This window comes from Corylus avellana, chromosome 2, assembly GCF_965113065.1.
Source record: "Corylus avellana chromosome 2, dhCorAvel1.hap1.2, whole genome shotgun sequence".
NCBI lineage: Eukaryota > Viridiplantae > Streptophyta > Magnoliopsida > Fagales > Betulaceae > Corylus > Corylus avellana.
This window is the reverse complement of record NC_142491.1, coordinates 16,604,459-16,733,463: the sequence shown is the minus strand read 5'-3', so window position 1 is coordinate 16,733,463 and position 129,005 is coordinate 16,604,459. Positions and strand designations below refer to the sequence as shown.

Here is a 129,005-nt window from a genome sequence, read left to right as displayed (position 1 = left end):
ACTCCGTCACCGAAGGCGGCGCGTAGAGAGGGTGCGAGGGCTTGAGTGGAAGGGGCTCCAGTTGCGGGGTTGGCGTGGAGGACACCCGCACCGAAGGCGGCGCGTAGAGAGGGTGCGAGGGAGTGAATGGAAGGGGCTCCGGTTGCGGGTTTGGCATGGAGGACTCCGGCACCAAAGGCGGCGCATAGAGAGGGTGCGAGGGCGTGAGTGGAAGAGGGTCCGGTTGCGGGGTTGTCGTGGAGGACTCCGGCACCGAAGGCAGGGCGTAGAGAGGGTGCAAGGGCGTGAATGGAAGGGGCTCCGGTTGAGTGGTTGGCATGGAGGACTCCGGCACTGAAGGCGGCTCGTAGAGAGGGTGCAAGGGCATGAGTGGAAGGGGCTCCGGTTGCGGGGTTGGCGTGGAGGACTCCGGCACCGAAGGCAGCGCGTAGAGAGGGTGCAGGGGAAGGGGCTCCGTTTGAGGGGTTTCGGATAAAAGCGTTTGTACTGACAGAGACTGATGATCCATCGGCGGCGATGACGGCTGGTCAACCGACGGGGGTCGCCTAGCCTTTGTGGGTTGGAAAGAAAGAGACAGAGTAAGCTGCAAATCGGGTTCTTCCGCCTCCTCGAGTTCTTGAAACGGATACGTTGTTGTGATTTGGAAATCTTGGCTGCTGTTGTTCTTCTTCATCCTGCTGAGGTCTTGGTCGTTGCTAGGTTTGTCTTCTTCCTTCTTCATGGTGGGAGGAGATAGAAACAGAGAAAGATTGATCGGTTTGTCTTCATTCTTCATGGTGGGAGGAGACAGAAAAAAAGAAAGAAATAAACAGAGGATGCAAGAAGAAGTGAGAATATTGTGGAAAAGAAGAGGTAAAATATAAGAAAGGAGATGAAAAAATGAAGTGGGATTAATAGAATAGAATTCCTTTTGAATTTATAGGAAAAGATTGGCATATATATTCTTCTTCTTCTTCTTGCATTCAACCAGTGCAACTCAACCAGTGCAACCGTTAGGGAGAGACTATCACATGCGTGCGTGTCTACTGTAAAATACCGGACGGACAATCTGGGTGGTTAAAAAGACTATTGCTCCGAGCAAAACGCTGAATTTATTTATTTTTATTTTTTAAAATTAGTTATAGAATTTTGAAAGCAATAAAAAAGGAGCTAATTAACTAACTGCGAGATAATCTTTATAACAATTTCCTTTTGCTTTAACTCTTCAAAAAAATGTGTTAATCAAAGTTGGATAATTGGCGTGGGTGTTAATGAATAATGATAGACACAATTATCTGAATCAACACAGTCTTGGGGTAATGTAGAAATTATTATAAATTAATTAAAACCTTTTTGTCTTTTTTTTACAATTCAATGAATTTATATGAGATTTTGTTTATTAGAAGTTATTGCACTGTTGAAATTTTTTTATTTTTTTGTCTACATGCATTATTAATAAGGATAAAGTTCACTTAACCCTCTTAAACTACCACCCTAATGACAATTTACTCCCAAAACTATTAATTGCGACAATTTACCCCATAAACTACCAAAACAATGACAATATATCCCTACTTTTAACAAAATAACGAAATTAGCCTTATTAAAATAAAAATAAAAATACTAAAATTTTTTTTTTTTCAAGAATTTAAGGGTATTTTTGTTTTATTGAAAATTATATAGGGGTAATTTCGTCACTTTGCTAGTATTGGGAGTACATTGTCATTGTTTTGGTAGTTTTGAGTAAATTGTTGTAATTGATAGTTTGAAGGTTAGATTATTATTGAAGTTATAATTTGAGGGAGTTAAGTGGACTTTACCCTTAATAAAATTAAGGGAGCATGTCATCAATAATGTTTTTTTTTTTTGTTTTTGTTTTTTTAATAACATTTATGACTTTACTTTCATGTAGTTATTTAATTATTTTCACAATTAATATTATTTCTTACTTCTGAGCTTATATCTTCATCAAAAAACTATAAAAACACATCTCATGCATACAAGCAACTAACTTCATTTCTCTTTTTTTCTTGAGTAATTATAAAAATTATATTTTTATTTGATAATTATTGCACAATATTAGCGTATCAGTTTCAACCAACTATTGGACCCGTCAGTGTTAAAAAAAAGTCTCAAGTTGGTTGAAACTACAAAATTAATATGAGAATAACTTATATAGGGAGGTTGTACAAAAGTCACATTTTGTGCCACCAATAAGAAACTGACACATCAGTCAATTTCATTAGACTTATACTTAAAACAAAAACTCAACCACACCAGATTACACTCTAATAAAATAAAAAATTAAATTTTTTTATTTAAAAAAAAACACAGAATTGAAGGGGTGGCCGGATGGCCACCCGTCCCCCAATTTGGGTGGCCGACTGCCACCCCCAGGCCATGGGGTGGCTGCGCGGCCACTCCTATGGCCTGGGGTGGCCCGCCGGCCACCCCATAGGCCATGGGGTGGCGGCCAGCCACCCCAGATCTGGATCTAGGGTCGCTGGCCGCCACCCCCAGCCCATGGGGGTGGCTTACCGGCCACTCCCATGGCCTATGGGGTGGCCTGCGAGCCACCCCCATGGTCTGGGCGTGGCGGCCAGCCACCCCAGATCCGGATCTGGGGTGGCTGGCCACCACCCCTAGGCCTAGGGGTGGCCGCGCGGCCACCCCATGGCCTATGGGGTGGCCGGCGAGCCACCCCCAGGCCATGGGGGTGGCCGGCGAGCCACCCCCAGGCCATGGGGGTGGCCGTGCAGCCACCCCCATGGCCAGGGGGTGGCGGCTGGCAAGTGGGGGAAGGGTGGCTGCCTTCAATTTTTTTTTTTTTTTTAAATTTATAATTAATTTTTATTTATAATCTGGTGTAGTTAAGCTTTTTTAAAAAAATTTGAGTTTGATAAATTTAGCTTAAGTGTCATCTTCTGATTGGTTGCACAAAACTCACATTTTGTGCAACCTCCCTATATAAGTTATTCACAATTAGTATTATATAATAGTCATGAGATAAAAATATAATATATAACATATAATATTTCTCCTTTTTCTTCTTGTATTCGCATAACAGTACTCGTTGATTTCTACAGTTCTACTCTTCTATAAGGATAATTGAGTGTTGTAAAATTGAGTTTGGCTTGCCTTTAGATGTAAAAGTAGACGGTCAAAGTTACTTCAACTGAAAAAACAACTAAAATCATCCAAAGATCTTACAATCTTTACCAACCTGTTGACAAAACAACTAAAATCATCCAAATAGCTTACAATCTTTACCTGTTGAACAAGAAATCTACGATAGTTTGGATAGAGTGTGGCTTGGTCAAAAAATCATTAGAGATTTCTTATATACAAAAATAAATAATAAATAATTACTTTAAAAGTTGTTTCCACATTGTAGGGAATCTGATGTTTTTGTAAATTTTTTCAAACATAAAGAATGAATTGGCATATAGGGCATTGCTCTTAAATACTTGGTTTGAGTTAGAACTGGTGACCTGACAAAAGTAAATTTGAATGTTTCATTCATATGGAGAAGATTACAAGCCAAACTGGTAAGATATAACCCTAATGGAGATTAAAAAGAAAAAGAAATTAACCTAATTAAATAAAAACCAAAAAAAAAAAAAAAAAATTTGCAGCCAACATGCATGCTAAAATCTCATCGATCAAAAGGGCCGTCGGGATCAAGTTGTTTACAGAGTGCAAGATATGTGAGATAGAGAAGTCTATCCTTGGCACCCGTCCGATGGTTCTTGGTGTGCTTGCAGAAATACTTCAACTGCTCAAGCTTGCAGCAACCAATCAACTGCTCCAGAAGCAAAAACAGCCAGTTGATCGTCTTCTTCTTCTTTGAAATAATCGGCTTCGCGCTATTCTCTTCTCCACAAAAATTGCACCTCGGAAAAGGCGGATTCGACAATTCTTTCGGAGCCCTGTCACGCATGGAGTCCCTCTTGCTCGCGATAAAACAACCCACTTCCGTGAACTTCTCTCTCAACGGATACTCCATCTCATACTGGCGCTCGCATTTCTGGCATTGGACTTCGCCGGCGACGGTGACTATTTGATTAGACAGCAAGTAATTCATGCTGTGGACGGTGGCTCGACGAGTTGTGGCCCACGGGAACGGAGCAGGCACCGTCTCGCTCTTTATGTCCGTCAGCGCCGGGCGACGCCGGACGCGTCGAGACGTGCCGGCCTCATTCCGGTGCACCGGCGGGGTTGGTGTGGAGGACTCAGGCACCAAAGGCGGCAAGTAGAGAGGGTGCGCGGGCGTGAGTGGAAGAGGCTCCGGTTGCAGGGTTGGCGTGGAGGACTCCGGCACCGAAGGCGGCGAGTAGAGAGGGTGCGAGGGCGTGAGTGGAAGGGGCTCCGGCTGCGGGGTTGGCGTGGAGGACTCCTGCACCGAAGGCGGCGCGTAGAGAGGGTGCGGGGACATGAGTTGAAGGGGCTCCGTTTGCGGGGATAAAAGCGTTTGTACTGACAGAGACTGATGATCCATCGGCGGCAATGGCTGCTGGTCAACCGACGGGGGTCGCCTAGCCTTTGTGGGTTGGAAAGAAAGAGACAGAGTAAGCTGCAAATCGGGTTCTTCCGCCTCCTCGAGTTCTTGAAACGGATACGTTGTTGTGATTTGGAAATCTTGGCTGCTGTTGTTCTTCCTCTTCATGAAGTCTTGGTCGTCGTTCGGTTTGTCTTCTTCCTTCTTCATGGTGGGAGGAGACAGAAAGAGAGAAAGATTGTTCGGTTTGTCTTCATTCTTCATGGTGGGAGGAGACAGAAACAGAGAAAGAAATAAACAGAGGATGCAAGAAGAAGTGATAATATTGTGGAAAAGAAGAGGTAAAATATAAGAAAGGAGATGAAAAAATGAAGAGGGATTTTGAATTTGTAGGAAAAGACAGGCTTATCTTATATATTCAAATTCTTCTTCTTCTTCTTCTTGCACTCAACCAGTGCACCTCAACCAGTGCAACCGTTAGGGAGAGACTATCACATGCATGCGTGTCTACTGTAAAATACTGGACGGACAATCTGGGTGGTTAGAAAAGACTATTGCTCCTAGCAAAACGCTGAATTTATTTATTTTTATTTTTTAAAATTCGTTATAGAATTTTGAAAGCAATAAAAAAGGAGCTAACTAACTGCGAGATAATCTTTATCACAATTTCCTTTTTTTCAAGAGTGCGTTTGGAATTGCGATTTCGTAAAAATAATTTGCGTTTTAAAAAAATATCGGAAGGTTAGGGAGTGCTTATTTAAATAATTCACGTAACAAATATTTAATAAAAAGTCATTTTTAACACATTTTACTAAATGCCTTTGCGATTTTAAAAAATAATAATTTTAAAAATGCTATTTTAAAAAATGTTATTTTTAAAATTCCACTTATTAAAACCACAATCCCAAACACACCCTAACTCTTCAAAAAATGTGTTAATAAAAGTTGGATAATTGGCGTGGGTGTTAATGAATAATGATAGACACAATTATCTGAATCAACACGGTCTTGGGTAATGTGGAAAGTATTATAAATTAGATGCAAAGCACGCGGCGTGCGTGGCACGCCCACGCACGCCAGTGCAAAAATTTTTTTTTTTTTTTTTTTTTTTTAAAAAAAAATAATAAAATAATAATAAAATAATAAAAAAAAAAAATTTTGTGCCTGGCGTGCATCACTGTTGATGCACGCCAGGCGTGCTTTCCATCATTACTCAAAAGGTTTTAATTAATTTGTCTTTTTTTTTTACAATTCAATGAATTTATATGAGATTTTTTTTATTAGAAGTTATTGCACTGTTGAAACTTTTTTTTTTTTTTGGTCTGCATGACTTATTAATAAAATTAAGGGAACCTGTCATCAATAATTTTTTTTTAAATAACATTTATGTCTTTATTTTCATGTAGTCATTTAATTATTTTCACAATTAATATTATATCTTCGTCAAAAATCTACAAAAACACATCTCATGGAAGCAACTAAATTCATTTTTCTTTTTTCTTGAGTAATTATAAAAATTACATTTTTATTTGATAATTATTGCACAATATTAACGTGTCAGTTTTAATCAACTCTTGAACCAGTCAGTGTTAAAAAAAAACATCTCAAGTTGGTTGAAACTACAAAATTAATATTATAGAATAGTTATTAGATAAAAATATAATGTATAACATATAATATTTCTCCTTTTTCTTCTTGTAGTCGGATAACACTCGCTGATTTCTACTCTTCAATAAGGATAATTGATGAGTTTGGCTTGCCTTTTGATGTAAAAGTAGACGGTCAAAGTTACTTCAACTGAAAAAACAACTAAAATCATCCAAAGATCTTACAATCTTTTTACCAACCTGTTGACAAAACAACTAAAATCATCCAAATATCTTAGAATCTTTACCTGTTGACAAGAAATTTATGATAATTTGGATAGACTGTGGCTTGGTCAAAAAATCATTACAGATTTCTTATATACAAAAATAAATAATAAAAAATTTACTTTAAAAGTGCTTTCGACATTGCGATTTGAAAGGTGCGATTTTAAATTAAATCACAAAAATATAATTCTTTGGAATTACGTTTTTAAAAAATTATGATTTGAAAACATAAAAATTTTGGGTTTTCAAATAGTAAGTAAGGAGGTACTTTTTTGAAAACTCACAATTTTAAAAGGTTAAACTGTGATTTTTAAGGCTAAATTATGATTTTGCCAAAATTTTAACTGTGTTTTAAAAAAATCACGTTTTCATTTTAAAATATATATATTTTTAAATTGTACTTTTTGAAATCGCAAACCTAAACCACCTAAGTAAAAAGTATTTGAAATCCTCTCTCTCTCTCTCATAATTTTTACATTTTATTTTTGGGTTAAATACCATATTCCCCTGTGGTTTAACAACTTTATTTTTTGTGCAAACGTGGCATTCCGTTTGGACAAAATTTAACGAATTACTATCTCCGTTATTATTCAAACCACATGTAAATAAAAATTAAACCTCATGGAGAAAAAATAAAATTGTTGAAGCAGACAATAAGTTATTTAACCCTTTATTTTTCGAACGAAATCTCCACCAAATTTTCGGTCTAAAATCGGTAAAATTAATGCAGCGCTGCCTGGTCGTCTTCAAAGATACTCACCAACTCCTTCCGACAAACAGAGAACCACAACATACCCTTTGGTCACCCACCACCAGCAGGAGCAATCACCGGCCAACATCCGGCGACCGAATACCGGAGAGATCAACGCAGCTGGAAGCTGGTCCCTCTGGGCTCGATACCCATAGAAAAAGTTAAGGTAATTTTCTAAATTTTCTCAATCTAAATGCTTGGTTTATATTTTTACCTGATGGGTAAGGAGTAACTAAGAGAATGGAAGCTGATAATGCGCAAACCCACTTATGTTTTCAGTAATAATAACAGTTTCGGCATGCTCAATTTGTGTTTACCTATTCCCTAGCACATAAATTTGTTCTTATTTTGTTGTTGGTGTGTTGTAAATTCTTTGTATTTTTAGGTTAGTGTATGATTAGATGTCGTTAGGTTAATTGTTTGTTGATTTAGGAGAAGTACATAGGTGGAAGAGAGCGATATTGACGGTTCGCTCCGTGGAGTGACACAATTTTCAGTTTGGAGTCCAATTTCAGTTTTTGGTAGGATTTAGATATTTGGGTTTGTGAATCATCCTAGATTTTTTGATTCAAGTTGAATGGCTTAGGTGGCAGCAAATTTTATGTTTTAACTTTGTTACCCGTAAGAGAGGGTTGTTTGAGGTTAGATCATAATATAATGCCCTAACCCCCATGACAATATCTCCTTTCCTTGGAAGAGTATTTGGCGGAGTAAGGTTCCTTGAAGAGTGGCTTTCTTTGCCTGGTCGGTTGCTTTAGGGAAGATTCTCGCTATGGATAATTTAAGAAAGCAGAATCTCATTGTGGTAGATTGGTCTTGCATGTATAAGAAGAGTGAGGGAATTGTAGATCACCTTTTACGTTATTGTGAGGTTATTAAGGCTTTATGAAATTATTTATTTGGTCTTTTGTAGGTTAGAGTGGGTTATGCCTCGTCAGGTGGTGGATCACTTTCTAGTTAGTGAGGGGTGTTGGGAAGTAACTTGGGTGCAACACTGCTGAAGATGATTCTGCCACGTTTAATGTGGTGTATTTTGAGAGAGAAGAGAGAGAGAGAAATGATTGAAATTTTGAAGATTGTGATAGGACGACGATGGAGTTAAAGGTTTTTTTTTTTCCAAAACTCTTTACCAGTTGACAACTGCCTATAATCGTTTGCATGTTTCTAATTTTCCTGATTTTTTTAATCTTTTAAATTGTTCTAATTAAGTGTTTTTCTTGTATACTTCTTTGTGTACTTGGATTACACCCTTTCGCTTTTAATATATTCGATTACTTATCAACAAATTTATTTGTTTCAAAAGTAACCTTTAGTAGGCTTCCATTCTCATATTCCATCTTTGTAAACAATTTCCTCAATTCCCAGCTATTGCTTGGCGCTTTTGGAAACGTTACTTGACATGAACAACTTGTAAATTTATGTGGTATTGCAATTATTATATCTTATTCCGTGTTAATTTCTTGAGATAACAAACTTCCTGCAGTTGATTGTTTTTGTAGCAGCTAGGAAGCCCCGAAATGGACAACCTGGTAGATTCTCTGAACAGTGCATATCAGGAGTTTGTTGCTGCAGCAGCTAGTGTGCTCGAAGCCAAGGAGATTTCTGGTGCCCAGAAAATAGCTGCCACAGATGCTGCTCTAGAAAATTTTAAGCAGAGATGGGAGTTGTTCAGAGTGGCTTGTGACCAAGCGGAGGAGTTTGTGGAGTCTGTGAAGCAAAGGATAGGATCAGAGTGCCTCGTAGATGAAGCAACTGGCTCACTGGCTGGGAAGTCAGGTCAGGCTGTCACTACTGGTCTTCCACCCATTAGTGCTGTCCGGTTGGAACAGATGAGTAAGGCTGTCAGATGGCTTGTGATTGAACTACAGCATGGTTCTGGAACTGCTGCTGGTTCAGCCCATTCCCACCCTTCTGCTCCTTTTGATGCTAGGTTCTCTGAAGATGCAGCTCAATAGGTATTATATGATGTATGCTGACAAAAAAAGTCATGCTTTTCTTGTTTTTCAATTTGCTTGAAAGTGAATGTAGTTCTTGTTACATCATTGGAGGTGGTTATCTTATCACCAATACGATGAATGTGATTCATTTCTTATCCTGTGCTGATAATATTTGATATGCCTCTTGAAATAACTTAGTGAATTTACTTAACTTAGGGATCCTTTACACTGTATGGTTCCACCGTACTAGTGTTGTCGTCCCTTGGCTTTTTCATAAAATTCCTTTGCCTTTTCATACAAAAAAAAAAAGAAGAATTTAAATGGTTGAGAATTTTGTTTCTTTGATTAACACATAAAACTGCAACTCTTGCACGCACCAGAGTTCTTACAGTAATATCTAAAATATCTCTTTTGTGTCAGTAAAGCAATAGCAACCAATATCAAGTGATGGTGCCACACGCACGCACATACACCGGAGAGATTGTGCCCGATGGTTTAGGCCATTAAGATGATCTAAAAGACTATAACATTAGCTGACAAGTGACTTATATGGATACCAGGATTCCTTCTGTTGTCTATTTGCATTTTTGTTGTGGGCATCTCTTCTTTTTTTACTTATAAATAAAAGCTGAGGTGCTGGATGCCCATTCCGGTATCCTAAATGGTTTAATATATTCAGAATTCCAGTGTTTATTAACAAATGTATTCAGGTCTTTTATTTATTCAAACAGTAATCTCTTAAGTTGATCCGCCCCTTTTTTTTTTTTTTTTTTTTTTTAATTACTTTTTCATACTGTTATTGTTGGTACTGACTCTGTAATATTTTAAATTTTCATTTACTGCTTTTATAATTTGCATATTCATGTCCCATATGGTTATTTATTCTATTAGGGGGCAAATTGTCAATTGAATTATATAAGGAAGAACATTACAATCATAGTGTACATGATTAGAGAGATTCTGCTATGAACATTCAAAATATAAGGAAGAAACATGCCAAGTAAGCCTGCAGCTCGGATCTTCCATTAGCCAGCCAAAATCAATGTCACGCTAAATTCAAAGGCAGATGTTTATTATCTGATAATGTTTGGTATGAAAGTAATAGTAGTTGCACATCTATGTGTTTGTATGCATAGGTAGAGACGAGCTAGGCGTATGTAGAATGCGTGCATATTACATGCAGGCTGCATTGTTCCTCATTGACTAAATGGTTTATGTGGCAGGTATCTCTTCTTCCAGCTATCATCATGAAGACCCTCCTCTTATCCAAAAAAATGCTGAAAGAAGGTTTATTGGTGCCTTGTTCTTGTTTTATGCTATCTGAGTGCGGAAGATCTAAAATATCAAAGCAAAGCATTGTGATACTCTTTTGTGGTGTTCTGTAATGCTAAGACTGAGGATTCAAGAATCAAGGATGCAGGCTTTATCTTTACAGTTTCAGACTAGGCTTAGATGCTGGAAAAAAAATTATAGCACTCGTGTTGTAATTTTTTCAGTGGTTCATTTTCTCTCTCCTTATAAAAAAACTTTAAACTTGATCTTGACTATTGAAAAAACTACAGCACCTATGCTACTTAAGCCAAATTCGCCATTGCTTACGTTTTTATGGGAGAGCTGCAAAGGGTGGGCAAGACTTGCAGTCTTGTGGAAAGGGCTAGTTCACATATAGTTGTAATTTTATGAGATTTTTATTGAGGATGTAATGAATGATATGTACTTTCATGACATTTTTGATATATACATTACCTATCATTCCACATTCCACATTTCAGATACTTTCACACACTAATCAATCATCTATATATCTACTTGCACCTATCTTTCCATAGCCAAACCAATTAGTCCTCACTTCCTTTGCTCTCAAATCCCTTACTTTCTTCACCCTTTTCATTTGTGATCTTCGCCATCTTTCTGAATGATATGTACTTTCATGGTTAGATGATAATTATAATGTAATGATATAACTCTGAGATAGCTAGGTGATTTGTTTTGAATAGTTCAAGTACCTAAAAGCCTAAAACATTAGTGAGTTTTATTTATAGTATTACTTAACAAATGAATATGGGTGATTTTATTCATTTTGTCGTGATATAATAAGGTAAACTGATTTTTTGAATTAAATTATCTTGAATTAGATATAGATACCATAATCATGGTGATATTTTGAAAGAAGTATAATGTTATTTTTTATATTCATATCACACCTATTGACTGAAGTCTTGAAAGAAACACATGAAGATTATTACCATATTTTTGTTACTCTTTCGTTTCCCATTTGGTTTTATTATTTCAAAACAAAAACATTAAAAAACAAACAAATCAAAATACAAAATGTTAACAAAACACTTCAAACTATTTTTACCTTTTATAGTGGTCTGGGGTGGCCGAAGATAGGGGGCGGCTAGCCCCCCTTGTTATTTTTTATTTGATTTTAATTTTATTTTTTTTAAAAAAAATTAATTAATATTTTATTATTTAATTTAAGTGGGCTGTTGGCCAAAATTGAAAATTAGAGAAACTCCAATTCTCCCAATAATGGGAGGGGATCCTGATTCGGGACTACTAGGGTTTGTCGTATGGATTGGGATTCTTGACAATGCTGCCAAAATTGCTCATCAGCTTTTTCTCAAATTCTGGCCATCCAATGTCATCAAACAGTCACAATTTCGCCACGTGTCCTAACTAAAGATAAATAATAAAATATTATTTATATTTAAAAAATATATATATAAAACAAAATATTAAAATATTAAAATTAAAAATTAAAAAAATTGGGGTGGCCGACCACCCCAACCAGCTCCTGGGGCATATTAAAAATTAAAAAAATTGAGGTGGCCGACCACTCCAATTGAGCTCCACCACCCCCAGGGGCCGGTTGGGGTTGGCCGAACCACCCTCAATGGCCAAATTTTAGGTTTTGGTCATGGGAGATGGTTCGGCCACCCCCAACTGGCTCATAGCTTAGTTGGGGTGGCCGGCCACCTAATTTTTTTAATTTTTAATTTTAATATTTTATTTTATAATTTTATTTTTAAAATAAATAATATTTTATTAGTAGCGGAATATGTGAAAAAATTATAACAATTGAATGATATTAGATGACCAAAATGGACAATTTTGGCGTATCGCTCCTGATCCCTGTCGTATAGCAGAACTATTGGAAAACTTGTCCGATCTCCATACGTACAAGTAGAATTGAAGTAGAAGGATACAAATTTGTAGTTAGGTTGCTGAAAAGTAGCGAAACCCAAAACCTAAGTAGTCTGGAGTAGGTTTACAAAAAAACAAAAAGTAGTAGTCTGAACTAGATGTCCAAGGTGCCGGAGCAGGTAGGGTATCCCCACTCCTCTTTCGGCCCGTAGTATGCCCATGGCCCTACAACGGTACTGTTTTAAGGTGGGTACTGTAGTCTTTTTTAGAAATAAATATTTGATTGATTTTAGTGAAAATGTTTTATGAAAAAAAAATAAAAAAATATATTTTATATAAAAAAATATAAAAAATTTATTTTGTAGTGATTTTTTTATTTAAATAATAATAATAAAAATAATTAATGTAATATAAAAAATAGGGATGTTGAAATTAATTTGAAGGTTAAAAAGTTTTTCTTTTTGGATTGAGGGAGGCGTTCCAGGCGCTTTGGCAAACACACCCAAAACTGCTTGGCCTCACACCATGTGGGGGAGACATTTTCACAGAGCTCACCAACCCGAGTGAGATTCTTCGCAGAAGTACTCAAGGTAAGCTTCAAAGCTCCAACCCATTTGGGCTGGGCTTCCCAGGACAAAATCTGTTATGTAACAGGCACAAGTGATTGCAAATTTCCCCAAGTTTTCTGCTCCGTTTCAATCTGTTGTATTTATTTTTCTGGGTTTTTAAGATTCAATGTTTCTGATTATTGTGGATATTTTTCTTTCTACAATTGGCTGGTTTTCGCACATCTGAAAAATACTCTCTTTAAATTTCTTTTGCGTATGCTTCTTTGTTATTCCGAGATAGCTGTGTTTTGTATACGTACGTTCCTTTACTATTTGGGAACTTTAGTTTGATGGGTTTATTTTTATTTTCTTATAGAGTTTTCAGACTGATGGAGTTTGGAGAAGAAATTCGGAAGGCTAAACATTCCATTGCTCAAGTAAGTGGCTAAGAGCATGAACTTCTTGTTTAGTGTTATTTATTTACTGGGTAATTTGTTTTTACTATAATTCGCTTCAGCCACGTGGTTCAGTGAGTTTATCGGGTGTGATGAATTTTCCTTGATATATTTTATGAGGAAACGGACTTAAGCAGTTGATCGGAACCCTTGAAAAAAGCATGTGATTGCAAAAATTTCAAGAGGTGTTAAGGTCCGTTTGATTTAAAAAATAACGTTTTCTAAACTTGCAATTGGAAAAAGAGGAGCATAATAAGCTCTTATTTTGCTCCACAAAGCAAGCTCTTTAAGTTTGATTTATTAACTTTTTATAACTTTTGTGGATCTGAAAATGCGACTTTTTGTGCTTCTTTAAGAGGTTATAAATTGTAATATTGTTGGCCCATCTATGGTGAAGGAAGACTTTGCTGATTGATACTCATGATTCAGGTCATGGGCTTTCCTTTGAACTTAAATATGTTCATTCTGGATTTTTTGGGTGCTGCAGATTGGCAATTTCGGACTTCTACTCTTATGGTGTATTCTTCATTTTCTTGTCAACGTATGGTACTTTCTGCTGGAAATAGTTCATGCGGTTGAAGGTTACTTTATCTCTAGCGGACTACTGAAGAAGTACGAAGCCCTTAATTTAGGAAAGCTCCGGTACCTGGCTATTGTGGTAGGAAGTGAAGAAGCTTACCAAACTTCAGAGATCACTAAACTTTTACAGTGGCTGGAAACTATTGGCGTGAAGCATGTATGCCTTTATGACACGGAAGGTGAGACACATAAGTTTAACAAGGTGGAAGTTCTACAATTGCTGTGTAATAATGTAAAGGCGTGCATGCAACTCTTGTTTTGCAAATGATGCATTTTTAAACATTTTGATGCTATAGGAGTATTAAAGAAATCAAAAGAAGCCATCTTGGAGAAGATGAACAATGCAACAGTATTTCAGGTACTATCTTTCTATCTGTACAATAAAGTTACACTTATGTCCCCAGTTTACCACCATTCATTGATGGAAGTTACTAACCAATGAAGGGGCTGTTCAGCTAATATGTTAATACGATTATAGGTGTAACAAAAACCCATTATTGTACTATACCAGCAAATCGACTTTTCTTGTCATATAAAACTTCATTTAAAAAAGCTTACTACAGGAACAATGTGGGTAACTTGTACAGTCTCATTAGGATAAATTTAACATAATAGTTGATGTAAAAGTCTTTATATGCACGTGTGTACACTCATTTGGTGCTTCTTTCTTTATTCCTTAAACTGTACATGAATTTTATTTGTTCTTTCAAATACATTAGACAAAGAGCCTCCTCGTTTGTGGGTTCCTTTTCTTTAATGATGAATAACTGTGATAGTGATACTTTTAATAAAAAGATACTCAACATTATTTGTATCATCTGCAATGGATTATTGGTATGTTAAGTATTCTATCGGAGCTATCAACACATTTAGGGTTTATTATATGTGCAGGAAGCTGATGAAAATGATAAGCTACTTGACCAAAAACATATGTCATTAGAATTTGCTTCATACTCTGACGGAAAGGGAGCTGTGGCTAAAGCAGCTAACTTACTTTTCACAAAGTATATAACATCAGCTAATTCTGGTGGAGATCAGGAACATAGAATTTTTACAGAAGCTCACATGACCGAGGCACTAAGAGCCGTTGGTTTGTTTTACTTTTCAGATGTTCTTAATAGTTCAGAGAATTGATTATGTTTTCATTTTAATGTATGAACTTTGGGTATTTGTGTTCATATACTATCAGGTAGCGGAGGGCCAGAACCTGACCTTCTATTAGTATATGGACCTACAAGATGTCACCTAGGTTTCCCTGCATGGAGGATTCGATATACCGAGATTATGTGAGTATTCTTTCTTCTCGTGGTGTTTTTCTTCCTAAATACTTCACTTAGTTGCTGTGATATAGGAGAAGTTACCTCTTGTTTTCAAGGGAGGCTAGGGTTTTTTTTTTTTTTTTTTTTTTTTGGGTTTTATTTTACAGGCTTTCTTAGTAATATTGAGATTTCTTATTTTTTTTAGTAACTTTAGGACACTTTTGGGAGTTTTTAATACGAAGCTGTGAGAAATAAAAAACTCATTGATCCATCAAATTACACAACTTCTCCAAAGCTAAAGAAATGTTCAGTATTAAGCCAAATTCTAAGTTTAAAAGACTGTTTCTGTGGGGTTCATTTTGAGATTTAGTATTTATGTTCCAGCTCAGTACTCCTGGTAAGGAAAAAAAAAAAAAAACAAAAAAAGTCAAATAGTCTGTGTAAGCAGCACTCTGGACCTTTTTTAGTGCCAGCCTTTTCTGAAACATGTCCTTTTTCCATTTGGTCAATGGAGGAATGTTGAAGGTTTGTTGCTTAGCATGGGGAGCAGCTATGTGTAACCTGAATTGTTTCAGCTTTCAATAGATTTGTACAATGTTGCTTGCGTAAAGGATGCTTATGTGGCGGATCATTTTGAGTTATTTAGTGACTCTTGTCGGTAGGATGTAATCTTTATCAAAGTGGCACACGATTGAGAGGCAGATGTATTTGCTTCATTTTTCAATTTGCTGTATTCCTTCAAATTGAGATGTGCAAGTAAAGACAAGCTTTGTCAGCCCCCCTTCCAAGAGAGGGTTGTTTTACGTTAGATCTTTCTACAATGTTCTTGTTCTCCATGATAGTACTCCCTTCCCTTGGAAGGGTGTTTGGTGGTGGGATAAGGTTCTCATGGGAGTGGCATTTTTTGCTTGATCAGCCACTTTAAGGAAAGATCCTCACCATTGATAAGTTAAGGAAATGACCTATCTTAGTGGTAGAATGGTGTTGTATATGTAAGAGGAGTGAGAAGTCTGTGGATCATCTTCTACTGTATTGTGAGATTACTAGGTAGGACATTATGGAATGCTATTTTCAGTCATGTCGGGTTATCGTATTTGCTTATCTTGAGTTTCCATTATGATCCATGAGCGAGTTTACAACAGTGTTTGTAGTGAAAACCAAAAACCTAAAAAGGGCTGCTTTCTGAAAATCCCGACAAAAAGAAGGAAAAAACTAAACAAAAAGAAGCACTTGACTTCAATATCTTCATTTTTGTCATGTCTTTTTGAGAAACTTTATGTTGCGCGTATTTGCTTTCTCCATTTTCTGATCAGGGAGTTGTGGTGAGCTTGTGCGATTGAGAAACTTCTCACTATGTCACATTTTCTTTTCTTGGACTGAAAATGCGACCCATTTTTGTTTTGCAGACATATGGGATCATTGAAGTCCATGAGACACGGTTCCCTACTTAAGGCCATTTACAAGTTCACCATTGTGCGCCAGAACTTTGGTAAGTGCCCTATTTGTTTTGTTTTGCAATTGCTATTTCTTCCTAATAACATGAATGAGAACTAATGATCGAACAAAATCCTTAAAAAAGTTGTATGCTAAAACCTCCATGGTTAATTTAAATTTGAATTTCCACCTTGATTTGCAATAGAAATTTTCTTACTATCACAATCTAAGTGGCATTCCCCCCTCCCCCCCCCCCCCCCCCCCCTCTTTTATAACTTCGCAGTGAATTATTTATTTTTCTAAGGTCATACGAAATGGTGACTCTTCTTTCTCACTGATGAACTAGTCTTCATTTCCTATCATCAGTTCACCAGCTCGTTTCTTTCAGATTTGATTTGGTTCACACTGGATTAAATTTGTTTTCATTTATGGCCATAAGGCATTTTCTTCTCTGCACAAATGGTTCTTGGAAGAAACTTATCTACTATTTTGAAGACGCTGTAATCTTTTGTTCCAACAGGCAAGTGAGCCACTCAGATGGGAAGGTCGTCATCTTGGATAAGCGGTGCAGAGCTTCCAACGTTTGTCCAGGGGTTGTAAATTTTTTATCCTTTTACATAAAGGCAGATTGCACTGGCGTATAATCTGCCAAGTTCTTCATAAATGTGAAAGCCTCTCTCTCTCTCTCACATGTGAGGCAACATATTATTGTTATTGAGTTACGAAATGACAAGCAAATGATTTAGTGCTTTTGGGCAGAAATTCCTATATCTGATTTGTTTGTCTTTGACACAGAGTTTTCCTTCTATTTTTCTCCAATTCAGTTTATTAAATTGACACGGACAAATTCCTATATCTGATTTAGTGCATGTGAAAATCATATGATCTATTGCATTTTGGACATGCTACCTTAATACACTGATTTTGAGGAAACTTTATCGACTCAATTTGGAGGAAAAATTTGTTCTTAGACAAAATTATGATGCATTGAGAATGCTTGACAAAATGTGGGCTGTCATTTCCATAAAATGTTGATTTCCTAGTGAGTTTGTAAGGGAATGAAGCAAAAGATACAGTAGTCCATAAAATGCATGTGAGAATTACATGATCTATTAAAAATGGTGCTTGTGAAAATCATATGCAAATGAGTAATGCTTGAAATTATACTTTTATCTTACAATGTTGATGTGTTAGTGCTAATCAATACTTGGGCACCCATGATAAAAAATAAAAGATAAAAAAAAAAAAATCTAATAGTTGATTGGCACCGGCACGTCAGCAAAATAAGATAAAAGTGTGGTTTCATTGATTGAAACTGTCACGTCAGTAAAATAAGATAAAAGTGTAGTTTTTAGCATTACTCTATGCATTCTAGACACATTTTAGTTTAGAGCAATGCTAAAAACTATACTTTTATTTCATCATTATTTTACGCGGTTGACGTACCAATCAATCTTTAGATTTTTTTTTTTGTCAATTATCAATGATTGATTGGTACTACGATGTCAGGATAGAATAGTGATAAGATAAAAGTGTATTTTCTAACGTTATTCTTTAGTTTAGTTTGAAAGAAAACTTTGTTCGATATTCTTACGAAAATTTCAACTTTTTGGGAATGACATGGAATATATGGAGGACAGAGTTGACGGTTGGATTCTTATCAACAAACTGAAAAAAAAACACTCAGTTTGAACTCATAACACAAATGGCAGGCATGTTTCATAACTAACTGCTTAATTAAGAAACAAAGTCAGAGCCTTTTGTACATCTGACTTTCCCCTACAAGACATAGAAACAACAAACTAGAAAGTAGCATCACAAGCAGAACAAGAACTCGGTGATTATTGACCTTTATTCAACATCTACACAACATATATAGAGGCAACTGGCAAGGCAACGGTGCTGCTCAGATAGAGGCTGTTGTTGGCGATGGAACCCAGACAAGATGATATACAGGGAGGAAATGGCATATTGGAGAAGACGAGCTGGGCTTGATTCCAAGTTGTCTAAACAGGATGTTATCAGGGTCCCAATCAGACGTGTCCATGTGGCATACAGCAACAGCTTCCACCTTCTGCCCGTTTTCACCTCCTAGAGAAACCTTGAAAATCTTGCTATTTTCTATGAAGTGACAGTAGAAAACTTTGTAAGAGTAGGGCAATGGGTGGCAGGCAACCCATTTAGGAGCATGAATTTCTTCTGAAATAGTCAAGACACTGTAGTTTTGTGTCAACTCTGGCATTGTGGGGAACTGTTTTGTTGTTAGAACATTCAAGTTGGTCCCCGAGCCCATGATGTTGTTGACAAAATCAAGCATGGATTCTAAAGAGGTAGCACAGAGCTTGATCTCCCCCTTGATGGGTAAAGATTCACACTGCATGAGTGTGTCTTTCATGGCTTTTGCATTGGGAGAATCTGCAGGGATTGAGAAGAGTTGGAGAACGTTTGGGAGTTGGGGCATTGAGAAAGGAATGGAATCAGCTTCTCCTCTAGGCAAGAAATGGGGGAATTCTTGTATGGGAAAGTGGACTGCCATTGTTCTCCCAACATACAGATCATCGAATGTAAAAAAGCCAAATTTGAATGCTTTTGAGTGGTCCATGTGGGATGATGATGATGATGGCTTTGCTGCCATTTGATTTTCATGCGAGTCATCCAACTCTTTCACGTCTTGGGTATTTATGTAACCAGCTATGTAACTGTCTTTCTCATCTCCTCTGCCTCCATAACCAGTTTTGTAATTTGCTTCTCTGTTTTTGTACCCAGCTATGTAGGGTTGCTTCATCTCTTCTTGGTTTGCCACCACTTGTTGGCCACACTACAAACAACAACTCAAATCAAGATCAACTTTAACAAAGAGTTACAAATTCTAGCTGCTCCTAAATAAAGAGTAGTGAGAAAATAAGAAACAAACACTAACATGCTTTTTATTCTCCATCTCAGTGTCTTTCAAGGCTTTTTTAGTACCATACTGAGCTATATAATTGTCTTTCACATCCTCTCTCGTTATGTAATTTGCCCGTCTGTTTGTGTACCCAGCTATGTAGGGTTGGTTCATCTCTTTTTGGCTTTCTATCTCCTCTTGCTGGTGGCCCTGGAAACAAGAATCCAAATTAAGACCAACTTGACAAAATGTAAACCCTTGAATACAGTGTAGCAGGCAAATATATATCACCAAAACAAACACCAACATGCTCTCTATTCTCCATCTCAGTGTCTTTCAGGGCCTTTTTAGTACCACATTGAGCTATGTAATTGTCTTTCACATCTGTTCTAGTTCCATAACTAGTTTTATAACTTGCCTGTCTGTTTGTGTACCTAGCTATGTAGGGTTGGTTCATCTCTTTTTGGTTTTCCATCTCCTCTTGCTGCTGGCCCTGCAAACAAGAATCCAAAATAAGATCAACTTGACAAAATGGAAAACCCTTAAACATAGTGTAATAGGCATATATATCACCAAATCAAACACTAACATGCTCTCTATTCTCCATCTTAGTGTCTTTCATGGCTTTTTTAGTACCATACTGGTCTATGTAATTGTTTTCCATCTCCTCTTGCTGGTGGCCCTGCAAACAAGAATCCAAAATAAGATCAACTTGACAAAATGGAAAACCCTTAAACGTAGTGTAATAGGCATATATATCACCAAATCAAACACTAACATGCTCTTTATTCTCCATCTTAGTGTCTTTCATGGCTTTTTTAGTACCATATTGAGCTATGTAATTGTCTTTCACATTCTCTTTAGTTACGTAACAAGTTATGTAATTTACCTGTTTGTTTGTGTACCCAGCTATGTAGGGTTGGTTCATCTCCTTTTGGTTTTCCACCTCCTCTTGCTGGTGGCCCTGCAAACAAGAATCCAAATTGATCAACTTGACAAAATGGTAAACCCTTAAACGCAGTGTAATATGCATATATATCACCAAATCAAACACTACATGCTCTCTATTCTCCATCTTAGTGTCTTTCATGTCTTTTTTAGTACCATACTGAGCTATGTAATTGTCTTTCACATCCTCTTTAGTTCCGTAACTAGTTATGTAATTACCTGTCTGTTTGTGTACCCAGCTATGTAGGGTTGGTTCATCTCTTTTTGGTTTTCCACCTCCTCTTGCTGGGGCCCCTGCAAACAAGAATCCAAATTAAGATCAACTTGACAAAATGGAAAACCCTTAAATGCAGTGAAATAGGCATATATATCACCAAATCAAACACTAAAATGCTCTCTATTCTCCATCTCAGTGTCTTTCAAGGCTTTCTAGTACCATACTGAGCTATGTAATTGTCTTTCATAGCCTCTTTAGTTCTATAACTAGTTATGTAACTTACCTGTCTGTTTGTGTACCCAGCTATGTAGGGTTGGTTCATCTCTTTTTGGTTTTCCACCTCCTCTTGCTGGTGGCCCTGCAAACAAGAATCCAAATTGATCAAATTGACAAAATGAAAAACCCTTAAATAAAGTGTAATAGGCATATATATCACCAAATCAAATACTAACATGCTCTCTATTCTCCATCTTAGTGTCTTTCAAGGCCTTTTTAGTACCATACTGAGCTATGTAATTGTCTTTCACATCCTCTCTAGTTCCATAACTAGTTATATGTAATTTACCTGTCTATTTCTGTACCCAGCTATGTAGAGTTGGTTCATCTCTTTTTGGCTTTCCATCTCCACTTGCTGGTGGCCCTGCAAACAAGAATCCAAATTAAGACCTACTTAACAAAATGTAAACCCTTAAATTCAGTGTAGCAGGCAAGTATATATCACCAAAACAAACACTAACATGCTCTCTATTCTCCATCTCAGTGTCTTTCAAGGCTTTTTTAGTACCACACTGAGCTATGTAATTGTCTTTCACATCCTCTCTAGTTCCATAACTAGTTATGCAATTTACCTGTCTGTTTGTGTACCCAGCTATGTAGGGTTGGTTCATCTCTTTTTGGTTTTCCACCTCCTCTTGCTGGTGGCCCTGTAAACAAGAATCCAAATTGATCAACTTGACAAAATGGTAAACCCTTAAACGCAGTGTAATATGCATATATATCACCAAATCAAACACTACATGCCCTCCATTCTCCATCTTAATGTCTTTCATGTCTTTTTTAGTACCATACTGAGCTATGTAATTGTCTTTCACATCCTCTTTAGTTCCGTAACTAGTTATGTAATTACCTGTCTGTTTGTGTACCCAGCTATGTAGGGTTGGTTCATCTCTTTTTGGTTTTCCACCTCCTCTTGCTGTGGCCCCTGCAAACAAGAATCCAAATTAAGATCAACTTGACAAAATGGAAAACCCTTAAATGCAGTGAAATAGGCATATATATCACCAAATCAAACACTAAAATGCTCTCTATTCTCCATCTCAGTGTCTTTCAAGGCTTTCTAGTACCATACTGAGCTATGTAATTGTCTTTCATAGCCTCTTTAGTTCTATAACTAGTTATGTAACTTACCTGTCTGTTTGTGTACCCAGCTATGTAGGGTTGGTTCATCTCTTTTTGGTTTTCCACCTCCTCTTGCTGGTTGCCCTGCAAACAAGAATCCAAATTGATCAAATTGACAAAATGAAAAACCCTTAAATAAAGTGTAATAGGCATATATATCACCAAATCAAATACTAACATGCTCTCTATTCTCCATCTTAGTGTCTTTCAAGGCCTTTTTAGTACCATACTGAGCTATGTAATTGTCTTTCACATCCTCTCTAGTTCCATAACTAGTTATGTAATTTACCTGTCTATTTCTGTACCCAGCTATGTAGGGTTGGTTCATCTCTTTTTGGCTTTCCATCTCCACTTGCTGGTGGCCCTGCAAACAAGAATCCAAATTAAGACCTACTTAACAAAATGTAAACCCTTAAATTCAGTGTAGCAGGCAAGTATATATCACCAAAACAAACACTAACATGCTCTCTATTCTCCATCTCAGTGTCTTTCAAGGCTTTTTTAGTACCACACTGAGCTATGTAATTGTCTTTCACATCCTCTCTAGTTCCATAACTAGTTATGCAATTTACCTGTCTGTTTGTGTACCCAGCTATGTAGGGTTGGTTCATCTCTTTTTGGTTTTCCACCTCCTCTTGCTGGTGGTCCTGCAAACAAGAATCCAAATTGATCAACTTGACAAAATGGTAAACCCTTAAACGCAGTGTAATATGCATATATATCACCAAATCAAACACTACATGCTCTCTATTCTCCATCTTAGTGTCTTTCATGTCTTTTTTAGTACCATACTGAGCTATGTAATTGTCTTTCATAGCCTCTTTAGTTCTATAACTAGTTATGTAACTTACCTGTCTGTTTGTGTACCCAGCTATGTAGGGTTGGTTCATCTCTTTTTGGTTTTCCACCTCCTCTTGCTGGTGGCCCTGCAAACAAGAATCCAAATTGATCAAATTGACAAAATGAAAAACCCTTAAATAAAGTGTAATAGGCATATATATCACCAAATCAAATACTAACATGCTCTCTATTCTCCATCTTAGTGTCTTTCAAGGCCTTTTTAGTACCATACTGAGCTATGTAATTGTCTTTCACATCCTCTCTAGTTCCATAACTAGTTATGTAATTTACCTGTCTATTTCTGTACCCAGCTATGTAGGGTTGGTTCATCTCTTTTTGGCTTTCCATCTCCACTTGCTGGTGGCCCTGCAAACAAGAATCCAAATTAAGACCTACTTAACAAAATGTAAACCCTTAAATTCAGTGTAGCAGGCAAGTATATATCACCAAAACAAACACTAACATGCTCTCTATTCTCCATCTCAGTGTCTTTCAAGGCTTTTTTAGTACCACACTGAGCTATGTAATTGTCTTTCACATCCTCTCTAGTTCCATAACTAGTTATGCAATTTACCTGTCTGTTTGTGTACCCAGCTATGTAGGGTTGGTTCATCTCTTTTTGGTTTTCCACCTCCTCTTGCTGGTGGTCCTGCAAACAAGAATCCAAATTGATCAACTTGACAAAATGGTAAACCCTTAAACGCAGTGTAATATGCATATATATCACCAAATCAAACACTACATGCTCTCTATTCTCCATCTTAGTGTCTTTCATGTCTTTTTTAGTACCATACTGAGCTATGTAATTGTCTTTCATAGCCTCTTTAGTTCTATAACTAGTTATGTAACTTACCTGTCTGTTTGTGTACCCAGCTATGTAGGGTTGGTTCATCTCTTTTTGGTTTTCCACCTCCTCTTGCTGGTGGCCCTGCAAACAAGAATCCAAATTGATCAAATTGACAAAATGAAAAACCCTTAAATAAAGTGTAATAGGCATATATATCACCAAATCAAATACTAACATGCTCTCTATTCTCCATCTTAGTGTCTTTCAAGGCCTTTTTAGTACCATACTGAGCTATGTAATTGTCTTTCACATCCTCTCTAGTTCCATAACTAGTTATGTAATTTACCTGTCTATTTCTGTACCCAGCTATGTAGGGTTGGTTCATCTCTTTTTGGCTTTCCATCTCCACTTGCTGGTGGCCCTGCAAACAAGAATCCAAATTAAGACCTACTTAACAAAATGTAAACCCTTAAATTCAGTGTAGCAGGCAAGTATATATCACCAAAACAAACACTAACATGCTCTCTATTCTCCATCTCAGTGTCTTTCAAGGCTTTTTTAGTACCACACTGAGCTATGTAATTGTCTTTCACATCCTCTCTAGTTCCATAACTAGTTATGCAATTTACCTGTCTGTTTGTGTACCCAGCTATGTAGGGTTGGTTCATCTCTTTTTGGTTTTCCACCTCCTCTTGCTGGTGGCCTTGCAAACAGGAATCCAAATTAAGATCAACTTGAAAAAAATGGAAAACCCTTAAATACAGTGTAGCAGACATCTATATATCACCAAAACAAACACTAACATGCTCTTTATTCTTCATGTCAAAGTCTTTCAAGGCCTCTTTAGTACCATACTGAGCTATGTAGCTGTCTTCAACATCTTCTTTGGTTCCAGAACTAGTTATGTAATTTGCCTGTCTGTTTCTGTACCCAGCTGCATAGGGTTGGTTCAAGTGCTGTCTAGCTACGCCCTTCACTCCATTAGCATGGTTCCACTGCATGCAAACAAGAACCTAAATTCAGATAAACTTCAAAGAAGTGAAAGCTTTGAAATAAAATGTAAAGCAGATCATGAAACGAACACTGACATGCTCTGTCGAGTCTTCTTTAGTATTATACGAAGTAATGTAACTGTCTTTCACATCTTGTTTAGTCCTGTAAGCAGCTTTGTAACCTGCTGCATAGCCTGACTCTTCCACGTCCTGTTTAGTTCCATATGCAGCTACATAAACTGAATCTTTTGCATCTTGTTTAGTGCTGTAAGCAGCTGCATATTGTTTCCACTCTTGTTTAGCAACATCCCTTGCTCCACTTCCATGGTCACACTGTGAACAAATAAGCCAAAAATCAAATTTAAGAAATGCTAAACTTTCATGTAAAATGGAGCTAGCTAGAGATGATGGTATACAAACACTAAAAGCTTTAATGAGGAAGCAGGATTTACCATTAAGAGCAAAAGAAAAAAGAAGAGTACTATCCGATATGCAGAATATCGAAGAGCCATGTTTATCACAACTCCTGTTGATGACTAAGGGTGTAAGATTTCAAGAAAACTATGCTAGCTTTTATAACCATCCGATGGATTTCTTAGTTGACTAAAATAATTGTTTCACTCATCTTGTATCATGTTCCATCTACGTGGGCTGTCATCCTTAAAAACTTACGTCACGGTAACATTAATCATTATGTTAATCATTATTAAACAATTAAATTTACATGTAAAATTTTGTTGCTTAATTTTTCTACCCATATTATGCAAATTGTTGAAACGACGTTGTCCATTGTTGAAACGACATTGTCTCAATGGGAGACGTCATTTCAACAGTGAACGAGAGGTGTCTTTCAAACAGTGAACGACGCCTCTTGGTGTCGTTTTCAAAGAATGACACCTTTTAGGGCGTCGTTATTTATTTATTTTTTTTGATAGTGGTTATTAATTTCCTGAGAAGTTGTAGTGAAAGTTATAGGTTCCAATTTTCTCATGCCTGAAAGAGAAAGATTTCATTAATCATCATGCATGTGGGTAGAAAAGCCAATAATTGATAGCTAGAGTTTCCCAAGGAACAATAATATCAAAAGTAGCATGCACGAGAAGGATAATAACATAGTTCAATGAAATCCCATATATACTCTTCTTTTTCGATCTCTCCAACATCCTTCGAACGTCTCACCTTGGTGGAGGAAACATATGCATGCCACCACGGTACGAGGAAGGTTGCTTGAATCGCAAAAGTTTATTACATTAAACATAATCGAAAAAAGTTGACGTCAAAATTAATATATATTTTATTTTATTTATTTATTTATTTTTTATGTTTGTAAGAAAGTTCATGTCCTAAAGAAGTCATTCATGAATTACTAAACTATTTTGAAGAGACTCGTAACAAAATGGGAAAATAAAGATAATAGAGGAATAAGCGAAAATAAAAACAAATAAGAAAGAACTCAAAAAGGCTACATTATGCTCAATCTCCAGCCCAAAGGTGGCCGGTACGAAACCATTTGATGTGTCCCCGTTGACGTACCCCACTGGCTTCTTAGTACGTACACTTGCTTCTACTTGTCTTTTATTGGCAGCTAATTGTTTCGCTCCATTGCTTATGAATGTCACATCAATATTGTTAGACAATTGTTGAATAAAAATATAATATCTAACGATTGTTCGACAATTCAACTTTACTCTCTGATTTTTCTAAATTTACTTTGCCTTCTGAAGTGGAAAGACAGAGCATGGTGTATTTTTGGCATAACCTAAGCAAAACGGATTTGTACATGTCGTTATATAATTTGTACTGATATGTCAAGTTAATGGATTCTAACGGCCATTGTAGCCAATTTGTTTGGTACTAACATGTTCAGTTAACTTATAATTGTTTTATTAATTTGGAACTGGTTAATTACCTCGTAGAGTGATAAATCCCTTTTGAAACCCCATATATATACCTATTTTTCATCAATTAACCTCAAACCACATAAACCATTAAAAAAAAAAAATTGCAATTTTCCCAAAAACATTTTTTCAAACGAAACCCCATTTCTCTCCCTTTTTATTTTTTTAAAATCCCATTTCTCTTATATATTCATGGTATGGTATAGCTAGGTGCAACTAGCCCAAGCATATGCGTAGCTTCAGAGGCTTGCCCCGTACGAAACATCAACCGGTTAATAAACAACTCCTCCGATGCGTGCGGCACCTTTAGTGTATGAAAATTATTAATAGTAGCTTTGCATAATTGCATTAGGTCAAATAATAACAAATTGTTTGTTTGTTTGTTTTTTTTTTTTTTTTACTTGCTTGATAAACACTCATTTATTTCGTGATCTCATTGAAGATCATAAAAATGACATAAACTGTACTTAATATTATCCACTTGATCAAGTAGCTTTTAGGAAGCAACTGCCTCAGCTGGTACTGATTTGGTAATAATTAATTTAATGATTTAATTAATATTTTAATACTTACTTTTATAATTGCACTCAAACTTATCTAAAGATAATAGAGAAAAAAATTAGCCAGAATTAAGGTGGTTCGGTCTTTGACTCATATCTACACGTCAAAGCTTTTTTTTTTTAGCCATAACATATTGGATATTAACAAATAAAATTGTCTAAAACAAATGGCTTTGATTTTGACGTACGAACTGCTGAGAATTTATGATTTTTTGTGAAGAGTTTGAACGTGAATTCTTTTATCGTACTGCCACCTACTTCATAGTTTAAAATTTAAATGCAGACAAATAAATAAATAAATGACATATGCTTTCAAAAATTATAAAAATAAATGAATTAATGACATTTATAAATGAAATGAGAGTACTTCTACAAGTTCTTTACAAACTATTATTATGACATAGCATGTGTCACTCATCATGTAAGCTACTAAACCATTAAATATATTTGTCAAATTTTATTACTTAATATTAATGCTTTTGTTTTTTGTTCTAACAAATAACTCTTTAAAAAAAAAAAAAAAAAAAAAACTCAAAATACAAAACACTCATACTTAGGAAAATACAAACATAATTTTTTTTTTAATTCTAATTATTAAAAGGTAAAGAGAGCGTGTGACCATGGTAAGTACGTGGTAGCACCTGTCCACTAGAAATTGCACAGGAGGGGCTCAAACTGTAGAAACCGCATGCCCTCTCTCAAGTTCAATTGAGTAATAGCTTGACACAGTCCAATAAAGACACTATTGAGACCCATTATGATTTATACTAATCAAAAGATTCTTATGATTTGAACCCATGCCTACATTACTTTGAAAATTTTGTTTTAGGACTAATGAACCACCATCCTAAATACGCGCCTTCGATCATAATTTTTTTGTTGCGTGTTTTAAAAACAGTGCCCAAAAAACCTTTAAAAAGTCAATTTGTGTAAGTATTGTTGGATCCAAAACCCTAATAGATCGGAGATGTGAAACACAACCCATTAAAAAATTAATCAATAAAGAAATGCATTAGGCCGACAGTTAATTTGGATCACTAACCCAATGTTTTGGGATCACTAACCCAATAAAAAACATAAAGGTTGGGTAAAGGGTTTTTTTTCAAGAGTTAAAATAATATATGTTTTCTTAAAACTGGGCGAATGGATATGAATTTTTGCTTCTATGTTGACAAAGTGAATACTGTGCAGTTGCCATCGATCTCTGCATCATGTGAAGAAATCATAGTGACATGATAAGATCATCATTGTACAACAGAGCCCTTTATATATGTGATTAGGCAAATTAAATCATATGTAGAGATTATGACATATATAATAAGTTGCATAAACATCATACTAAAATGTTGAATGATATGAGAATTTGATGTTAGACCATGCATATTGAATGATTCTGTATGAGTACTGGTGACACCATTTACTAGAACCCTCCCATGGGCCTAAGAAGGTTCATTCGCCCTTTGCCTGGGCTACGCTTGACAGGTCAGCCCTCCCTTGAGGGAATCGCCGATCGATAGTCTCCAAACTGATGGGATCACCTATCGGACCAACACTTTGTAAGGGGATTATAGAAGGAAGGATATCTCCCCATCTATGGTTTTGCCTATTTAAACTCAACTCAATAAGGGAATGAGCAGTTGAGGGGACCGTGAAGGTGACGATTCCTATTATGAAGTATGTATATATTTTTCTTCTCACTTTTTTTTTTTTTTTTTTTTTTTTTTTTTTTTTTTTTTCATAGGGTTCTCTCCCAAGCACCCTACTGACTGAGGCATCATAGTGCTTTCCACCACCAGTGCCACTAACGAGTCATTCTTGTATGCTTTCCCCTCCATTGAGGGAATCGCCAATTGATAGTCTCCAAACTGATGGGATCACCTATCGGACCAACACTTTGTAAGGGGACTATAGAAGGAAGGATATCTCCCCATCTATAGTTTTGCCTATTTAAACTCGACTCAATAAGGGAATGAGCGGTTGAAGGGACCATGAAGGTGACGATTCCTATTATGAAGTATGTATATTTTTTCCTTCTCACTTTTTTTTTCATAGGGTTCTCTCTGAAGCACCCTACTGACTTAGGCATCATAGTGCTTTCCATCACCGGTACCACTAACGAGTCATTCTTGTATGTTTTTTGTCTTAGCAAGTCTTTTGGACTAGACTATCAAGATGCGCGTTGTCAAGTACACAAAACACGTAAGATAATGAATGTTTATAATTACTTACTCATTTTCGAGGAGATGATGAAAATTAAAAAGATGGGTAACAAGTAAATAGATTTGGAAGTCTTAATTAATAACCATGCTTAAGAAAGGTAGTTAATTAGCTCGTTGTTTAATTTATAGCATAAGTTGCTTAGACAAATATGCTACCGCTTTTACTTTGAGCAGCCCTTCCTCCTCATGTGAGTTTAAGATATATAAATAAAGTCCATTCAGATACATGCATGTGTGATCCACCAATAATAATAATAAAAAAAAAAAAATTGCTAGTTTTAACCAAACAAAAGCTAAGTAGCTTGATGATTTTTTTGATAATTGAATGACCAACAATAGATTAATAAAAGGTGAGGTCCAATTACAATACTTCTACTTTTAATTTGGTTAGGCAAGAATTGATTACTAATTTATGTCCAAAAATTGAGAAGAAAAATGTAGCCGTTAGTGTGTCACAAGAAGAAAGAGGTTGATATATAATATGTACCTCTTCGTTGGTTTAGAAATTAGAGGCCAAACCGCTGAAAACTCTAGATTAATCTATTGTTAAATCATTTGTCAAATGAATCATCAAGATACTAGCTAGGTACTTCTAGATTTATTTACACTTTTCTACCATTATTGGCACCTTCCCCAAAAAGAAGAATAATAAAAAAAAGATATGGAAATAGAATTACAAACACTTGATTATGCCCCTATATATATATATATATACTATTGTTACCTTTTGGGGTTAGAGTTGATTGGCTAAAACACTTCATTATATCCAAGGGATAAACTTGCAAATTGCAATATGCTTTGATATATTCAATACTGTTCAAAGGTAATAGTCGTAGCATATTTGTGTGACTAGCATCTTATGCTATAAATAAAACACATAGATAGCACTTAATTACCCTTCTTATACAACTTAAACATGGTTAATACTTCCAAATCTTTTCACTTGTTACCCATCCTTTTAGTCTTCATGATCCTCTCCTCCAACATGAGTAAGTAGTTATAAACATTCATAATTATCATATATTCACGGTACTGCAAAATCATTCGACATGTTCTAATTAACATCAAATTCTCATCATATTCTTGTGGAGGAACATGTTTTAATATGAAGTTTATGCACTTAATTAGAGGTTTCTAATATTGTACAATGATCTTATATATTAATTTGCATGATGTAGGGATGACAACTGCATCAGATTTAATTTGTCTGCGTAGAAGCAAAACATGGTCGGAGAGATGTTCAATACTATTTTCGAATAGTGGCTGTGGTCGGCAGTGTATGAATTGGGAATCCGCAATTGGCGGATCATGTTATGGATTAATTCATCGTTCATGCTATTGCTACTACGAGAGGTTGTACTCCAAGGATTGTTGAATACAAACAATTCTAAAAATGTACTCTGTGTTCTACGTTTGTTATATATTAAGAGTATTGTCGTCTAATTTCTTACTACAGTATGTGCTTTTTCTAGCTTTACAGCCAAATTCATGTTACGTGAGTTTTTGTAATTGCAACCTTTTGTTTTTAATAAAAACACCACCTTAATTAATTTATATTGTTTCATTTAGTGAATTTAGATTTTTTATTTTTTAAATTAAAGGCGAAAGCAATACAAAGACAAAGACATTCATACAACTGTATAATCCCAAACGAAAACAAAAACACATAATTTGGATGCAGATTAATTAGGACAATAGCCTTCAAATTAACCAAAAATGGGCATCGATATGTGCAGGAATTGCATTAAACCTTGACCCAAAAATAAATACCAATTAAGGAGGGCATTGCAAAATTTCTCTCTCGTGTTCTTATCTCCTCGGATCGAATAAGTTTTCATGCTTGTGTAAAATCAACTTCAATATATACATTTTTGGATTGTTCGAACTCAATAACACTACTGATCATAATAGCACTTGCATATCAAATTGTAGGATCTTTTGAATATTTTGTAATGGAGGGATTCTCTCATTAGGGCGAAAATCCAAACGGAAAATGAACTGCGAAATGGTAAAAAATTGGATGAAACAAACCACTGCCCCCATAGCTTATTTACAGGCTTTCATGCAACCCTATGACGGGTTGTTTCGGTTTTGAAGGGATGCACCTCCTCAACCTAATAACCTCCATGGAAGTTATTACTATCCATGGAGATTATAGTGTGCAGTAAAACCGTCCTCCCGAAGGACCAAGAACAACGACATATAACTTTCTCTTTGCCTGGTAATATGGACTACAAGCTAAGTTGTCTTAGAATGCATTTGTTCTTGCGATTTTGTAGACAAAAAGTGCGATTTCAGAAAAGTTAGAAGCTTAAAAGCTGCCAATTCTCATTTTCTTGATAATTATGAGAACTGTTTCGAGACCAAGAACTAATGCACTAGTAACTTAAACTCCAATCAAGTGGAATGAACCCAGAACAGGTAGTCTCTCAAAATAAGTATAAGCACTGCTTGACATATATCATTGAAGACAACTCGGGTCTATCAGTTTGTGAACAAATTGCAGCATGATGTGCATAAGATGGTTTGGTAGAAAATCATGAATTCAATATTCCGTTTCTAACACGCCATCGATAAGTCCAAACTCCATAGCCTGCGGTTGGAGGCAGCAAGAGCAAGAAAAGCTTTAGTGGTTTTCAGTGGTGTAATTATGTACTAGAGCAGTAATCAGTTGCCAAGGAAGCTGGGATAAAAAAGAGAGAGAGCAGAAAATGGAAGCTTTTTCATTATAATGAGCTCTGAATTTTGAGTTTGCAGGGTGTATAGTCATCGTGACAACTCAAAAGCAATATTTATGAGGTTCCAGTTAATAGGCCTATAAAATCCTAGCGACGCAGACAGCTTACAAACATTTCCCTTTCCATTATATTAGCCATTTCCATTTCTCATTTAAATATAATGAATAAATAGATGTAAATAGAGAGCACTTACCTCAGAAACAGACAGGAAACGATCCCTTTCAGTGTATTGTTGCACTTTCTCTAGAGGTTGGCCAGTAAAAGCAGCATACATTTTGTCAATTTTCTGCATGATATTACGAGGGAAAGAAGAAAAGCAGAATTAACACAGTATTTTTTTTTTTTTATTTATAAATAATCGAGATATTATAAAAAAACGTAGGGCACCCACAAGTATAGAGAAAGTATACAAGAGAAGCTACATAGCTAGTAAGAGGGGAAAAAACAAGAAAATCATGATAACTAATCACCAAATGAGAGACAAAAGTAGCTGTCAAAAAATACAGGGTGTTGAAAGTAAAGACTTAATCTTTTCCAAAGTCCTCTTATCGTCTACAAAACTTCTGTCATTCATTTCCTTCTAAAGACGCCTCAAAAGGCATAAAAGGCACAGTCTTTCCAACAACAATACAAGTCAACTACTCGTCTAGGCATAGCTTAAGACAAATCAAATCAATTGAAGAAAACATTCCAAATGGCGCAAGCAACCTCACATTGGAGAAGAAGATGGTCCACGGACTCCTAAAGGCTTAATATTGAGGAGTGCTCTCACGCATTCAAAAGAATTTTGACAGAGAAAAGCAAGTTCGTTGGGGAAATTGGTAAATTCAGTCAACATAATATGGAGAGCAATCCAAATCTCAAGTGCTCGGGGAATTGGAAAGTGCAATAATGGTGCATCAATATTTTCTGTCAAAGCCCCAGAAAATACAGCAAGTTTTCAGTTCATTAGGCTTCTAAAAATTGGTAGCTAATGAAAAATTGGAAGAAATTCCTTAATATTCTTGCAGCACAAGAATGTTGGTGCCTTGTTAGCAATCATTCCACACTTCCTCAGATGAGTATCAAGGCACCTGTATTTACTAGTACTACTAAAATGTTGTTTTCCAAGAGATAGGCCAAAACATACCAGTCTAATTCTTTGAGAAAACAGCATGGATTTTTCTAGCAATATGTTGCACACTCTCAATCATCATCTTCACTGCAGTGCAGAATGAAACTAATTTGAACAGACCAGCCCAGCATGTTGCTAGCCCTAAATTTCAGTTTCTCTAATGCTTGAAACTTATACAACCTAAGGAAGGCTTGTTTTTCATTTTTAATTCAAATTAGCAAGAATATAAGACACAATTGAGTCGCTATATTACAGCTTCATCTAAGTCATTTAGGCTGAATTCTAATTGTCAAGAGATCATTTAGAGCATGCAATGGGGGAAGAGAGACTGACATGGCGAGATTGAACTGCTTCGTTCACTTGGCGCCTCACATCTTCCACATGACCCTACAAGCAGATAACACAGTCAAATCTATGGAGATTTTAACAAATGAAACATGCAATATCTCAGATTATTTCAATTTTTTTTTTTTTTTTTTTTTTTTTTTTTACACTTGCTCGTGACAATGGGGGTGTTTGTTAAACACTACGGTACTGTTCATTTTCCACCGCACTGTTCATGGATAAAAATAATAAAAAAAAATAATAATAATTGATATGGGAAAATGAAAAAGTGGTATTGGAAAGTAAAAAATTTTGTTTTGTAGTGATTTTTTTATTGGAATAGTAATAAAAAATAAATGATGTGATATAAAAAGTGAATGATTTGATATAAAAGTAAGAATTTTTTTTTTAAAAAAATGAAGTGAATAGTGTGGTGGGATGATGAATAGTATAGTGGGGTTTAACAAACAAGGCCAATATGTTTATGGTTTGTGTTACCCACACCCAAATCCATTTAACATAGTTTTATTGTAACTTTTTAATCTCAGACCACTGTAGATTAGGAGAAACTAATTTAAACTTCAAGTAAGCCCATGCACCCATACACCGAAGGACAAAAGAAATTAGGCAAACATAAGAGAGGAAATTAAACTTGATTAGAAAGATGCACTTCTAATCTAATTTGTTTGGACAGATTTACCAGAATTTGCGACAGATTTCTAATATAATATAATCTAATCTTCAGATCTTATCTTCTCACACACATCTCCTTTCATATAATGCAGTAAACTAAGCCAAAATGCAATTCATACCCCACATCCACTCTGTGGTTGATGTATCATAATGCGTGCATTTGGCATTGCATAGCGCATTCCCTTTTCTCCACCAGCAAGAAGAAGTGCACCTTGGCTTGCCGCTACTCCAAAACATACTGTGCCAACCTTAGGCTTTATCTGAAAACATGAGTCAATAAATGTTCGGAGAGTGAGAGATTGAAGACCATTTTTTTCAAAGATGGATGTATATGAAGTACAATGCACACAATTGGGAGATGCAGTACATGCTTTTGCAAGTACCATATAACTCTAAGGATGAGTACATAATCCAACGATGAATAGGGGAGAAAGGCCTGATGAGCTTGGTTTTCTGGAGAATACAGAAGATGGGCAGGCCTGAATGCCTGACAGGATCACATGAGTACATGGGAAGGAAGACTGTCAACATCCAGCAACAGTCTGGTAACTTGTTCTTAAATTTTAAAGGCAGATGATATTTGTGTTCTAATCTATAATATATAGGCAGCATGACCTCTTTTAAACCCTGAAAGACATCAAATAAATTCATGAAGACAACATTCCAAGCACAGAAACATTATCAGCCAAAAGACATGTCCCATGACACCATCTCAAATGTCCCATTTATAAATAAATAACTCAATCAATAAAGCAAAAATATGAAGTCAGAAAGAGAGAGACAAAGACAGATTATCTATTTGTCTCCTTGGTAATCTTTCTCCTTTAGTTTTCCTTCTCCAAATTTTCATTTTCTTCCATTCAAGTTCATATATTTAAAGTAAAATGGTTAAGCAATCTTTTGGAGCGAACAAGCATGACATTTGTATCTATTTGGCATCTTAGTTACATATGTACTCCTCATATTATCTATCTCCCAATATCACTTTCTTTTCATTTCAGATTCGTTTACTATGAAGTAGAAAATGGTCAGGCCACCTATTGAAAGTAATAGCATCATGTTCAAATATATTCTATACCTAAGCTGTCTGAGTAAATGGATCCTGCAACATTTATATAGGGATCCCTGATATAATATTTTTCAGTCACTCAGACAGAAGGGTAATTCATGATGTTTGCTCATATCAATTAAAATTTAGGCTAGACCACAAAATTAAATCAAAGTTCAATCTAGGATTAATTGAAAAAATAAATACATAACAACCATGTGATTGATTTGGAATTTTCAATTTTAGATTGGGGATAATCTTTCTTCCTGAGACATGAGGTCACAATCATTTCATATAAGGATATCCTCAATACAGTTGACAATTAATCATTATTTCTTGCCTTGTGGAAGGTCATTACCAATACCAGAGTACCAAGAAAAAGTTACCAATGTGCTAAAGGTAGCAAGAATTAACTAAGAAAAAAAAAAAGCAAGAAATGCAGCAATTTTTTTTATCTTACCCAAGACATGCAATCATAAATTGCCAGAACGGAATACGTACTTCCACCAGGGCAGTTCAAATACACCTGACAAGGTACATGACTAAGTCATAAGTTGTAAATAATTATTTTTACACACACACACACACAAAAAGCATTAAAAATTACACTTTAGAATTTTGAATTTACAGCCCGAAGGCATCAATTCCAATAGCAGAAAAAGAAAACAACACTCTCAAAACTTAATCATACCAGAATATCTGCATTCTCATCAATAGTTGCCAGAGTCACAAGCTGTGATATAACTCGCTGAGCCACCTGTGAGTTGATTGGCTGTCCAAGGAAGATTATGCGATTCCTGAATAACACCAATGAGAGATCCAAAGGCCCTCCTGGGGTCATTACAGCTGGCATTACGGGTGGATTCCCACCCTTTCTGGCTTCTATTGCTTCATAACTGAATATCAAACACAGTTCAAATCACTTATTATTCCATTAAAAAGTTTAATCAGAGAAGCAGAAAACATGGAACTAGATCAAGCATCTATAATTGTAGGATCCCGAGGAAAACTGAGTAATAGAACATAGGTATATGTAGCATTTTTCCTATTGAACTTGTGAAGATTATTGAACACAAACATGGCCCAGCTGCAACCACATGCTTTCCAAGAAATTATCACTTGAAAAGGCATGCATAGTCATGAGAGCAAAAGGATTATGGACACGCCAATATAACACACACACACACACACACACACACTCATATATATATATATATATATATATATATATATATATATATATAAAGGATACATTAAACAATTTAAGCAAAAAAGAGAACAAGCAATGACCTTGTACTGGTATCATGAAAGTCTTCTTCACGCTTTCGAGGTAACCCAATAGTTTTACTGGATAAACCTGAATGCAACAATGCGTTTACTTATTAGAACTCACTCTCCATGCAAAAATGCAAGAACTGTATGCTTTAACCATCACTGTAGGAGTTTATGTCCATGACAAGAACAGGGAATAGCCAAAAATATTCAATAGCTCAATAGGATGATTAAAAGCACTAGATAGGATTAACATTCACGGGCATGGTTAGTTAAGAAACCAGAGTGAATTCCCTTGGACCAAAACAGGTTTTGGATCAAATTAAGGGTATGAACTATGATAAATTATCACTTGTCCCAAGAGTTTAAGTTTCTTTTTTTAAAAAATAAAATTGTTGACTTAATCATTTTAAATTAGAGGATGGGAAATACAGAGTGGAAACAAGGCTCAAACTCATATTGGGTTCCAAAAGCCTAAGCTGCAAAAAGTGTAAATTTACTCATTTAATCATTTTTCTAATCAACTGAAATAAACTGCTGATAAGCACAATTAAACTCAAAAAGACAACTGGGTCATTCTAAAATCGAGTTTTAGCTCAAATTTAGGTGTTGAGAATGCAAAAAGTTCATTTATTGTCCTATCCTAACCATAAAAGAAGGAAATTTAAATTGAAAAAGAATTACCAAGTCTTAAGGAATCTCCGTACGGACTTGGCAAGGCAGATACTATCGAACTTGTTGAGTTTCTGTGGATTGGCAGAAGTAATTCGAGAATTGACAACAGCAGTAAAACTCAAATGCTCCGAGCGAATAAAATATATAATTTATACACATATATATACCTGCGAGAACATAATGGAATGGAAGAGGTTCTGTTGCGATAAGCGATTGAGAAGCTTAATTGCACGGAGAGAGCTGAAGCCACCATTTTTGCACCCAGTGAGAGAGAGAGAGAGAGAGAGAGAGAGAGGGAGTAGTGAACCAGCACTCCTTCGTATCTCGGGGACGGCGTCGTTGAAGTGTAAATTTTGTTTTGGTTGCAAAAAGTAAAAAGAAAAGAAAAGAAAAGAAAAAACGTTTCTCGAACGCTAAATTACACACTTAACACTTGCCGTTAAAGTATACGAAGTTCGTTACACGTAGGGAGCACGTGACGCAGAGTCAGATGGAAATGACAAACTTGCCCCCCTGCTAAAGTAAAACGAACCGTTTTTAAGCTAACAAGAAACAAAATCACAAAAAAGGGCATCGATCATGAACAATCCATTCCAACCCTGAATCTCTAATCTTCTTGTTTTATTTCTAAGTGATGATTATAAGATAAACAAATGTTTGGTTTGTTTAATGTCACGTTTTTTTTCGGTTAACTTTTCTTCACGGGTAGGCTTAAAGGCTCAACACATGTAATATTTAATTGAAATTAAAGGTAAATAATTAAAATAAGATTGACCCTAATACTAAGTTAAATCACTATTTTTCTTAAAAACTTAAGCTAATAGGAATAAATGAATTTAATTAATATTCTAAGGAAGAACAACCGAACTATTCCTCCCTTTTATACTTTGAAGGGTTGGGCAAAAAGATATAATAGTAGCGGCTCCTTTAAGTGTACTGGACATATTAGGTTAGTGGGCTAAAGCCCTTTGGTAAGTAAGGCCCAAATAGTTAGGCTTGAGTTTAGGGGCTAACTCTATATAAGATTCTTAGGAGAATTGTATAAGGCATAAAAATGATTATTCAGTGAAAGGTTACTTGGAGATTAGCTGTTTTCAAATCAGCGTTGGAAATTCTTGGGCTTTACGATTCCCAATTACCATCCAATCTTTCGTATTCAGTCATTCCATTATCCATTCAAATATCTCAAATTACATATAGGAACTAAAAAATATGTCACACATAGATGCAACCAGAATTAAGCTGAAAAAGGCACCCAAACCAAGTTATCTGCAGGAAAGAAATCGCACACGGGAGAGGTTCTGGGTTGAATTTTGAGGACTTGAAATGACACGTGATCACGATCCCACTGAGAGGTATCCATGTGGCAAACAGCAGCAGCTTGCAGTGTCTCTCCATTCTCACCACCTAGTGAAACCTCAAATATCCTGTTCTCACTCTCTTGGCAATGGCAGTAGAAAACTGCATAGGGATAAGGCATTGTATGACATGCTATCATTTTTGGAGCTGAAATCTCTTTCACTCCCAAAAATGTATAGTTCTGCAGAACTGTAGTTGGGTCTGTGAGATGGGTAGTGGTTAAAACTTTGAGTTGGGTGTCCAATCCAAAGATGCCACGTGCAGAATCAAGCAGGGACTCTAAGGTGGTAGCACAGAACTTGGTCTCTCCTTTTATGGGTTCAAGTTCACATTGTCCTAGTGTGTATTCCATAGCCTTGGCTTGGGGGGAGTCTATGGAGAAGGAGAAGAATTCAAGAAGATATGGAAGCTGTCTTGATGAGAAAGGAATGGTATCAGCTTCTTCTCAAGACAGCAATCTAGGAGACTTTGAAGGGTCCTTCTCTGGAAAATATATGGGCTTTATTTTCCCAACTTTTAGATCATCAATTGTGAAGAAAACATTTAGTGAAGGGTCCATGTGCTGCATGTGGATTGGTGGATGATCATGCACATGCTTACTACTGATCTCCTCTGCACTCTGTTATAAAATCACAAGCATAATGTTAAAAGATTATGATAAGGATTCATAAATGAGAATTTGATTATATTTTGATGAGGATTGAATTAACCTAAATGATTGGATTGGATTTGATTTGAATAAACTCAAATCATTTATAAGCTCTATAAAATAGAGCTTGTTGTATTCGATCATATCAAGAAATAAGAGGAAGTTTAGCCATTTGGGCTCTTTTATTAAATGTGGACGTATGTGTTTAACACCGAACCAGTTGTAGCAAATACAGAAGAAAACTAGAGTACTTTGAAATCAAAGTTGAAGTAGATCTAGACAATCTTGTAGTTTTTGCTGAAATAGAAACTGTTAATTACCAAGTATATAATTGGCTCTTTCATGAATTGACAAAGATGCCAAGAATATAGTAAGGTTAGGAGGATTTTAACATGTAAATTAAAGTAGAAAATAGGAGAAAGAGAGCTTACCAATAAAACAAGCAGAGTGTAAACAATGAGGCTCCAAGAAGCAATCCGAAGTTGCATTTCCTCTTCTTTTCTTAGGAAGTCTACTTTTATTTTCTCCTCTGCTTCTCAAGTAAGCTATTTATTAATCAGTTATAGCAACTTCAGATATTGCAAGAAGTTTTACTTATTATATTGATTCTACTTGATTAAGATTTTATAATATTATCAAGTAGCTGAAAAAAAAAAAGAGAAGAAAAAAAATGTTTTTTTCTGCAGCAGGACTTGGTCGAAATGGTGTCATTTGATTCTCATTAGCTGTGCCGGTTGAACTTTTCCTTGGCAATGGCCACTGCCCTTTGTCAAAAGTTGTTTCTTAGCTTTTTATTTTTTATTTATTTTTATTAAAAAAAAAAGAAAAAGAAAGAAATTAAATATGATTTGTAAATTGGTTCTAGGTTAATTCCTTAAGAAATTGGGCCCAAACAAACTGGCCTTAAACCAAATTGCCTGTGCCACTACTCACATACCTTATTTTATGAATGATTTAGTCAATCTCCTCTATCACTCTCATCTTTGTTAGATAGAAAGGGCAACTGACAAACCCTGATATATATATATATATATATATATATATATATATATATATATATATATGAAAGGAACTTCATTATATTTATATAGAGTTGAGTGTTTTTCATTTTTTTTTTTTGTTTTTTTCTGTTTCCCATTTCTTTGGAGAGGTGGACCCTTAATTAGGATTAAAAAAAAAAAGCTTAAGCATAGTAGCATCATTATAAACGCTTTGATCAGTGAACCATCTTTAGTACTAGATAAGGCAAAGCTATTAATTAAGCTAACATTTGTTTTTAGATCGTACGATTTTTTAAACCTAATCTTAATAGGATTGACATAACATTTGATTCTCATTGGATTTTAAACATGTTTTATGGGTAGATTTCAATTTAATAGATTGACGAGTTGGAAAAAATTCCCCTATTTTAGTTTGAAAGAAAACTTTGTTTGAAAATTTACGTGTGGGCATGGGCATGTTGAAGTATTGTAATGCCACTTTTTCTTAGTATAGATAGAAAGAAGGAAAAGAAATTAAAGAAGACAAGTTTCTAGATGGAGGTGAAAATGCTGCACTAGCTTGCTAGAACATGGAAAATATAAACACGAAAGTTGAAAAACTCTCAAGAAATGCTTCCAGCAAAATCTTAAGAAAGTTGTGAGTAGAGCTGACAATTCTAATTCATGTATTAGGTTCGAGTCATATCTAAGCTTGCATATATATAAAATTGCATAGGTCAATCCCTTCAATCCTATTCTGCTAATTTTATGTTGAGTTTATGTCGGATTTGCACATCGTGTCAAAAATTGAGGCGTGTGTCGGGTTCGAATTGTGTCAAAATATGTGTATTAAACTATATAAGTCAACTCTAATCCAACACATTTAATCAATCAAATAAGTCAAATCCTTCGACTCCAACTAATTAATTTCATGTTAAATTCATACCAAATTTGCAGGTAGCGTAAAAAGTTATCCAACGTCATGATAATGGCAAACAGTATGGTCTAATATGTGTGTTTGCAATCGCACCTATCCCACTTAGCTTATTGCAAAAGTCCAACTAGTACAGCTAAAACTCATCTGTTTTGTCTATTCTAACAACCCACTAAAAAAAAGATAAATCTTCTGCAGATTAAAGATATGAAATGGACATCATAGAGCCATTAAAGACAGCAAACCATGACAAAGAGTTGCACATATATGGTCCATTCAAAAAGGGTCACATCTAGGCACAAGTCAACGAGAAGGATTATAATTGTTATCTCAAATCTATAAAGAGATAACAATATTATATATCACTTCCCCCCCACAAAATCTCAACAGCAGGAACTTCCGTCTCCCTGGCAATCATATCATCCTCACCACAATATTATTGCAGCAAATTTGTCACTAGATAACCCTTAACAGTACCAGATAAGACCAACCCAGTAAATCGTCTACTTTCGGCTAAATGTATATATGTCACTAGCATCTATAATCATCATCAACTTCTAGAATCCCTTTTCTTGCCAAAAGCTTAAATCCTTTTTTATCTTTCTCTCAAGATTTAAGAAAGGGTAAATGTGAGAGGAATAAACACTTGAAGTATGTGTAATATTTACTAAGGCAACTTGACAATATATATATATATATATTTTAAAAAAAATCAAAGAAGGGAAGGCCATTAATTTTAAATCTTACTATTAAGGTACAAATATAAATATTCTTGTCTTCTGATCTGTTCAATATATATAACAGAAGCGAGAACTTTAATGAAATATACTTAAACCAACCTCTAACGGACCTCATGGTTGACTTTTGCAGACAAGGCCAACCTAGCTAGCTTGTGCCTAAATCTACAACTTCGTTTTCATGGGTATGTAAACCTAAAACTCAAAAAAGAAAGATATTCTAGGTAAGGATTACATTTAAACAAAAGGTACTATACGAGTTTTAGGTAGAACTTTTCATTCGAAAATGAGATAGGAAGGGAAGGGTGTGGCGCCTACATCGCCTAGAGATGTGGATGTGTTTATTTATATATTCACACCCTTCTTGATAACAACGTTTTTTAAAGTTGTGATGGTCATGAATCTGTCAGAACTCTGCAGTTAAACGTGATTATGCGAGAGTAGTACCAGGATTGATAACCTCCTGGAAGTCTGGTTCGGGAGAGCCAAAAGCAAATAATATTGTGTCATTGGGGTGGGACCTTACAAATGGTATCTAATAACTTATATACACATAGTTAAAATTGTACTTTAATATTCTAAAACACTTAGAATTGTAACATACTACTATGCTTCCAAATCCAATATTTACAACGGCCCACTTTATCTTATAGATCGTTCACTCCGTGGCTTAAACTCATGACTTGATCCTTGACTTTGATACCTAATAATACAAATCTAAGATATAACTCATATTTAAAAATCGATTTGCAGTGAAAGGGTACCGAAAAATTTTGTATACACATAATTAAAATTGTGCTTAAGTCATCTAGAATACTTAAAGATCTAGCATATGTATATATAATTTGATGCACATTTCAAGTTGACTTTGGCCAAAATAACCAAATTAGAGTTCTTGTGGTCTCCTGAACCTAATCTTGCCTCACAGTCTCGATTTGAGTTTAGCAATTGTCCTTTAGTGTATAATTTTGTCTCAATGTCTCAACCACTCCCATTGAGCTTGAATTTTCCTATATTTTTTTGCAAGTCAGCTGATGATCAATGATGGCATGCAAGGGGTTCAACGTACATTAAACCCCAGATGTGTTGTTACAATTGATAATATTATTCCGTACACATGTTGAAGTGACCATTTTAGTTATTTTGTTAATTAGTGCATGTACAATATCTTTTATTTGGGCCGTTTATTTAAAATAAATAATTTAAATTATGAATTGTTAAAGTGTGTGGTTTATACAGCCACAATCGAAGATCATTTTAAGGTAACTGAATCATTTAATAAGTAAAGAGATTAGTTTAACCACCTGCAATAGCTAATTTAAGGGTGGTCACTTGCAAAGGTTGGCTTGGTGGCGGTACCATGGTAACCTTGTGACTCACACACCACTCATTGGCTTGCAAGCCTTTATTTTATTTTATTTTATTTTTTTTATGCATTTGCAATCTAAAATAAATGGCTCAAATCATAGATATTGTACTCGGTGCAATATATCGGATCCAAATCCCTTCTTAACAAACAAATATAACGAATAGGGATGATGTAATCTATGTAGTTTAAGATAAGTTTGACATGTTTATGAAAATAATATAATTGACATATGCATCTTAAAAATGAAGAAATGAAGCTTTTGACCAAATTGCTTGACGTGAGATGAGATATAAGAAAACTTCTCCCCGGAAAACAGAAAATAGAAAACTAAAAATAATTTTTGATATTCCTAAAAAAATTATTTTCAGTACACATTTACGTATCCTAAACCTCACAGTAGGGAATAAATACCCTTTAAGTTTTGACATTTTACATTCTTTTTAATATATTTTTCCCTAGCTTTTAGCTATTAGGAAGTTGTTGGGATCGGATGCAAGATCTACTCAAATTGAAAGTGATTATAAAATGCCCCAAGTTGTTTTCTTTAAGACAATATTTGTTCTTGTAAATTTTATTATGATGAAAAAAGGGTAGAATTGGTAAAACAATTTTTGAGCATCTCCTCTTATTAGTCATCGTGAAGCAAAATGATCCTTGCTGTGTCCTTTCTAGACATATGAATGCAGTCATTTTAGTAAAACCCCAAAATAAAAAATAAAAATAAAAATAAAAAATAAAAATTGAATTGTTAAGGATATAAATCCATTTTGCGTTCCCTAAATCAAGGATTTAGATAATATTTATTAATCCGATTTAAGGAATATGTTTATATTTTAAATATTTTAAATCACATATAAAGCTTTATAAATAGAACCATGTAATCATAAATCAAGAAAATACGTAACTTATTAAGGATGTGTGGCTGTAAGCTATGCCAAATTACCTTCATCTTTATGCTTTCCTTTATTTTATATTATTTCGCTTTATATTTATCTTATTATAATGCATGTTTCATATACACATGCACATGTTTAATTAACACATGATCTGTTCTGACTGTTCAAGGCATTTTTTGTGGTCAACCTCGACAACATGTGATTAATTTTGGGTTTGTTTATTTAAATATTAACAATAAAAATTAGGCTAAACCGCCTCGAACAATTCTCCCTTCGATACCGCCTGATCATCCTCATTGACATCAGGAAGACACCCTAATTTTGCCTTGGTTGTGTTATGCTACCAGATTGGGTTGTTTAATATATATATATATAAAGACAATAAAAAAAGGGTAAAAGGGTAAAAGGTGACCAGAGCATGACGGGAGCTCTCTCTGTATAAAATTTATTTATGGGCGTCGTGCGTTCATACCACTTCTGATAAGAATAAGATCCTTATTAATTATCCTACAAAATTAAAAAAATTACATTGACGAATTAAGGCTAACTCTAGAATAGATCCCCACGTAGCTAGTTGCCTACTAAAAACATTAAAATAATTGTTACAATATCAATATTAATGGGAATTAATGAGCAGTAGTTGCACGCACTTTCCCTTTGAAATTAGTTAAGATTGATTTTAAAAATGAATTATGCCAACAAACAATATATAAGACAATTGTTTTTCCTTTATTTTTTTATTTTTTTATTTAAAAAAAATCACTACTTATATTAAAAGTTTAAGACGCTAATAAAAAATAGTTAATTTAATTAATTATTTAATTGATATTCTAGCACCCATCTTTCATAAACTCAAATTCTTCTTCAATAAGTGATACCCAACACATAAAATATTTAACTAAAATTTAGAGTAAATTATAGAGTCGGGTTCAAATTTGTCACCTATTGTTCACATATTATGTAAACAGTAAAATCATTATTTATCATAAAAATTTAAACTAATTTTTTTTTTTACCTCTATGCATTATATTCTCCCTGCTGGCAAGGCTTGAGCCTATGATTAATAAGTCCCCAAAAGAAATTAACTAGCAAACGAAATCCCAGCAAGCTATCATCTTTAATTAGCTCAAATACACTTCTAGATTTCGAGCTGCCCATTTCTCCAATCGTGGACCATCTCACCGTCCATGACATCATCCATGTGAATATGTTCAAGCTCTAAAATATATGTATTTATCTGCGTGTGTTTTAAGCGATTTTTCATATATTATGAGTTAAGAAAAAAAAAAAACTTAAAACACGTAAATTATGTTAGCAAATATACACGAAATGAAACATGATAAATAGGTGCGAAGAGTAGCGTTACTCAAAAGCAACCTAACCCGTGACTTTATTGAGACGAATTTTCTTTGTTAGAAATTGGGTGTATTAAAATATTACAATTTGGAGACGTTTCTTTCTTGAAAATCAGCCTATAAAGGTATCTGTCTGAGGCTGATGAGCAGAGGCTGCAGAGCATTCAAAAGTAACAAATCTAAGCATCTGCCAAAAAGAGACCCAAGATATGAAATCTATCTTGGCTTCCTGCATTCTCCTTTATCTTTTCTTGGTGAGCTTTCCATAACTAGCACCACCATGCAACTTTAATCTCATCTTTTACCACTGTTTATATTATTTTAATTGCAATTTGTCTTCACCCTTAACAGTTATATTCAAATTGCAAGTTAATTAGAACACATCCAACCAAATAATGAATTGGATTATTGAGTTTCTCATAAACATATAGCTAGAATTCTTCTTTTCTTCTGCTATAATTTTTTTTGTGAGTGCATTCTTCTTCTTTTCTTCTGCTAACTTTGTCTTCTTCACTCCAGTTTGTGAACCTCAACGATGCCAGAAAAGACCAAGGAGACTACTGGAAAATCATAATGAAAGACCAACCAATACCAGAAGCAATCAAAGGCCTTTTTCATGGAGATCCACTATATCCGGCTGATGCAAGGCAAAAGGACCGTTTTGTTAAAGATTTTGATGTTACCCCTAATGCTATTATATATCATTCCCATATGAAGCCTAAAGAAGAGAAGCCTCATGCCAAGTACTTTGAACAAAAGCAAGATATAGAGCTGCTGGGCTGAAGATTTGCCAAAAGTGTGAAGCAGAAGAAGGCTGATGTTTGTACAATTTCATGCAGTGTGTGATGATCAGTGGTTGAAGTTTTGTTTTAGAGGAGAATGATTGGTACTGTACGAATCTTAATATTGATAATAGTATCTATTTTGGCTTTTCCAAATCTGTAGAAAAGCTGTATGAATCCTGAATATAGCTTAATGAAATATTATAAGCATGTTTCCAGTTAAAACTTTTGCTCGTAAGTCTTTGTGCTTAGAAATTTGCAGACATAATTTGGATGACCCCTATATTGTATATACCATACAAATAACTAGAACAGAATTTTCAGGCTTCAGTTTCTTTCTAAGCATATGGAAATTTGGAGAAAATTGAGAAGTTTTGCAGTCTAGATTAGCAAATTGATAATCATGAAACCAAGCGGACCACTTGATGCGGCACAGCTAGGCTTTGGTACCAACGGATGCAGCGTGGCGTAATGAGAAGTTGAATCCGCACACACTAGACTTCACAACTTTTCTATAAATTTTAAAAAAGCTCTTAAGAATTGTAGGAAATAAGACAAAAACTCAAACGAGAATAATTTTTATTGATAAAACTGAAAAACTCAAACTACTCTTTACTGAAATAATCGCAAATTTATCGAGCGAAGTCCGAGCGAGAGTCGAGTGAAGTTTATGTCCCACGATTGAAAATTCTGATACAATTTCGCTCTAGCAAGAGTCAAGCGAGATTTTTGCACCAATTCTTTTAAATTCTATTGACATTGTAATTGAAAATTTTTCGTGAAATATAAAATTGTAGTCAAACTCCACCTTGATATCGAAGTTTTCCTTCATCTGATATCACGTGGGGCAGAAACTTCGCAGAAGTTCCCTTAAGATACAAACACACGGCTCTGTTTTTTTATATTAACCAAAACTGCTCTGTTTTTGATATGAACCAAAACGGCTCTGTTTGAATTTCCTTGGTGTCCAATCGTGATGATACACTCTTACACAACAAACGTTACAAAACCTGCAAACTTCAACACATCAAACGTGTTCTCTTGCAAACGTGTTCTGTTGCAACAGAAATGAACAGCATTGCCTCTTAATGATCAGCACGTAATCATGGAACAGCCTTCACTTGATTAATGTTGTCAAGTTTTGTAACGTTTGTTGGCTTAGGTGCCACTATTCCTTTTACTCTTGGATTGGTTTTATGTGAAATAGTGGATGCCAGGATGAAAATGCCAAGAAAAACCTAGAAAGACTTATGGTTCTTGCATGTTACATACTTTATATGATTACTTGGCAAAAAATTTGTTGTGAACAGGGCACCCATTTTCATTTGTTGGATAAGGTTTACAAAGATTATTATTGATTAATACCAAATTCAAACTCAGATATGTGCTTTTTTTAGGCCCCAAGTATATATAAGAGCCTACTAGTTTGCCCCTTTTTGTAGTGATCCCTATTTGCATTTAGAAAATTCCTCAAACTTAATTTAAAGAAAAACTGTCACAAAAAATGTTAAACTACCAATTATCCTAAAAGTTTAATGGTAGTTTTATATGGTATCAGAGTCACGAGTCCTGGATCGAACCCTAGCTCTATCAATTCACTTTCATTTAAATTAAATATTCCAATTGTTGGACCTTACCTATTAAAAGGGAGTTTGAACCCATACGTGAATGAGAGTGTTAAAGTAATGATTAGGTGATTAAATTTACCTTTTCCTATCAACTTAAACTTTTGGGATAAATGGTAGTTTAACAAAAAAAAAAACGGAAAACAAAGAAGCATAAACAATCCTATCATATTGATATCCAGCAACACCACATTCTTCATTGATACACTGCAAACTACAAAAATATTTACATAAATTTCATGAAACGACATTTATTAGAACAGAAACTTCAACGATTACATTGCAATACATAATTACTAAATGGACAGAGTTGTTGGAACCCACACAAGGTTATCTGCTGGGAAGAAATGGCACACGCTGGAGGTCCCTGGCAGAACCCCAAGCACACGAAAGGAGACATGATCAGGGCTCCACTGAGAGGTATCCGTGTGGCAAACAGCAATGGCTTCCACCCTATCTCCATTCTCACCGCCAAGAGTAACCTTAAACACCTTGTTCTGACTTTCTTGGCTGTGACAGTAGAAAATTGCATAAGGGTAGGGCATGGTATGACATGATACCATCTTGGGAGCTGAAATCTCCCCAGGAATTTTCAGGATGGTGTAGTTCTGGAAAAGGGTGGTTGATTTTGTGAGGTGGGAAGTGGTTAGAACTTGGAAATCATGGTGCTCATGAAATCTCCCCAGTACTGCAGCAGCAAAATCAAGCATGGATTCCATGGAGGTGGCACATAATTTTGTCTCCCCTTTGATGGGTTCACTCTCACAATGTCTTAGTGTATCTTCTATGGCTTTGGCTTGGGGAGAGTCTGGGGAGAAAGAGAAGAATTCAAGAAGGTGTGGGAGTTGTTTTAGTGAGAAGGGAATTGAGTCAGCTTCTTCTCTAGGCAAAAAGTGAGGAGAAGTTGCAGGATCTCTCTTTGGGAAATAGATGGGCATTGTTTTTCCTACCTTTAGATCCTCCATGGTGAAGAAGATCATTGAGGAAGGGTCCATGTGGTCCATGTGATCCATGTGGGATGAAGGATGACCATGAACATGGCCTTGCTTAGCAGGATCATCATATAATCTTATATGATCTAGAAGCTGATCTTCATGGTGTTTGTTGGTCAATTCCCTGGCTCCATGACTTCCATGAGCAAACTGCAGAAAGTTTAGAAACATAAACTGGGAACTGATGACAAAATCCTAAGAAAAAACTTTAAAAAGTCTGAAAATTTCTTCACAAGTTTGATGAATTTCTGATCATTCTTTCCTTTGTTTAAGAATTTAAAAGGCCAAAAAGAAATTTGAAGTGCTTTAATATATACACACACAATAACCTGGATGACATGCAGATTGCAAGCGATTAAAATATGAAGGAAGAGGCTCCAAGATGAGAGTCCAAAACCCATCTTTCTTCTTTGGTAGAAAATCTCCAATTTTGTTTCTTTCCTATTGACAGAGAACAGAGGCATCAAATAAAAAGTAAGAACAAATAGCATATATCATGAAAATAGAAGGGCAAATTCGTAAAACTCCTTAAACTATATCCAACCTTCCTCAAAACCAACAAAAGAGAAAAAGAAAGGAGGAGATAGGTGTCCTTGCTAGGCTGAAACCAAGTTAAAGGTCATAGAGGCGTTACTCAATTTTTACTGATGAAGTATATATCTAATCAAATGTCAGCCAGAGTATAATATTTATTTCAATTAACATGTGCTCTTAACGCATGCGATTCTTATATACATTTCTAATAAAGTATGTTGATATACCCAACCACCAGGCAAAGAATTCATAAGACTCGTCCACAACGACACGACAGCTGAACCACCAATTGCTGAAGGGCTCTTTAGGCCCGCTATGACAGCTAAACTACCAATTGCCGAAGGGCCCTTGAGGCTCGCCTATCAAAGAGTTTGCCATCTTATCAAGGACATCAGGGCCAGCGGGTCAAGAAGAAGCCCATCGACCAGGCCCGAAGACCTATCCTTGCTAGATTGAAACCAAGTTCGGAAACCTCCCCCAATATTTTCAGAGGAAATCATCAACAAAATTTGAGTGGAAGTTCCCAATGCCCTACCAAATAAAGGTGGAGCAATGAGCCTATATAAGGAGATGAGGACCTTTCACTATGTACGCATTTCTATTCTCTTACTTAGACTTTGTCAATGCACTTCATCTTCTACCTTCGCTAACTTAAGCATCAAAGGTGGTTCCGCCAAACATTCGATGGACCTCTCTAACGTTATGTCTTCTTTTTATCCTTCCCTTTTGGTACTTTTAGCGTGTGGTTACTAAACAAACATATGTAATTTGGAACACATTATTTATTATTATTATTATTTTGAATAGAAAAAATTGCCAAAAGGGACAGTTTTAGCATAGAAATCTTTAAGACCCAAAAAAAAAAAAAAAAAAAAAAAAAAAAACAGAGCTGAAGGAAGGCCCACTAAAGCTTTGGATTGCCAAAGAATGGCCTCGTACAGTGCAGCCCATGATTTGTTCTAACCTCAAGAAATTTGATTCTTTATTATTATTATTAGTTTTTACATGAATTTGATTCTTGATTAATCTTGCTTAATTACAACAACAACAAACAAAATCTTGTTTGATCTATATGGATTGGCACGTGTCAGCAACTCAGCCTGCCACATGAGAGCATTCCATGAGTTTAATTTATACGCTAGAAAACACAACAATTATTGTATGGTTTTTCCAGCCAATCATCCTAAGCAAAAATACTTTCTAGCAAATTTTATAAGCCAAGGTGGTGGCCTGTCCTAATACGTCTTTGAAGAAGGGTCCCCAATTGTCAATTTTGGGATCTCCAAGATCCACTTTTGCTTTATTAATTGTCCACCTTTGTCTGTTTGTCATATGATTCTTGATTGTCTAGTGTCTACCTTTGTCATACGATTCTTGATTGCCTTCACAAAATGCCACTTTCTGATTCTTGATTGTCTTCACAAAATACCACTTTCTTTTTCTTTTTTTTATTTTAACCCTAAAATCAAAAGATATCAAACATATTAAGTTGTCAGATTAATTTATTTTATGATCAAGATTTTGTTTGATTGCATCTAACGTTACACATAATATCACGTTATTTAGAATTTTAAATGACATCACGTGATATATAAAATTAAATCAAACTTATTTCAAATTATGAAATGAAATCATCTTCGTCCCCTTCAAAAGCGTGTGGATCAAGTCTTCGATGACGAGGGACATCACTCATTTAGACTAGGGCTAGACCCAACTTTGATTATACCAACACTATATATGAACTTAACATATTGCATAATTCATTTAAAAAAAAAAAAAAAAAAATCATTGTGTTTGGTCTCTATCGATTGGCATCATGTCACCATCTCTCTAGAAGACATATTGTGAGTTTTACTTTTATATGCTAGAAAACAAAGTATTTACTGCATGGCTTTTCTAGGCACCCCACATGGGAAAATCCTCTAGCTAATTTTATAAGTCATCAGGAGGGTGGCCAGTCGTAATTTGGGCCCCAATCACCGAAATTTGGAATTTAAAACATTAACTTTTGCATTATTAATTGTCCACATGAATCATATGGTTCTTGGTTGTCTAATTTTTCTTCACTAAATGCCACTTCTGTGTTTTTTAATTCTAAAAGAGCCCCTTTACGAAGTAGCCTTACTTAATGTTACCGTTAATAACTATAATTAGTATCACTAAGAAGTATTATAGTGTCACTAAAACTATTGAACTTGATTGTAGCATGGATGAAAGATGTACGGGAGATGATAAAATAGCATGTCTTTATAGCTTATCTCAGTTGTTCATTTTAAATGCACGATTTAGGTTATAACAATAAATAAATAAATAAAAAGTTGTACGTTGAGGGTAGTTTAGGGTGGCTAAATGAACCCCTTAGCCAAAAGAAATGGCCGATGGCCAACTTGAGAGTGGTTCGACTTGCCTCCTACGGATGATTTGAGAGTGGCAGAACTACTCTCTAACATAACATTTTTTTTTTTTTGTCACGATCGATCTAGACCGTTCAAGCAATATCCTAAGTATTGCACCGGATTTTAATCCTGTACAAAAAATTGCCATAACCCTCTCTCTCGATAGCGGAATCTTGTTCTTCTATTTCTAATTATTAATATTCTTTTTTTTATTATATTTTGGCAAAGGTGAGCCGATCTTGTTTGATTCTCGGTCTCTGTCGATCATCATGCTGCTAACCACTGACAATAATAATACACCTCTCCCACCCCCCCAAAAAAAAGTAGCACTTAGTGGAACTTTTGTGTAATATATATTACTCAATAATTTAGTATAAAATTTTATTATATATATATATATATATATATATATATATATATGTCATGCATGTTAAATTTCACATTAATATATAGGATATCGTTTTCTATCTCATCCAAAACCCATATGCTTGATAGATTTCTTAATATTATAAAAAGTTACTTTTCAAATTTTTTTGGATGAGATAGTTTTTACGCGTCTTGATATTCATTTAGTATACTGTAAGGTTTTGTGTTGAGTAATGCTCCTAAAGTTTATGTGTTTTTTAAAATCACCATTAAATTTTAGATGAATCATACTTGAATTTTGATCCAATGATGATTTTAAAAGCCACATCAACTTTAGGAGGATAAAAAGATGGTTCCTAATATTACTTTTTTGTATTAGTGTTGGCAAATCCCAATTATCAAAACATGGGGTTATTTGGGTTATAATTGATACTAGTTAAGTTAGAGTTGAGTTTGGTTCAAGAATTGCACTTTATAAAGCCTCGCTTGAGCGTGCAAGTTTAATGCAAAACCCGAAACTTCGTTAGAACTTTGCAAAATACTCGCTCGAGCAAACCCAACAAAAGCCTCGACCTTCTCTCAAAAGTCACTTGAACGAGTTTGGGTGGATTTTGATTCTATTTTAGTTCATATTCCTTGTTTAAGCCTAACTGTGCCTGACCCATAAGTATTTGTCTCACACAACTTTTATGGTAAGAGAAAGGAATCGTACAAACCCTAGAAAGATAAAGGTTTTGAGCTTAAACTTTGTTGCTTTTCTCCTTATATTTAATCCACAGTAAAATCATTAATCATCTTTTGAGTGTTGGGGTTTGGCTAGAGTTATGGAGATCGAACAAGTTTGTTAGTTTGGCATTCTATATATTTGTAGTTTAGCAAATAATGTGTTGAACCCATCATTAGGTTAGTCATCATATATATATACATATATCAAAGCGATCCAACACACTTATAGAGTATTCAAAACCATAGTTTTTGATATTCTTAATCATAATAAATAATTAATTTTATTGGTCTGTGACTCTGTAGTAAATAACAGTTAATCAATTTAAAATTTAGTTTACACTATAGGTCGTCTATAGAGTACATCTATTGCCACGGTGGATTCAATAAACTATTGATTTATTATACAATTATCGAGCTATATATATCCATTAATGCAACTATTACAAGTAATGAGAGTGGCCCTATATATCAATATTCTACATTTTAATTAAAGAAATTTGTGTCCTTAATGAGGTAGATATTTGTATCCTTAATGAAGTTTATGAGCTATATTATATGACTGCATTATACAAGGAGACTATTTGATATTGAGTAAAATTTAGGGCTGGCTCAAGCCCTAGGCGAGTTAGGTCCTCGCCTAGGGCCCCCAATTTAATGAGGCCCAAAAAAAAAAAAAAAATTGGACAAAAAAACTTAATGCCCAAATTTTATTTTTTATTTTTTTCATAAAAACTTAAGGCCTTTGATAAGTAAGTAATATAAATAAGGCTTCAATTTAAAAATGCCCAAAAAAAAAATTCAAAAAAATTTAAGGCCCAATTTTTTTTTTTTTTAATAAGACCAAAAAAAAAATTTCATCAAAATTTAAGGCTTCAATTTAGTAAGGCCCCAATTAATAAGCCCAATATAAATTCTAGAAATAATTCAAGAAAAAAAAGAAGAAAAAAAAACTGATTTATTAATTATTATAAATGATGAGAATTTGGTGAGAATTCTCATCATTATTGTCCCCCAGAGGTAGCTCAATCGGCTAGAACCACACTTAATAAAGTGGAGGTCACTAGTTCGAATCCCCCTCCCCCCTCTTGTGCGGACATATCAAAAAAAATAAAAAAAAATAAAAAAAATATTATTGATTTATTTCCTATTTTATTATATAGGGATAGGCAACGGCCAAAAACATATACTCTATAGAATATAATGCTGGCTACCAGGGGCATTTTAAATACCACTCTCTGTCAGTCTGCCTCTCTACTTTCTAATCATAGAAAGTGCTCCAATCGACATATTAAATTATATATATATAAAAAAAAAAACTTGATTCTTTTCCAAATGCATGTATCGCTTATAGAATTTTATTGACAATACCTGTTACAGTTGCTTCTGCAGAAAGAAGTTTTTCAAAATTAAAATTGATAAAATCCTACCTAAGATCAACAATGTCACGAGAGATTAAATGAATTAACCATATTATCAATTGAAAAAAAGATGTTAGAAAATCTTGAATATGAAAACTTAATTAGTAATTTTGCATCTCAAAAAGCGAGAAGAATGATTTTTAAATAAAAATATAACATTAATATTAATTTTTTTTTTTTTTTTTACTTAAAAAAAAAAGGCCAAATTTCAAAGTTTCGCCTAAGGCCCCAAAATACACTGAGCCGACCCTATGAGTAATGATGCATATTATACTTCCATCCCGCCTCTATTTCACTAGATTGAGTGACAGTGCCCATCAGCTCTTAAACCAGCTCTTGTTAAAAAAAAAAATTAAGGACTGGTAAACACTACTACATCAGTCCAATTGAATAGAATGAGATGGTATAGTATTAAGCATTACTCATATTTGGACTACCAATTTGGACAACAAATGTGAAAGAACCACTAAAAGACCCATTTGTCCAAACCTGTAGGAAGACCGCAGTTCACACAAGTGAGTCTTATAAGTCCCATTTTCCCCCTCTCCCGCTTTGATTTTTTTTAAAAAAAGGTGAGTCTCATAACAGTTCTCTTACATTTACTCTCTGAATTGTTATAATTCAAGCAATAAAATTACAAGAAATCTCTATCCCTTCAACAGGGTCTGAATTTTAGAAAACAAAAACGATGACTCCACCATTAGCTATAAGTTATTAATAGACGAATAGTAGATAATTACTATAATAATTGAGTAGATTTCGTTCGATCCTGTGTTCCCCCAAAGTGAATGTTTAGGACACAATTCTCTTCGTATGTTATCTATAAATAGCAAGGGCCTATAGATCCTCCATGCACATAGAAAATTAAAGAAGTAAGAGTTTCGCAAATATGGCTATTAAAGATATGAATCCTCGTACTGCTTGGCTCACTCTTCTGTCACTTCTCCTGGTAAGACTATAAACATGTTGCTTTTATTGACTTTGAATTATGATTATTAGATTAGATAGTCTTGAAAGGCACTACAAGAAAAATGGATTGTTAATTAATGTCGGAAAAAATTCCCGCGTTGCTATTCGCGACGACGCATCAACAACGACCTTAATTTTTTTGGTTTTATTAGTTATGTCGTTATTAAAGACCAAAATTCTTGTAGCGAGGCCTCGTAATTTCTTACATTTCTTCTCTATTCTTGGAACAGCTTGCTATTTCCATAGAGTCAAGGAAAGATCCAGGAGAATATTGGACAAGTGTCATGAAAGATCAGCCAATGCCAGAAGCAATCCAAGGCCTTGTTCATAGGGATTCAACGCCATCTCAACCTACAAAGAATGTCAATTGTGATGACCCATCTATGGAGACAAGGAACAAGAACCAGCCTTTTGCTGAGGATTTTGAGCCAAGACCCAGTGTCACAGCCTATAACGATGATGATGTTGGCCAGGAAGAGAAGAAATTTGTTAAGGATTTCGAGCCAAGACCCAGTGTCACAGCCTATAACGATGATGATGTTGGCCAGGAAGAGAAGAAATTTGTTAAGGATTTTGAGCCAAGACCCAGTGTCACAGCCTATAACGATGATGATGTTGGCCAGGAAGAGAAGAAATTTGTTAAGGATTTTGAGCCAAGACCTAGTGTCACAGCCTATAACAATGATGATGTTGGCCAGGAAGAGAAGAAATTTGTTAAGGATTTTGAACCCAGACCAGATGCTACTGTTTATCGTGAGTAAAGGAGGAGGGTAAAATAAATATGCAATTTAAGGATTTTATGTAATTATGATATCATGCCAACTAAATAAGTAAAATAAGGGGCAAAAAAAAAAAAAAAAAAAAAAGAAGGAAGGAAGCTATGTAAAATTTGGGTGCAATGTAAAATTGCACAACTTTGGGTGCAATGTAAAATTTCTAAGTGTGTGATTATGACTAGGAAAAGTGTAGTGTGTGATGATGACTAAATAAAGGTTTTGTGATGGGTGTTTATCCTTTTCTGTTCCAATGTCTCTTCTGCAGCATCCTTTCTTTCTTTTTTACTTGTTCATATATTTGACCATATATGCATATTCTCTTTTGGGTTCGGCTTAAGGTCAGTATCAATTGGAACTGGATTTGTTGGGATTGAAATACTTGTCTTACAACAGAATACGAGAGGGGTCTAATTCTAACTAGAATTAGACTCAAGCCGAATCTATTTGTGCTAAGTTCATTACACTTAGTTCCTCATTTTCTTCACCATTACTATTTTATTATTATTTTTTAATTGCATTGTCATATACCTTTGTCCTATCCGTTTTATGGTTGCCCACATTTTTTAAATTGTTAGTACCATTTGAAAGAGAAAGATGAAAATAGTATTAGAGAAAAAAAGAAAACAAGTTTGCTTGCTCTTGTATAGAGCCTAGGTCATGTTTGGGTTTGTTAATGACAAAACCCTTTTCTAATACATCAGACTGGATAAGTTTGACAAATCCAGATTGAGAACTTGATTATCAATATGGTGAATGATCTCCCTAACAAAAGAGCAAAGCAAAGCAAAGTTGTGGCAAATTTTGATCAAATCACAATACTTAGACCAATATATGAATTCTTTAGATGGAAAAGAAATCTCTAGAAATTTTGCTATTCGAATTGCTGTGAGAGAGTTTCTACGGGGCAGGTAAATTCTATAAAGACTCTTTCACATTTACAACCTGAATTATATTATTGGGAATCCGGACTCGGTAATCTCCTATGGTGCAATCCTCCAAAAATTCATGTGGTGCTGATAATGGTGATACTGGATATAATTATATAAACCTAATGTCTCTTTTACAATGGCATGGAGGAAGACCAAATTGCCAATATCCGACTCGTTTACGGTTCTTTCCTTGCCCACTTGGAAATCAAGCTCATCTTGGGCCTTTTTTATAGCACATGACAGTTGTTCAACAAGAGAGATATTGCCCAAGTTAGGGTAACTGTGCTGGTGTCACTTCCTGCTGCAATGATACTCTACAAAGTGTAGTTTTTGTTAGAATAACATACTCTGATCCTAGTTTTTTTAGAGCTTAAGTCATGAGATCATAAGGCACATCAGGGAATGCAAACTTAAATGTTCTTTGATGTAAGAGAGATGGTGAAGAACAATGACGGAACTAGCAATCATAGTTTGGGGGGGCAAAAGTACAAAATAAAAAAATTTGTAGGGCATATTCTAATTTTGGGGAATCATGGGGGTTTGGGGGGCTGAAGCCCCAAGCCCCCATGTAGTTTCGCCCTTGGTGAAGAAGAGCTACGAATGAAGAGAGTGTATGATAATAAAAGACTTTTAAGGGTGGAATTGAGATTCAGTCTATCTATATTACTGACAATTTGGACAATCAATTTTTGAAAAGACCCTTATAGTACTCACTTACTCGAAAAGATGTTCGAGCAGCTCAAAACCTGTTAAGCAAGTAAGCTTCATCAGAAACCTAGCTTTCTTATATTAGCCTGCCTGGAGGTGTAAAAGAGCATAAGAAAATAGTTTACACAGATGGGTGGCGTAAATCATTTTATATCTTATGAAAGTTATTTTTGTTGGTAAATTTGGCTTGAGTGCCATAAAAAAATATTTAGATTTTATTTCTTTCCATTTCCCATTAAAAAGACTAGACATCATATAATGAGTTTTTTTATCAGCATGGAAGCCAAATCCAACCCTTTCTTGGTCAATGGAACAGGACCACTGAAGCAAAGCTCCAATGGCAGAATTGTTACCCAAGAAGTGAAAAAGGAGGAATGCGTACCAGAGATGTGGCTTTGTTGATGGTATCAGCATCGTAGCCTGAAAGGTGATTGCAATCAAGGACAGAAAGTCCGGCTTGTATGCCATTGTCTGCTGTACGGCCCTGAAAAAAGTTCGGCTTGTATGCCATTGTCTACTGTTTGGTCCTTTTAGACTCCGATCCAGAATTTGTTTTTTAATTTGTACTGCATTTACTTTTTGGCCTTGTTGGGGTGCTCACCCCTTTTGTGGTTAATTAGTCCGGTAACCTACTTTCCCTAATTTGATTGAAAAAAAAAAAAAAAAAAATCCAAGCAATATTTCAAGGCCTTGTTCATTTGGATTCATCGCCATCTCAACGTAAAATGAATGCCAATTGTCACACATATTATGGGGGCAAGGAACAAGATCCAGATTGTGGAGAATTTAGAGCAAAAAATTTAAGAAGCCTTTTGTTAAGGATTTTGAACCGAGACCGTATTTCTATTGTCTCACACACATATTTTATATTGACGATGATGTTGACTGCAATTTCAACGTCAAATTTATTGTGTTTTCCTTTATTCCGCCGCCAACACGCTGCCCCTCCATTCTCACCGGCCTCCTATACCACGAGCCGCCGCCTCCGCCACTCTTTGATGTCTCATGCAACGTATTTATGACTTCGTCTCTATCTACCTATAAAGACTTCCAAATCCAAATGTGGTATTCACCAAGTAATGTACCAATTTTTTTACATACTTCTCTTCTTGGTTCTCAAGTTTGCTTGATGTTAGAATATGTGCTGTTTCAAAAGATCCACCTCTCTTGATCAAATGAACAACCTCTTTCTTGATTAGAAGACCAAAAATCCAATTAGTCAGCTCATTCAAATGGTCAATTTTCAATATAATTTTTGTTGAATTGTTCCACCCAATTCTTTGTGCTTTCACTTTCCTTTTTTTTCCTTTTAGTACTTTCTTAGAAAAAATAAATAAATAATTATTTAGAGGATTTCGAACTCAGCTTACAATGATGAAGGTCCTAAAGAAGAAAAGGTCGAAATTGGTCAAGTCCATTAAGAAAATAACTCCCTTTCACATCAAGAAATCACATCCTTCTCTTGACAATTTTTCATTTTCGTAGTGATTAGTTATTTTTATCCAATCATAACTATGACAATTTTTGTAACTTTGAGGACCATCACTACTCGGTACTCACTAGTGTATGTTAGTAATTCTTTTTATTTTAATTCTTATATGCATTCCAGTTTATTTTTCAGTTGACAACTGTCGTAATTAACCGTTGTTTCGTAAATATCGATTGTTATTTGTTGTACACGTGTGATATTCAGTATCGCAATATATGTAACATCGATATTTGATCCCCAAAAATGAACGGTATAGATTAACGCTCCATCACTCAACATCCACCTAATCCCTGAAGCCGCAACAACTATCCTGCACCGCCGCTGCACACAAGCACAAAAGCTTTTTTCCTAGAATCATATTTGCTTTTTCCACCACAACGACCCCGCGATTACCAAATCAAATTCTTTCACTTTCCGTGGAAGAAGTAAAAACAATCCGGGCAGTGACTATCCACAGAAAAATGGTGTATATCGGACACTCGCACTGAAACCCATACCATACCCTCCAATCACAAACAGTAAGAACGACCCCTCGTAATGGAAGAGAAGCGCGGCGAAGCCGGGACTGCACCGGCAGTTGGCGCCGAATCTCCGGCTTCGGAGCCGTCCTCGTCCCGGCGCCGATCCGGGGCCCTTAAGAGAAAGAACAACAGCAACCTCGGGGCGTCGAACTCTTCATCCGCGCCGTCGAAACGACTCACGCGCGAGAAGGCCTCGCTCTCCCACCCTCCGATCCACAACGGGCCGTTGACCAGGGCTCGCCAGGGCCCCAACAACCTCGCCGCGTCAGCTCTAGCGCTGCAGGGGGGAGCCTCGGCCCCGGCGAAGAAGCTTAATGAGCAGGCGGCAGCGGCTGCGGCGGAGGAGCTGAGCAAGAAGAGCGAGATGGTAGCTTTGGAGGCTGCGATGGAAGCTGAGCTTGAGGCTATCAGATCTCGTGGCGCTAATGCTCACGTGGTTCCCAGTCATTGCGGTGAGTTTTGGTGTTCGAAACCCCAATTTGTTTACGTTTTCGGCAGGAATTTGTTGTTTGGATGCTGAGAAAAGTGAGGAAAAAGAAAAGAAAATGTAATTTCGAATTCAATTGTTAGTTTGGTTTTTCGAAATTGAAGAACGATAGCTTAAGTTAGTTACGAAGTTCCGGTTTGTCACACTTAGTTAAGTTGGGATTCGAATTATTCGGGTTCCAAATTAGGTCAAGCTTGTTGCCCTCTGTTTACTTTTTGATGCTTTTGTTTTCAATTGTTCTGAATTCTGAAAAGGAGAAGAATTTCACTTTAGCTGAGTCACACTGGTCTGCATTAGGCCAATTTGATTTCGGGTTTCTGTTTTCTTGGTTATCCAATAGTTTCAATTTCTTGGAAAGTTAAGAGAGCCTTAATGTTGGGAATTTGTTATGAAAATGCTTATGCAGGGTTCCTATTAGATAGTTTTGTAAACAGTTCCTTACACTCTGGTTGGCTGCCTAGAAATGTGGGGAAAGGAATGGAAAATGAAGTTCAGAATCTCATGTCTTCGTCTATGGTTTGGAGTCTCTGGATTTTGAAACAACTAAGTGTAGTTACTTTCTTTCTCTAGCGTGTATAGTTGTTCCTTTTTTCTTTCATTCTTCATCCAAGGATCTAAATGAAGGGTAAGTTTGCATATATGTTGAGATTTTGTTTTTTTAAAGCAGATTTAAGTTTTGATCATTTGAGGCAAAACAATTTTGTTTTTAATTATAGTATATTTCCTCCTTTTGTCTTTTTTTTTTTTTTTTTGAACAATCCTCCTTTTGTCTTTCAGGTTGGTTTTCATGGACAAAAGTTCATCCTCTTGAGGAGCGCACATTGCCTTCTTTCTTTAATGGGAAGTCTGAGGCCCGGACTCCTGATGTGTATATGGAGATACGAAATTGGATTACGAAGAAATTCCATTCAGATCCAAACACACAAATTGAATTGAAAGACATATCAGAGCTTGAAGTTGGAGACTTGGAAGCAAGGCAAGAGGTGATGGAATTTTTGGATCACTGGGGTTTGATTAATTTCCACCCTTTCCCACTAACAGATTCCGTTGTGCCCTGTGCTGACAATGATGGGGCAGCTAAAAGGGATTCCTTGGTTGAAAAACTCTTTCGCTTTGAAACGCCAGAATTGTGTCTGCCTGTTGTTCTGAAGACCAATCTGACAACTCCAGCTGTGCCATCTGGGTTTTTTCCAGAGTCTGCGATTGCTGAAGAGTTGGCAAGGGCTGAGGGGCCAGCAGTTGAGTACCACTGCAACTCTTGTTCAGCTGATTGCTCTCGCAAGCGCTACCATTGCCAGAAGCAGGTTCGTTGTTCCATAAAAGTTGTGTCTTTGAAAAATTATATCATGTGGTATGTTAATCATGGTGGAAACAATTTGCTGTACTCAATCTTCATTTGTTTTTGAGTTCCCATTCTGCGCAATGCTGCCTTAACTTGCTATCTACTTGAGTTGAGATGTATTTTCGAATGTCCAGAATCTCTCTATATTTGCTTTGCTTGAGTTGGATTGATGCTTTGAATACATCTTCCATCATTTTCAATAGTTTTTAAAATATAATTCTACTTCTTAAGGAGTTGAATTATAAACAAAAGTCAATTTATCCTACTCTCTTGTAAATCCAAGAGATCCCCAACAATTTTGACTATCCCAACTTTTAGGAGGCGTAGAATTAAAAAGGCCTGGGTAATAAGAACTGGATAAGGTCTTGCACCATCTGTGAATTCATTTATACCTGATGTAATCCTGTGCATCTGCTACTTTAGCAATGTTAGAACAGTTAGGTTTGAGTCATTAGGGTTTTGGGGGTACCATGTTAAGATTTGTAGGAGGGGAGTTTGAGAGGGAGAAGAGGATGAAGGAGGTTAGTGCCTCTTGTTCATTCAACCTTTTTGACCTAATACAAACAACCAAATATATAGGCTAAACCCTACTGACACAAAGACCAAACTACCCTTGAAACCCTAATGACTCAAACCCTAATATCTCTTCTAACACTCCCCCTCAAGCTGGAGCATATACATCATATGAATCCAGCTTGGAAGATACAAGCAAATGAAAAAACAACTAAAACTACTAGAAAAACATACTCTAACAAGCAATAAAGCAGTGGACAATGTAATTCCATATATAATGAGTTTCATGTAATGGTAAAACAAAAAAAAAATTATTCCTCTGTTTGATGAAGAAAGATTCGATGACTTCTCATGTATTTATTTATTTCCACTAATCATAGTTTCCATATGATGTCAACTCTACTTATTGATCACATTCATCCTTGACAGGCAGATTTCGATCTATGTACTGAATGCTTTAATAATGGAAAATTCGGTTCTGGTATGAAATCATTGGATTTTATTCTCATGGAACCTGCTGAAGCTCCTGGGTTAAGCAGTGGGAAATGGACAGATCAGGAGACACTCCTTCTCCTTGAAGCACTGGAACTTTATAAAGAAAACTGGAATGAGATAGCAGAACATGTTGCCACAAAGACAAAAGCGCAATGTATATTGCATTTTCTTCAAATGCCAATTGAGGATACATTCCTTGATTCTGATGTTGATATTGATGCCAGTTCCAAAGAAAATGCAGACCCAGCTTTCACCAATAATGATTCATCTGTCCCTAAAGATGCCCCCGAATCAAAGGAAATTAAGACTGGTGCTAGCGAGGGTCAGCCTCTGACTTCCCCAATGGAAACTTCAAATACAGAAGATACAAGTGAAGTGAAGGTTGGTGAGGAATCAAGGCCGCAAGATGCAAGTGAAGTAAAAGTTGATCAGGAAACTTTGGGACCAGAAGAGACCAGTGAAGTGAAAGGTGATCAGGATGTGGGTGAAAACTGGGCACTAAAGGCTCTTAGAGAAGCATTTGAAGCTGTTGGTTATCCTCCAGCACCTGATAACCAACTTTCGTTTGCTGAAGTGGGAAACCCTGCCATGGCATTGGTAAGTTGAATGGTTATCTGGAAAAAGTTAAAGCCAATCTCTTAGGGTGTATTTGGAGGGCATTGCAGTGATTTATAAGTAATCTATCGGGTCTACAACTCATGGAAATGATCTCATCGTACTACCCAAATTTTGATATTAACACATTTAAGTACTTTTTAGAACATAATTAAATGAAATAATTCCAATATGATGTCCAAAATTATACATATAGAATTATATGTGTATGTACTGAATGTTTTGATGCCTGGAGGCTTTATGTCTCACATCTCAATGAGTAAAACATACCAGTCATGCTTTAGCCTTCCGGAACTCTTGTTATAGTACGCTCGTTGCTCTCTTTTACAGGCAGTTTTCCTGGCACGACTGGTAGGACCTGATGTTGCGTTTGCTTCAGCTCACAGTTCATTAAAATCCATATCTGGCAGTTCTCCTGGCATTCAGCTGGCTGCTAGACACTGTGTTCTTTTGGAAGATCCACCAGAAGACAAGAAAGAAGCGATTGGTTCTGAGAGGTATTTTACTTTATGTGAAACTTATATTTCTTTGGAAGTTTCCGAGTATGTTCTGATGTCATTGAGATATTTGCTGTGTTGCTTGAAATTGTTCACAGGGATGCTCAGGAAGATCAAAACCTGGAAGGCAGAAATGAGAAAGGGGATAATTCTCCGTCAGTGTTGGATGACGGAGATTTATCTAATGGCCACAATAAGGAGAAAATTAAAGATTGTGCTCCTGAAGAAACTGAGAATGGTGAATCCACAGGGATACCACATGCTGCAAAGGAACAAGATGTTAAAGCTTCTTGTGAGGAAGTTGGACGACATAATTTGGATGATACAAGCAATTCAGATTTTCCAAAAGACCACCCACAAAGTACTATGAAGGAATCAGACAACTTAACATCCAAGGTGGAGCTTCCACCAAGTTCTGGGGAGGAGCCACGAGAGAGAACTTCAGTAGGAGAGCCTTCTCAACCTGCAGAGGTACTAAAAGATGTACATACAGTTTCTGATGCTCCATCAGCCGAAAAGAATGAGCTTCAGGAACCAGTTCCATCAGATTCAGTGAAAGAGCCACCACAACCTACAGAGGCACCAAGGGACGCAGATATGTTGTCTGATTCTCTGCCCTTAGAAAAGAATGGGCCAGATCAACCATTGACAACCAGTTCAGTTGGAAAGCCAACCCAACCTACTGAGGCATCAACGGATGTAGATATGGTGTCAGATTCTCTGCCATCCGAAAAGAATGAGCCTCAGCAACCAGTTACAAAAAAATCAGTGGAAGAGCCCTCTCAAACTACAGAGGCACCAAAGGACGTAGTTATGGTGTCTGATTCTCTGCCATCCGAAAAGAGTGAGTCTCAGCAACCAGTTACAACAATTTCAGTGGTCGACAATGGAGCAAGTAAAGGTCTCCCTCTCTCTCTCTCTCTCTCTCTCTCTCTGTGGTATTATTGTCAATGACACAAGTTAGTTTTGAGTGGGATGAAATGGTAGGATGGAGAAAATGTATGCAAGATAATGGTGTGAGCGTAACATGATTTTTGGAAGTTCATCAGGAATTTTTTTGAAATTTTGCAAATATATTCAAATGCATGATAGTTTATAATTGAGTTGTTGGATATGTGTTATTAAATTGACTTGCAAGATAAAAGGTCTCCTGTATTAAATATTGAAGGATTTTATCACCCAGGCAAGCTTTGACTGCACGATGATGAATTAGTATTTCTGTCAGTTTGCAAAACAAATTATGGTTGCATATGTGATATTATGACTTTATATCCTAATTTGTTGTTTTCTTTTCAGGTGAGGACCAAATTGAAGATGGTAAAATAGTCAAACCTGACATTATAGAGAGGAAAACTGAGAACAAATTTGATAAAGTAAAGCGTGCTGCAATTACTGCACTTTCAGCAGCAGCAGTAAAGGCAAAAGTTCTTGCAGACCAGGAAGAAGACCAAATCCGACAACTTGCTGCATTTTTGATAGAAAAGCAGGTAATCTCACAGCCAAACAAGCTCTCATTTGTGCAGTGTATTGTTGATTTTCGGAGTTTGACTTTATGGTGTTTTCCATTTGTTGCAGTTGCATAAGTTGGAAACCAAGTTAGCTTTCTTTAACGAGATGGAACATGTAGTGATGAGGGTAAGGGAGCAATTGGACAGGTCAAGGCAGAGGCTTTACCATGAGCGGGCGCAGATAATTGCTGCCCGACTTGGTGCACCAGCTTCCTCATCTAGAGCAATGCCGCCTTCATTGCCAACCAACAGAATTGCCACAAATTTTGCAAACTCAGTTGGAAGGATCCCAATGAGTATGACTTCCCAAAGGCCACCAATTTTAAGACCCATGGGGACAGTGACTTCTAGTCCTTCAAACCCATTTGCATCCAATACAGCGGCCGGAAGTTCAGTTCGGCCACCCAGCCAGGACAATCTTTCTTCAGTTGGGACAAAGTAGACTTTGAGGACATATGATAGATTTTTCATTCATTCTTATCCCCTTCTAATGCATTAGCAGCTTTACCAAGTGAGTACACATTTTTGTTATTGCTATTAAACTTGGTGAAGATATGGTTAGCTGAATACAACTTGAGAAGATTGTAGCTGGTTCACATGAGTTAAGGGCTTGGTGTTCTGAGAGTTTTTCACTGAGCCAATTTGCTCTGATTAGTGATAAGAAATGAAAGGATAGAGAAAACGCCATGAGCGCATGGGACTTTTAGAGTAAGATTTGTAGGGTTGTGCTTGCAGAAGCAGTTTACGCAATTTGGAAGGAGAGAAATAGAAATGTTTTTATTGTTCTACATGACATCATGTATTGGATCTGAGTTAGGTTGTGATATCCTTTATGATCTTCTGCCTTCTCTTCTCACTGGAGTAGTAGGTGTGTAAATCCGGCTGGTTATACCGGCCAACTGCTTTTAAAAGCTGTTGGAAATAATTGGTAACTGGCGCACACCCAGTTTTAACGAGTATATATATATATAGCCCCTACGGTCCATAACTTCTGCAAACCACCCATTTATCAGCACCCAATCAGCATATGACACATCATCATTTTAAGAAAAGTGCAAAAAACAAAAATGAGAACAAAATAGCAAATTAAAGTGAAGTAAAAGACCAAAAAGACCCCTGGCCGCTAGACCCAACCATGGGTCTGGAGAGACCCCTGGCCGCAAGACCCATGAATGGGTCTGGCCGGACCCACGATCCATTTTGGTACTCTTTTTCTTCTTGCATCAGATCCATGGAGGTGATTTCTGATCTTTTCGATTATGGGGTTTTGGGCTTTGGATTTCTCTCTTTGTTTTTGAGTGTATTTTGGGTTGTTTTTTCGTGTTGCTGTGAGAATATCTGAGATGGGTTTTTGGGCTGGGTCTTTGCATTATGCTGATGTTTATGGTTTGAATTTTGATGGGTTGCTAGTAGATTTCACCAGCAATGGTATTTCAACAGTGGGTCTGGCGTGACCCCTGGCCCCACGACCCACGGCATGGGTCTGGCCAGACCCATGTCGTGGGTCGTGGGTCTGGTGTGACCTGCCTGAAAATCATGACCCGCCTCAAAACCATTGCGACCCACCTGAAATCTATTTTTAATGCCTCAAAACTTGATTTTGGATTCAAAACTAAAACTTAAAGGTGAAAGATTAACCCTTTAAAAATTTTATCACCCTAAATACCAGAAAAGATGACTGTCAACGCTGGAGATGGTAATTAATGGCGCCAGAGATGGTGACCCAGAGATGGTGGCCGTGGATTTGGCCAGTCGTGGGTCACGGCCAGACCCACGGCTAGCAGCGCCATTTCTTCTTTCTTTCTCTCCACGGCCACCGCCGTTTCTTCTTTCTTTATCCTAGACCCTCTTTTATTCTCTTCTTTCTCTTTTCTTCATCCACTGTATTTGGTTGTAGATTAATTTTGTGCAATCATTGTGCTTTAGCTTATGTGGCAGTTTATGAGTGGATGCCGTAAAGGAGGGTTTTTACGCCTCATCTTGATTAAAGTTTAACTCTATATATATTTTTTAAAAATGTAAAATGACGTCATTTACTTTAGGGTCTTTTTTTTTTTTCCTTTTTTTTTTTGGGAACAACCACAACAAAGCCTAGCTTATTGAGCCAAAAAAATTCCTAATTGTTTTTTAAAAATGGCTAAATTAAGCCTAAAAAATAGGCCTAAAAATACCTAATTTTTTAAAGACTTGCTTACCGGTTTTGGTTTTTAAAATTGACCAACCGGTTTCGATTAACAGTTTTAGCTAATAATTGCTAACAGGAACTGGGTTGACACCCCTACGGAATAAAGATGGCTTCGGAGATCGTGAGACATGCAGAGAAATAAATCCTAGGAAGAATGTTGAATTCTATAACGTTTTATGATAATTTTACACGATAAGAAATTGAAAATAGATAAATTTGAGAAGGTGGTTAAAAAAAGAAAAGAAAAAAGTAACGGAAAATAGAAATAAATCCAGTCGAGGCCGCCAAAAAGCGTACAAAATCTAACTTTTCAATTTAGTTTCTGGGTATGTAGCAGTCTCATTAATTCAATATGAGTACGTTTTATAATTTTTACTAAAAAGTGCCTTACCAATCCATACGGCGGTTCACATGTTGCTTACTATGTCAACCATTAAAATGTGAACTGCCACATGCCAATCTACATAGTACTTTTTTCCTTTTTTTTTTTTTTGGAAGTAGTCCACATAGTACTTAATCACTTACTACATTTACAAAAGAGGTATGCTACAGTGCAATATAATGCCCACATTTGGCCCATATTTAGTGAGGGAGAGAGGACTCAAATTCAAATTCCAAATTTCAATCCTCTCTTTTATGTGATTGTTCATTTGCCACATCACTAAAAATGGGCCAAATGTGAGCATTATATTGCATTAAAGCATTTCTCTTTACAAAAAGAGATATGTTACAGTACAATATAGTGCCCACATTTGGCCCATATTTAGTGAGGGAGAGAGGATTGAAATTCAAATTTCAAATTTCGGTCCTCCCTTTTATGTGATTATCCATTTACCACGTCACTAAAAATGGGCCAAATGTAAGCATTATATTGCACTGAAGCATTTCTCTTTACAAAAAGAGGTATACTATAGTGCAATATAATGCCCAAATTTAACCCATATTTAGTGAGGGAGAAATGATTGAAATTCAAATTTCAAATTTCAGTCCTCCCTTTTATGTGATTATCCATCTACCATGTCACTAAAAATGGGCCAAATGTAAGCATTATATTGCACTGAAGCATTTCTCTTTTAAAAAAGAGGTATACTACAGTGCAATATAATGCCCAAATTTGACCCATATTTAGTGATGGAGAGATGATTGAAATTCAAATTTCAAATTTCAGTCCTCCCTTTCATGTGATTGTCCATCTACCACGTCACTAAAAATGGGCCAAATGTGAGTATTATATTGCATTGAAGTATTTCTCTTTACAAAAAGAAGTATGCTACAGTGCAATATAATGTCCACATTTAGCCCATATTTAGTGAGGGAGAGAGGATTGAAATTCAAATTTATACTTACTACATCCGTCAATAAAATGTAGGTTGCTATGTTTCAGTTTATGTTACACTCATTTCATAAAATATAAATTTTCACATGTATTTATAAGAAAATTATAGTACCCCAAGCATTTTCCGTCCAACATTGCCAATTTGTTATGTTTATCCTTCAAATTTTATTTAAGTCTATTAAACTGGCATGCATTTTTCACATGCTCTATTAAAAATAAGTAATATTACTCTTCACACTTGTTTATTACACACATGTCACATTGACTGATATGACATATTTTAAATAGCTTTTTATTTCTACCACTTAAAAAATTAAAAGTATCAAAATACAAAACGGTCTCCGCTTCATTTTGAAGCTCTTTAGGTAAATACAAATTGCTTCTATGTCTCTCTCTCAACTTGTACTTTTTGTCTTGTTTTTCTATCCTGTGATTTTTTTTCTAAGCCTATTTCCTTGGAAGATTTGTTTTCTGATATTAGTTTGGCTATGTTTTTTAAGATGTAGGGGATTGATGACACCATAATAGGTATGGTCATCCCCACACCTAATCATCCTCATGGTCATGGAAGAGTTGAAACAATGCAACTCTTCATGAAGAGTTGCATTGCACTCTATACATAGAGTGGGGATCAGAACAGTTTAATAACATTATTGCATTCTTGCATTTCTGATTCTTCTTTTTCTTTGGTCCTCCATCAGATTTCCACCCTACGGAAGTAAATCCTTCCATCAATAGATCATTCAATAATATTCTTACATTTTTTCCTCCATACTACTTCCTTTTTGCTACTCTCTCTCTCTGTTTTGGGTGGTTGAAGTAGAATGTGAATGATTAATTAGCAATGTAATTCCTTTAAGTTTATCTTGATGAGTGGTTTGTTTTTGAATTGTTTGTTTTGAGAAGAGAAAACAATAACATAGATAAAACTTTTCCTTCGAACTAATTATCAGGAACTTCTGGTTTCTCTTAATATTTCAGATTTTTTAATTCTTTTCATAAAGTCGATCGACAAATAGATGCACCAACTTTAATTAATTTGTGGATCGAGGCTCAAAATGATGGGGTCTTTTCTTGCAAGAGCCCTTGTGTAAGTAAATAACCAAATAATTAGATTTTGAGTATTTTTCATTTTTCACTACGTACTCCAAGTGATTGTTTTCTTACGTACGTACACGGGACTGGAAATCTGAAAAATTCTGATATGAAAATTTGCAGGCTGGTTTTTGGTTATGCTTATCCGGCATATGAGTGCTTCAAATCTTTGGAGAAGAATAAACCAGAGATTGAGCAACTTCTCTTTTGGTGCCGCTACTGGTACATTATACTCTCTCTCTCTCTCTCTCCATATATATATATTAATATATATAAATTAACGATGCATCTTCTAATTTTGTAGGATTATTGTTGCTTTGCTTACAGTCTGTGAGAGAGTTGGAGATGCCTTTGTTTCATGGTACGCATGCATGCGGTGTTCGATTAATATACCACAAATAATAGTTTATTTTCGTATTAGAGACGGAAATATACATTCAGCCCCCAAGCCACAATGTCTTCTTCAATTTTATTTTTTTTAAATATCCTGATAATCCTTTTAAAATCAAATTTTTACTACCCCACTCCCCCAAATTTTTTTATTTTCCTGGTTTTAACCCTCCAAACCTAAACATTAATTGCAATGTCTCATAAGCTTTAAAAAATTGTGATTAACCCCCAAACTATTAACTCCTTTTAGAATTCCCCTAATTTTTTTTTTTTTTTTTTCAAAGATATACCCTTAAGATATTTTTTCTTACCCCCCAAGAAATTTTTTCTTTTAATTTTGCCCACCCAAGCCTAAAATCCTAGTTCCACCCCTGCCTCTTCTGTTACTCACATCAATTTTTGGTTTTTTTTATCTTGCTTCGTGAAGGTTACCAATGTACAGCGAAGCAAAGTTGGCATTCTTTATATATCTCTGGTATCCTAAAACAAAGGTATATATATGGAATTTCCAAAATTATTTAGGTTAATTTATATTATACCTTCGTACTAGTTAATTCTAACAATAATTCTTTTTAACTGTTTTAGGGAACAACATATGTCTATAACTCCTTCAGGCCCTATGTGGCAAAACATGAACCGGAAATTGATCGTATCCTCTTGGAGTTGAGGGTGAAGGCTGCGGATATTGCAGTTGTTTATTGGCAAAAGGCTCTGATTTATGGGCAGACAAAGTTTTTCGAGACTTTGCAGTATGTTTCTTCTCAGTCAGCAGCACAGCCTCAATCTAACCAAGAACTCAAGCATAAGGAAAAATAGCTCATGATGTTTAGATCTTGAAGTTGTTTGTTAATGAAATCAGGATAATTATGTTTATTCTGCTCATTCATGTAGAAAACTGTCTATACCTGTTCTTATATATCAATGTTTTGTTTAGTAAAGAATTGGTGTTTTCTTGTATATGCTTTAATGATGGGCTTAAAGTAGTTGGAATTACAATTTTTTTATGTTATGTTATGTAAACTCAATTTATTTAGACATGGTGTTAATTAAGATTACCTTTAGCTAAATTTTTAAGTAATAATTGGAAGAGAAAAAAATATTTTATTCGAGTTATGTTCAAACTCGAGATTTTTAATTTGAAATTATAGTAAATCAACACATACTCCAAAAGTTTAAACTAACAAGAAATGATGAATTTATTCATTTTAATTAATATTCTAACAATTCAAGTTAGGACAATATATTGGATTAATTGAAGGCCTTCTGCTCTATGTAAAAGAACTGAAATTTAAAAAGCATTCTTGTTCGAGAGCAGTTAAAAACTTCTAGTGCATTTTTAGTGCTGTAGTTAAAATTTTACTACACGAATTCAAGTCAAGGGTGGTTGCACCTTGGTTCAAGGAGGCAAGCATGGTGGCAAGGGGAATGCTGCCTGCGCCCGAATTTCTTGAGGGTGGTGTTTAACACCGGCAGGCTGAGGGTGAGGTTTAACACGGCAGGCCACGACAACAACACAAATGGACTGGTAAATGATGATGCACTCGAACATGTTGTCGATTGTCTGTGGTGGTGATGTTGAGGAACTGGGATCCCCTGCAATTCCTGTAATTGTGAGGTTCACCTACTCGAACAAGTGTTCGGATAGTTCAAACAAATAGTCCAATCAGAAGCCTCTCACAATTGTAATGAACAGGCAAGGAGATTGCAGAGAATTCCAATCCAATGTCGAGCATGTTGATGGCATGTAGAAGAAGTTCATGAGGTGACATATATACCACGCAGTAGCGACTCTACACATGTACGATAACTCTTATACTTTCCGATTCCAGATCTAAAAAATCTCTATTGAACATTCTGTTGGAAGAATTCAATATCTTCATAATTGAATATATTTAGTTAAAACATGGAAATAATCTTTCGGTATTTTGACCGTCAACAACAACATCCATAATCAATGTAACTTGATCAAATAAAGCAGCACTTACACAAAGGCAACAATAACCAAAACCAACCAAGATTAATAGACCAATTTGTTTCACACACTAATGTACAGCATAGCCTGGTACATACCAATGAAAATGGTTTAATGGTCCAAATCGTTTCCAGTACTTTCTAAAGATGATTTATTTAACTGGAAAAAAAAAAATCAGGCAATATTATTTAGCATTCGCAACCAGTTGATCGCTGCTGACTGCTGCTTGCAACATCAATGGTGTCCGGCAAGTATCTTCGTTATGCAAAAAATCCCAACCAGAAGAACAAGGATCAAAAGTGAAATTAGTATCACATTTAATTGTCCATAAACATATTGTGATCTAATAGCAATTCTGGAATAATACTGTTAACGTGTTCAACTTTGTCAAATCATACATCCTTAGAACAAATTCAATCCGCAAAGGTACTCTTTTCTGATTTCAGCTAATCGTATAATGAGATGGTGAAATTTTGACAGCCGAGCAAAAAACACTATTCGGAACATAGCTATTGTTTGTCTCTGTAGAGTGCCTTTTTGTATTTCTGATAAGTCTGATTGTGCTAGTTTAGATAGTCGTGCTTATTTGAAGCTAGTTTCAGTAGTGTTACTGTTACTATGTATTTGCAGATCTCATGTACTTCTACTTTGGTTTAATGAAATTCTTACTCATCAAAAAAGAACGAAAAAAAAGTACTTCCAATTGCTGAGCAACTAATATGCAGATTCAAATCAAAATAAGTACATTATGCAGAACCAAATTTGACTATCTAAGAGGTTCTTGAAGTCATGAGTTGAAATTTTATTACGGTAAAGGAACGAATTTAAGTTTTTAAGTAAAATATTTTAAGCTAGAGCAACTGATAGAAGGATGGATCTACAAATGCCCACCATTAATCATAAATGACCAGGCTACAAAATAACTGTTATTACATCTCATCATGGAAGCACATGAAACATTGAAAGGGATGTTTTCTGCAGACCACAAAATCAATATGCAGCCAATATTTTAACCCCCAAAATATGTAGCCAATAGATGTTTCAACTAATCTTTCATCAATTAATTTGGTGAGCATTCTATACTAAAAGGAAACAATTATGCCGGTGATATGATAAATCTACATTCCTAAACAGTACGAAGAACAAAAATCAAAGCACATGCATGTGACAATAGAGAGTTTGGTTTTTCAGCTTACATTTCTTCCTCTTCACCACTCTTCAGGGCATTCTTAGCTATGCACTGGAAGGCTTCTTCCACATTAATACCCTCCTTGGCAGAGGTCTCGAAGTATGGAATATTTCCTTTTGATGCACACCAAGCTCGAGCCTTTTTCTCCGAAACCTGGAAAATTAATAAAAGGATACATGTATTTGAATACAAAAGGTATCAACATCATGTGAGCAAGCGAGTGAGAGGGAAAAAGAGAGAAGGCGACAATTTAAAGGAAATACATACCACTCTACTATTTCCACCATCTATATCAACCTTGTTTCCTAGAACAACAAATGGGAAATTTTCTGGATCTGAAGGACTTGCCTGCAGAAGGTTTCTCATATCATCACCACAATTTCAAATGTTTCCTTTCATTTAAGAAGCCATAGGAGGATTCGTACAGGATGTAACATCAAAAAATTTAACAAAAACAACTGGCAAAAACCTGAATAAGGAATTCTTCTCTCCAGTTGTTAAGGTTGTCAAATGATTTCATGGAATTAACATCATATACAAGAACACAGCAATCAGCCCCCCGGTAGAAAGCAACACCTAGGCTTTGGAATCTTTCCTGGCCAGCTGTATCCCAGATCTGCCAAAAATAAAAGAATGCATGATGAATCTCCACTACAGAAGAACATAAAAGTTACCCACAGGACATCAAATGATACAATGGCAAGCCAAAATAAAGACATAACTTGCACTCCAAAGAAAGTATATAACTTAATGCGATATGCAAATGGTAAGAAATGAAAGAAGACAAAGGTAAGCCACTTCTAAACAAGCAAGAATACAATTTAAAAAATGCAGTTTCATTACAGGTGGCACCTTCTAATCCTCAGGAAAGAGCAACTCTTCAACTACTATGAGCTGCTGTGCATAGTGACATCATGGAAGAGAGTAACTTTAAAAAAAAAAAGAAAAAAACATAGGAATACAAATCTCCAAACATGTAATATTACCAGTTATATCATTACAGCCCTAATAGATATCACTTTGCAAGTCATTGGGGACAAAACGCTGTCAGGCTTATTATGTCTTATGCATAGTGTCCATGTAGAGGCATCATTACTAGTATCTGACTCTCCCAAACCTAAAAATGGCAGTAAAGCACCAGGACCCCAACATAGGACCAACCAACAGATACCCGTACCCTTGCATATTGACAAAGCTAAAATAAATTAAGTCTAACAAAACGACTCTGGAGACTGAAACATGCAACCCTGATATTGTCACTATTTACTCTCAAAGAGACTTTCAATTAAAAACGACAACATGAAATGGTCCAAAATCATCTGGTCATCTTGACCTTTCACCATATAAATACTTCATTTTGTAAAGAACCATCTATAAATTGTTGAATCCCTACCCTTCATTTGCAAGGATGAATTATGCAATCCTCATATCCAACATGCTCTGAAAGAAATTTAGAAGACATGATCAGGATCTTGCCAATCCTCATAGTAATATGCCACTCCAGCCCCCCCTCCTTCTATCAGTCACCAAGAACATGATAAACTAGGTTTCTTTTCTCTTATCTATCATATATATATATATATATATATATATATATATATATATATATATATATGAGGAAGTGTCCACTTTTTCATAATACAAGTAGAAATCATAGATACATAACCAATGGGTGTTCAGCTTTACTTTCTCCTATTTATTTTGGAGTTTAATCACCCATATGGGAACCAAAAAGAGAACAAATAACAAAGCAAGGCCATGCAGACATAAAACACTATATTTAAACATATAGATCTTCGGCTTGAAATTGTGATATGATTCCTGAAAACTCAAGCACACTCAATATCAAAACACACATGATTCAATTATGAACATAATCAGCACATCTGTAACCTGTAAGGTGAATAGCCTATCTTCGAACTGCACTTCTTTCGTCAAAAAGTCGGCTCCAATTGTCGCCTTGTATTGATTGCTAAACTTCCTATTTACATATCTGTTAGAAATATGTCAAGGGAAAACGCACCGAACCTTTTCTTGAGCCATCATAACACATTATTTAAAAGAAATGAGAAATGCAATCAAAAGATTAAATATCTAACTCAATAATCAAGCGCCCAAGGATACTGATTCATCAAGGAGGTCTTCCCCACCCTGTAAAACACAAATTAAGTCAATTGTAGACTAAATAAGCGTATTAGAAATATAAGACCAAACTAAAAACTCTTCCATGATTAAAGAAGTAAGAAAAAATTAGATTTGCAAATAGCATAAATTAGATCAAACTCAACTAAAGCAAGCAATCGAATTCGTCAGCAGAGAAACAAAAAATTTCTACTGTTTCAGATCAATCAGTGTAAAATAAGCAAGATCTCGAAAGATCAGTCAAATTTCTGCAACTAAAACCCTAGAATTCAACAATCAAAGCTCACACACACACACACACACACACACAGATATACAGAGAGAGATAGATACCCGCTGTCGCCAAGGATGATGACCTTCAAGAGGGTTCTTCTGCGGGAAGGCATCGTACGGATATGGAATTGGATTCGATCACAGAGAGAGAGAGAGAGAGAGAGAGAGAGACAGAGAGGGGGGGTGACTGAGTTTTGGCCTTTGGGGGCTTTCTGGTCTAACTGTTTTTTGTTTCTTTAATTTTTTCCTCTTTTTTTTTTTTCCTAACTGACCAGACTCGAAACTCTAATGGTCGGGGCAGTGGGCTGACCAGTAGTTCGCAAGTGTTCGCTTTAAATAATTTTTCTTTTTTTTTTCAAGGAAAATTCTCGGGATAATATTTTATTACAATTTTTTTTACATATTAATGTGACTGTTGATAATTAAAAATATAATTCAGCCACTAATTAATTAAAGGATTAAATAATTTTTTACAAATTGTGATTTCACACGAAATCAAATAGTTTCCACATATAAAACTGATGAATTTTACAGAAATAGTGAAGAAGAGACCTACGATCATCTAAACTACTACCTCAAGGTTTAAGGAATTTTGATTCAATTTTAGTTAGACCATGTGTGTTGTTACCAAAATAAAAAATAAGAATAATTATTCAATTTCACTATTCTCTATTCCTAATAATAAATATTTCATTTCCTAATCAATTGATCGAATACGTATTTCACAAACAAAATGAGGCCTTAAGGTTTTAGCTAGCTTTTGAGGTAGCAAGCCTAGACTTTTGTGGAAAATCATTCAAGTTTGGGACGGGGCTTCACTATAACTATTAAAAAAAAAATCGCATGTTCATGATATGGTTTAAGTTTATATATATATGTCAATTAGTCCTGAATTTTTATTTTTTATTTTTAACAATTAACTAATTCAAAGATTAAATGGGATAAAAGTATAATTTATAACATTTTCTCTTTCTGTTAGACTATGATCATCACTAATATTGATCTCTTGGTCTAGTATATAGGAACCGATCGAGAGACCTCAAATGAAAAAAGTTTTAAACTCGAAATTTCCCATGTCGTGTAGGAAATCAATTTGCAACGTCAATAATATTCACAGACAGTCAAACTTTTTTTTACCAGTAAAGGACTAAAAGTCTAAAAGGCCCTAAGTTATAGCTGTAAATTAATCAACATATATATATATATATATATATATATATATATATATATATATATAAAAGATATATTCAGCACGAGAAATAGCAAAAACCAAGAGTCATTTGCTTAAAAATAGAATTCCATACAGAAGAATCCCAAGTTTATAGGAGATGATTAGGGAAAGAAACACGGTTTCACGGTTTCTTTCATGAAACTATTACCATGCGGCATTGTTTTTGTCTCCTCCCTTCGAGAACCCCACCTGCCCCTCTCCAAAAGGTACACCCTTATTCTTATTCTCTTACTCTCTCTCTCTATAGATCTCTCTGGAAAAAAACCAAGTTGATCGATGGAAAAGTAAATTATGATTACCAATGACTTCGATCAAATTATACATCGTTGTTTTTTTCAAGGCTAGGATGATGCTATTTAAAGTTATTCATGGTACTTTAACTTAAACGTAATATTCCTGATTATCTCTTTTATTGGCTTCTTTTCTTTTCTTTTTTTTTTTATTGCTGAAAGTTGTTATTCATTTACCTTGTATGCATGTTTGCATGATTTAGAGGTCACTCTTCTTCTGGAGGAGAGGTGGGGCCTGGCCGGCACCTTTAATCGATCATAATCTTGGTCAGAACTCCTCAAATGGCGTCTGATTCGTCGCCACAGCCTTCCGATTCTCTACCTTCCCCACCTGCATCACCTTCACCACCAGCACCAACTACTCCTCCTCCATCGGCACAACCAGTACCATCATCACCTCCACCGCCAAAAACATCGCCGCCACCGTCATCATCACCGCCTCCACCGGCCTCATCGCCACCACCTAAGGACTCACCTTTGCCACCGCCACCACCATCAACACCAAAGCCGCCAGCAGCGTCTCCGCCACCTCCACCAGGCTCATCCCAACCACCTAAGAACTCACCTTCGTTGTCACCTCCACCTCCACAGAAAAACTCTTCTCCTCCCCCTCCTGGCCTCCCCCCTTCCTCTCCCAAAACCCCTTCACCTCCACCCCCGCCTTCTGATGACAACGATGATTCACCAACTTCACCGCCACCACCACCTTCATCCCCACCACCGCCTTCAACACCCAATTCACCCAATCAAGCGCAGCCACCTCCTCCGCCGCCACCACGACAACTCTCACCACCAAACGGGTCGTCATCTGATTCTGTTACGCCGTCATCCGATGATGGTTCCACCTCTTCATCAAACTTGCCTATCATTATAGGGGTTGCGGTAGGGGGAGGGCTGTTGCTTCTAATAATTATCATGATTTTGCTCTACTTGTCATGTGTCAGAAAGAAGAAGCAAGATCAGCGGCAGTACTACTCTTCTCATCCAACCAATGGTATTTAATATTATTCTCAAATTAATATCATTTATTAGGATGGAATTACAAATTTAATTAAGGCGTTAGTTAGATGGGACAAAATTACTCAAGTTGAAATGAAATGGTGAGGATCCTAATTCTAAGACAATTGAATATCAAAGAGTCCAATTAATTAATCCTCAAGAATAGAACTTGTGGTCATATGCAGGAGGATGGAACAACGGCTCCAACACTAACCGCGGCCTCATGCTCAACATACCTCCTCCTCCTGGCAGGAGACTGCCGCCGGCCGTGAACGTTAGCAGTGACCATAGCTCGAACTTCTCTGGCCCTCACAGTACCCCATTGCCACCCCCACACCCTTCCCAGCTGGCTCTTGGGTTCAGCAAGAGCACCTTCAGCTATGATGACCTAGAGGCTGCAACCGGGGGGTTCTCTCAGGCTAACCTGTTGGGTCAGGGAGGGTTCGGGTACGTGCATAAAGGGGTGTTGCCAAACGGCAAGGAAATTGCGGTGAAGAGTCTCAAATCCGGTAGCGGGCAAGGACAGCGCGAGTTCCAGGCAGAGGTCGAAATTATTAGCCGTGTCCATCATCGCCACCTTGTGTCACTTGTTGGGTATTGCATTGCAGGAGGCATAAGGATGTTGGTTTACGAATTTCTTCCCAATAAAACCCTTGAATACCACCTTCATGGTATGTTTTATACGCCTTTGCTTTACATATAATTAAATTAATGAATTTAATTATTTAATTAATATTCTAGCTCTCTCTCGCACGTGTAAGGAATAAAAAAAGTATATCACATTATGTTAAATTACCAATTATACTAAAAACTTAAGCGGATAGGAATATGTAAATTTAGGCTCCGCTTGATTTGTGGAATAGACATTGAAACCATGAGAATGGACTAATTAATCCTAGATATAGCTATTTTTAACATGGTTGGCTATCCATTTTATTTTAGGTTTTTTTTTTTTATCTAATATGAGTTTAATATATATATATATATATATATATATATATTGGTTTTTTTGTAATTTTGATTCAATTCTAATTTTTACATGTATGTTATTATCGAACTCTCTTCTATTTCTGTAGTAGCTATTCATTTTTCAATGGATATGATTAAACATTTTGCGAACTAAACAACGCCCTAATTACTTAAACATATTACTTTAACACATTAAATATTTAATTAAAATGAAAATAAACCGACAAATATAATCATTTGAATTCTAATATAAATATCACTCATTTTGTTCATATTAACGTACGCAGGAAAGGGTCGCCCAACCATGAACTGGGCTACCAGGCTCAAAATCGCATTGGGATCAGCCAAAGGGCTTGCTTACCTGCACGAAGATTGTTAGTAATTTTTTACATGAATCACTCTCTCTCTCTCTCTCTGTGTCTTTGTCTCTTTCTCTCTCTCATAATTAATCTGTTTGATACGTGTAGGTCACCCTCGCATCATTCACCGGGACATTAAAGGTGCCAATATTCTACTTGACGACAGTTTTGAAACCAAGGTGTGAGCAATATTGTTACATATATGTTATTGCCTTAATTAATTATTCCATGCATGCATGTAACAACAGACAAAGAAAAGGAAAAAGGTGTATATATAATATAATGTTTATATTTGTTAAATGTTTTCTGCTGATTGATGTGAGTTGATTATCATGACTTATATATTCAGGTGGCGGATTTTGGGTTGGCAAAGCTAAATCAGGACAACTTCACTCACGTTTCTACTCGGGTCATGGGAACATTTGGGTAATTAATAAGAAATTATGTTAAATTATATATCATTTATCTTTAAAAAATTAAGCTAAAATAAAATTAATGCAGATACTTGGCTCCTGAATATGCATCAAGCGGCAAGCTAACTGAGAAATCTGATGTTTTCTCGTATGGTGTAATGCTTTTGGAACTGATAACGGGAAGGCGGCCTGTGGATCTCAGCGGCGAATCGGAGGACAGCTTGGTTGACTGGGTTTGGACGCTAGCTTTCCCCCCTTCACAAATTAACAAGCTTTTTTTTTTTTTTTGTTGCTAAATTTTCACTTCTCTTATCCATGTAATTGTGATGGAATGGAATGGAAAATCCATATCAAACAGGCTAGACCTCTTTGTGCGCGCGCAATGGACGACGGGAACTTTAGTGAGCTGGCCGATCCACGTTTGGAGAACAATTATCCCCCACATGAGATGGCACTCATGGTGGCATGTGCTGCTGCAAGCGTTAGGCATTCTGCAAGAAGGCGACCTAAAATGAGCCAGGTAGGGAATAAAGAGTTTTTTCTATATATATTTAGAGAGAAATGAGATTGATGAAATAGTTGTATATATATGGAACAGATTGTACGTGCCTTGGAAGGTGATGTGTCACTAGAAGACTTGAAGGAGGGGGTAAAAGCAGGGCAAAGTTTGAACATGAGCTCTAGTGCTAGTTCTGAGTATGATGCGGCCACCTACAGCGCCAACATGAAGAAGTTTAGAAAGATGGCACTCGAAGGCAATGCATGCGGAAGCAGCGAATATGAGGCCACGAGCGAGTATGGGCTCAACCCTTCCTCCTCAAGCAGCAGTGACCACTCGCAGGAGATCATGGGCAGGAAAGCCAGCAGCAGCAATAAGCATGGCCAGTGATCTGATCAGCAAACTCTTAACTAACTTCCGGGATAACTGGATAAGAGCATCGATGATGATGAAGACATATATCGATTCAGCTTTTCGAGTCTAGATTCTCTAAAATTAGGTTTACCACCATACGTGTACACCTGATATTATCAGTGTTCACGCACATAGCGCGCAATATTGATTGCCATTGTCTCTGGCCGTGAACTTGTATAAAAAATGATGGTGTGATTTACGTTGTTATGTGTTGTTAACATGAACATTGATGGATTGTTTTGTTTCTTTTTGGGATTTTGGTCGATCGGTATCTGCTTGCTGTCATGCCTATGGGGGCTTTATATATGTGAAACACTATACCCACTTTGTTTGTTTGTTAATGCCTTTTTTTTTTTCTTTTTTTTTTAATGATATGATACGATATAAATATAAAATAGTTTTGATTTTGGCTATTTTGTGTTTCTGAGAAGAAGTTATAAGGAATATATATGGCATGTCGATTGTTATCTATTAATTGTCACTACGATTGTTGTGATTTTTTCTATTGAACGGATAATTTAGTGATTAATAAAATTAATCTCAAAACTTGTGTTTATAAAAAGGTTTAATTTTTCTTATGAATCTAAAAGATCTAAGTTCTCTTTGAGTATATTTGTAAGGTCTAGGTTCCCAAATAAACTATTCCAAATATTATCAAAAAAAGTCGCAAGATGTTTAGATCGAGGTTGCTTATTTATATGAAACAATAAAAGTGAGCGTGGTGGAAACACTAAATACATCCCTTATTTACAAAATTCAAAAAAACCATGAAATAAATAAATTTTAAAAAAAATTAAAAGATTAAGATAAAGATTTGATATTTTCACAAACACTTATTTTTGTTATTTGATATTGATGTGTGACATGTGTCATCATTTTAATAGAAAGCGCGCACAAGACTTAATTTGTGCCAAGTACTCGATCCCTATATATATAAGAATTATTTTTCAATCATATGATGATGTTTTGACACGTTTCTTTCTCTCATGAATGTTGAAATAATAATTACTAATTTTAATTAGTAACAACCATTCAAAAAAAATTGTTCTTTTTATCTCAAATGAGAGACATTTTTCGGAATGTATTTAGTAGATTTTTGTACTAATAGTATGTTTGAGATTGTGTTTGAGAAATAGAATTTTTAAGTAAAAAAACTCTTTTTGGCAAAAAACTCCAGTTTTAAGCTTTTGTCAAAAGTGAATTTTGATTATTTTTAAGCTTTTTGGATCCTTAAAAGCGTTTTTAAATTTTTTATCAAACAATTACTTTTTTCTTTAAACGAATTGTTTTAGTACTAAACGCACTTTTAAGCTCATCAAATGCATTCCAAACAGGCCCTAAGATGATGTGATATTGAAAATTAGCCTTTTATAGCAACGAGCATTTGTAATAGAAAAAAATCAATGGCTGATTTCTCATGCCAAATCACCGTAATTATATTTCAGTTGTAAGAAAATCTATTAAATATCATATCTCAAAAGGATTCTGCACCGAGCAGTAGTCATTCGACGGTGGATTTATCGCACTCCCTTACCGAGCGGTTGGATCTTGGAAGGATTTTCATTTCTCACGTCATTTTCTAAAAATTTTAGGGGTATTTCAGGAATTCCATTTTTGTTCTTGACGTGGCGCACTCAATTGGGTGAGTACCTTTGTACTGCAAGTACATCAAATAGTTTCGCCCGCACCAGATCAACGCCATTTCGAGCCCACCTTCCTTGGCCCTGTGGGTTGCGCAGCATCGTCGTCTTAATTCGCATCCGAGCCCTCTTCAAAAACCTAGGCCAGTGCTCTCACATAACGAGAGAGAGAGAGAGAGAGTGTAGAGCTCTGGGCGTTCCTTCTAGATCTCGAAGATTCATCAAATTCAGCGATGGCTCAGCCACTAGTGAAGAAGGACGATGATCGTGACGACGAAGGTATTTCTTGCACCGCTTCAAATCCGTGTTCTTCCCCAATTGACTATCACTTTTGTATTTGCTATCCTTACATTCGAAAACGATTTCAATTTGAATTCTCAATTTTGTATATTACACTGTTAGATCAGTCGTTCAGGTTCCAGATCTGTTTACGCATTGCTATTTTGTTTCAATCATGAATGCGTTTGGTGATAATAGGAATCAAAAATTGAAAGGATTAGTGACTTGGTCCGTAATATTCGTTGATCTGGTTTAGTCTTGGTTGATCTGATTGCTTTCATTTTGTTTATGATTTTCGGAGTTAGGTTGCAATTATCCCCGCGCTTGAAATCACGGTATAAATCGTGGAAATGTACAAATCTGATTATGTCGTTCACTCTGATACTGACGATTTAGGAATTTAGATCTTGTAGCTTCCCCTTCCATTTGGTGCAATGCAATCTTAACCGTGTGAATTGTTGTAGATTACAAGTTCAAATAGGAACAGTTGATCCTAATTTTGTATTGCATTGCTTTACAGCGGAGTACTCTCCATTTCTGGGGATCGAGAAGGGTGCCGTTCTACAGGAAGCTAGAGTTTTCAATGACCCTCAACTAGATCCTAGGAGATGCTCTCAGGTTTTTGCTTAGCACAGATGGATTCTCTGTCCGCATTTTGTTTAATTACTTCTTTGTTGCTGCTCAGGAAATGATTCTTAATGTGCTTCATGTCTTATCATTTTCAGGTTATTACAAAGCTTTTGTACCTACTGAATCAAGGGGAGACATTCACAAAGGTCATTTTATTTCCTTACCATTCTTTCTGGATTTTTATTCCCGTAGAAGATCCATGCTTCTTTGACGTGTTATTAGCAATTCTTGTATTTTTTTGATGAATTTTTGTGTGCGTTAAATTTATATATCGAACTTGCAGAATTATGTTACTGTGTGGTCAATCCTTTTCTGAAGTTGTGTTTTTGGATAAAATTTATAGGTCGAAGCCACAGAAGTTTTCTTTGCTGTGACTAAACTTTTCCAGTCAAGAGATATAGGGTTGAGGAGAATGGTTTATCTGATGATAAAGGAGCTCTCTCCTTCTGCAGATGAGGTTTACTTTCCCTAGTCGGTTTATTTATTTTGTTTTAAATGCTATTTTTATTCAGTAAAAAATTTATTTTGTTTTATATGCCCCTCATTTGTTCAAAGATAGGTACTGAATGGGTTAATTTATTTTCTATAAAAAGGTTATTATTGTGACAAGCTCCCTCATGAAGGACATGAATAGCAAGACGGACATGTATCGGGCAAATGCTATTCGTGTCCTTTGTCGGATAACGGATGGAACCCTTTTGACCCAAATTGAGCGATACTTGAAACAAGCAATTGTTGACAAGAATCCAGTTGTTGCAAGTGCAGCCTTAGTTAGTGGGATTCATTTGCTCCAGGTATAATCCAATTGTTCATAGCAGTAAGTTTTATATGCATATTTCTCTTGTCCTACATTGTCCTCTCAATTTTATTTTGGCCACAGACAAACCCAGAGATTGTGAAGAGGTGGAGTAATGAGGTTCAGGAAGCTGTTCAATCAAGGGCAGCCCTTGTACAGTTTCATGCACTGGGTTTACTTCATCAGGTATGCTGGATTATTGCTTTGATTTATATTCGGGGTTTTTTTTTTTTTTTTTTGAGATTGTGGAGTAGGTTAGTAGATTAAGAGCGTGTTTGAGATTGCATTAGAAAGTAGAGATTTTTAAGCCAAAAAGAGTTCTTTAGAAAAAAGAAGAAGAAGAAAGCTTCAATTTAAGCTTTTTAAGAAAGTGCGTTCTTGCTATTTTTAGAGTAAAAAGGTCAAAAAAGTACTTTTGAAGTTTTTTTACCAAACATATCAGCTTTTTGTTTGGCACAACTTTTTAGGTACTAAAAATACTTTTTAGGATGCCTAACGGAATCCCAATCAGACTCTAAAACCAAATGTGTAGTGATTTGATCACATGATTATCAAAGTAAATACTTGCTTTATTAGGTAAATGGTTGGTTGTAAGAGACATCTATTTAAGGCTGCCTATTTACTAGGATCTTTGCTTGTTTCTGTAAATTTGTTCTCTATAAACATTAGGATTGGATAGCTAAATCACTCTACATTATGAATTCGTTAGGTTGTGCACAGGTGTAAAGTGATTTTTCACAGTTGTTTTTGGACTATATAGATATGGTGTTATTCATGATTATAATTTTTGAACTTCAAGGGCCAACAGTCATCATTGATTAATATTTTAAATATTTCATTTAGAATTAAAAGGTTCTGATAACCATTTCAAACTTGCAGATAAGGCAGAATGATCGGCTAGCTGTAAGCAAGTTGGTTACCAGCTTGACAAGGGGAACGGTGCGCTCTCCTTTGGCCCAATGCCTCTTGATTCGTTACACCAGTCAGGTGTGTATCTGCTCTATCATATTGTTCACTAGGGGAGTTACTTCTTTTTGTCATCTTTACAAGTATTCTCTGTGCAGGTTATTCGTGAATCAGCCACCAGCACACAAACAGGAGACCGCCCTTTTTATGATTTTCTCGAGGGTTGTTTACGTCACAAGGCTGAAATGGTCATTTTTGAGGCTGCCAGAGCAATCACAGAGCTCAATGGTGTTACAAGTAGAGAATTGACTCCAGCAATTACTGTTCTTCAGCTCTTCTTAAGCTCATCCAAGCCAGTGTTGAGATTTGCTGCTGTCCGCACTTTGAACAAGGTTAACTATTTCTCTGTGCTACTACAAGTTTTTCTCAGCACTTTTCAAATGTTATGCTGCTTCACTACTTTATCTTTGTTGGGGAAGTGAATGCAAAAACAAAATGACTCGCAGCTTTGGGAGGGGGTGGTGCCTTCTTTTGTTATTTTTTTGGCATAAATTATATACTATATATCAAAGATGCTTGAAGTTCCGGAGCAATATTAATCAACTTGAAGACATTGGATCATGTTATCTGAAACTTGCTTGTCTTGCTTATCGCATCATGTTTACTCATTTATATGTTGTTAAACCTGATGGATTCCTTTCCAGATTCATTAAATAATTTTGTAAATTTTGTAGGTGGCAATGACACATCCAATGGCTGTCACTAACTGCAATATTGATATGGAGAGTCTAATTTCTGATCAGAACAGAAGCATTGCCACACTTGCCATCACAACACTTTTGAAGACAGGAAATGAATCAAGTGTGGAGCGCCTGATGAAGCAGATAACAAATTTCATGTCTGATATTGCTGATGAGTTCAAAATTGTTGTAGTGGAAGCCATAAGATCGTTGTGTTTGAAGTTCCCATTGAAATACAGATCTCTGTGAGTGATATGTTGCATGCTTTATGTCACATTTGGGAATTATGGGTTTTGGTTTGATTCATATCTTCACTGGACATGATGTTCGAAGAACTTTTTTCTCTAGTAACACAGATTTTTTTTTTTTTAATCTTTTTAAAGGATGAACTTCCTAAGCAATATTCTTAGAGAAGAAGGTGGATTTGAGTACAAAAAAGCAATTGTAGATTCAATTGTGATCCTCATAAGAGATATCCCTGATGCAAAAGAGAGTGGGTTGCTTCATCTGTGCGAGTTCATTGAAGATTGTGAATTCACCTATCTTTCCACACAGGTTGCATTGTACTCCATTATCATTTGCTGAACAATGAGCTCTTGGCTTTTCATTTTTCATAATTAAACATCATTTCACCCTTAATTTTATTAGATTCTCCACTTCCTGGGGATTGAAGGGCCAAAAACCTCAGATCCCAGCAAATATATACGGTACATTTACAATCGAGTGCATCTTGAGAATGCAACTGTTCGGGCCAGTGCTGTGAGCACATTGGCAAAGTTTGGCGCCATGGTTGATTCATTGAAGGTATTATTTGCCTCTCCTGCTCATAACATGTATTGGTGGTGCTGTTAATGATGTATGTTTGAAATATTCATTTTGATCTCTATTTCAGCCTCGCATATTCGTTCTGTTGAGACGATGTCTTTTTGACAGTGATGATGAGGTGAGTTCCCCATTATACTTTGATTGTGAGGTTTTGCTATATTGTGGTCATCTCCAACATATTATATATGAATGTATATAGGTGGTCTTTCTGCCGTGCTTTCTAGTTTTTCGTGTTTGGAAAATATTTTTGTTGTAATGTCAATGTATTCTTGTCCTTTTTCACCTTTCTGAAAGGAAAAATGTTTCAAAATTTTTTTTTTGTCTTTTATAATTTTTTTTTTCCTTTTTAAAACTTTTGTATCCTTAAGATTATGTCAAGTGGCTGTGGATGCTGATTTTTCCACAGGTTCGTGATAGGGCGACACTTTATCTGAATACACTTGGAGGTGATGGTTCAGTTGTTGAAACTGACAAAGATGTGAAGGACTTCCTATTTGGATCACTGGATCTCCCACTTGTCAACTTTGAGACAAGTTTGAAGAATTATGTATGTATTGATCAAGTTGTTTTTTGCTTTTGTGCTCGAAAGGCAATCACCTAATGTGTTTAATATGGATACAGGAGCCTTCAGAAGAACCTTTTGACATTAACTCTGTACCCAAGGAGATTAAGTCTCAGCCACTTGCAGAGAAGAAAGCCCCAGGTAAAAAGCCAACAGGGCTGGGTGCTCCACCAACTGCTCCGGCATCAACTGTTGATGCTTATGAAAAGTTGCTTTCTGCTATTCCTGAATTTGCAGACTTTGGGAAGCTTTTCAAGGTACTATGACTGGATTTTTTTTTATCAATTCTTTATGATGTACGTTATACAGAGTTTCTGATTGGGAATTGTGTTATTTTTCACCAGTCTTCAGCACCTGTGGAACTGACTGAAGCAGAAACAGAATACTCGGTGAATGTTGTTAAGCATATTTTTGATGGGCATGTTGTGTTCCAGTACAACTGCACCAATACAATTCCAGAACAATTACTAGAACAAGTAATGACTATCTTATTGAAAGCAGAACTTCATGTTACCAACCCTACTTGGGAATCCCTTTATAATTCTTTCTGCTTCCTGCCAGGTCACTGTTGTCGTGGATGCTTCAGAAGCAGAGGAATTCTCTCAAGTAGTAACAAAGCCTCTCAGAGCTCTCCCTTATGACACACCTGGACAGATCTTTGTGGCATTTGAGAAACCAGAAGGAGTCCCAGCTGTGGGAAAATTTTCAAACATGTTGAGGTTCACTGTTAAAGAGGTACAAGTGCTCCCATTAACCTCATGAAGAATTTATGGCTTGCTCTCAAATGAAGTCTGATCAGTTTTATCTAGTAACAACATCATATTCAGTTTAAATTTGTTTTCCGTGTAGAATTTATACAGTATAAATTATTTAGGGGCTCCACTTGGTATTTCATTCAGTCAAAAACATAGAAAACAATCTCATTGTTTTTTCTTTGAGAAGCTTTCATTTCTACTGGCTGATTAAACCATTACTGCTTGTAAATTATCTGAAGTTATTTTTATCCATAGATTCTTTAATTAGCATCTATAGAAGGATAAAGACAAAATTCATAGCATGTTTGAAAGAAGGGATTCGAGAAGTTAATGTCGATCATCAACATATGCTACTTGGTTTTCATATCTTGCATATTTGGTGATTCTCCCAGGTTGATACAACCACTGGTGAGGCAGAGGAGGATGGTGTTGAAGATGAATACCAGTTAGAGGACCTGGAGGTTGTAGCAGCTGATTACATGTTGAGAGTGGGGGTCTCGAATTTCAGAAATGCATGGGAAAACATGGGCGCAGATTGCGAGCGAGTAGATGAATATGGCCTTGGCCCAAGGGAGAGCTTGACTGAAGCTGTAAATGCTGTGATCAACCTTCTTGGCATGCAGCCCTGTGAGGTACGTAAATCATTAAGATTTTGTGCTTGCATAATCATCTGCTTATGATGCAATTGTTTGGAAGTATGCAGATATTATCCTTATGCAATTACTTGATAATACGAGCTTTTCTATAGTGCACCTAAAATACTAGACTGACTAAAGGGCTGAAACTTCTGTTTTGTTGGAGCTTACTAGAGGACCAATATGCCCTGCTAATGGTCTGGGTGATCACTTCATACGCATTTGAATGCTATGTAAAATAACATCTGGTTTGTTATACAGCATATGTGGAAGTTGGTTATTTTATACGTACGGTGGGTTTTCTGTTCCACACCTACAGAATACAGATATGCAAAGAATAAAATTTAAGTAGCCGTCCAGCTTTAACTAGTGTCTTAAGTTATTGGAGTACCCCTACAATTGGGGATCCATGTTATTACCTCTGTGCCCTATTATTTGGGCAAGGGTATGTGAGGGGATCCCCTACCTGAGCAGGGAGCCCACCCAAGGGGCCCTCCTGCTCGGGCAGGGCACCCCCTTATAGCACCCCTACAATTTCCCGGGCCCCCTCCTCTCCTCTTTGGGCAGGGGATTGTAGGGGATCTGTATCCATACTGGCCACACCATGATAAGCAAGGGCTTTAGTTCCACCTCCTCCCTTTATTTTTCCCCTAAAGTCCTTTTGGGGTGTAAGTCTGTTCCTTAAGAAGGAAAAAGTTGTATACTAGGCTTAAAATTTGTTGACTGCAATATCTCTGTAGAAGCTGATATAATTAACCTTCCATTTATTTATGGTGTTGTTCAGGGCACAGAGGTTGTTCCAAGCAATTCGAGATCACACACTAGTCTATTATCTGGTGTATACATAGGCAATGTGAGGGTTCTTGTGCGCATAGCTTTTGGAATTGATGGTCCAAAGGAAGTTGCAATGAAACTGGCTGTCAGATCTGAGGACGAAGCTGTCAGTGATGCCATTCACGAGATTGTGGCAAGCGGCTAGAATTGTGTTGAGGAATGCTTCACTCGCCACTAATTCGGAATTTTCTTTCTTAAGAAATGAGAGCAGAGGTGGATGGCTACAAACAAATATACTTGTAGAGTAGGTTTTGGATTTAAGCTTTCTGTGGTATTCATTTACATTATTTTGAGCTTATTAGCTTATTTGCCTGTTCATCTGTTTACATAATGTACTCGAGTATACCATGTCAGGCTCATTGGATAATTATTCTCATGTATGTGATATGAATTTTGAGGCACTTTCTTTCATTAATCTTGGCATGTAATACTAAATTGTTTGCAAATTGTTGTAATCAATCTAAATGCTTGGAAATTGGATGACATTATCTTTCCACCTCTAGCAAGAAAAATTGCAAAGCAGGTCATCAAAATGTATAATGTTAAAAAAAAAAAAAAAATACCAGCTAAACGGTTATAGAACTAGGTGTCATTTAATGGTTAAAAAATTAGATTACGTTGATTTAATGGTGTATATGTTATCATGTTGTTTAGAAGCTTTAAATGATATGACATGATGTAGACAGCTAGATGCAACAAAACAAAACAAAATTTTTATAATGAAATGGTTTTCATTTGGAATAGAGAATATCGTGCTCCAATGGTGATCTTCCTAACAAAGTAGATCCAAGCTTGTATTGGATTCCACATTGTAAGAAATTGGAGGAAAATGTTTTCACCTCTTGTTCTCTCTTATAAATTTATGGAGGTTGCGTTAACCTAAACGACTTAAGAATTTTTGTTAAAGGTTGCGTTAACCTAAACAACTTGTGCATTTTTGTTAACTCATCTCAATATAAGATGTCATGACTTTAATTACTTGAATGTAAAATGTGAATGATGTGATATAAAAAATGAGAATGTTTTTATATTGATTTTTTTGAAAAAAAAGAGAAAAATAGTATTTAGGGGTGGAAAACACCCTCATATTTTGACTATAAAGTTGTCACTCAAGTTGGGTTAAGGGTCCGTTTGATAAAGGATTTTGGCAAGGCAAAGGCAACCCCCACTTTTTTCATTTTTTCAACATTTTCTTACTTTTTACATCACATCAATAACTTTTTATTACTTTTCAAATAAAAAAAAATCACTACAAAATAATTTTTTTTCATTTTTTCATACTAGACATTCTTACTTTTTTTTTTTTTTTTTTTTAATTTTTATTTTTCTTTTTTTCACATCAATCAATTTTTGCTGCAATGCAAAACCAATGCCATAAAAATCGTTTGTCACACACCTTTATGTGTTAACTCACCAAACCTAGAATTGTAAAACGTTCCTACTAGGTATGCTAGATTAGGTAGATTGGGTCCAGTACGGTTGGTGACGCTGGTGTCAATTTAATGAGGGCGTCTAGGGATTTGGATGAGGTGCAATTATGCAACATATGCAGCAAATGAGAAAGGGTTTCGACGTTTCGTAGTGCTCACCTACCCAGCAAGTACTTGGGCAGCCTAAGATGCAAGACCCAGCTGCCTCGGGCTGATGAGCGAGCCTCTTAGAACTCTTTCATTAGCGGCTCATATTGCATAATTGCACTCGATTCCCCCATGTCTCATTAGCCGTGTCTCTCATGCCTGATGATTTTCAGCACGGTTGCTGTTACGTTGGCAATTCCTGCTTTTGTAAACCAAATGTAAAGGCAGATCTTGGCAAAGAAGTAGTTATATTATCACTCTGTGCTAGCCAAATACCATTGCGATTCTTGGGAAAGGGAGCGAAGCACCTATTATATGATCAGTTACGCAAGCCAACCTATCCCCACCCACATGGCTGATCAATATCAAAATGAGGGAGAAAAGAGGAAAAATAATAATAATAATAATAATAATAATAATAAAGGATTGAATGTACATGGTGAAACATTGACCAGTGAAAATGGGGGAAAAGGAAAACAATAGGCAGCATGCGGATAGAAACAAACGGAAATAACTTTTCTTTTCTCCAATATTCGGACTGTCAGTATTCTAAATTACAACAAACAACATTACAGGATTATGGTTTCTCATACCCTAGTAACATAGTAGGGATACAAAACATTTTACCAAGGGGATGTAATGCCATGAGAAGGCAATGAGAACCATGGGCCTGAGGAAAGAGAAACTCAAGAAGTTAGCCTTTTCTGCTGGAAAGGATCAGATTACCCTCCTATGCCCTCCAAAAGCCCATATCTACATAGAACAAGGAAACAGAGCTCAGATTTTATTTGCTTGCAATCAAGAACATCTATCTATATCTTTTCTTTTGAAAAATGAATAGAAGTAAATAAAAAACATGCTTGATAAGTTTCTGTAAATAAAAACTATGCTTGTTAAGTTAACTCATCGCAAGTACTCCCTAATGAAAGAACGGATATCGTATGTCAATATAAGAGAATTAGTTGTATAGTGCTAAATCATGACTACCAACGAGGAACTGGGGGTAGCTGACATACACAATGAATGCCAAGTCATTGATATTCAGTATTATGGTTCAATGCTAAGTCGAGCTGCAACTACATCTTCTAGTATACCTAGGAAATTGACATTGTTCTGAAGAGAAGTTGACCAAGTGCCAACATAAAACCAGATACAACATAGTAAGGTTCAATTGCCAATTTGCCACCTCCTAAGAAGAAAAAATTATGTAACCATGGTAGGAAGTTTATGCTTTGAAAACACAGATTTAACAGTAGATATAAATTAGCATTTATTTTTTAATTCAAATTATTAATTTAAATAATAAACAAAACATTCATGAAAGTTACTAATAGACTTTCTTTAGATTCATGTACCATAGAGCTAGTGTACACACACGTGTATGGAATTTTCTTGACTTGTCCAAAATCTCTACCATTGTCATTCTCCAAATTCCTCTAATTTTTATACTTGTTCTGAATTTGTTCATGGATGCAAAATTTAACTACATAAATCACAAAAAGAAGCATGGACCCATCTGTTGCAATTGGAAATTTTGAGGATATATAAAACTTTAGTAGACAGGAAACCATTTTTATTTTATTCACAATTATGGCACTTGAACTACATCTAGGAAGTCTATAGTCCAACATGTAAATAATTCCACTTTTCATCACACAGTGTCATCCAGAGGGCAACAAAATGTAGCATTGGAGTACAGACTGCGCAGAGAAACTTCAAATCAGATTGCCTCATTCTTTTTTACCCATTTAATTTGCATCTATTTATGTAGTGCTAGCCAGGTCAAGGTGCAGACTAACCTTTAGGTTTGTATCCCAACTTCCTGTACATAATGCACTTCCATCAGCTGACAAACCCAAGCAGCTAATCCGGCCCTCATGTGAGTTTTGGAGAGATCCCAAGTTCAAAACCATCTACCACAAAACATGTGAGGGGTTAGATCCAAGTCAATAATTAGCATGCCCTGCCACAAGATCCACTTAATTTCACATTCTCATAAACACATGCAAATCTATTGGATTTTTTTTTTTTTGGGGGGGGGGGGGGTTTGGAGAGATAATATGAATGCATGGTCAAGAAGATCTACTTGCGACTTAAGCACCACTACAAGAACTTACATTTTTTTTCCCTTCCCTTAATGCAAAGATGATAAATTTACAGAATTGGACACTTACATTCTTAGCAATTCTGAACACATCAAAAGTAGCCTGAGGAGTAATAGCGAGCACTCTAATGTACAAAGTACCACCTTTTAATCAAAAAAAAATTGCAACGTACCTTTGCCAATAATGTGTCCCACACATAGCAATCGCCATTTGCGTATCCAGCAAAGAGAAGTCTTCCTGATATGGAGAATGCAATGGAGGTCACATGTGGGACATCATTATCACCATGCTGCTGATTGTATACTTGGAGTTGGTGCCCAGTTCTGATATCAAATAACCTGCAACTTCCATCATCCGAACCAGTTCCAAATCTATTGCCATCTGGAAAGAACTTCACAGAATTAACATCTCCCTCATGTCCATGAAATGTCCTCGTTGCTCGACTTGCAACACGAGTATCCCACAAACGGGCAGTACCATCACACGAACCAGATACAAACACTCTTGAATTTGATCCGTTGATCGAGACACTGAGAAAGCAACAAAATAAAAATAAAAATAATGCGTTGAACAGGAAAATATTTGGGTAGGCAAATACAACCTAGCATGCACACACTCATGATGGATTGAACCCACCCTCCACCTTTCGTGTATGGAGGGAGGAGATTCCTTTTGTACCAAAGTCCATCGACAAGCCTTGAACAAACATGTTTGAGTCCAGTTCACTAAACTCAAACATCTTTTTTTTTTTTTTTTTTAATGAATACTCTAAACTCAAACATCACTCGAACAAAACACAAATATGGATGCAGTGTGGTAGTTTCATGAACAAAAGAACAAAGGAAAATTCTCCAGGGCAATTAGCGTTCAAGAGGTCACAGAATTCATCACATAATTAACTACATGAATATCCACTAATAATTGATTTTGTATGAAAGCATTTAAAGAGTGATTAAGACTTGAATTTTTAGTTCAAATTCATATATATATATATGAATTTGAACATTACCAATATGTGGATTTGAAACAATTAGTTGTAACATGGTATTTCAAATTCATGAAGCAAGTGATTTGTTGAAACAAACCTCTAATTTTTCTCTTATAACTAAAAAAAAATGTGCAAAAATTAGCTTGTACACAAATCAGCTTTACCAATGTTTAAAAGTCACCTATACCTTAGTACATCTGCAGTGTGTCCAGACTGAAATTCACCTCCAAAAACAGAAGTCCTGAGGCCTGTAGTAATATCCCACAAAACACATGTTTGATCGCCAGAACTGGTGATTAGGTGAGTGTCCTCATCTGGAACATATTGACAGGAGGAAACATAACCCTTATGCCCACTAAGCATTCTTGAAACTGGTAAAGTTCCGTCCTTGTCTGTTGGGGAATTCAGGTTAAAGATAGAGCAGACACTATCAAGACCACCACAGGCAACAGACTGACCAGTCGGTGAGAAAGCACAAGTCATAACCCATGCACAAGGCAGCTTTATGGCATGAGTTTTCTGGCTTGTTAAAGCATTCCACACAATCAACCGACCATCTTGAGATGCACTGACAATTCGATTCTTTTCAGAAGTCCAATCCAATGAATACACCTGCAAAATTCTTAATGATTAAAACTTCTATTTAACCCCATCTTCTTGAAGTGGCATAACAATGATAGCAATCTAATAGGTGAAACATGTATTTCTTAGCTTAACACTCACTCAGAAAGGCCAAAAGTAAAACAACTGGAAATTAGGTACTAGTTTCTAGTAATAAACATTACAAAAACTACCAGCCAATATCATAACATTAACTTATCATTTTTTTTTTTTTTTTTGATAAGTAGACTTATCATAAAAAGAAAAGGAATAATTAAAATTGCCCAAGAATAAAGTTACTTTCTATTCTGCAGCCACAAGGTTTACCATTTCTGTTATCTCTATTGCAAGGGCATCATATCTTCCATATAAAAATATTAAAATGCCTCAGTTCCCATACTCTTGCACCTATCAACCCTGCTCTTAAGAAACCAACTAATAAGAGGGAAAAAACAAATTGAGCCTAGGCTCTGGGGCTTTCTAGCTTCTTTGTCTTTCCCAGGGATACTCTGAAGATCCCAATTTCCCTGGTTACCTAATCCAAGAAGTATATGAGAATAAATAAATACGCATCAAACTAGTGTTTCTTATCTTTGTTGTTTTGATTAGAAAAAAGAATCAAACTAATGAGAGTGGCACAACAAAGCACCATCTTCCAGTCAATTCAATCACATTTTCACAAATTCCCAAATTAACAATAAATATAGGGATATTCGGACATTCTCTTATCTGTCTCTTACCACAAATAAGAAAAACACGATTCAACAAGACTATCCTAGTTCACATAATCGTGACCACCAATGCTGGGCACTTGTTAGGGAAATGTTGTTTATGAGAGAGAAGAGAGAGGAAATAAATACATATGATGATTTTACTTTCTAATTTCTTACTATAGAAATAGATGCTGAAAGGTATGTATCTGTATGATCTTATAAATTTTCAAAGGAATTCATAAGTTATTGTGTCCTTGCATCTAGATCCTTGGAAGTTACATACCTGGGTGGCCCATAACCATGTCGAAATCTAACAATGTGTCCTTGCCAACTTCAAGATTTCTTTCCAAATTGGAATTCTCAAATCTTGAGAAGAGTTGAAGGTGTAGCCACAAAATTCATTGAACTAGATTCCAGAACTGGAACTGGATGTCTAACTTACCCTATATTAAGAAATATAACTACGAAGTACCTACTTTCCCTCTATGACCTAGCTCTATCCCCATTTTGACCGCTTCTTTTATTTCTCATAACACTTACGAAACTACAACTTCTGCTGAAGAGTTTGTAGCAATTTCCAGTATCGTCCATAAACTCAGGATTAGGATCCTCTATCTTTCCAAGATAAGTCCACGGTAAGTTCTTAAAATCGTTCACTTAAACGGTTTACATTTCTCCACCATAATATTCTATGATCTTAATCGCTAAGAACCCCATCGTAGAGTTACCCTAATATCAATACCTTTCCATAACACATTCTTCCAGTTTCCAGATAGTGACTCACAACTTCCATACCTTCCTATGGTCCTACCCAATTCCCTAACTAGAAAATCCCGAAATACAAACACAATTCAAAACTTCTTCTGGTAATACAAATTATACAATCACAATTGCGCAAACGATAGAAAGCCTACCAAAACAATCAAAAAAGAAAATACATTCACATTACGTATATCAAGTACCTTGCCTGTATGACCCTGCAGTGTTCTACAGCAGACCAGATCCGTGGGTCCGAAGCTCACCGGTGTCCGGCCCTGCGACCTCGCGTACCCCGCCACTGCAATACTCACCACCACACAAACCAAACAGATCTGAGCAACACGAAACACCAAAACACACAAAACACAAACGCATCGAAAAGAAAACCCTAAAAATTCCAAAAATTCCGCACCGTCCGTGTCAAGCAGCGAGAGCCGCTTCTGCTTGAGTCGCTCCCTGAGCTCGCTCACCGTCTCCGTGGCCGCCGCGTGGCGCTCCTTGAGCTCCGCTACGGACATTATTCCTTGAGAAAAAATGGTCGACTAACTAGAATCGGCCATTTTCAGATTCCACTATTTGAGCCCTAGCGTTGGTTCGTGGTCGCCCTTGGACCTAATTGGTAGCGTTCAGAGTGTTGAAGGGGGTTTGTGTAGGCTCGGTGCTGACAGGAAGAGGAGGAGGAGTCCGAGCTGACTGAGTTTAACGCCGCCGGGCCCACCTGGGTTCCACGTCTCGCACGATGTAGACTTGTTGGGCCCCACTTGGCATTAGGCGGTAGTTAACGATCGCAAGCGTTGCACTTACAAAGGATGTCTATGACTGACTTAGTCCTCTGCTTTTCCCGCGGGAAATTATATTAATACAAAATTAATCCTTAAAAATTATATTTTTATTTTATCATTATTTTATAAAGAATAATTCAATCGGGTGTAGACCGAGTATAAAAAATTTATTTTCTCTTTCAAACTACACACTCCTCAATTCATTTAATCAAAACTTCAATTTAGCTTTTCGATCTTCATATATCATTATAGATGATTGTTTTGATTCTATAGCCCTAACAATTTCGTTACTTTCTATTTATCAGACGGCAACCCTTTCGAAAGTTCGAAGATATGCCAAACCTCTCCATAGATAAAAACTCGTGAGAGTTTATCAGCCTGGTGGCTTTTGGGCCATGATATTATGCTTAAAAGATCCGAGTCAATCCATTATATATAAGAACTAGTCTGCAGTAGGTAGAGGTCAAGTTTGTGTAATATCTAGTCTAAGGTTACCTAACCAACCATCTGTCTCATGTATACTCCTTGTTCTAGAAGATCTTGTCTCAAGTATACGTACTTATTTATCAAAAGTAACAAAAACAAAAGGATTAACAAACTATTATCCATCGAAAACATGTGCTCCTACGTTAGAAGAAAGATAAAAAGTTTCATTGTTCTTAGGCAGGAGCGGTCTACACAAACAAGCGTATTCTGTAAAGACGGTCAGGCAAAGCTAAAAGAATACGTTAGAAAAAATCTCAAAATTTAATTAGAGGGTGATTAATCATGGGGATCTGGATCCGGCTTAGGTGAGGTAGTTCAAAACTACCGCACCATGCAGTAGCCCAAAACGACCCAGTTTGGGTCGTTTAGGGTAATAAAAGAATAATTTTTTAAAAGAAATAATATAAAATTCACTTAATATTAAAAAAAAATCAATAATTTAAAAAATAAAAATATTAAAAAACTAAAAAACTCCACACTGCACATCATCTTCATCTTCTTGTTGCTCCTCTTCTTCTTCTCCGGCTCGTTCATTTCTTTTCTTCTTTTCTTCTTCTTCTTCATCTCCCCCAGCTTGCACACCGTTTTTTTTTTTTTTCACTACCATTGACCCTTTTTTTAAGGCAAGGATAATTTTCCATGCTTCATCCATGGAAAATGATAAAAGCATATAAAATTCATTTTTATATAAACCAGCCATGGATGGACCATTTTTTCTTTTTAATCCTCAAAGGAAATAGTGTGAGAGTTGGGGGAGATGAAGAAGAAGAAGAGGAGGTGAAGATTGAAAAGTGTTTTCTCTTATACGAAGCTTTAGGGAAAGTTTTTTACTCTGATACAAAAACATATAAAACTAACCAGGCCAATTACCCATAAATCAAACAAGAGTAGGACCCAATAAAACTCACAATCTTTCCAAAACCAACATTTTCTTTCCATTCCCCAACATTTTCTCATTAACTAAATAGAATATCCACAAACTTAAGCTAAATCCAGAAAATCAATAAAAAAGAAACCCCCAAATTCAATACCCATATGAAATAGGACCTAGAATTTATACCAATTGAAATAGAGTTTTGAGTTTAGAGGCCTCTGAGCTCCGGCGATGGTTCATCAGAGTACGTCTGCCTCTGATGAACTTTGAATTTTTTAATTTTAATGAATTTTATATTATTTGTATTTTAAACCTAATTTTTTTAAGTGGAAAACGGTACCCGCAGGCATGCGGAAGCCGGATCCTGGGGATCTAAGGTGGTGTTTGGCAAAAGGCATGGCACAACCTAGATACTGTTTAAGTCCTTCCCCTAATGTGAAATTACAGTATTACCCTTTATTTCTTTTTTCCTTTTTGTTTGACATTGTCGTTGAATCGTTCTCTTACTTGAATTGTTCGGAGCTATGGTGCGGGAGGGCTCTACCAACTTCCTCTTCAGTAGCTACAGTCGAAGGTTTGGTCTGCCAGTTCCTCAGTGCAGCAACAAACACACGACCAATTCTCACAAATGGGCTTTTCCCCTTCCCTTCGACACTATACCGATATGTCCCAGTACCAAGCAAAAAGACACCCAAAGCAAAGACAATCACAATACAGGGGATTCCAAATCCTAGACCCCAGATAAGGTTTTCTTGTATATAGCTCATCATCATTATTGTTACTGTGCTGCCCGCAACAACACCAAAGTTCCACCAATTAAAGAATGAGCTTTTGGATCTGCACTCGTCTGGATCTTGCCCATCAAACTGATCCGCCCCAAAAGCCTTAACACAAGGCTTGTGTTCGCCCTGCCCAACAGCAACTATATACAGAGATACAAAGAATAAGATTTCTTGGACCTGATTTGAAGAACCCAGTACGATTTTGGTGTCTAAGTAGTCAGAAGAAGTGCTTAGAGACGAAAGCATAGCCGACAGAGTCAACAAGAATAGTCCCTGTTTTTCAATTCAAAGATAGATTAGCAGAGGAATTCTCAATTTTTCTGTGTAGCAGCAACGTGAGAGAGAGAGAGAGAGAGGTGAACCAGAATGTAGATAAGAGAAGCAATGACAATAGTGCGGTAGCGGCCCAGAAAAGAATTGGCCACGAATGCACCCAAAAGCGGAAGCAACGACGCCGTTTCGGACCACACGTTCACGTTCTCAGCGGCTGTGGCTGTGGACTGTCCCAGCGGCCCAGGGGCTAGCGCAGGGGGGGTTGGGGAGAAAATCTGTGTTTAGGCAGGGGGGACGCGTGTGTGTGGGGGGGGGGGGGGAGGGGTTGGGGAGACGCTGAGCAAAAATTTCAGAAAGAGGGACAATATGGTAAAAAAATATAACAAATGTTGAGGGGAAAACTGGTCAATGGGTCATACACTAAACAGTGTCTGGCCAAAGGCTGTTACCAAACGAAGCCTAATTCAAAACACAATCTTGAAAATAATGCACCCAAAAGCATTTTAACGTTTCTCTTATTTATTATTTAGTAGCTCTTTATATTAAATGAAAAGATAAAAAGTTCCGTTGCCGGGAATCGAACCCGGGTCTCCTGGGTGAAAGCCAGATATCCTAACCGCTGGACGACAACGGAAGGTTGAAACTATTACTCTAATATTTATAAATAACCATACTTTGTGCGATGACTTGATCCACCCAAGAACATTGGAAGATCGAACAAATCTTCTAGTGGATTTCTTTTTTCATGCAACTGGGTCCCCCAAATAAGCAAAGTGACAAGAACTCGACTAGACGAACAAGGCCCAATCCAAAGCATAATGAGACGAGCGTCAAGAAAATTGCTTCCTCCTATGTGTCCTTAAGTTATGTTTTCTATTTTCTAAGATGCCTTGCTCAGGTAATTCGGCTATTCACTGAGTTGCTTTCAAAGCAATAAAAGATGTACGAGCAAGTGAGTCCTGCACCTAAACGCCCTAAACCGTATAGGGCACCTTCGGGTTCCGCCCTTAATTACCTCAATTTTTTTCATTTCGAATCTGAATTTCTTGAAATCCAAGGCTGTTGTTTCCCATAAACCATATTATTGAAACCATATATCTGCTTTCAGTCCCAATCAAAGGAAGCTCAAGTGCAAATATAGGTTATATATTGGACCAAAAAATTAGATTTGGCTTTTGCATTCACGCTTTGTTCGCATAATGACAAATACTGATTTCATCCCTAGAGTCAAAGTCATGCTCCTATACTGAAAAAAAAATTTCATCAAACAAAAACTTCCTCCGTCTCACTTTTTTAATAAAATTTTCTTCGAATTAAGATACCGTGCAATACCCTTGCCCTATTAGGGGTATGTGAGTCCATGAACAAGCCCCACCTACTCGAAAAGGTAGGGGTGTAAACGAGCCGAGCTTGAGCGAGTTTTCCTTGTTTGGGTTCAGCTTATTTAAATTTTACTTGAGCTCGAACTCAAACTGAGCTTAAGGACGATCCAAAAAATCGAGCTCGAGCTCATAATAAGTCAAGCCGAGCCGAGCCAGTTCACAAGCTGACTCTTATATTTAATTTATTAATTTATTTTTTTATTATAAATTTAAACTTTAAGTACTCTTAAACAGTTCAAGAAACCAGCTTGCATATGAGCATTTGCTTAGCTTGGCTAACGGAATATGGAGCCCGAGTCAATACAATAAGGTTGGTTTCAAATAGAGCGGATATATACATCATTTTATAATAAAATGATGCTATTATAAGAAAGAAAAAAATCATCAATTTTTAATATTAATAAGAGAAATTATGTGAATAACTACCAATTTGAGCTTTATACGAGCTTAGCCGAGTTGAGCCAAGCTTGCTTCATTTAATATTCAAGTCAGGATTCGTGTTCATAAAACGTTTCATTTAATATTCGAGTCGAGCACGAGCCGAACTTATGCAAGCCGAGCCCGAACTCGCCGCGAGTAGCTTGCTCTCTTAACAGCCCTACAAGAAGGTCCCTGGGCAACTTGGGCTCCACCTGCTCAAGACGCCTAAGCACCTGTGACCTGCCCGAACAAGCAGGGCTCGCTCATGGGCTTTATTCATTTCCTCCAACTTTGTTAATGCCAAGAATAAAAAGAAAATGGTAGTTGCTATGGACATGTAAAATTATTGAAGATTTTGAAATACAAATGCACAAACTTAAAATAACATTCATTGTAGCCACTAAAGTTCCTCAAGGACAATTGTACCATATATATCTCACGCTTCTCTTTCTCTCCAACCTAACATTACTTTTCCGAACCAAGAATAAGTACGTACGAAGAGAGATAGAGAGACAGTTACACCAATATATTATATATACCCCAAAACTAAAGTAAGAACCCTCTACAATTAAAGAGATAATCAAGAAAAAGGCACACGCTTATTATTGCTTTAATCATTAGTAACCGGTAGCATTAATCTGGCTTAAAAATTAATTTCTTCTTTGACATCTAATGGGATTTCCCTGCCTTTCAAGTACCCCCACCAGGATAAGTGCAAGCATTGTAACCTACAATCAAAGAGAGAAGAAAAAAATTAAGAAAAATAAATAACAATTCAGAAGAATAGCAAATGACAAAGCAAGCTTGAAATTTCCGTTTTAGAGACTCGATCATGGCCCACCTGCCCATGGACAACTTAGGATGCGCAACCACATGTTTGGGGCAAGTGGGTTGCGTAATCCTCTCTCTTAAGGCGGGCAGCCTAATAACAGTAGATTTCAATCCGTCCCATTCTCTTTTATATTTCAAATCTCATATGTGTGCCATTGCCCCCAAAAAAGAAAAACACCTTTGTTGTAGAACTCTATGACCCTAATAGAAAGTAGACTACTTATGCCTCCCACAATTATCTTTTACATCCCCCTCAAGAGTTAAAAGTCACATATTGCAGCCACCAAACAATGCAAGAAGATGCATGCATACTGACCACCATATAACTTCTCTTAATATCAACTGCTTAAGTTTATGTTTCATAGAAAAATGGAGATAGATGCCATTGAATTAAAGCAAGCTTACTAGGATTTGTGGATGTAATAGTTGCAGTTTGTGAGAAATCACAATTCCCTGGATTCTTTGCAGAGGTTTGGAAATAAAGATTCATGGCAAAAGCAGCATGTGATAATACAGTGTTTGGTTCAAAGCAGGCGCCTCCTGGTTGGATCGGGCCACAATCAATGCCTTGGCCGCAGGCATAGTCAAGATTTGCTTGCAATTGAGCATCGGAAACGCCAGCCTTAGGAACACACCAGCCTGCTGCAGTCGGTTTATGAGACGGGTTGACTGGAGATGGGCTGGTTGGAGTAGAGGTTGGAGTCTAACAAGGACAGGCGAAAATAAAAACAATGTTATGACAGAAAATAATGTTGGACTAGAAACATAGTGCATGATATAAATATAGAGCCAGCATAAGCTAAGAGCTATATATGTTAAGTGCCAATAGTCTTTAAGTAAATGATTAAACCAGTCAGGTATAGTTCATGACTTTCCAAAATTTTCCCTATTAGAAATTCATGCTCTAGAAATGCAATCAAAAGGAACTATTTTGGAGGGAGAAACATGTCTATCTCAACTAGCTACCAGTTACTATTATATGAAGCAACTCCTGCCTGCTACATTGTTTCGTTGTTTATATATTTGCTGTCATCTGTGTGTGTATAGCTATATATTTGTTGTCAGAGGCTTCTCCAAAAACATTTGCCAAAAAAAAACATCAGTATGCCTTTAAAAATGATGCACATATATGATTAATCTACTCACCTGGCTAGTCTTTGAAAGACCAACATCATAAGTCATGCTAAGGTCAGTCTTGTAAAGCCCAAATGCACGTTCAGAGGCTGGTCCAGGTTTCAAATTCTCATCATACAGGGCAAAGATATATGTATCCACAGATTTTCCAGGCATTAGAGGTGTCCCAACCATTGATCTAAGGTGCGCGATCAAATTCCCATTATAGGCCCTTGCATTTTCAACACTGGGGCCGACTTCATTGTTATCCCCATTGTACGCCCAACCTGTCTCAGCAATCATAATGTCAACATCTTTAAATCCCATTGCATTCAAGGCAGACCGTACAGCATCTACCTGCACATTGTCAAATGATATTAATCCATATGCTTAGGACTGGGGTATTTGAAACGCAATGAGCTCACAATTGGTGCACCAATAATCGTTGCAACTATATGCTAATAATATCCGTATAAGATTGGTGATTCATAAATTAGAGATTCTAATACAATTTATTCAACAAAAAAAAAAAAAAAAAAAAAAAAAGCAAAATCGTTAGGGGACTACAACTATTACTACAACCCTTTACAAATTCACATGACAGTCTACATTTTATTAAAATGGATAACACACGATCTACTTTGTGGCAATTCACATTTTCGTAACAAACATACATAAACTAGTACATCAATCTATAATTTTATATACGTGATAAATATCATATAAACTGTCACGTGACGGTTCACATTTTAATAAATATTGTGTGGACTGCCATAAGTGGGTTTAAGAGTACATGTTAACAATGCAGTAATAGAATTGGGACACTCGATTATTTTTGGAAGAATAGGAGGGCAACATTTCACGCTTGGTGGTCCCTAAAAACATTTAGGAGTCTTTAAAACCGTCAAGTTGGATAACTTTTTCCAATTGTCCATTCTTCAAAACCCAATAATGATTGAAATATTGGGAGGACTTATCCTCCATTATTGCAATGGCCAGCCTGTTACCAAGCACAAAGCCAAAGGGTCACATCGGGTGCACCCCCTTCCATAGCCTAACATTCTCCCCTACATCTCCACCCCACATTTACTGTTGAAGATTGATGAAAAAATGATAAAGAGATTGAGGGAGGCTAACAAAAATCTTCATAAATATGTTGTGTGCCTCAAAAGGTGTAATTAAGCCATGTTCGAGTAATTTTAGAAGTCATTCTTATGTCCCTCTTTAGTCTCTCCAAGAATAATGTGGCTATTAAAATTATCATTTGATCAAAATTCAATAATGATCAATCATAAGTCCAATGGTAATTTTAATAGTCACATCCTTCTTGGAGGGGCTCAAGAGAGACACAAAATGAACTTGTAGCGTTACTCTACACTTGTTCACCTATAAACCCTTCCCATATTTTATAGAAATGGGAGCCAACATACTTACACACACAAATTTGCATATATAACAAGGGATCGGGATTGGCTGCAATTGCTTCTTTGAATTGCAGCATGCCTTATCCTTGTGTGAAAAAATCTCAATAGAATTCATCTGTCCAAATAATTTGAAACGAGCATAGAATTGAAGTAAACCGAGAGAACACTCAAAATCCGACTTGATATGATGATATTATGGACCCACTAGCAACAAGTTCACAATTCAAATAATAATAAAGGGATCAAGTAAAACATGTGAGCTATCACGTGTGACACAGAAATAAAAGCGATTGTAGGAAAAGTAAAACAGTAACGACTCCAGAGGAGCAAATCCTGCTTAAAGTCCAACGTCAGTGTCGTAGACACGTAGCCAAGCAACGGATAAACAGTTAAAACACTGTGTATGTGAGTAGCATATTCAAACTTTGTTTATTATTATCAGATATTGGGCCAGAGGCCCGGCCCATTAAAACTCACCTGAGCGTCGAACATGTTCATGTATTTGATCCCGTTTCCCGAGTCAATACGGCCGGAGTTAGGCTGGAACAGGCAAAACGCTAGCGTTTCGGGCCTCGGATCGCTCTGGTATGCGAAGAAAGGGTAGGGATTGACCGTGAAGGGCGACCCATTGTCCTTCTGAAACGCCAACAACCCTCGGAGCGGGTCCTGGAACACCGGGTTAAACGACCCGGAGGAGGGCGGGTCGGACTGACTCAACACGGCCATTGAGTGGACGGTGGAGACCCGGACTTTGCCTCCGAGGGATGCCGAGTTGAGGGCATTTTGGACATTCCGCATGGCCGGAAGGAGCTGAGAAATCAAGCCCTGATCCATGGTCATCATCACCTCGTTGCCAATGGTGATGAGCGTGATGTTGCTGGCTGGGTAGTAGGGGATTACGTTCGAGTTCACCCATCCAGTCGCCGCGTTCGGGTCGGACGCCAGCGCCGGAATCTCGCTGTTGGCAGCACCGATGACGATTCCAATGCCGGTTCCAGCGAGGGCCTTGATGATAGCACCGTCGGCGCCGTAGAGACGGACTTTCCCAATAGTCGTGGACTTGAGGAGGTTTGCCGTCGCCGGCGGCGGTGGAAGGTTGTCGGCAACTTGGCCGTAATTCACACCAATGAATGATTGAGATTCTGTAAGACAAGCAGACAGGATTAGAGCGTACGAACAATTCAACTCGGACGCTGGTCTCTTCCCCTTAGAAAAACCCAATTGAGTTGGGTTATTCTTTTCCCTTCACAGCACTTCAAAATTCTCGAATTCCCAGGGAAAGTGATAAGAAGGTGAGAATCGAAAACAAACACCGGATTTGAGAAACCCAAAAAGAGAAGCTAAAAAGTGAACGATAACGAACCTGCAAAGTTAAAAGCGGAGATGAGGAGGAGGGAGAGAAAGAATAACAGCGAAAGGGTTGCCATGGTCGGTCGCGCACTTCGTTTCTAGCAGTGCCTGAAAATGATGTAAGAGAAATAACGACAAAAATGTTGAGAGAGAGAGAGAGAGTGTGTGTGTGAAAGCGATAAGGGAATGGAGGATGGATGAGTACATATATAGAGAGTGGTAGGAACAGTGCAGAGGGGTTCTTCTCTGTTTTTGCTCGGTGAAAGTTCTCAACTACATTAGCTGGAGAGGACTCGTGGAGTGGGACCGTGTGTTTTTTTTTTAAGTTTTTGGCAGTAAAAGGTCGGGGCAAAACGGGAAATGAGGAACTGTTTCTGCCATTCTCCAAACATTTTTTCATGCTTAAAAATTACATAAATTTTCTCCGAACTGAATTTTATACTAAAAATTATGTTTTTCATACTTTTTAAATTTATTAGATTTTAAATGATGTGCCGACATCCTATGAGTTGATGACATATTTCTAATTTTATTGTCAATAATATTACAAATTGAATGATGTATATGTTGATATGTTGTCGCACTACGTTATTAAAAAAAGGGAAATGCTAAAGTCTCAACTTAAGTTCAACTTTCACCTTATTTTTTTATTTAAAAAAAAAAAAAAAAAAAAAACTAAATAGCAAATGAAAAAAATGTCTGAAGCAATAATATCTATTTTTTATCCTTATTTTATTTGATATTTTTTAAAAAATGAAAATGATATTCTTTTTCATAAAAATGGTCATTTTAAAAAAATATGAAGAAAAATATCATTTTGTATTTTTTTTAAAATACTAAATAAAAGAAGGACCAAAAATAGATATTATTTCTTCACACATTTTTTTCATTTGCTATTTAGTTTTTTTTTTAAATAAAAAAAAATAAGGCAAAAGTTGGACTTAAGTTGATAAATAAATTGGGTACCTATCATCCCGTTTAAAAAAATTAGATAATATTCTGCAATTTACACCGTTAAATAAAACTTTAACTTAATGGAATCCAAACCTTGTAGAAGTCTTGAATGTTGTTGATTTTAATCTCCTTTTTTATCCTTGTCATTAGTCACCAGAATAGAAACGGTTTATTCTGTTAAATTGTACAAGATTTTAACTCAAACCTTTGTTTTAATATCAAGTTAACCGTTATCAAAAAATTTTAAAGTTAAACTAATAAAAAATAAATATTTTTTAAATTATTTAATTAATATTTTTTTAAAAAAAATTGATAAACTTTGAAGTTTATCGAATGTAATAAAACATAGAGAAAACTTCACCTAAAATCCCTGAATTACTATGCATTTTTTAGAAGCCTCTTCAAAATTTCAAAAACTCTCAATTTTACCTCTAAAACTTTCAATTTGATGCAATATACTCCCTCCGTGAGATTTTAAACGTTAAAAGTGATAAAATGGACTTTATACCCCAACATTTTCTATAAAATTTCAAATTTAGTCTTAATTTCAAATAAAATAAAAAATCGAAGGATAATTTGATATTTTTAGTAATTTTCATTAAGTGTTAACACTCAAAAATTAACACTTATGAGGAACATTCATCTCACATGCAGGTACTAATTCTTAAAATTAATAATATAAATAAATTTTTTCATCCAACTGCAATTGATTTGTTTCCATCCGTGTGTTTCCATGAAATAAATTTTTCTTGCATTCAATTTTTTCATCCAACTGTGCGAAAAAATTTTGTGAGGGAGAGAGATAAATTTTGTGTTTAAGAGAGAAACGTAGCAGATGTGAAGAGGTGTTTAGAAGAAATAAAAGATATTGGGTGAAAAGAGGTGAAATCAAGAAACAATAAACAAAAGAAAAATAAACAATATTTTATTCATCTAGTGTACTACAGTGAATAGCTCTAAATTGCTATTCACTATAGTAATGTAGCTATTCTAGCTAATGGCAAACTACTCTGTTTGAGCTAAAAAAAGAGCAATAGTAGTTAAATATTAGTCTTTTAGTTAAGCTGTTGAAAATATTCAATTAAATCAAATTGAAAGTTTATGAGATTAAATTAAGAATTTTTAAAATTTGAGCATGTCTTCTCAAAAGCGTGATATTTAAGAAGTTTAATGTGAACATATAATCAATTTTATAAGTACACATCCACTTACTTCATCGAGAAGGTATGGAAAAGTCGCCATGATCAACAAGGATTTAAGGCTTGGTTGTTAGATCTCACTTCGTCATAAATGAATGTCTCCAAGCACCCTCCACATCAAAAAAAAAAAAAAAAAGTAACCTCCACATCCAATGTAACAAAAGTCTTGGTCGCGGTGGGTCAAAACTCAAAAGTCTGATGGAAAATGCTTTAAAAGGTTGAATCAACGTCTTCTTTCTGTACTTATATATATATATATATTTTAATTTCCTTATAACTTCTTGGCTGGGGGCAATTTCCTTCTTACTTCTTGAATGGGCAATGACTTAGAAACTACTGGTAAACAACAAGAGAACATTCAAATCTTTTTTGTGAAAACTATATTTATCTCTTTAGAAGGTTTAATTTGTAATCATTCTACCAAACTTTAAGAAATGACAATTGACTCCCCCAAACTAATTGAGATTTTCAATTTATTCTCTCTATTAGTATTTTCTATTAACTTGAACGGGAAGAATAATGCCATATATCATACAATTATTCTAATTTTATTTCACTATAATGACATAATAAGGTTTAGTAGCCATTGGATATATATATATATATATATATATATATATATAGTGTAGTGGTGGAGCGACGTTAAGCTTTGGGAAATTTTTCTTTTTTTCTACCCAAAGTTCCACACGGCAACCCCAAAAATAATAATAATAATAAAATTTATTTTCCTTTTCTCCTACTCTAAACTCAATTCCTAATCTAAGTGGCCTAGCAATTTGGATATTTTGGTTATTAAATGTTGAGAATATTGGTTATTAGAATTTAAAAATAGGAAAAAAGTACCAGTTCATTACACGATGCAAAAAAAAAAAACAGTTTAACAGCCCTACAATATGAATTGTCTGACTTTGCCACTGATATAGTAAGATATTTATAAATAAAAAATGCTATACGCACTCACACTCGCACACTTTTAAGTGTATATTCTTTGACGTAGCAGTAAAAAGTACCACTAAATTTTAGATCTAGTAATGATTTTTACTGCTAAATCAAATAGTGTGCATATAAGAATTTAAGAGTAAAAGTGCAGGTAGCATTTCTTATTAATGAATATATTAATAGAGTAATAGCATTTTTCGAACGAAAAATAAGTGGATCACATTGTGCATTTTTCGCTCAAGACAATAGAATAGAATATGCTAACAAAGGAGACAAATTAAAAGTACCGAATAACTTGAAGAGAACGATTATCCCTTTTTAAAAATTTGATATGATAATTATTTGAGGAATAAGTATAGTTTTCATAATAATAATAATTTTTTTGTTTGCCATTTATAGATCCAATTGTAGCCACGAGTATATATTTGGATGCACGCACAATCCCGCCACTGACGAAGAAGACTAAAAAGAAGTCGCTTCCTCCACGTGGCTGAGTGTATATCACTATCTTGGGAGCAAGAAAGGTAAGTTCCTTTGCAGGTGCCTAGGTGGGATCTATGCAACTCCGCACCGCCTATGAGAATGCAAGGTGGGAACAAGACTTGCAAATTCTACGTTGCAAGCTTTCCAAAAGAATAAAGACCGAAATAATTGTTTAAAAAAAGACTGGAAGTGAAAAAAAATATATATATATTCAAAATTATTGAAAAGTGAAAGATAAGAAAGAGACATTTGAATTTTTCAAAGGAAAAAAGATAACAACGAGGTTAACAACTTAACCCCTTCCACTTTTTTGAAACATTTGAGTCAGCAATCCCTGTGGTCATTTACTTCATAATGTTAGGTCGATGGTAGAAAAAGACGAATAAATAGGTCAAGAAATGGATTGAAATAAAGAAAGAATCAGTAAAAGCAATAAGCATAAGCTTAGAAAAAACAAAAATTGCAATAAGTATACCCACCTATAAAAAAAAAAAAAAAAAAAAACAAAAGAAAAATCTTAGACACGTGATAGCGTGTAATTGAAAAATGCTGTCTATCATGACTCCTATCACATACTGACATGTGTTAACAAACTGTAAAAGAGTACAGTTATAACCTTGCTCAAAAACAAGATATAAAATTTGTATAAGAGAGTCTAGAAGGTCTTGTTTTGTAGTCGTTTACAAAACCAAAAAATACACTATTTCTCAAAACCATTACTAACAATTCAAAATACAAAACATTATCTAATCCAGGGCGTTGATGAACTTTCCACACCATGAAATCATTGGAACACCCTAGCAATAAATTACTCTCGAGATAACGAAGGCAAATCCACAATTTTAAGTTTTAACTGTTCTTTGATAAATATCCAAAATATTCCAGGACAATAAGGAAGAGCAATACAGCTTAACAAGTCAAGAAATTTTGATCAAGCAAAAACATTACAGTAAGTTCTCGTTACAGCATAAAGGCAGGTTCAGAAACCTCAGAAGAAGACACTCATCCAGAAACAAACTTTGTAAAAAGAATCAAGCAGAAATTTCCAGTGGTTTGATAAACCAACACAATAAACAACAGCATAACAAACAGACCGAGAATGTATGCCAACTATATACCAACTTCAATTGAATCAAGGAAAAAAGAAATAGAAGCCACCCGTCCATCCAAGGAAAAAAATAAGATATAGGATCTGGAATTGGCGATTGAAATAGTTCCAATTACCCTCCCGAGTGAGAGACTGGAGTGGTTTCAAAGTGGCCGTCTTTAAATACATGAATGAACTGTTGTGGCAAAGCATGCTCCCCCTGAAAACCGAATATCAAGTAAGCCATCCAAAGTTATCTCAAGGAACAGAAACTTAATTTTACTTCGCAATTGGTTTTATTCATACACTTTAATTAACATAGATGCAATCTCCATTTAATGCAGATAGTATGTGAAAGATAAACAGCCAGCAGACAACATAGTACAAAGTAACATAGTTCAACATATTGCATTTATTTTATTCATGATTTTTTTTTGCAGCCTCTAATTATTAGGCAAATAAAGCAAATATAGAGTGTACACAGTATAGAATATAGGTAGAAAAATCATCAAAAAATCATCAATTCGCAAAGTGTCATCCAGCAAACTAAAGGATGGGAAGTGACTAGCAGTCCTAACGCATCATATCCATGACTGGCAGCTCAAGTTGTTTAGACTCGGCACCAAGAGAAATGCTTTTTCTAATGCTAGTTGGCCCCTTAAAAAGCTGACTATACTGACTCTATATGCCATATAAGCAAATCTAGACTCTCTAGTCACCTATAACAGCCACCAGTGTGTATGACCAATGCTAGTAATCGCCTTTAAGATAGTCAACTCACCATCTTTACTCATAGAAGCTCTGGTTAGCAATAGGTCAGCACAGGAAGAAAGAACTTGGTGTCAGGACCATCTCAACCAAGTCTTCTAGATTTGCTGTTTACTCGCATCAATCCTTATGCTAGCTACTTTGACATGTAAACACTACAAGCAGCTAGTATTCACAACTAAAGTCCTATACAAGGAGCATGTATTAGCCAATAACCAATGCACCTGAGTTTCCTTTGATCACCAGAAGCCTTTCCCAGCAACACATTTAGAAAACTATTAGTCTTTGACAAAAAAATATCAGATTTTCAGATTCATTATGCCATTCTAACTCTTCATGACGTAAATTTGTGAGGTCAGACTAATTGATTGTTGGCCTTTGCCTTTATACTAAAAAATACTATATACAACGCAACAAAAAATTAAAACTCTTGAGAACTTGGTGATAACTACTTTAGGAAGGCTATGCATGGAGCAATGCATCATTAATGGTCATTTTCACCAGTCAACTGTAATCGAACTATGATAACACTGACCAATGCCAATCCAGAGCCATCCAACAACATCCTACTTTACAAACCAAATATCACTTGTAGCACAACAACAGGCCAGCTCTACCAAAGTTTAAATTAAAATGAAACTATAACTGCAGAGTCAAAAGTAAATAAGATTACATTTTGGGCCAGCTATTCGAGTAAAAGATCACGAACAATGAACATACCTCCCTTCCTCAAAAAAAAATAATAATAATAACAGAAAGTATATGTATATGCCCATTCATAGGAAGAAAGAAAAAGGAGGAGAAGAATAACCAAGAATTACATTTAAGAAGTCAAAACCAACTACACAAGATAATGCTCTAGAAAAAGGAACCACAGAAGAGAAATGAAACAAAGAAACATACCCAATCACCATCAGGCGCAGCACCAGGCACCAATACATTGATCTCACTTGACTTGGCTGTTGTTATAGATGCTGCAAGAGACTCTTTGCTTAAATACAATTGGCAGCCTGCTGTATTGTCCACTGAAATTGTTGGAGCCGAACCCTGTAATTGCCACATAGGTAAAAAAAATGTAATCACACTACGAGTTCATATACAAGGATTGACACCACTTTCAATCAAAATTTATTTCCTATGCCTTATTAGGATGAAACCTGTGGTAATAATAACATCATTGGATTTCAATATTACATCATAGAACCATGAAATGTTTTATGGGGGGAAATAAGGATACCTGGCATTGCACCTCAACCCCATTGCAGTTTACAATCTCACAAGCAGCCACGACATCCTGCATTCTCAAGAAACCGTTATAAATTAATCCATATACCTCAATATGTGGGTTCTTTCAATATGTATAGCTGCCATTAATCAAAAAAATTGTTTATATATGTATATCATACTAACCCTAAATACAACTCCCATCTTAGTGCACTTGTCAATTGTTATATTGTTGACTTTCCCTGCACACATGGCTCAAATATAGATGAGTACCCCATGGATTGATAAACAGGTCATTAAATAGAAAATACATTTTTTTCATAAGTCTGTAGCAGTCATAAACTACCTTGAATCTGCAAGACAGAATCTTTGCACCCATAAACATATACAGACTGTTTTGCATCACAGTCATCAATAACCAATTGTTTTTTTCCAATTTGATTCTCAACAACCCACCTGCCAGAAATACAAAATTGATGAAAATAGAGAACTCACATACTGGCATCAATTCCTTACATAAAGTGAAACAATATAATGAAGATCAGCATACTCACTTACGACCCATTTGAAGCTCTAACTTTGGTGGTCCTGCTTTAGAAAAAGAACGTGAACTTGTACGACCTTCTTTTTCACTAACACCCACGACACCAGTTCTATCCACACGGTTCTTTGTCTTCATATCATCTGTGACCTTTCTCAGACCTACGATATCGGGAATGTAGATCACAGTTGCCCAAAATGCTCATAGAAAACAACAGAGAAAAGAAAAAGGACAAACAAATGAGGGGATAAAAGGACACACCTGTAGTCACAGGCTTCCCAGAACTAATCTCTTGGAAAACAGCAGCCATTCCTTCTTTTGGGCGTGATGATGAAGCCTGAGACGATTCTGAACTGAAGAGAGAAGCTGGTGGAGGAGGAGGAGGGGCAGGGGCTCCTGGTGTAGGAGCTTTTGGTGGAGCAGCAGCTGGTTTTCCAGTAGGACTCCAAACTGGGCCCAGAGGATAGTTACTCTTAACATAATCTCTCAAGCCAGGCAGATATAGTTCCTTAATGGCTTTGGCCCACTCAACATGATTTGGGTCTTTGTTTTTGTACTCTACAAGAACCTGACTTTCACAATGAAAAGCGTCAGTACCTACCCACTGAAAAATTTAGTTCATAAATTCATAATTCAATACTGCAGGGAAGAATGTTTGTAAATCAGATCATGTAATTTTGGGCTACAGTACATTACCCACAGTGCAATGGAAGCATCAGACATTAAACGAATTTGAAATCCAATAATTATATACATTAAGCTTTCCATTATTAATTATTTTCCTTTGAGATAATCAGTACACATCAGATACAGCAAAGGCTACGTGAGAAAGTAAAAGGAGGATTGACAAAAAAGTTTTTCTTCTGATCCTTTATTTTGCTTCCACAGCAGTTCATTATCCCTTCCTCATCTTTTTATGTGAAAAACAATATAATTAAGTAGTTCATGGTAACATTTTAATGCAAACTACTGGCTTCCTGAAAAACACATTTAGATTACCTTGTTGTTGTAAAATTCAGCCATTTGCCAACTTTCTTCCACATGTGCAATAGGCATGCTCATACCTTGAAAAACAAAAACAGAGTCAATGAAATCATCTGCTTCTGACTTACAAAAACAATCAAATTTTTCCCTTACCACAATCTTTGCCAGTATATGCAATCCATGCCAAAGCTGAGAGACTGTCAACAGCAGACCTCAAGTGGTTGAAATAATCAGATCGCCTTCCTTCTGTCAATGCATTTGCTTTCATGATCACTTCATTCAATGGCTTGAGAAATTCAGCAAATCCTGCAAGATCAGGCTTCTGCAAAATAAGATGAAACCCATAAGATCATTGTCCTTAACTCACCGGCAGTAACACTACAAAAGATATTAAATTAGATACCGACCCGCACAACCTATCACTTTCCTTAGCATCATTTTCACCACTCTCATGAGCTATTAGTCAAAAATCAAGGTATTCGAGTACTCGTATCACCAGAAAAACTTCCACTTGAATTACAAGAACAAAATGATCATACAAAAATTATGTTAATGAACATGGGTAATGTCCCCTGTCAGACTTCTCAGAAACAATAACCTCATAATCGATTTCTCTCTGTTGAATTAATACAAGTTTTTTTAAACCAAAAAAACAAAATGGTTACTAACTTTACTTATGCCAATGTGGCCATTCTCAACTGCTTGCAAAAGAGAAATGAACATTCACCAGAACAGATCCAAATATGAAAATTCCGTACAATTCTTCCTCTTTTTTCTTTCTCATTTTGCGAGAACATTAGACCTACATAGGATTATGCAATCAGCGCATACAAAATCAAACTCCCTTATTCATCTTAAAAAAAAATTCAAACTCCCTCAACTTGACCATTTTCAAGATTCGAACCCTAATGATTCAGATTGTAATTCCATCAATTTTATAAGCTAAAAAAAACTAATGCAGATTAAAAATGTGCGAATATCATGTATCGTATAAGCCTAAAATGCATCGAAAAAAATTCTTAGTTATTGAAAAAAAAAAAATTAACTGACCTGAGTTTGCTTGGCCTTGATGAGAAGCTCCTTCTGAACATTGAAAGCTTCTTGAACTATCTTGGTGACATCCAACACCTGTCCCCCAATCTTCTCAGCGGCGCTCGAAACCCTACCCAAGTACTGCCCAACCAGATCGTCGAAGGCCACAATCGCCGGATCCGTCACCGTTTCTTCCCCTATCCCACGCGCACCCCCCGATCCGACCCCGCTCGACAGCGCCTCCAGCCGCGCCACCGCCGACTCGAGCCGAACTATCAGCTTCTCATCCATGGCTCTCTCCCTCTCGGATTCTGTGTCTAGAGCTACACACACACAATGTCCCTGTCAGATGGTGGAAATGTGGCGCGTGTCGTTCCGAAACATTGAAGGAAGGCGGGAGGACACGTGTTGTTCCGAGAGAGAATCTAGGAGGCTCGTGCGCTGTGGGGGCACCGGTTGGAGAATGAACAAGGAATGAAGAAATTTGATTGGAAGATCCGCTACTGAAAGCCCATAGTAAAAGGACAGTTTTCATTGGAAGAATTTATTGTAAAGAATTCTTTTAAATTTTATTTGTAAAGGCCCACAACAGTTTTAGTAAAGCCCATTAGTAAAAGGTAAATTCCTCTAAATTTTATTAGAAGAATTTAAAATGAATGTGAGAATTTCTTCTTGTTTCTTATGTGTTTTTTTTTTTTTTTTTTTTCTTCATAAATAGTAACAATTAAAATTGAGCCCATGTGAGGATTAAATGTACCATTTGTTTTGGAGGAGTGCTAAGGAGCCCAGCAAATGAACTTAAAAAAAATTTCAAACTGACGTGGTAGACTGTGAGTGACAGACAGGAAGAGAGAATTACATTTTTTTTTTAATTTAAAAACTCTTGTCATATTAGTTTGAAAAATTTTCTAAGTTCATTTGTTTGGTTTCCTCCTATTACTTTACTTTGTTTTGGGATCACGTGGGATAAGTCATAGACTTTTATGGGTTTGAATATTGGTTATCTTTTGCAAATTAATATGAGCATGTCCAAAGAAGGACAAATTGTTAAATTATCACTTATTTTTTTGATAAATAATAATAATAATAATAATAATAATAATTTAATTAATATAACATGAGTTAAAGTGATACATTTTTGGAAAAAGCAATGATATATATAGGTTTGGCACAGGACAAAGTACTAGCTATAAAGCACGAGCAATGAATCAATGGCACCTTCTTTTTCTGACCATAAATCAACGAAATGATCACTGTCTCAAGCATGCAGACTCTAAGCCAGGAATTGCACATGGCCCCTTAAAAAATGTATTCCCTTTTGAAATGTGGTGCATCCAAGAATAATCTTTGAGTTAATAGGTCCCTAGGCTTAGACTCAATCAAATCCTAGTTAATAGGCCCATAAAACGAATGCAAAAGGTCATAATTAGGCCACGTGTGCCTTAACGTCCTCATATTCTCGAAATAGAATAAAATCTAAGTAATCAAATCGGTTATTCCTAAACCTCACCTCCTCAAAACATTCCATAAAAAGAAGGGAAATGGTTAATTCGCAAAGTACGCATCATTCTCTTCCCACATGTATAAGCCAAAAAGTTTAAAGAGTTTTTATTTTTTTTATTTTCTTTCTTTCTTTCTTTTTTTAAAGTTAAAGTTTAAAAACAAAGAAATGTTGAGTATTTAGCTCATCGGAAAAGCTTAATATTATTAGCCTATTAGGGTATATTTATTAATGTGTTTGGAAAAATGTTTTTTTTTTAAAAAAAAAAAATTTTGAAAATGTAAGTTGATGTAACATAAAAGTGAAACTGTTAAATTATTAGTTATCTTAAAAATTGAAGCTAATAGGAAGAGATACGTTAAATATTTAATTTAAATGAAGGGCATTTTGACGGAATCAATGTTCGATCTTAGGACTTTTGACTCTTATCAATTATTTTAAAAGTTTAAACTTAAAGGAAGAAATAAATTTAATCACTTGATCATTACTTTAACAAAAACCTCTATTATTTTTGTAAGAACAACCATACATTCTCATCTCACCATCACTATCAAATTGTAATCAGATATTGAATATTCAAACTTGATTCGATCGAAGCATAAGGATGTTCAAAACTCGGCTCAACTCGAGTTGAGTTTTGAACATACATTCAAAGTTGGCTCACAGAACCCTTTCTCGAGGTCGAGCTTAAGCTCGAACAAGGCAATAGTACCTATTCAGATTTTTATTATTATTATTTCCACTCTAAAAAAAATAAAATAAAATAAAATAAACAGTTGCCAAGAAGCACAACAATTTGTGCCTGTAGGGACAACCATGGAATACGGATGCAGTGATCTACTGTAAACACTTCGTGGTCCAGTGATGGCGATTGTTGCAGTAAGAGGGGAATGGGCCATTGTTACAAACAATGACGTAACAACAGCACTGATAACAACGGTGCTTGGATCCTAACGTCGGTGAAAGCAGAATGAAGCAGCCTTGCGTGGTGTTTGTTAAGGTAGGTGGTGAGCAACCAAGTTTTAAAGCATTTTGAATTCATCCAAAAAAAAAAAAAAAAACCCAACACCACCACCAGACATGAGTTTTTGAAATATAGGATCCATCAAGTCCACTTCCATTTTCAACATACAGACTTGTTGTAGCCTTCACATATTAAAGTAAAAATATATATATTTACACGGCCTGTTTCAATGTAAAAATTTCACAATACATGATTTAAAAGTATCATATTCAATAAAAATGAAAAAGGTTTAAAAAAAAAAATATGCACATCCAAGGCTCGTAATTTCTTCACTATCAACTATAGGAAAAATTATACTACAAAACAATCTGACCTCAGGGACTCCACCAGAGGACTCCACCATGTCTTTCTTGTATAGACAACGATCATCTCCATCTCGATCTCTCTATTTCACCACCCCCTCCATTATTGGATGAATGTGTAACTTTTGTGGACACATCTGCACGAGATGGGTTGGGGTCTTTCTCTCGGGCCGCTCGAAGTTCCTGATGAACATGAAAATAAAAGGATTATCATTATTAAATTTACCGTTTCTTATCGGTTTAACTTTTGAAATTAGTGTGATTTAACATCGTATAAGAGTAGAAGTCTTAAATTCGAATCCCGACTCTACAATTTAACCCTATTTCCGTTAAATATACCCTTTCTCATCAGCGTCATAAGACTCATAACTATGCTATTGACACCAGGTGATAACTGATAATGCAAGCAACATTGAAAATTTGCAACTGGAAAGCTAATAATGAGCAGAAAATCCGGGAAGAGCACAGATGTTCTAGCAAGAAAACAGAGAGCCCAAATGGCTCAATACATGAATAAGATGCAAATTTTTCTTATACTAAAAGGATATGTAATATGCCCCTCCAAAAAGATGTGACTGGGATAACTCAATGCTCAGAATTGAGTGTGCATCTCAGCTTTCTTATTAAGGCAATATAAGCAGTAGTTTAAGAGTATGAAATGAACTATAGTGATCATCAGCTAAACAGAACACTGTAAGATTAGTTAAAGATTATAGGTCGGGCAAGAGGCTTACCGAACGAAAAGGGAAGTCATCTGCCTCAAGCATATGAACAATTTGCCCCATCTTTGGACGTTTATTGGCGTCCAAGTCGATACAGCGGAGACAAACTAGCAATGCCCGCTTTAAAGCTCTTGGAGGGGGCTGAACCTCAATCAGGGAATCCACAAGCTCTTCTCCACGGCGACTTGATACCATCCCTTTAAACCAATCAACCAAGTTCATCTGAAACACATTTAATGGAAAGATAGTTATGACTTTTGACAGTGGTAAGTGCTAGACATGGATGCTATATAAGCCTAAACTTTGGTTCACCTCTCCAGCTGGTCTGGAATAATCAATCGGGCTTCTCCCTGTAATTATCTCCATGAGTAAAACCCCAAAACTATACACATCGCTCCCCTCGTTAAGCATACCCGTGCTTGCATACTCGGGAGAGACATATCTGCAGTAAAAGAATGATATCTAAGCATCCAACTAATGCATATTGAAAATTGACTTAGGAAAGTGATGGTGAACAAACCCAAATGTCCCCATTACACGAGTAGTCACATAGCTTGCTTCTGATCCTAAGAGCTTGGCCAGTCCAAAGTCCGACACTTTTGGGTTCCATTTTCTATCTAGAAGAATGTTACTGGATTTTACATCACGGTGCACAACTTTTGGTTCTAATCCTTCATGCAGATAGGCTAGCCTGAAACAGAAATAAGCACCATAAACAAGTTGATCTCTTTCGTTAAAGAAACAAGAAAAGTGAATAACATTGAACTAATGAGAATCATAGAAGTGACATATTGAATATACATACCCTTTTGCTGTCCCAATGGCAATCTTCATTCGAATATCCCAAGTCAGAGGGCTAAATGGGCCTACATCACCATGCAACCACTGCTCCAAATTGCCATTGTCAACGTACTCATACACAAGCATCCTGGGTGGCCATCGGAGGTTCCCACAGAAACATTAGAGGGAAAAAATAAGGGAATTGTCATCTCATTTTCATTTCAAAATACGATGATACAGTCATGTGGGCACATGGGAAAGTACCTTTGAGCACCTTCTGCACAATAACCGACTAGACCCACCAAGTTCTTATGCCTTACTTTCCCTATGGCTTCAACTTCTACCTTGAACTCCCTCTCCGCCTGACCCCTACAAACACGATGACGACAGCATTTGAAGATTTATCCATAGTGTATCATTGACAATAGAATGATAATGCAGAAAATAATTTCAAGGAACCAACTTGCACATGTTGAAATTTATATCTCAAACATTGAAGAACACGAGCACGTGCTCTTGGCTAGCTGGAAGCAACCACAAAATTTTACTTAACCTTAACTAACAATGCAAGGTTTCACGTTCTCAATTTTATTTTTCTAAGTGATTAAGTCAACCATTTTCTATTGACTTTCGTTTTTTAATAAGTGATGATTAATAGTAGAGGTGACCCTATACTTTATCCTCACTTATTAAGATAAGGAGTGATTTAACATAATTTCTACAAAACGTTGAAATTAATAAAACCGGGCAAAGCTCATTACTTGTTAGAAAATACAGTCCGATTCGTCAAGAGTTTGATGAGATTAGTTCTCAGCAGTCAGCAGCAACTTGACTAAAATGTAATACGTGTCAACCAAAAAAGCAAACTAATTCCTTTCATAGGGGTCCTAAGGGAGCTTTGAGCCTTTAAGAAAGTAGCAATTATGAACATGACTATACTATGGATAAAAAAAAAAGAACAAAAGCGAATAAAGAAATAAAGAGCAAAGTAACCATTTCCTTTTCCTAGCACTCCACAACAAAGACAGACTGTTACCGACACACAAAAACATGATTCAGGTCGAGGGTGCGCTTGTCAAAATTTTGCTTCACACTTGTTCTTGGGACAAGTAAAGAAATTTCACTTCGACCCAAAAAAAAATAAATAAATAAATAACAAAACAGTCAAGAAAACTAAGAACAAAACAAAACCCACAGCAAGAACTATAAATTACAAACGTGGATCTAACAAAGATAAAATAAACAAGAAAAGTCAAATTCATATTTCAATAAAACGTAATCGAAAACAGGAACTTGACGATATATGTGGGATCTAACAAACATAATAAACCATAAAGAGAGCTTTTTTTTTTTCTATGGAAAATTAGAAAAACATGAATTCAAGCAAACTATTTTCCTCGGAAGCAAACAAGGCCTAAAGAGTACTTAAAATTTTGACATACTTGTTGTTGAGTAGGTTCTTGACAGCCACCACCGACCCGTCCGACAAAACTCCTCTGTAAACGATGCCGTAGCCTCCCTCTCCGATCACGTTCCCCTCCGCGAATCCACGTGTCGCAACCTCGAGTTCCTTCAAGCTGTACCAGCGGCCCCATCCGATGTTCTCGGGATCCACCGACACGTCACTCCGGCTTCCACCGGACACGTCACTTTCTCCGCTCCTATTCCCTCCTTTAACCCCAACCTCCAGCTCCGCCTCTTTCAAATCCGTATTTCCGATTTTGACCTCCACTTTCTCCGTATTCACGTCGCGACCCAAGGCCTTGATCTCCACGATCTCTTTGGAGACCAGCGGGATCATCCCCGAGCTGTGCTTCACACGCATTTTTCGCTTCCGAGAATTTCTGCTAAACCAAACGCAGAGAAAGATCGCGAGGAAGACCGCGACTGCGCATACCAGGAGGATCCCGATCACGACGTAGAGTTTCAGGCTGAGAAATGATGTTTTGGAGGTGAGCCTGTGTGGGAGAGACTCGTCGGAAGCTCCAACTTCGCCGGAAACCGACATTGTTCCCGGCGAGGTGAAGTGTGTGAAACTGTGAATATTTTTCTCGAGAATGGGAGAGAAACTTTGAGATATGCGAGAGACGTTGGCTTCAGACTTCAGAACGTTTGGTTGAAGAGAAAATATTAAAAAAATTCTCAGAGAGAGACAGAGAGATAGAGGGGTTTCAACGGATAGAAAGTAAAAAGGAGGCAAAGAGTTAGTGAAAAAAGTGAGAGAGAAATAATTTAATTATGTTCTGGGTTTGGTATCAGGAGACTATTACGGAAATGCCACTTTGAAGTGATAATCTCCAAATGACCAAAATATCCTGGAAAGATTAGGGGGTTTAAATGTTTAATGTGAGTAATTAGAAGCAAAGTTGTGCATATTAAGCAAGGGATTAATGCTAATAGAAGTTAGCAAGATGAACTTTCTCCTTTCGTTAAATAGGAAGATGTATATTTAACAACCTCAAAAATCGAATAATTCGAACATGGAAGCAAAATAATGAGTTGACATTGGTTTGTGCTAAAGTAGTTATGATTTGTTCCTCCTATCTAATTTCAACCAAACTTGGTAGTTCAAACAATGAGCAGTACTATTAATGCCAATTATTTCACAAAATCATTGTCCATTGATACAAAAATTGACAAGTAATTATAATGCAATACCAAATAGGTCATTTTCATTGTTGATATTTTGCTTAGGTAACATGCTCTAAGTAGTATATATTTGTATACAAACTTATAAGATAAATGGCGGTTTACATGAAATTGGAGCTTTCACTCTGCTACCTCGACCCACCACCTCCTTAGTTGTCTTTATACTCGCACCACTGCCTTCTTCTCATTTGGTCCTTCATAGAAACCTATGGTGAGACCGTATCTATGTAACTATTGAGACTCACGGTCGTGAGTCTCTAGTTATAGAGACCTATGGGCTACTGATACAATAATGGTGGTCGAAGGCGATGAGGTCTCAAAACAAAAGAGATAGTTAGGGTTGTAGGAACGTGATCATTTTTAATTCATTTGAACTTTAGAGTATCAGTTAGTTATATTGGAGGGATATTTTTGTCTTTTTACTTTTTGAAGGGAACAAAAAAATCTATATAATATAACTAATTATATATTATTCAGTTCAAATAAACTGTAAATGATCCTAATTCTAGGGCTATGTGGATAAATTTAGGGTTAACTTCGTGAGAAGCTTATATATATGATACACTACTCTAACCATTTAAGATTTTGAATAATATTATTAGAAGGGAATAAGATTAGGTGGGGGTTGTTGGAGGTAATATCAGCATGCATTGTGAGTAAATGATGCATTAATGAACTAGACTTTTTGGTGTTCTCTTTAGGTAACAATAAAAGGATTCAAAATCTTTTACTCATAGATGATGCCTAAAGACTGAAATTACAAGTAATTGCTACATAGCTGGATCCGTATAGGGGGTAAAGTGTTATTAATTCGGACAGTCCTATTCAAAAAGGGTTTGCGAGAGTCACTTGTCTTGGACAATCCCAATTCATTAGGGACAATGACTCGACAAAAAAATCCCGCAACCCTTACTCTATGAAACCGCCCAAATTAAACCCAACGATGATTCGAGAAAATACGTATCATATCCCCTTGACATCAAGACAAAGGGATATCTTTCCGAGCGTGATTGGTAACAACAACAAAGTTTAATTAAGGTTTTTGAAAGAAGAGAAATGCTAGAATTTTTTACGTGTATATTGTTTTCTGCTTTTTTACCGGAAAGAACGGTATCATTTCATTTTTCTTTGAAAGAAAGATTCTTTGCTAATTCCATTCCATTAAACATTGGAATGCATGAGACAGCATCGAGGTTTAATTACAAGTTTAAGGTTTCAACTGCCTCCTTGCAATTGGTTGGTCGAGTTACGTGCAAATTGGATTTTATAGGAAATCTGGTTTCAAAAGCCCCATACTTAGAACACAATCTATCCCAAGAAGAAAGTTGTGTTCATAAATTGAATGAATTTCTCTTGACCTGGTTACACGTGATTATCCAATGTAAACTTTCTACCTAATGCATCGTTATTTACCCCTCACAATCTTTGCTTAAACAATATTCATTTGACAACCACATGCCTCCATCGCCATATTCGGGAACAGTGCAATGGTTCAATTTCTTACTCAATCCATAAGACAGAAGGTTTGAGGAAGAAGATAAAATAAGGTGGACTCCACAGATTATATTTTAGTAATTGTTTGCAGCGTATAAGTTACTCTCTAGTATATATATATATATATATATATATATATATATATATATATTTCACATTTACAAATTGATAATTGTCCAAAGGATCTCTCATCTCTTAAAATTTCAAAGAAGCTATGAAAGCTAAGAAAGTCACTAGAAGTGCAAACTTCTGCGCCCATTATGCGGCACGTTGGGCAGTGGCCAAAAAATTTTCTGGCTGCATTCCCTGTCACTTTTCTCCTTTTCGCTCGATTCCTATTGTCAATGGGAAGGACCCTCTAGACTTTTTATTGCTTTCCTAGTTTGTAGTTTTATCTTTTTTTGTTTGTTGCTTTCTTATGGACTCAAACAAAAACAAAAACAAAAAAATCAAAGAAATGTAGATTATCAAATTATGTGAATTTAGGCCCCCTTTTTTTTTTTAAAAAAAAAGGCAACCTATTAAAAATGGGATAGAAATTTTCTCCAAACTGGTTTGAATGAAATATCTTTCAACTCATTTAAAATAATGCTAAGTGTTTATAAACATTTAAAGCGCACATTAAATTTAGTCTAAGTTAGTAAACTACTATTAATAATGTTAAGAATTTAATGTGAGTTTTAAATGTTTATAAACACTTTGCACTATTTTAAATGAGTTGGAGGATATTTCCTTTAAACTGGTTTGGAGGAAATTCATGTCCTTAAAAACGTGACATGTTACCAATGTGTTAAAACCTGTTTTTTGGTTTACTAAAGAAGAGCGGCCCTTCAAAAGTAAAGAGAAAGCTTTTTTAAAGTTTTTTTTTGTTTTTTTTTTGTCTCAATAATATAACACTTATTTTCATAAAATGCCAACTGACATATGAGTTTATAAAAGAGTTGTATTCTAAACATTTTTTATTTTATTTTATTTGACAATAATATAAGGGTAGTTTTCTTTACCTAGGTCTACAAGCTTAAATATTGATGCGACGTATGACACCTTTCTGGTTTTAAACAAAAGAATAAAAACATTAACAAACACACAAAAATGCTTAAAAACAAATTTATATTTATATTACATCACAACAAAAAAATTAAAAAAGAAAATACCCTTTAAATAACATTACCAAACGAGCCGACCCAATAATGACGAAGCTGACAGGGAAATATTCCTCCTTAGGGCCCTACAATATTGGTGATTCTAACAAATAAGTGAGAGCCCATTTGTTAACAATCCGGCCAAAATAAGAAACTTCAATGAACTTGTCCAACAAAGGAGGTACAATTTTTTAATGCAAATTGGGTTGACCAAAAAAAAAAAAAAAGTCTTTTAATTCAATCTAATAAATATATATGTTTTTAGAGCATATATATATATATATATATATATATATATACACTCTTGAGATGTGTCAGATTATATTAAAAATGTATATAAAAATCACGCGTTCTAAAAATATATATTAATTTAATAGACTGAATGTAAGAAATTGTTTAAATTTAATTTAAATGAAAACTTTATTATCAAATGATTATTTTTTTAAGTTCTTTCTTATCTGTTCTTATTTAGAGGATAAAAATTCTCTTATATTTACTGTTTAAATTGTTAGCAACGTGAACAACAAAATTGCACGAATCCAAATTCTTATTTGAAAGGGTTTTTTTGGTAATTTGCTACGAACTTAGGTGATATAGTATATATGTTGTACAATAGGACCATGGGTGGGGGTACCTTTCACATTTATGATTATTCAAAAAATTCGTGAGTGTGTGTGTGTGAATGAAATTATTGGCACATGGTGGATCTTGTTGAGGAAGGAGCCTCTCACTGCAAATGCCTTCGGTGATATCAGAAATAGTAGCTGTGATTGTGACCGTTGACAATAAAGTTTCTCACCCAATCATATTTAGTTTCGTATACACGAGTCCAACAAATAGTAATTAGTTGATATTTGCATGACAATAATTGTTGTTTACTGTCTTTTTAGAAGTAATATAAAACTGTATGGATAAACTTTACAAATTTTTACCCGTTTTGAGAAAATATTTTAAAATTTTAAAAATTTAAAAATTTCACTTGTCGAACTTTGTATTTGATGCAATCGATTCCATTCGTTATTTTTAGCGTTAACTCCTAGCAGAAGATATGAAAAAATACCAAAATACCCTTAATTTTTGTTTTAGTAAAATTGAAATTAAGAATAAATTTATAATTTTATAAAAGTTTCAAAAAATATAAAGGATTATTTTATCTTTTTAACTGTATGTTTTAACGTCCGAGAGAGAGATTACATCAAATTAAAAATTTAAATGGTGAAATTAAGAGTTTTTAAACTTAGAATATTCTTAAAACATGTAGAAGTTCATTTTCCAAACCTTATAGAACAAACAATGTATTAAAATGCTTAGAAAAATGTTATTCATGCTCCTACTTTCATCTATTCAAATTTAATTTTACTGTCTTTATATGAAAAAATTAAAGTAAAAGTTAGACGGTTGAAAACTGTAATTTTGTTTTACAGTAGCTAAGCCAAATGGGAGATTGAGTTGATTAATACAACACTGTAGATATAGCCGACAAGAAAGGCAAAGAGAATAATTGCAACGGTAAATTTTAGTTTCTAAACCTTCAACGGCTACATCGGAAATTCCCATAAGATGAATACAACTTTTCTTCAACCAGAAGTTACTTTGGAATAACCTGAAAAGACCTGCGCCTGTCCGAACAGGCGGTGTTCGGAAGTTGGGACTCAAAACGTTGGATTTTGGGATAATGGTCAATCGTTTGGGCTATGCTGCACTCAAACGCTGCTTCTGCATAGGGAACATTTTGATGGCAACCACTGCTGTGTCCTTTTTGGCTGTATCTTTCCTAGTTGTTACTTATTTTATATTAGTTTTTCCTCGCATAGATATGAGGAATTTTCTTAAATTCAATTTATTATATGGCCGATGATTTTTAAATTGACCCGGAAACCGAAACTAATAAGTTAGTTATGGTTTAGGAGTCCGACTCTTTTAATTAATGGTTTAAAATATAATTTAATTGGTAGTGATATATTGCACGTCACACATAATTTTTTTTTTTAAAAAAATAATAATAATAAATTTTATGCTCGGCGTGCAGTTTATCACTGCCCTAGTTTAATAGTTAGACCAATATAGTTTTATACTTATGCTTTTAAGCGACCCGAACTTGACAAGTTATATTTAGGACTATCAATTTTTGACATGATGAGCAAACCTGACATAAACTTAACACAAAATTCATGAATTAGGGTTTAAGTGGTTGATCTGTTTAGTTAAAATAAGTTGAGTTAAAGTTGACTTATATATCCGCAGTTCAAAAATAATAGTTTAAACTAATTGTTGAGTAGTTTTTATTCAGTTAGTTTATTATGCTATTTTAGTTAGTTCTGTTAAGTTTGTTAAGAAGCAAACTATTTTGCTTAACCGAGTTAACAAACTCTGTTCTCGTATGTGAGAAATAGAATATGCATTTAAATTGTAATCAACTCACTTACTCACAGCTTTTATAAAAGTAGGAGCCAACAAACGATACAAACACGGTGAATTCTATCATTGACTATTCTCCGTTATTATTATTTATCTATTTCATTACTCTTATCTTAATCAAGTTTTTACTTAGGCATCAAAGATGGTACGACCGTCACACCCCCACTTTGCAGTCTACCACTACTAATTTATTTTTACTCTTAGCAAGCTTTGAAATTAAATTACTATTAGGACTGACGAGTGTTTCAACAGATTACTTCTTTTACAATTAATGAGAATCAGTCAAATTCTTCTCTTCATCTTCTTCATCTTCTTCTTTTATATCAATGATTTGACACGATTTTTTGCTTAAAATTTCGCATTTGAATGATTAAGATTTAAGGGGCTTCATTTTCCTCAAATCATGCCATTATTCTTGGATTTTTCACGTAAACAAAGAGGTTGCTTTTTGCCATTAAAAGAAGAGATTTACCACTCTTTGATTCCAAGAAAGGATTAGGCCTTTGATTCCCGCCACGATTGCAGGCCATGGAAAAGATAATTGACACCTTTATTATATCATGATTACACTTCATGGTTCATGACAGACCTTTGCTTTACTGTTTCTATTGGTTCAATTTTCATAAATGTAATCCTAAATCACATTTTTATCTCACTATTATCTTTTTTTTCACATCTAATAAATCAACGTTCTAATTAAAATTGTACTATGAAAGCCATATATGCACATAATCCACAGCCTATGAAGCCTAAAACAGAAGGAGGAAAAGAATCACATCTCGTGTTTATTATGTTTTCAATCTCACTTCATAATAAGTGAGATAATAAAAAGAACACCGCTACCTTAGGACCGTTATTGTTATCGTCACCATTTATTAGGACTTTAGTCGCTGACTCTCAATCATCATATCACCAACTTCATTAACGTTTTGGCATTGCACAGAATTTCATCAAAAGTCAATCTAATTGAAAATTCATTATCAACAAAAACTAGTTATTTCTTGAACATATTATGTAATTATCAACAAAAATCACTTTCTTACTTTTATTTTTTATTTTTTATTTTTTATTTATATCTCGAGCCGAGTATTAAATGTTAAAACCCGATCATTATAATTTATACCACCGTAAACTTTGGGTTTTTTTTTTTTTTTTTCGTTTGTTCATGTCCCATTGGTGGGTGGCAATGATTGGATCAGGCCATGATCCCAAAGCCAGGCCTTTTTCTTTTCTTTGCCCAACCGCTACTCTTAAGATCGGAGATCATTACCAGGCCCGCCTGCCTAATCGACCAAATCTCCTCATGTCTTCAAAAGATGAATTTGAGATTTTCTTTTATTATTATTATTATTATTATTATTTTCTCCATCAAAATTAGACCTGATCTATTCTTTTGTCGAAAACAAAATTCTTACATAAAAATAAAATACAACAACTTTTTCGGTTGGCTTTATCCATCCATGAGCATTATCAGGCTTAGAATTTTGCCCGAGCCCTTAGTTGGGCCTCAAATTCTCTGCCAAGCCTGCCAACTATGGGCTGGGCAGTCCGCAGGCCATCCCTGTTATATTTCTCGTGGGCAAACACAAATGACGGCAATGTTAGTGGTAATAGGTTTTTATTTATTTTTAGTGGTAATAGGTTAATACAAGAAATAGAAGAAAAAAATGGATTAATAATAATAATAATAATAATAATAATAATAATAATACATGAGTCTTTCCAAGATTTGAAGAGTATTTATTAAACAAAAAGTGAAAAATAACGATTTTTTGAATGAGTTTGCTTTGGGTTCGAATATAATTGGAAGAATAATGCTAGATGAATATTATTTTCTAAAAAAGTAATAAAAAAAAATGGTCCTTATTTTTTCTTATCCAATTTTTTAAAAAAACACAAAGAGAACACTT

General features: G+C 35.8%; 17 protein-coding genes and 1 non-coding gene across 21 annotated transcripts; 7 read left to right on the top strand and 11 right to left on the bottom strand.

The window, feature by feature from the left end:
- Window positions 1–3,634: 3,634 nt before the first annotated feature.
- On the bottom strand, window positions 3,635–4,741 carry LOC148587416 (hydroxyproline-rich glycoprotein family protein). Its single transcript, XM_088512597.1, has one exon. The coding sequence runs from the start codon at window positions 4,739–4,741 to the stop codon at window positions 3,635–3,637; it is 1,107 nt and encodes a 368-aa protein (XP_088368723.1).
- A 2,305-nt stretch (window positions 4,742–7,046) lies between these two features.
- MED32 (mediator of RNA polymerase II transcription subunit-like protein) lies at window positions 7,047–10,800 on the top strand. 3 transcript variants are annotated; one of them, XM_059579359.2, is made up of 3 exons: window positions 7,047–7,265; window positions 8,602–9,054; window positions 10,260–10,800. In XM_059579359.2, exon 2 carries the CDS (start codon window positions 8,617–8,619, stop codon window positions 9,052–9,054), a length of 438 nt encoding a protein of 145 aa, XP_059435342.1. In that variant the 5' UTR covers window positions 7,047–7,265; window positions 8,602–8,616; the 3' UTR covers window positions 10,260–10,800. The 3 variants fall into 3 exon arrangements, with proteins under 3 accessions (XP_059435342.1, XP_059435341.1, XP_059435340.1); XM_059579358.2 differs by having other exon boundaries at window positions 8,599–9,054; XM_059579357.2 differs by having other exon boundaries at window positions 8,583–9,054.
- A 1,839-nt stretch (window positions 10,801–12,639) lies between these two features.
- Window positions 12,640–17,253, top strand: LEW1 (Undecaprenyl pyrophosphate synthetase family protein). The gene is made up of 8 exons (XM_059578723.2): window positions 12,640–12,776; window positions 13,111–13,171; window positions 13,677–13,947; window positions 14,065–14,126; window positions 14,660–14,858; window positions 14,958–15,054; window positions 16,434–16,516; window positions 16,982–17,253. The coding sequence occupies exons 2-8, from the start codon at window positions 13,124–13,126 to the stop codon at window positions 16,987–16,989; spliced, it is 768 nt and encodes a 255-aa protein (XP_059434706.1). The 5' UTR covers window positions 12,640–12,776; window positions 13,111–13,123; the 3' UTR covers window positions 16,990–17,253.
- A 1,114-nt stretch (window positions 17,254–18,367) lies between these two features.
- LOC132170766 (BURP domain protein USPL1-like) lies at window positions 18,368–22,738 on the bottom strand. The gene is made up of 9 exons (XM_088513962.1): window positions 22,646–22,738; window positions 22,319–22,582; window positions 22,087–22,263; window positions 21,248–21,433; window positions 20,794–20,868; window positions 20,403–20,587; window positions 20,235–20,309; window positions 19,653–19,838; window positions 18,368–19,279 (listed from the first exon to the last, which is right to left on the bottom strand). Exons 6-9 carry the CDS (start codon window positions 20,433–20,435, stop codon window positions 18,368–18,370), a joined length of 1,206 nt encoding a protein of 401 aa, XP_088370088.1. The 5' UTR covers window positions 20,436–20,587; window positions 20,794–20,868; window positions 21,248–21,433; window positions 22,087–22,263; window positions 22,319–22,582; window positions 22,646–22,738.
- Window positions 22,739–31,606: 8,868 nt separating this feature from the next.
- On the bottom strand, window positions 31,607–37,425 carry CLPP6 (CLP protease proteolytic subunit 6). Its single transcript, XM_059578758.2, has 9 exons — window positions 37,236–37,425; window positions 37,078–37,139; window positions 36,412–36,478; window positions 35,813–36,017; window positions 35,582–35,647; window positions 34,193–34,333; window positions 33,390–33,443; window positions 32,136–32,228; window positions 31,607–31,797 (listed from the first exon to the last, which is right to left on the bottom strand). The coding sequence occupies exons 1-9, from the start codon at window positions 37,319–37,321 to the stop codon at window positions 31,750–31,752; spliced, it is 822 nt and encodes a 273-aa protein (XP_059434741.1). The 5' UTR covers window positions 37,322–37,425; the 3' UTR covers window positions 31,607–31,749.
- An 880-nt stretch (window positions 37,426–38,305) lies between these two features.
- On the bottom strand, window positions 38,306–39,034 carry LOC132173922 (BURP domain protein USPL1-like). The gene has a single exon (XM_088513963.1). It carries the CDS (start codon window positions 38,777–38,779, stop codon window positions 38,306–38,308), a length of 474 nt encoding a protein of 157 aa, XP_088370089.1. The 5' UTR covers window positions 38,780–39,034.
- A 6,452-nt stretch (window positions 39,035–45,486) lies between these two features.
- LOC132168234 (uncharacterized) lies at window positions 45,487–55,916 on the top strand. 2 transcript variants are annotated; one of them, XM_088513160.1, is made up of 2 exons: window positions 45,487–45,601; window positions 55,386–55,916. In XM_088513160.1, exons 1-2 carry the CDS (start codon window positions 45,557–45,559, stop codon window positions 55,914–55,916), a joined length of 576 nt encoding a protein of 191 aa, XP_088369286.1. In that variant the 5' UTR covers window positions 45,487–45,556. The 2 variants fall into 2 exon arrangements, with proteins under 2 accessions (XP_088369286.1, XP_059435343.2); XM_059579360.2 differs by lacking the exon at window positions 45,487–45,601 and adding an exon at window positions 55,075–55,135.
- LOC132163232 (BURP domain-containing protein BNM2A) lies at window positions 47,937–49,340 on the bottom strand. The gene is made up of 3 exons (XM_059573442.2): window positions 49,291–49,340; window positions 49,076–49,187; window positions 47,937–48,896 (listed from the first exon to the last, which is right to left on the bottom strand). Exons 2-3 carry the CDS (start codon window positions 49,145–49,147, stop codon window positions 48,051–48,053), a joined length of 918 nt encoding a protein of 305 aa, XP_059429425.1. The 5' UTR covers window positions 49,148–49,187; window positions 49,291–49,340; the 3' UTR covers window positions 47,937–48,050.
- A 3,638-nt stretch (window positions 55,917–59,554) lies between the features above and the next one.
- CHB3 (DNA-binding family protein) lies at window positions 59,555–65,873 on the top strand. Its single transcript, XM_059598238.2, has 7 exons — window positions 59,555–60,030; window positions 60,843–61,369; window positions 62,350–63,012; window positions 63,361–63,527; window positions 63,626–64,428; window positions 64,824–65,014; window positions 65,103–65,873. The coding sequence occupies exons 1-7, from the start codon at window positions 59,595–59,597 to the stop codon at window positions 65,475–65,477; spliced, it is 3,162 nt and encodes a 1,053-aa protein (XP_059454221.2). The 5' UTR covers window positions 59,555–59,594; the 3' UTR covers window positions 65,478–65,873.
- A 3,702-nt stretch (window positions 65,874–69,575) lies between these two features.
- Window positions 69,576–70,857, top strand: LOC132170776 (putative HVA22-like protein g). The gene is made up of 5 exons (XM_059581882.2): window positions 69,576–69,646; window positions 69,775–69,873; window positions 69,956–70,012; window positions 70,469–70,532; window positions 70,627–70,857. Exons 1-5 carry the CDS (start codon window positions 69,615–69,617, stop codon window positions 70,855–70,857), a joined length of 483 nt encoding a protein of 160 aa, XP_059437865.2. The 5' UTR covers window positions 69,576–69,614.
- Window positions 70,858–72,037: 1,180 nt separating this feature from the next.
- RAB7B (RAB GTPase homolog G3F) lies at window positions 72,038–75,837 on the bottom strand. The gene is made up of 7 exons (XM_059577718.2): window positions 75,678–75,837; window positions 75,327–75,353; window positions 75,096–75,195; window positions 73,672–73,818; window positions 73,470–73,550; window positions 73,210–73,355; window positions 72,038–72,268 (listed from the first exon to the last, which is right to left on the bottom strand). The coding sequence occupies exons 1-7, from the start codon at window positions 75,728–75,730 to the stop codon at window positions 72,202–72,204; spliced, it is 621 nt and encodes a 206-aa protein (XP_059433701.1). The 5' UTR covers window positions 75,731–75,837; the 3' UTR covers window positions 72,038–72,201.
- A 1,583-nt stretch (window positions 75,838–77,420) lies between these two features.
- Window positions 77,421–80,912, top strand: PERK5 (Protein kinase superfamily protein). The gene is made up of 8 exons (XM_088512596.1): window positions 77,421–78,132; window positions 78,323–78,814; window positions 79,403–79,480; window positions 79,574–79,644; window positions 79,815–79,891; window positions 79,967–80,111; window positions 80,237–80,398; window positions 80,477–80,912. The coding sequence occupies exons 1-8, from the start codon at window positions 77,421–77,423 to the stop codon at window positions 80,765–80,767; spliced, it is 2,028 nt and encodes a 675-aa protein (XP_088368722.1). The 3' UTR covers window positions 80,768–80,912.
- A 1,582-nt stretch (window positions 80,913–82,494) lies between these two features.
- LOC132179032 (coatomer gamma-2 subunit, putative / gamma-2 coat protein, putative / gamma-2 COP) lies at window positions 82,495–89,852 on the top strand. Its single transcript, XM_059591651.2, has 18 exons — window positions 82,495–82,710; window positions 83,231–83,328; window positions 83,436–83,486; window positions 83,684–83,797; window positions 83,934–84,134; window positions 84,221–84,322; window positions 85,016–85,123; window positions 85,201–85,434; window positions 85,777–86,027; window positions 86,166–86,337; window positions 86,431–86,586; window positions 86,675–86,725; window positions 87,014–87,154; window positions 87,229–87,426; window positions 87,514–87,645; window positions 87,731–87,904; window positions 88,317–88,556; window positions 89,344–89,852. Exons 1-18 carry the CDS (start codon window positions 82,665–82,667, stop codon window positions 89,536–89,538), a joined length of 2,664 nt encoding a protein of 887 aa, XP_059447634.1. The 5' UTR covers window positions 82,495–82,664; the 3' UTR covers window positions 89,539–89,852.
- A 1,613-nt stretch (window positions 89,853–91,465) lies between these two features.
- AGB1 (GTP binding protein beta 1) lies at window positions 91,466–96,918 on the bottom strand. The gene is made up of 6 exons (XM_059587117.2): window positions 96,548–96,918; window positions 96,339–96,433; window positions 94,251–94,675; window positions 93,248–93,605; window positions 92,770–92,883; window positions 91,466–91,723 (listed from the first exon to the last, which is right to left on the bottom strand). The coding sequence occupies exons 1-6, from the start codon at window positions 96,651–96,653 to the stop codon at window positions 91,688–91,690; spliced, it is 1,134 nt and encodes a 377-aa protein (XP_059443100.1). The 5' UTR covers window positions 96,654–96,918; the 3' UTR covers window positions 91,466–91,687.
- A 2,976-nt stretch (window positions 96,919–99,894) lies between these two features.
- On the bottom strand, window positions 99,895–99,966 carry TRNAE-UUC (transfer RNA glutamic acid (anticodon UUC)). Its single transcript has one exon. It is a non-coding gene; the product is annotated as a tRNA-Glu (tRNA).
- Window positions 99,967–101,495: 1,529 nt separating this feature from the next.
- On the bottom strand, window positions 101,496–106,078 carry LOC132175233 (O-Glycosyl hydrolases family 17 protein). Its single transcript, XM_059587106.2, has 5 exons — window positions 105,866–106,078; window positions 104,980–105,644; window positions 103,112–103,435; window positions 102,371–102,668; window positions 101,496–101,862 (listed from the first exon to the last, which is right to left on the bottom strand). Exons 1-5 carry the CDS (start codon window positions 105,927–105,929, stop codon window positions 101,825–101,827), a joined length of 1,389 nt encoding a protein of 462 aa, XP_059443089.2. The 5' UTR covers window positions 105,930–106,078; the 3' UTR covers window positions 101,496–101,824.
- A 4,252-nt stretch (window positions 106,079–110,330) lies between these two features.
- On the bottom strand, window positions 110,331–115,554 carry CAP1 (cyclase associated protein 1). The gene is made up of 10 exons (XM_059599098.2): window positions 115,082–115,554; window positions 114,185–114,353; window positions 114,047–114,111; window positions 113,309–113,615; window positions 113,061–113,208; window positions 112,853–112,962; window positions 112,693–112,748; window positions 112,520–112,576; window positions 112,186–112,329; window positions 110,331–110,734 (listed from the first exon to the last, which is right to left on the bottom strand). The coding sequence occupies exons 1-10, from the start codon at window positions 115,352–115,354 to the stop codon at window positions 110,648–110,650; spliced, it is 1,416 nt and encodes a 471-aa protein (XP_059455081.2). The 5' UTR covers window positions 115,355–115,554; the 3' UTR covers window positions 110,331–110,647.
- Window positions 115,555–117,655: 2,101 nt separating this feature from the next.
- Window positions 117,656–121,579, bottom strand: LOC132185293 (Protein kinase superfamily protein). Its single transcript, XM_059599090.2, has 7 exons — window positions 120,835–121,579; window positions 119,657–119,761; window positions 119,418–119,540; window positions 119,133–119,303; window positions 118,925–119,054; window positions 118,625–118,834; window positions 117,656–118,073 (listed from the first exon to the last, which is right to left on the bottom strand). Exons 1-7 carry the CDS (start codon window positions 121,398–121,400, stop codon window positions 117,954–117,956), a joined length of 1,425 nt encoding a protein of 474 aa, XP_059455073.2. The 5' UTR covers window positions 121,401–121,579; the 3' UTR covers window positions 117,656–117,953.
- Between the last annotated feature and the right edge of the window lie 7,426 nt (window positions 121,580–129,005).

Bases quoted from the DNA above. Each gene is read 5' to 3' on its own strand.
- CAP1 (XM_059599098.2), bottom strand. From the start codon at position 115,354: ATGGATGAGAAGCTGATAGTTCGGCTCGAGTCGGCGGTGGCGCGGCTG. The intron at 114,112-114,184 runs GTAAGGGAAAAA...TTGTTTTTCAAG, and splicing joins ATATACTGGCAAAGATTGTG to GTATGAGCATGCCTATTGCA. The intron at 112,749-112,852 runs GTAGTTTATGAC...CCATGTGTGCAG, and splicing joins TTCTGTCTTGCAGATTCAAG to GGAAAGTCAACAATATAACA.
- AGB1 (XM_059587117.2), bottom strand. From the start codon at position 96,653: ATGTCCGTAGCGGAGCTCAAGGAGCGCCACGCGGCGGCCACGGAGACG. The intron at 96,434-96,547 runs GTGCGGAATTTT...TGAGTATTGCAG, and splicing joins CTCGCTGCTTGACACGGACG to TGGCGGGGTACGCGAGGTCG. The intron at 92,884-93,247 runs GTACGTTGCAAT...GTTTTGTGGTAG, and splicing joins GGGACACATTATTGGCAAAG to ATGGTTTTGAACTTGGGATC.
- LOC132170766 (XM_088513962.1), bottom strand. From the start codon at position 20,435: ATGAAAGACACTAAGATGGAGAATAGAGAGCAT. The intron at 19,839-20,234 runs GTAAATTACATA...TCTTGTTTGCAG, and splicing joins CTGGGTACACAAACAAACAG to GGCCAGCAGCAAGAGGAGAT. The intron at 19,280-19,652 runs GTTGGTGTTTGT...TGTTGTTTGTAG, and splicing joins AGATGGAGAATAGAGAGCAT to TGTGGCCAACAAGTGGTGGC.
- CLPP6 (XM_059578758.2), bottom strand. From the start codon at position 37,321: ATGGTGGCTTCAGCTCTCTCCGTGCAATTAAGCTTCTCAATCGCTTAT. The intron at 36,018-36,411 runs GTCATTGCTTGT...TTTGATATTCAG, and splicing joins TTTCATGATACCAGTACAAG to TTATGAAGCAATAGAAGCCA. The intron at 34,334-35,581 runs GTAAGATAAAAA...TCATGTTTTCAG, and splicing joins TTTATGATTGCATGTCTTGG to ATAAAGCCTAAGGTTGGCAC.
- LOC132185293 (XM_059599090.2), bottom strand. From the start codon at position 121,400: ATGTCGGTTTCCGGCGAAGTTGGAGCTTCCGACGAGTCTCTCCCACAC. The intron at 119,541-119,656 runs GTACTTTCCCAT...ATGGCCACCCAG, and splicing joins TGTGCAGAAGGTGCTCAAAG to GATGCTTGTGTATGAGTACG. The intron at 118,074-118,624 runs GTAAGCCTCTTG...CATGTTCATCAG, and splicing joins ATGACTTCCCTTTTCGTTCG to GAACTTCGAGCGGCCCGAGA.
- LOC132163232 (XM_059573442.2), bottom strand. From the start codon at position 49,147: ATGGGTTTTGGACTCTCATCTTGGAGCCTCTTCCTTCATATTTTAATC. The intron at 48,897-49,075 runs GTTATTGTGTGT...AACTTTCTGCAG, and splicing joins GCAATCTGCATGTCATCCAG to TTTGCTCATGGAAGTCATGG.
- CHB3 (XM_059598238.2), top strand. From the start codon at position 59,595: ATGGAAGAGAAGCGCGGCGAAGCCGGGACTGCACCGGCAGTTGGCGCC. The intron at 60,031-60,842 runs GTGAGTTTTGGT...TTTGTCTTTCAG, and splicing joins CGTGGTTCCCAGTCATTGCG to GTTGGTTTTCATGGACAAAA. The intron at 63,013-63,360 runs GTAAGTTGAATG...TCTCTTTTACAG, and splicing joins GAAACCCTGCCATGGCATTG to GCAGTTTTCCTGGCACGACT.
- LOC132179032 (XM_059591651.2), top strand. From the start codon at position 82,665: ATGGCTCAGCCACTAGTGAAGAAGGACGATGATCGTGACGACGAAG. The intron at 85,124-85,200 runs GTGTGTATCTGC...TTCTCTGTGCAG, and splicing joins TGATTCGTTACACCAGTCAG to GTTATTCGTGAATCAGCCAC. The intron at 86,587-86,674 runs GTATTATTTGCC...TCTCTATTTCAG, and splicing joins CCATGGTTGATTCATTGAAG to CCTCGCATATTCGTTCTGTT.
- LOC148587416 (XM_088512597.1), bottom strand. From the start codon at position 4,741: ATGAAGAATGAAGACAAACCGAACAATCTTTCTCTCTTTCTGTCTCCT.
- LOC132168234 (XM_059579360.2), top strand. From the start codon at position 55,076: ATGGCTATTAAAGATATGAATCCTCGTACTGCTTGGCTCACTCTTCTG. The intron at 55,136-55,385 runs GTAAGACTATAA...TTCTTGGAACAG, and splicing joins CTCTTCTGTCACTTCTCCTG to CTTGCTATTTCCATAGAGTC.
- PERK5 (XM_088512596.1), top strand. From the start codon at position 77,421: ATGGCGTCTGATTCGTCGCCACAGCCTTCCGATTCTCTACCTTCCCCA. The intron at 78,815-79,402 runs TTTATACGCCTT...CAGGAAAGGGTC, and splicing joins ATACCACCTTCATGGTATGT to GCCCAACCATGAACTGGGCT. The intron at 80,112-80,236 runs GTTTGGACGCTA...CATATCAAACAG, and splicing joins AGGACAGCTTGGTTGACTGG to GCTAGACCTCTTTGTGCGCG.
- LEW1 (XM_059578723.2), top strand. From the start codon at position 13,124: ATGGAGTTTGGAGAAGAAATTCGGAAGGCTAAACATTCCATTGCTCAA. The intron at 14,127-14,659 runs GTACTATCTTTC...TTATATGTGCAG, and splicing joins ACAATGCAACAGTATTTCAG to GAAGCTGATGAAAATGATAA. The intron at 15,055-16,433 runs GTGAGTATTCTT...TTTGTTTTGCAG, and splicing joins ATTCGATATACCGAGATTAT to ACATATGGGATCATTGAAGT.
- LOC132175233 (XM_059587106.2), bottom strand. From the start codon at position 105,929: ATGGCAACCCTTTCGCTGTTATTCTTTCTCTCCCTCCTCCTCATCTCC. The intron at 105,645-105,865 runs GTTCGTTATCGT...CTTGTCTTACAG, and splicing joins CTCCGCTTTTAACTTTGCAG to AATCTCAATCATTCATTGGT. The intron at 103,436-104,979 runs GTGAGTTTTAAT...GACAATGTGCAG, and splicing joins TGAACATGTTCGACGCTCAG to GTAGATGCTGTACGGTCTGC.
- RAB7B (XM_059577718.2), bottom strand. From the start codon at position 75,730: ATGCCTTCCCGCAGAAGAACCCTCTTGAAGGTCATCATCCTTGGCGAC. The intron at 73,819-75,095 runs GTTACAGATGTG...TATTTTTGGCAG, and splicing joins ATAGGCTATTCACCTTACAG to ATCTGGGATACAGCTGGCCA. The intron at 72,269-73,209 runs GTAAGCTGAAAA...TGCATAACGAAG, and splicing joins AGTGGTGAAGAGGAAGAAAT to ATACTTGCCGGACACCATTG.
- LOC132170776 (XM_059581882.2), top strand. From the start codon at position 69,615: ATGATGGGGTCTTTTCTTGCAAGAGCCCTTGT. The intron at 69,874-69,955 runs GTACATTATACT...CTAATTTTGTAG, and splicing joins CTCTTTTGGTGCCGCTACTG to GATTATTGTTGCTTTGCTTA. The intron at 70,013-70,468 runs GTACGCATGCAT...TGCTTCGTGAAG, and splicing joins GGAGATGCCTTTGTTTCATG to GTTACCAATGTACAGCGAAG.
- LOC132173922 (XM_088513963.1), bottom strand. From the start codon at position 38,779: ATGGAATACACACTAGGACAATGTGAACTTGAACCCATAAAAGGAGAG.
- MED32 (XM_059579359.2), top strand. From the start codon at position 8,617: ATGGACAACCTGGTAGATTCTCTGAACAGTGCATATCAGGAGTTTGTT.